Source organism: Aquarana catesbeiana, linkage group LG06 (genome assembly GCF_042186555.1).
Source record: "Aquarana catesbeiana isolate 2022-GZ linkage group LG06, ASM4218655v1, whole genome shotgun sequence".
In the NCBI taxonomy this organism is placed as follows: domain Eukaryota; kingdom Metazoa; phylum Chordata; class Amphibia; order Anura; family Ranidae; genus Aquarana; species Aquarana catesbeiana.
In genome coordinates this window covers 120,170,704-120,314,882 of record NC_133329.1, presented here as the reverse complement: position 1 = coordinate 120,314,882, position 144,179 = coordinate 120,170,704, and positions in this window count along the sequence as shown.

Here is a 144,179-nt window from a genome sequence, read left to right as displayed (position 1 = left end):
GGCACGCTTGCTGGGAAGGTACTGTTTGAATGACAAGCGGCCAGAAAATTTAATCAGGGACTCATCAACGCAGACAACTTGATGGGGAGTAAACAAGTCTGCAAAATTTTGGTTGAAGTGGTTTACGAGGGGCCGAATTTTGTAGAGCTGATTGTATCCAGGGTCTCCACGAGGACGACAGAGTTCATTGTTGTTGAAGTGCATGAACCGCAAAATCTGCTCGTATCGTGCCCTGGTCATGGAGGCAGAGAACAAGGGCATATGGTAAATTGGGTCAGTGGACCAATATGACCGCAACTCAGTCTTTTTATTTATGCCCATGTTGAGGGAAAGGCCCAGAAAGATTTTAAATTCGGAGACCGTAATTGGTCTCCAATCTCTGGCAAGGGAGGACTCGGGAATAGTGGCGATGTGTTGACCAGCGTATAAATTGCTTTGGTCCACAATAGATCTATAGAGATCTTCGGTGAAAAACAGCGGATAAAAATCAAGTGTTTCCACCTGAATTCCGGGTTGGCCAGTGAATGGGGGAAGTACGGTTGCTGCAGAAGTGGTGGGTTCCCAATTCGGATTGGCGAATGCAGCAGGAAGGGCACTATGGGCACGACGGGCCTGTGTTCGTCTTCTTGGTGGCAGCGGGACACTACTAGTGCTTGCCACCTCCCCAGCTTGAACTGCACTTATGGGACTCGCCACGTCACCACGTGATACTGCAGTGCTGGATGTACGACCAGGGTGTACTAGGCCGCTGGTGCTTGCCAGTTCACCAGAAGGAATAGCGGCGCTAGTACTTCTCTGCTCCATACGAGGGACCTGCGGTTCTTGCACTTCAAGGACAGAAGAAGAAGATTGGGGTCTGGTACGCCTGACCTTGGCAGGGATCACAACTCCGTCGTCAGAGCTATCTGTCATGGAGCCACTGTCCTCTACAGGATCGTATTTTGAGCCTGAATCTGACAGATGAGTGACTTCCTCTTCACTATCTGTCATGCTCAGAAATGTGTAGGCCTCTTCACTAGTGTACCTTCGATTTGCCATTTTGGGCTCTAAATTTAGGGGTACACTAGTGAGACTCACAGGCAAAAAACCTCCTGACTGTCAAAACGCTACCAAAAAACTGTTAGCGATCGCAGGGATCAGGCCTGAGTCTGCGAACGCTGCAGTTATGTGTGCTTAGTGTTTTGTAAGTGTCAGTGATCGATCGATACTGCACTTGGGTGGGCTGGGCAGGACTGGGCCGAGGGGCAAAATGCAGGTGCTAGCAGGTATCTGGACTGATCCCGCTAACACTGCGTTTATGGGAACCCTAAACTGCTGGGGACGCTAGTATAGATCTGATCGGATTCAGATGCTATACCACCAAGGGAGGTGTATGCTGCGTGCGTGGGTGTTAGCGGTACTGGCGCTAACCTGACACTGCCTGGGGCGACGCAGACCTTATCTGACCCTAAAAACGTAACTTATATCACCGCTGGGCAATTATGGGGTTAAACTTTTATTAGGTAATAAACGGCGGGTGCCCTAAAACTATAATAAACTATAAAAAACAAACTAACTAACCAGCGTCACCCGTAACACTTATACGGTGATCGCTGGTGAAAGGGTTAACTAGGGGGCAATCAAGGGGTTAAAACCTTTAGTAGGTAGTATATGGGGTTCCCTGTCGCTATAAAACGCTGACGGCGAACCTATATACTTACCTCCCTAACTAGCGTCACCTGTGTCACTAATACAGCGATCAGAAAAACGATCGCTTAGTGACACTGGCGATGGGGGGTTAACCTTTATTGGGGGGGTACCCTAGACCTAAAGGGGGCTAACCCTAACTGCCCTAACACTTATAACTGTCACAAACTGACACCAATGCAAAAAAAAAACCTGCTATTGATGTCACTGTGACCGGGGGTACAGGGGGGTGATCGGGGGGTGACTGGGGGGTGAAAAGTGTGCCTGCCTGTTCTACTGTACGTGTAGTTTTGGTGCAACTCACATTGATGTCTTCTCTCCTTGGCGCTTGAACGAAAAAAAAATGGCTTGAGGAGAGATGACATCACTTCCTCTGCCTCTGTTTACATTACAGAGGCAGAGGAATGATCTAATTGGCCGGGAGAGATCGCGAGGGGGTGGCCACGAATGGATGGCCTCCCCCTCACCTCTGACCACCCGGGAACAAATGCCGGCCGCCTCTGGCACCGGGGGGGGTCTGATTGGACCCCCCGCCCGCGGGAGGCAGATCACGTACAGGTACGTGATTCTGCCTGCCTGTGCCATTCTGCCGACGTATATCATCGTGAGGCGGTCGGCAAGTGGTTAAAATAAAGTTTAAAATGTTCAAATTCAATTGGGAATATATTTAACAGTATTATAAGAGGAAGTTTATTCTCTGGGCGTTATACCAGGAGAAGAAAGGAAGTGTTTTCCTCACTCAAATCTGTATCTAGATTCGAGGCTCATTCACATCTGAGTATTTAAAAAAAAAAAGAGAAAAGAAAACATTTATTCTGTATGTATTCATATATGCACTCTGAAACGTCTGATGCCTATATGTGTATAGGAGATCACACGAGGAAAGGCGAATCTGTTGAGAAATAGCACAAGAAGTTTACTGATTTGGGTTTTAGTGTGCTGAACAAAGACACATATTAATTTTAATTTATTTCAGATCTTAAAGAGTTAATCCAAAAGAGTATAAAGCTAATAGAGCTTGAGACGCTAGTAGCTAGTGGAGCTAATGGAGTTAGTAGTTGTTAGGTCTAGAGTCTTCACAGAGCAGTAGAGAGTAGCTCCTCTCATGATGGCCTCTGACACACCCTATCTGCGCCCATTAGTACCAACTCCACGTGTCTGCTACAACTGCGGAAGACCTGGCCATTCCAGAAGAAGACCTGGCCATTCCAGAAGAGAATACCGAAGACAGCAGAAGCTTGCCCACAGGCCCCAACTGTGACCCACAAGAAGACATCCAATAGGAGACATGACATTCCTCCCCCACCCCCCTCCAGACCATGTAGACTTTCTCCGCTAGGATTCCGGCAAAACTGTGTCACTTACCCCTACAATGGTGTCCTCTGGAGACTCAGGAAGTCCTCTAGCAAAAATAACTTCCAGAAGTGTAATTAGGACAGAAGAACTATCCGATACCTTGTTCTTATCAGACATTGACATAACATGCGTAGGGGTGGATGGAACACCCAGGAAAAACCCCTTTACACGCCCATTACAGGTAGGCAACTTTCCTGACCTACTAGCAAGATTTGTGGTCTCTTCCACATGCCCCTTAAATCTTTTAGGGGCTGATGTCTTATCCAGACTCCAGGCTTCCATTTCCTTCCAACCCGATGGTGGTGTTCTGGTCTCCCCACCGTTGACCATCGATGATGCCTCAACACTGTGCTCTGTTCCCCTTTTGTTATCATTGGATGCATAATGTGAGGTTGAATTCCGAATCCCAAAAGAGGTTCTGGATCAAGTCCCTTCATGCCTGTGTGCAGCTAAAGCCTGGGGCCCCTTTGCCCAGAAGACCACAATACCCCTTGAAGCCAGCTCAAGCTGCATCTATTTCAAAGCAAATCGAAACCCTTCTGTCAAATGGAGTTCTGATACCCTGCACATCTCTGTGCAACACACCACTGTCCCCAGTGAAGAAACAAACTGCAAAAGGAGAGCCAGAAAAACACAGAATGGTACAAGACCTTAAGGCTGTGAACTAAGTTACTGTATTGGAGACACTTATGGCGTCCCTGGGTGGGAAACCCACACACCTTGCTGGCAGGAATACTGCCCACAGCAAAATACTTTACAGTAGAAGACTTAGCTGGACTGTTATGCCACAAGGTGCCCAGAACTCCCCTTCCCAATCCGCCATGGTAATGGCCCTCATTTTGGACTGCTGGATAAAGTTACACCCAGATGTTATACTCCTTCAGTATGTAGATGACTTCCTGCTCTGTGCAGATACCCTTGAGGACACCTTAATCTTTTCCAAAAGTTTCCTCCAACACTGGGCAGAGCAAGGATGCAAGGCCTTAAAGCAAAAAGTCCAGAGAGAAAGTGAATTTCCTAGGCCTCTGCATCTCCCAAGGTACCCGACATCTCACTGAAGAAGGAGTTGCTGCAATCAAAGCCATCCCTCAAGAATGAATCCCAGAAGCCTCCCTCTTGATGCAACCCCTCTATGATGCCCTTTCTTGCTTTCTCCAGAAGCTGTGGACTATTTTGAAACTCTGAAGGAGATCCTTTCAACAGCCCCCGCTTTGGGACTAAAAGACTTTCAAACTGTTTGTCTCAGAGAGACAAGAACATGCCACAGGAGTTTCGGTTCAGACCCATGGCAACAGACTCAGATCCATTGGGTATTACTCCTGTCAACTGGACTCAGTGGCTTCAGAGCCATCTTTGAAGTACAATGCCCCTCATGACGTAGCTGCCATACTAAACCAAGTACAGCCCAAGCACCTGTCTTCAGCAAGACACCTCAGACTCCAGTGTGCCTTGGTCCTCCCTGATAACATCACTCTCCTCCGATGTGATACTCTCAACCCATCCACTCTACTTCCACTTCTCGAGGGGGGATCCTTTTTAGAGAAAGATGCTAAGATGCTCATCTCACCGCTCTTGACTGTTTCGAGGTGATGAAAATGGAGACTTTACATTTACCGACAGTCAGTGAAACAGCCCTTGAGAATCCTGACTTGACAATCTTTGTTGCAGGGGCGGATCCAGGGGGGGGGGCAACACGGCAATTGCCACCCCCGAAATAGTAGCACTGCCACTGACATGTTGATTGATTTGTCACAGGTGCCGCTGCGGCGCTGCCTCTGACCGAGTCTCTCTCACATCAGCCGATCAGCGGCACCAAGAGAGACTCCCACTGACTGCGGCTGAGCAGGATACCAAGAGGAGGGGGAGGCGGGTGGAGCCTCTTCCCTGCACTCGTTGCTAACGCCAGGGCCGCCTGGCATCTAGCAACGAGTGATGTCAGCAGGGCCGCTACAGGCAGTACTCCTGTAAGGGGCCCGAGCGTCCCAAGGGGCCCGCCTGGCCGCCCCCCCCTTCCCCCCTCTGGGGCCTGCTATAGAGAGGGAGAGGGGAGCATACACATTCTGTTGCTGGTATAACATCCAGCACAGCCAGGGAATGGGATGGACGAGCAAGCCATCTGGATGTCCACTGTGCAGCGTGGACTAGAGACTTCACCTGTCAGATGAGAGCTGTGATGTCGGGTATGGGCGGGACTACTACTCATACCCGCCCGTTTGTCAAGCAACCAGTGTATAGGGGAAGAGACATTCGTACATTGCTGGCTGGGGAAAAGGTACCAAGGCATGTTTTTTCAGCTTTCAGTTTCTGCATTAATTGAAAGTGGGGGTAGAGCAGCTCTCCCACGGCTCCTTCAGCAGCCTCCTTGCTCTGCACCACGATCCTTATCTCCTATCTGGTCAGGCCATTCAGAAGCTGAAAAGGAGTTTACAGAAAAATTCTTTTACAAAGGTAATCATGTGGAGGATGGTGGAGCTTTGGGGGATGGGAAGATGAGGGGAGAGGAGAGGTGTGTGGATTGCAGAAGTTATTAGCAGTGGAGGAGAGGTGCAGTATTGGGATGTACATGGATGAATGGACTCTGTACCTAGTGTTCTCTTGAACCCTGTACATAACATACACCAGAACCCACCTTTCTGTACATAACATACACCAGAACCCACCTTCCTGTACACAACGCACGCCAGAACCCACCTTCCTGTACATAACATACACCAGAACCCACCTTCCTGTACATAACATACACCAGAACCCACCTTCCTGTACATAACATACACCAGAACCCACCTTCCTGTACATAACATACACCAGAACCCACCTTCCTGTACATAACATACACCAGAACCCACCTTCCTGTACACACGGCACGCCAGAACCCACCTTCCTGTACACACTGCACACCAGAACCCACCTTCCTGTACATAAAGCACGCCAGAACCCACCTTCCTGTACATAAAGCACGCCAGAACCCACCTTCCTGTACACACCGCACGCCAGAACCCACCTTCCTATACATAAAGCACGCCAGAACCCACCTTTCTGTACATAAGGCACGCCAGAACCCACCTTCCTGTACACACCGCACGCCAGAACCCACCTTCCTGTACACACCGCACGCCAGAACCCACCTTCCTGTACATAAAGCACGCCAGAATCCACCTTCCTGTACATAACGCACGCCAGAACCCACCTTCCTGTACACACCGCACGCCAGAACCCACCTTCCTGTACACACCGCACGCCAGAACCCACCTTTCTGTACACACCGCACACTAGAACCCACCTTCCTGTACACACTGCATGCCAGAACCCACCTTCCTGTACATAAAGCACGCCAGAACCCACCTTTCTGTACATAACACACGCCAGAACCCACCTTCTTGTACATAAAGCACGCCAGATCCCACTTTCCTGTACACAACGCACGCCAGAACCCACCTTCCTGTACACAACGCACGCCAGAACCCACCTTCCTGTACACAACGCACGCCAGAACCCACCTTCCTGTACACAACGCACGCCAGAACCCACCATGTCATGTGCTGCACCATGCAGTGCCTACCATCTAATGTGCTGTACTCACCATGTAATGTGCTGTAGATTGTCCACCATGGCATGTGCCGCGCAGTACCCACAATGGAATGTACTGTGCAGGGCTCACCATGTCATGTGCGGTGTCCACCATTTAATGTGCTGTGCTCACAATGTAATGTGCTGTGTCGTGCAGTGCCCACCGTGTTATGTGGTGTCATGCAGTGCCCACCTTGTCATGTGCTGTGCAGTGCCCACCATGCCATGTGCAGTACCCACCATATAATATGCTGTGACCACCATATAATGTGCAGTGCCCACTTGTAATGTGCAGTGCTCACCATGTCATGTGCTGTGCCCATCATATAAGGTCCTGTGCCCACCGTGTGCATGTGCTGTTGTGCCCACCATGCAATGTGCTGTGTTGTGTAGTACCAACCATGTCATGTGCTGTGCCCACCATATAATGAACTGTGCCTACCTAGTAATGTGCTGTATTGGGCAGTGCCAACCGTGTAATGTGCTGTGCCCACCATGTAATGTACTGTGCTTTGCCCACCATTAAATGTGCTGTATCCATGTATCCACCATGTAATGTGTTGTGCCAACCATGTAATGTACTGTGCTATCCCCCCCCCCGTGTTATGTACTATGCTGTGCCTCCCACAGACTCACCCACTCACTCCCACCCCCCTCTCTCTTTTACCCCCCTCACCCCCTCTCTCTCTCTCATCCCCTCTCTTTCGCCCTGTTCTCTTTCTCACCCCCTTCACCCCCTACCACCCTCTCCCTCTTTCACCCTCTCTCTATTCCCCTTTTTCTCACCCCCTCTCTCTCGTCCCCTCTCTCTCACCCCCTCTCTCTCTCTTATTCACCCCCTTTCTCTCTCTTTCCCCCTCCCACTCATCCCCTCTCTTTCAACCCCCCCATCTCGTTATCACCCCCCCCCTCTCAACCACCGTCTCACACCCCTCTCTCTCTTTAATTTAAATTTAACAAAAAATTGTTTGTGTTTTCATTTTATTTATTTCCATAAAAAGGCCCACCAAAATCCTTAGCACCAGGCCCATGTTGCTCTTAATCTGGCCCTGTAAGCAACACCTTTTCTTCTGCCAGTGCCCCTCCCGAGACTAGACTCTGGATCCGCCCCTGCTTTGTTGATGGGTCTACGTATGCTGACAGCATTGGACGGTACCACACAGGATACGCAGTCACCACCGAAGATACAGTTCTTCAAGCTGGATTCCTAAGAAGCACGAGGCAATCACCTGGCGGATACTGCTGCGAAACAAGCTGCAAACAGAACACAAGAAGTGGTCAGTGGAGTGGATGCACCCATCCTGGATGATACAGTGGATACCCATGAAGAAACGGTACAGACCACCATGATTTTACAAGACCTTCCTGTGAACAGGACCCATCTCAAGGAGCAGCAAGAAGCAGCTGACAAGGAAGAAAAGAAGTGTGAATCAAGAAAGGAGCCACAGAAACTGAAGGAATCATGGAATTAGACAAGAGGCCGTGTCTGCCACAATCAATGTTTCCTGCAGTGATACAGTAGGCCCACGGTGCCTCTCATCTGTCAAAAACTTTGATGAATGCCCTGATCAATAAATATTACTTAGCCCCGAGGATTACACCACTCAACAACTTTTGCAAGTCATGCACTATTTGTGCTAAATGTAACCCAGAAAGAACGGAAAAGGTACCTTTGAAGTATCTAGCAAAGGCCCAGGACCCCTTTCAAAGGATACAGATAGACCACATCCAGATGCCAAAGAGTGGCTGATATGAGTATGCATTGATTGACAGAAAAAAACCACAGCGAAAAGACTTTTAACAGAAATAGTGTGCAGGTATGGTGTCCCAGAGGTTATAGAGAGTGACCAGGGGCCGGCTTTCACGGCCTCAGTAACCAAGGAAATATGGGCAGCTCTAGCAGTCACATTATCTTTCACACCCCATACACCCTTAGAGCATTGGGAAGGTGGAAAGATTAAACAGCACAATAAAATTTAGGATGCTAAAAATGTCTCAGGAAACAGGGATGAGTTGGCCAGATAGCCTGCCCATAGCCTTATTCAGTGTTAGGTACACTCCAAGGGGAAACCATGGTCTGTCACCCTATGGGATAATATTTGGTTTAGCCCCCAGACTAGGTTGTTATTTCCTACAATAGTTGCAACTCCAGTCTGATGTATTAACTGATTATGTGACTGCTTTATCTCAAGAATTAATTTATGTCCATTTGGAAGTATTCTCCTCCATTCCAGATCCTGAACGAGATACAGGATCACACAAGTTGGTTCCCGAAGACTGGGTCCTGGTAAAGAAGTATGTGAGAAAGCACACCCTTGAACCCAGATATGATGGTCCTCTCCGGGTTCTCCTAACAAGTGCCACATCAGTCAAGGTGGCCGGGAAGAACACGTGAACACATGCCTCCACTGCAAGAAAGTTCCTGTACCCGAGAAAAAGGCCAAGGGAACCAAATGATTCTGTATATCCTTTTCATAGGAACACTGTGGGTATAAACCTGAAAACGCCCAAAATAGGAAAGACAAAAATGGGAAGTCACTCTTAGATAGAATGACAATCAACAAACCTACAGATCGGCCTTACACCAAAGAGTTCAGGCTGACCATTGTGAATCCTAGCCCAGAAGACAGTGGGACCTATGTTCTGAGCCTATGGTGGGGAGGTGGGTATCCCGGTTTTAGAAAGCCTTTCCAACTGAAAGATATATTCAATAACCCAGAGTGGGGAGTTCCCCAATCCACATTTAGCTCAAACCCCCTGAGGCCCCATATACAGAAGTTAGGGGACATGGTGGCCATAGCAGACCCTACCTTTAAGGACACGATGGCCGCAGAAACTGGGTTCTCAGACGTCAACTTGTGACTAGAGTGGATGAGGTACAATGCAGAGAAACATAACAAGACCAATTGTTATGTATGTGGAGGGGCTAGGCCTCATCTGGGAACACGCTAAACATACCCCCCGGACATGAGACATGTTTCCTTAGGCTGTTTACCAACACAACCACTAACCACACCACTCCCTGTGTGAACATTGGAAGGAGGAATATTCCATAGTCACCAAAACTCCCAAGCCAGGAGAAGGTATCACTATATACCCTGGCAATTACACATGCCATGGACGGTATCAGGGAATGGGGAAACCCTTTTGGAATTTCACTAGGGGTTACTGTGGATCTTATAGTGAGGCTTCCGTAGGTCTAGTACAAAATCAAGTCCAGTCCTTGGGAGACTTATACTGGATTTGCTGGGACATGAAAGTTAGAAGTAGATTGACAGAGTAGTGGACAGGAGAATGCGCATTGGCCAAGGCCATAATGCCTCTACACATTTGTCCAGAGACCACTCCACAAATAGAACCAGACTTAAACAACATACCCAGGCTTAACAGGAGGTGTAGGAGTGCCCCAGCAGGAAGTTTTGACCCTCATGTACACATAGACAACGTAGGGGTCCCTAGAGGGGTCCCAGATGTGTTCAAAGCAAGATACTAAATAGCAGCAGGATTTTAATCTTTGATCCCCATCATCACTGTATATAAAAATGTAGACTGGATAAATTACATCTACTATAACCAACAAAGGTTTGTCAATTACACCAGAGATGCACCCCAAGGTTTAGCCGAACAAACACATGGCTTTCCAAAACCGCAAGGCCTTAGATATGGTCCTAGCTGAAAAGGGGGGGTGTGTAAGATGGTGCCTAAAACAGGTACATGTTGTCCCTACATCCCAGACAACACTGGCCCAAACGGTAAGGTGACTTTGGCCATCAGGAAACTTGAGGATTTGTCCAAAGAATTAAAAAAGAATTCAGGGCTCACCAACCCTTGGGATCAATACTTCACCTGGGTTAGGGGAGGGTGGCTGTCATAGTTTGCTGTATTCTCCCCTGTTTTAAAAAAGTGTGTAGGGGAAGTTATTAACCATGTATGGCATTAATGTTCTTTCGCTTTTGTGAATCAGGAAATACCAGATGAAAATTATGAAATGCACTCCATTACAGTCACCTCCCCTCATTCAAAAATGGAAGAGAGGAAAAATCAGAGGCACCACATCCCAGAGAGTATATTTGTAAAGAGAGGGGACATTGGGGCCAAATACAGGCCCCGGGACTTTTAACGGTGCTGAGGTGAATAAGGTAGAAAAAGTAGAATAAAAAGATCTTTTATTTAACAATCTTTTAAAAAAACAGACAAAGAAAATAACACTTTTACAAAGCAAATAGGGTAATTGATTGATACAAGAGTTGATACCACTTTCTCAACATGTTTCGCTTTCTTAAGCTTCTTCAGGAGACATAATGTGGCATTAGATCAACTATAAGGTAGAAAAAACAGCAATAAGAATTTAATGTCTGCTAAAATATCATAAATATATATCCATTAAGTCAAAAAAGGACAATTATTGAAAAGAGTCATTAGAAGTTTTTACAATATATATAGACCCAAAAGTGGAATGTATCGTAAACAAAAACAATAATATAGATAAAAATAATGTATATGAAAAAAAAAAAAAAAAAAACTTCCATACAAATACATATGTGTACACATTTGATTCAGCATACATCACATCATAACTTGTACATTGATCTTACCCGTAAATCGGGGGAAAGAAAGAATCTAAGTTTTAAAAAAAGAAATCTGTGCAAGCGGAAGATTCTCCCTCCAGTCCGCACCTCACTGATTAGCATGCAGAGAGGGATAAAAAAGATTGCAACAATGGATGAAATTCTCTGGAAAAGAGAAAAAAGGGGGGGGGTGTCATAGGATCTGATGCATACGTCAAAAAGCATAAATAGGCTCACATTAGGCAAAGTAAAAGGGATAGCAGTGTTGCAATAGAGTACCTTCAATATAGTAAGTAGAATCAATTGATAAATAAAGGATCAACATCCGAAAGATGATGAAAAGCCTGATTGCTGAATATGCAGACAAGTGGTTCTTTTTATGCACCAGGATAGCAGCTGAACAAAGGGCAGGATGCAAGGGTTCGAGCACCCACAAAGAATAGTGGGTGATCAGACCAAAAGAGTCATCTGCAGCCTAGCACAAAGAGCCTATGGATAAAATAACAGAAAATGGACTAAGTGTCAAACACATGATTAGAAACAAAAAAAGATAGGGCTAGATATAAGGAAATCAGAAAGCCAATCAGAAAAACTTACTTATGAGTGTAAAGCTGAATATAACACCAGCTAAAAGTATCCAGGGACGTCTGCCTGCCCAGCGTGACAAGAGGGAATGACAGAGAGTAGCGGGAAAAACCCGCTTTTTAAACCTCTCCAGCGTGACAAACGTCACGCTGGAGAGGTTTAAAAAGCGGGTTTTTCCCGCTACTCTCTGTCATTCCCTCTTGTCACGCTGGGCAGGCAGACGTCCCTGGATACTTTTAGCTGGTGTTATATTCAGGTTTACACTCATAAGTAAGTTTTTCTGATTGGCTTTCTGATTTCCTTATATCTAGCCCTATCTTTTTTTGTTTCTAATCATGTGTTTGACACTTAGTCCATTTTCTGTTATTTTATCCATAGGCTCTTTGTGCTAGGCTGCAGATGACTCTTTTGGTCTGATCACCCACTATTCTTTGTGGGTGCTCGAACCCTTGCATCCTGCCCTTTGTTCAGCTGCTATCCTGGTGCATAAAAAGAACCACTTGTCTGCATATTCAGCAATCAGGCTTTTCATCATCTTTCGGATGTTGATCCTTTATTTATCAATTGATTCTACTTACTATATTGAAGGTACTCTATTGCAACACTGCTATCCCTTTTACTTTGCCTAATGTGAGCCTATTTATGCTTTTTGACGTATGCATCAGATCCTATGACACCCCCCCCTTTTTTCTCTTTTCCAGAGAATTTCATCCATTGTTGCAATCTTTTTTATCCCTCTCTGCATGCTAATCAGTGAGGTGCGGACTGGAGGGAGAATCTTCCGCTTGCACAGATTTCTTTTTTTAAAACTTAGATTCTTTCTTTCCCCCGATTTACGGGTAAGATCAATGTACAAGTTATGATGTGATGTATGCTGAATCAAATGTGTACACATATGTATTTGTATGGTAGTTTGTTTTTTTTTTTTTTTTTTTTTTTTTTTTCATATACATTATTTTTAAGGATAAGGATACAGGGACAGACAGCACCTGACTGCCCTTCCAAGCTATATCGAGTAGGGTAATGAATTAGTCATTGCTCTCCTCTATATACAGTTGAAAAAAGTTCCAGGGGATGGGCCGGGGGGGGGGGTAGGTTTTTCTAGTGTAAGGGACAGATTCTTATAGACATTTTCAAGGGGGGAACTGTAATGGATGTGAATAATAATGATACCAGGTGTTACCAGGTGAGGTATATTAAAATGTCTATTTCAAACTCTTTATATCTGTATCAGAAGTTTTGAAATGTTAAAGAGCCTTAAGACTTTCCAGATATTTTGCTACTACCTCTTTTTCTGTCTGGAGCCAGACTGCATTGAGTTATCAATAGACTGTAGCTTCCTGCAGCTTCCTGTTGCTTCCCCATCCATCTTCCAGAAGTCGTACCAAGATCAGACATGACATCAACATATAATAATAGCTTTGATTAATTGTTAAGTTTGTTGAAATTATTGCTAAATTTGCTGAAACTGCTAAAAAAACTCAGACAATGTCACAATAACGTGTTTTGCAAGTGTTTTGTTTTTGTCTGGTGAAAATGTATAAAAATGTGGAAAGCGGAAATAAAGATTATTAGAAGTTTTTCATTCTGAACTAAGTGTCAGAGCGTGATCACTTCATCATGGCATGCATGCTTTAATTTGATAAAGGGGTAGATATAATAATTTCAGAACTTTTATTCTGAATCCAAAACAATGTACTGGCCATCGGGACTACTGGGAGTTTCCCGGTGGGCCGATGGCTCAGTGGGCCGGTTGTCACTAGTCTCTCTACCTTACTCTGAGTCCGTCTGTGTGTGTAACAATACACACTAACGCTCCTGCACCGGCACACAAGCACCAGCCAATAGCCATCATTGCTGCCACAACTTCACTCACCTAAGGCACTTTGTAGTCCTATCCCGGCGGCGTGACGTCACTCATGACCGGAGGCGGGATGGGTTCATGGGAGGAGCGTAGAGAGCTGCTGCCCAAGCTCAGCTGCAACCAAGAGGAGCCAGCAGGAAGAAGGAGGAACCAGCAACTTCCTTGCAAGTTAAGACCGCACAGGAATCGTGTATCGCATTCGCAAGTAAGCAAGCACTAAGCTAAACTTAAGCTGATGCCATACAGGATGCAGTCATCTGACTGCAGTCTGCAGATTAATAATGAACTGTGACTGTCTGTGATTTCTGTAATATGCAGCATGGCGGGGGGAGGGGGTAAATGTACTGCCGCTGGTCATGGTCACTAATGAATGAATGTATTGCCACTGCTGGTCACGGTCACTGATGAATGAATGTACTGCCACTGCTAGTGACTGATGAATGAATGTACTGCCACTACTGGTCACAGTCACTGATGAATGAATGTACTGCCACTGGTGGTCACGGTCACTGATGTATTAATGTACTGCCACTGGTCATGGTCCCTGATGAATGAATGTACTGTCACTGCTGGTCCCTGATGAATGAATGTACTGCCACTGCTGGTCATGGTCACTGATGAATGAATTTACTGCCACTGGTCACGGTCACTGATGTGTTAATGTACTGCCACTGCTGGTCATGGTCACTGATGAATTAATGTACTGTCACTGGTCACTGATGCATTTATGGCTGACCACTGACCACCAGTGGCAGTACATTCATTCATCAGTGACTGTGACCATTGTTACAGAGTGTACCTTACACATGTCATTCTAAAGGCGTCTGTAATGTTGGAATGCATCTTTTTCTCTAAATAAAGAATAATAAAAAAAAAAAGCAACTTAAACTTACAGTGGAATGTTTTTACTTATGTTTTTTTGCGCAATTGCGTATAGTTTATATACTGCTTTTGTGCGTGTTTGCAAAATTAAAGAGGGCTGGTCTGGATGAAGTCCAGGGCCAAATTTTTTGTACCAGTCCAGCCCTGGTTTTCTCCACTCATAATAAACATGCCAGAACTTCACATACTGAAAGGTTAAGAATCCCATGTCATCTTTATATACCTTTCCTAATCTCAGACAGTGGCACGGCCTTCCACTGTCACCAGATAGGTGAGTTTTGTTTCATTATGATTCATTTTTCGAACAAAAATCTAATTTTCTGAGATTCGAATGAATCTGGATGGACATAGTAACGAATGTAAATGAATCCAAAAAAAGTTATAATAAAATTAACTAAATTATTCATTACATTGGGATTAATTTGGGTTTAATGAGAATAGCTGATTGTTAAGGAGTGGCCGGCCACTGCATTCTTACAACTATGACTCCTCTGCTGTCAGCAGGCTTCCCCGCTGACAGCAGAATGTAAACAAGTTCTGTCAATAAAAAATAAAGAAAAAGTGGGGGTCCTCCGAATACATACCAGGCCCTTCAGGTCTGGTTGGGATTTTGAGGGAACTCCACGGCAAAATTTTAAATGAAAATGACGTAGGATCTCCCCTAAAATACATATCAGACTCTTTGGTCTAGTATGGATTTTAAGGGGAACCCTACGACAAACGTCACGCTGGAGAGGTTTAAAAAGCGGGTTTTTTCCGCTACTCTCTGTCATTCCCTCTTGTCACGCTGGGCAGGCAGACGTCCCTGGATACTTTTAGCTGGTGTTATATTCAGCTTTACACTCATAAGTAAGTTTTTCTGATTGGCTTTCTGATTTCCTTATATCTAGCCCTATCTTTTTTTGTTTCTAATCATGTGTTTGACACTTAGTCCATTTTCTGTTATTTTATCCATAGGCTCTTTGTGCTAGGCTGCAGATGACTCTTTTGGTCTGATCACCCACTATTCTTTGTGGGTGCTCGAACCCTTGCATCCTGCCCTTTGTTCAGCTGCTATCCTGGTGCATAAAAAGAACCACTTGTCTGCATATTCAGCAATCAGGCTTTTCATCATCTTTCGGATGTTGATCCTTTATTTATCAATTGATTCTACTTACTATATTGAAGGTACTCTATTGCAACACTGCTATCCCTTTTACTTTGCCTAATGTGAGCCTATTTATGCTTTTTGACGTATGCATCAGATCCTATGACACCCCCCCCTTTTTTCTCTTTTCCAGAGAATTTCATCCATTGTTGCAATCTTTTTTATCCCTCTCTGCATGCTAATCAGTGAGGTGCGGACTGGAGGGAGAATCTTCCGCTTGCACAGATTTCTTTTTTTAAAACTTAGATTCTTTCTTTCCCCCGATTTACGGGTAAGATCAATGTACAAGTTATGATGTGATGTATGCTGAATCAAATGTGTACACATATGTATTTGTATGGTAGTTTTTTTTTTTTTTTTCATATACATTATTTTTATCTATATTATTGTTTTTGTTTACGATACATTCCACTTTTGGGTCTATATATATTTAAAAAACTTCTAATGACTCTTTTCAATAATTGTCCTTTTTTGACTTAATGGATATATATTTATGATATTTTAGCAGACATTAAATTCTTATTGCTGTTTTTTCTACCTTATAGTTGATCTAATGCCACATTATGTCTCCTGAAGAAGCTTAAGAAAGCGAAACATGTTGAGAAAGTGGTATCAACTCTTGTATCAATCAATTACCCTATTTGCTTTGTAAAAGTGTTATTTTCTTTGTCTGTTTTTTTAAAAGATTGTTAAATAAAAGATCTTTTTATTCTACTTTTTCTACCTTATTCACCTCAGCACCGTTAAAAGTCCCGGGGCCTGTATTTGGCCCCAATGTCCCCTCTCTTTACAAAGTCACCTCCCCTCAGAATGCAACACCATAAGGATACAGGGACAGACAGCACCTGACTGCCCTTCCAAGCTATATCGAGTAGGGTAATGAATTAGTCATTGCTCTCCTCTATATACAGTTGAAAAAAGTTCCAGGGGATGGGCCGGGGGGGGGGGGGGTAGGTTTTTCTAGTGTAAGGGACAGATTCTTATAGACATTTTCAAGGGGGGAACTGTAATGGATGTGAATAATAATGATACCAGGTGTTACCAGGTGAGGTATATTAAAATGTCTATTTCAAACTCTTTATATCTGTATCAGAAGTTTTGAAATGTTAAAGAGCCTTAAGACTTTCCAGATATTTTGCTACTTCCTCTTTTTCTGTCTGGAGCCAGACTGCATTGAGTTATCAATAGACTGTAGCTTCCTGCAGCTTCCTGTTGCTTCCCCATCCATCTTCCAGAAGTCGTACCAAGATCAGACATGACATCAACATATAATAATAGCTTTGATTAATTGTTAAGTTTGTTGAAATTATTGCTAAATTTGCTGAAACTGCTAAAAAAACTCAGACAATGTCACAATAACGTGTTTTGCAAGTGTTTTGTTTTTGTCTGGTGAAAATGTATAAAAATGTGGAAAGCGGAAATAAAGATTATTAGAAGTTTTTCATTCTGAACTAAGTGTCAGAGCGTGATCACTTCATCATGGCATGCATGCTTTAATTTGATAAAGGGGTAGATATAATAATTTCAGAACTTTTATTCTGAATCCAAAACAATGTACTGGCCATCGGGACTACTGGGAGTTTCCCGGTGGGCCGATGGCTCAGTGGGCCGGTTGTCACTAGTCTCTCTACCTTACTCTGAGTCCGTCTGTGTGTGTAACAATACACACTAACGCTCCTGCACCGGCACACAAGCACCAGCCAATAGCCATCATTGCTGCCACAACTTCACTCACCTAAGGCACTTTGTAGTCCTATCCCGGCGGCGTGACGTCACTCATGACCGGAGGCGGGATGGGTTCATGGGAGGAGCGTAGAGAGCTGCTGCCCAAGCTCAGCTGCAACCAAGAGGAGCCAGCAGGAAGAAGGAGGAACCAGCAACTTCCTTGCAAGTTAAGACCGCACAGGAATCGTGTATCGCATTCGCAAGTAAGCAAGCACTAAGCTAAACTTAAGCTGATGCCATACAGGATGCAGTCATCTGACTGCAGTCTGCAGATTAATAATGAACTGTGACTGTCTGTGATTTCTGTAATATGCAGCATGGCGGGGGGAGGGGGTAAATGTACTGCCGCTGGTCATGGTCACTAATGAATGAATGTATTGCCACTGCTGGTCACGGTCACTGATGAATGAATGTACTGCCACTGCTAGTGACTGATGAATGAATGTACTGCCACTACTGGTCACAGTCACTGATGAATGAATGTACTGCCACTGGTGGTCACGGTCACTGATGTATTAATGTACTGCCACTGGTCATGGTCCCTGATGAATGAATGTACTGTCACTGCTGGTCCCTGATGAATGAATGTACTGCCACTGCTGGTCATGGTCACTGATGAATGAATTTACTGCCACTGGTCACGGTCACTGATGTGTTAATGTACTGCCACTGCTGGTCATGGTCACTGATGAATTAATGTACTGTCACTGGTCACTGATGCATTTATGGCTGACCACTGACCACCAGTGGCAGTACATTCATTCATCAGTGACTGTGACCATTGTTACAGAGTGTACCTTACACATGTCATTCTAAAGGCGTCTGTAATGTTGGAATGCATCTTTTTCTCTAAATAAAGAATAATAAAAAAAAAAGCAACTTAAACTTACAGTGGAATGTTTTTACTTATGTTTTTTTGCGCAATTGCGTATAGTTTATATACTGCTTTTGTGCGTGTTTGCAAAATTAAAGAGGGCTGGTCTGGATGAAGTCCAGGGCCAAATTTTTGTACCAGTCCAGCCCTGGTTTTCTCCACTCATAATAAACATGCCAGAACTTCACATACTGAAAGGTTAAGAATCCCATGTCATCTTTATATACCTTTCCTAATCTCAGACAGTGGCACGGCCTTGCACTGTCACCAGATAGGTGAGTTTTGTTTCATTATGATTCATTTTTCGAACAAAAATCTAATTTTCTGAGATTCGAATGAATCTGGATGGACATAGTAACGAATGTAAATGAATCCAAAAAAAGTTATAATAAAATTAACTAAATTATTCATTACATTGGGATTAATTTGGGTTTAATGAGAATAGCTGATTGTTAAGGAGTGGCCGGCCACTGCATCCTTACAACTATGACTCCTCTGCTGTCAGCAGGCTTCCCCGCTGACAGCAGAATGTAAACAAGTTCTGTCAATAAAAAATAAAGAAAAAGTGGGGGTCCTCCGAATACATACCAGGCCCTTCAGGTCTGGTTGGGATTTTGAGGGAACTCCACGGCAAAATTTTAAATGAAAATGACGTAGGATCTCCCCTAAAATACATATCAGACTCTTTGGTCTAGTATGGATTTTAAGGGGAACCCTACGACAAACGTCACGCTGGAGAGGTTTAAAAAGCGGGTTTTTTCCGCTACTCTCTGTCATTCCCTCTTGTCACGCTGGGCAGGCAGACGTCCCTGGATACTTTTAGCTGGTGTTATATTCAGCTTTACACTCATAAGTAAGTTTTTCTGATTGGCTTTCTGATTTCCTTATATCTAGCCCTATCTTTTTTTGTTTCTAATCATGTGTTTGACACTTAGTCCATTTTCTGTTATTTTATCCATAGGCTCTTTGTGCTAGGCTGCAGATGACTCTTTTGGTCTGATCACCCACTATTCTTTGTGGGTGCTCGAACCCTTGCATCCTGCCCTTTGTTCAGCTGCTATCCTGGTGCATAAAAAGAACCACTTGTCTGCATATTCAGCAATCAGGCTTTTCATCATCTTTCGGATGTTGATCCTTTATTTATCAATTGATTCTACTTACTATATTGAAGGTACTCTATTGCAACACTGCTATCCCTTTTACTTTGCCTAATGTGAGCCTATTTATGCTTTTTGACGTATGCATCAGATCCTATGACACCCCCCCCCTTTTTTCTCTTTTCCAGAGAATTTCATCCATTGTTGCAATCTTTTTTATCCCTCTCTGCATGCTAATCAGTGAGGTGCGGACTGGAGGGAGAATCTTCCGCTTGCACAGATTTCTTTTTTTAAAACTTAGATTCTTTCTTTCCCCCGATTTACGGGTAAGATCAATGTACAAGTTATGATGTGATGTATGCTGAATCAAATGTGTACACATATGTATTTGTATGGTAGTTTGTTTTTTTTTTTTTTTTTTTTTTCATATACATTATTTTTATCTATATTATTGTTTTTGTTTACGATACATTCCACTTTTGGGTCTATATATATTTTAAAAACTTCTAATGACTCTTTTCAATAATTGTCCTTTTTTGACTTAATGGATATATATTTATGATATTTTAGCAGACATTAAATTCTTATTGCTGTTTTTTCTACCTTATAGTTGATCTAATGCCACATTATGTCTCCTGAAGAAGCTTAAGAAAGCGAAACATGTTGAGAAAGTGGTATCAACTCTTGTATCAATCAATTACCCTATTTGCTTTGTAAAAGTGTTATTTTCTTTGTCTGTTTTTTTAAAAGATTGTTAAATAAAAGATCTTTTTATTCTACTTTTTCTACCTTATTCACCTCAGCACCGTTAAAAGTCCCGGGGCCTGTATTTGGCCCCAATGTCCCCTCTCTCTTTACAAAGTCACCTCCCCTCAGAATGCAACACCATAAGGATACAGGGACAGACAGCACCTGACTGCCCTTCCAAGCTATATCGAGTAGGGTAATGAATTAGTCATTGCTCTCCTCTATATACAGTTGAAAAAAGTTCCAGGGGATGGGCCGGGGGGGGGGTAGGTTTTTCTAGTGTAAGGGACAGATTTTTATAGACATTTTCAAGGGGGGAACTGTAATGGATGTGAATAATAATGATACCAGGTGTTACCAGGTGAGGTATATTAAAATGTCTATTTCAAACTCTTTATATCTGTATCAGAAGTTTTGAAATGTTAAAGAGCCTTAAGACTTTCCAGATATTTTGCTACTTCCTCTTTTTCTGTCTAGAGCCAGACTGCATTGAGTTATCAATAGACTGTAGCTTCCTGCAGCTTCCTGTTGCTTCCCCATCCATCTTCCAGAAGTCGTACCAAGATCAGACATGACATCAACATATAATAATAGCTTTGATTAATTGTTAAGTTTGTTGAAATTATTGCTAAATTTGTTGAAACTGCTAAAAAAACTCAGACAATGTCACAATAACGTGTTTTGCAAGTGTTTTGTTTTTGTCTGGTGAAAATGTATAAAAATGTGGAAAGCGGAAATAAAGATTATTAGAAGTTTTTCATTCTGAACTAAGTGTCAGAGCGTGATCACTTCATCATGGCATGCATGCTTTAATTTGATAAAGGGGTAGATATAATAATTTCAGAACTTTTATTCTGAATCCAAAACAATGTACTGGCCATCGGGACTACTGGGAGTTTCCCGGTGGGCCGATGGCTCAGTGGGCCGGTTGTCACTAGTCTCTCTACCTTACTCTGAGTCCGTCTGTGTGTGTAACAATACACACTAACGCTCCTGCACCGGCACACAAGCACCAGCCAATAGCCATCATTGCTGCCACAACTTCACTCACCTAAGGCACTTTGTAGTCCTATCCCGGCGGCGTGACGTCACTCATGACCGGAGGCGGGATGGGTTCATGGGAGGAGCGTAGAGAGCTGCTGCCCAAGCTCAGCTGCAACCAAGAGGAGCCAGCAGGAAGAAGGAGGAACCAGCAACTTCCTTGCAAGTTAAGACCGCACAGGAATCGTGTATCGCATTCGCAAGTAAGCAAGCACTAAGCTAAACTTAAGCTGATGCCATACAGGATGCAGTCATCTGACTGCAGTCTGCAGATTAATAATGAACTGTGACTGTCTGTGATTTCTGTAATATGCAGCATGGCGGGGGGAGGGGGTAAATGTACTGCCGCTGGTCATGGTCACTAATGAATGAATGTATTGCCACTGCTGGTCACGGTCACTGATGAATGAATGTACTGCCACTGCTAGTGACTGATGAATGAATGTACTGCCACTACTGGTCACAGTCACTGATGAATGAATGTACTGCCACTGGTGGTCACGGTCACTGATGTATTAATGTACTGCCACTGGTCATGGTCCCTGATGAATGAATGTACTGTCACTGCTGGTCCCTGATGAATGAATGTACTGCCACTGCTGGTCATGGTCACCGATGAATGAATTTACTGCCACTGGTCACGGTCACTGATGTGTTAATGTACTGCCACTGCTGGTCATGGTCACTGATGAATTAATGTACTGTCACTGGTCACTGATGCATTTATGGCTGACCACTGACCACCAGTGGCAGTACATTCATTCATCAGTGACTGTGACCATTGTTACAGAGTGTACCTTACACATGTCATTCTAAAGGCGTCTGTAATGTTGGAATGCATCTTTTTCTCTAAATAAAGAATAATAAAAAAAAAAAGCAACTTAAACTTACAGTGGAATGTTTTTATTTATGTTTTTTTGCGCAATTGCGTATAGTTTATATACTGCTTTTGTGCGTGTTTGCAAAATTAAAGAGGGCTGGTCTGGATGAAGTCCAGGGCCAAATTTTTGTACCAGTCCAGCCCTGGTTTTCTCCACTCATAATAAACATGCCAGAACTTCACATACTGAAAGGTTAAGAATCCCATGTCATCTTTATATACCTTTCCTAATCTCAGACAGTGGCACGGCCTTGCACTGTCACCAGATAGGTGAGTTTTGTTTCATTATGATTCATTTTTCGAACAAAAATCTAATTTTCTGAGATTCGAATGAATCTGGATGGACATAGTAACGAATGTAAATGAATCCAAAAAAAGTTATAATAAAATTAACTAAATTATTCATTACATTGGGATTAATTTGGGTTTAATGAGAATAGCTGATTGTTAAGGAGTGGCCGGCCACTGCATCCTTACAACTATGACTCCTCTGCTGTCAGCAGGCTTCCCCGCTGACAGCAGAATGTAAACAAGTTCTGTCAATAAAAAATAAAGAAAAAGTGGGGGTCCTCCGAATACATACCAGGCCCTTCAGGTCTGGTTGGGATTTTGAGGGAACTCCACGGCAAAATTTTAAATGAAAATGACGTAGGATCTCCCCTAAAATACATATCAGACTCTTTGGTCTAGTATGGATTTTAAGGGGAACCCTACGCCAAACTTTTTTTCAAAATGGCGTGGGGTTCCCCCCAAAGTCTATACTAGACCCTTAGCTGAGCATGCAGCCCGGCAGGCCGGGGGGGGCCAAGTGAGCTCTCCCTCCCAAACCACACCAGGTCACATGCCCTCAACATGGGGAGGGCGCTTTGGGGGAGAGAGGGCTCCCCCTCCTTTGTAACCCTTTGTATAAGTGTTTCTTCATGCCCCACATGTGCTTCCCAGAACCAAGGTTCTTTTGGAGTATGCCAGATCCAACATGCACCCCTTTGAATAACTTCAGACAAGGCTCCTAACGGTTAATATGACTTTACTGTAAAAATGCAGCATGACAGTACAAAACGAACAACATCACTTCCCTGATCCTAACTAAGATAGCGTAGTGGCCCAGGCATACCTCCATGAGGCGAGAGTCCACAATGGCATTGTCCATGGCTGGGTGTCTGCACATGATTCCTGGTTTCCTCAGCACCACTCTTGCACCAGCAGGTGAGTCTGCAATACACCGGTGCCCACATTCCCGTTCTCCAGAGCCCTCAGATCTCAGCTATCCTCTTTTTATTGCACAAGTGGGCCAGCCAGAACCAAAAGCCTGGGAACTGACCTGAAAATGTTTAACCTTTCCCCAGCCTAGGCCAGCTGCTGGACAACTAAACGCACACACACATATTCAACCTGCCTACATGTGGCTTCCTTAAAAGCAATAATGTGTCCTCCTGACCCCCTGCACCTTGCAATATAGGTATATTTAGTCTTAAAATTATTTTAATCCTGTTCTTCATTCTGCAGAATGATTGTTATTTACTTATTATATCAGAAGTTATGAGTTATCTACAGATGTTAGATCTGTAGTGAGAGATATTCAGCCAGGAATGCAGCTTTTGCTTAAATGCAGGCTAAACTAGTTTACAACTTGACAATAACCCATGGTTAATAGGCTGTTGGCTTGGGAGATGTCAGACTAATGGATTTAATTACTGTTTTTTTGCAGACTCTGCCTTAGCTCCTTTCACACTGGGGCGGTGGGGCGTCTGCGGTAAAGCGCCGCTATTTTTAGCGGCGCTTTACCGTCAATTTTGCAGCGCTTTTCGTCTGCTAGCTGGGGTGCTTTTACCCACCGCTAGTGGCCAAAAAAGGGTTAAAATCAGCCGAGAAAGGGTTAAAACCACCCTCAAAGTGCTGCTGCAGCAGTGCTTTGCCGGCGGTATAGCCGCACTGCCCATTGATTTCAATGGGCAGGAGCAGTGGAGGAGCAGTATACGTATACGTATTTTTTTTTTTTTTATACGTATACGCTTTTTTTAGCATGCTGCCAGCGCACCACTCCAGTGTGAAAGCCCTCAGGCTTTCGCACTGGAGAGACAGGAGCGGCTCTTTCAGGGCACTTTGCTGTAGTGCCTGCAAAGCGCCCCAGTGTGAAAGGGGTCTTAAAAATATTAAAATACGTTTTGCAGGCCACAATGGCTAATTACTTTATTGTTCTGGTTTGGGTTGTGTTTCTGAGATGAATTCACAATCTAAAAATCTGATGTCCTGATATGAATTTGATTATGACACCCTCTTCCCCAGACCTCAATGCTCTCATGGCTCAATGGCAACTTGTTGGAGCTGAAATTTGTTTGCAATATTAAACCTGAAAAATTCCCCATTGTAGTTGTCTACATTTGTAAAGACAAGAATGGAGAAGTTTTCACTACCACATTCAAAAAGAAGACAACAAGTTAATACAGCCCTTGAGGCCTCAAACTGTTACACAGCTTCATGCATCAGAAGATTCCCTATTAGTCAGAACCTTCAAATATGCTAAAAGGAAGCAAAAAATGTTGATTTAGATTAAAGAATAGAGGTTATGTAGCTAAAATCCTTCAAAAAGTTTATCATAAAAATCTCCACAATAATATTTAGAACTCATTTGAACAAGCCTAACCAAGGCAATAAGGACGTGGTAAGAATTATCCTACATTATTCCCAACAACACTTGAAAAGTATTAGAAAAAATTATATTTGTTAAGAAATGATATGCAGTTTTTCCTTTTTCTTTCTGGGGGTCACTCTGTTATCTTTAGAAAGGCACCATCACTAAAGGACAGGTTACTTTTCAGCTCATGTTTTCTAAAGAAGGGAAATGCTTCAAGGAACTAAGTGTGTGCATCTTCCAATGCTACAAATATAGAATAGATTTGTTCAGTCAGGAAAAGAGATAAGCTTTCCTTTTAACAAACCATTCTGGATCAAGCCTTTTAAAAACTATTGTACAAAGTTTGTAGTATACATTCTCTTATGCAATTGCAGTTGTTGTTTATATTGGTAAGACTAAACATGACTTTCATATGTGCATCAAAGACCATATCTATGATACTGAATAATGGAACTCGAGATCTCCAGTGGTAAGACACTTTTGCCTTTAACATCAATGCAATAGTAATTATCTCAGTTTCAAAAATTTAGATGGTCTACATACAAACAATAGAGGTGGCGATCCACAAAAAAACACACCTCTGCAGCAAACATATCATCCTATACATACGTTTTAAACATATACATTTCTGGGTTTTAATAATTCCCTCAATGTTGCTAGTTTCCTTTAATATACTGTTAAAAATTTACTGTGAAATTTACTCAAATTTACTGAGAACTGTTTTTCATTATAGACTTTTGTTGTTTTTGTTTTGTTTTGTCTGATGTTTTCAGCAAATTTTTTATATTTATTATTTTGTCTTATGCTGGCCATACACTCTACGAAAAATCGTCCGAAATTCGGTCATTTAGACAGTTCGTTCGTTTTTCGGCCAGTTAATGGGCACAAAATCGAAAATCGTTGGGACGTTTTTGAGCCGAAAAAACGAAGGGCAAGTTTGGAAATTTTCTGCCGAACAAACGATAAATTGAAAGGTTAATATGTTTCCCGTCCAAACTGTTTGCATTAGGTATATGTAAATAAACAAACAAAAAATTGATTCATTTATGTCCACTGAACGATTTTTGGCCATTACATGATGGCACTATCATATGCCCTCACGGCCGAATGTCCGTTTTTCGAAAATGGATTCTGCCGATTTTTCGTATAGTGTATGGCCAGCATAACTTATTATTAAACATAGGATTTAGTGTAATGGCTGGTCGCCCAGTATTCAATACACATGCCCAACCTGCCAGTGTATATGTAAGTTTATGTGTGGGCATCCATACTCAGGTAAACAAAAAGGGACATGCAGGTAGGTCCACATCAGGTAGGCCCACATGTAGGCAAGGGTTAGTACCCCATTTACTGAGGTCCTGCCTCTTGATGATGCAAGTGAGTGAAGTCTTGTGGTCCTTTATAATCTGGTGTGGGAGGAGTCTTAGTCAGACAGGACTATGGGAAAAGGTTACCCTTGACTTACAATATGTAGCTCTGTAGCCTGGAATGGAGTGCACCCTTCGGGGATGGACTAATCAGAGACTTGAAGAAGGTCCACGGCAGAGGTGGCTCAGAATGGAGAGGAAGTGGTAGAGATGGCTGAACTTTCTGAGTTTAAGGTTACTGCACTGAGTTGCACTGTACCATTTACAGGTATTTGCATTCCCTATTGGAAGAAGAAGCGAGGCAGAGCCCTTGGCCAGCTTGATGGGAAGCAGCAGTCATCCCAGGTCACTTACACACTCACCTTAGTGTGTGTGCCGATCAGCCATTTAACTAAAATAGCTAGTGGTAAAATAATGAATATATTGTCAGATGTTTTCTAGAGTACATATTTCATTTTTGGATTTCCCCATCCACATCCCGCTGTCAGAATACAATAACACAACAGGGAGGAATCCTAACTGTTGTGTTATTGTGTTCTGACAGTGGGGACTCCCCCACTGTCAAAATACACTGATCACCACTGCAATGCCGTAGTGTTGGGGACATACTATACAAGTGTGTGCTTGCACACGTCTATTGCACAGCGCAGTTGCCAGTGGTAACAGTCTTCCACTTTTGCTTGAAAGTGTACAAGATCACTGGAGACAACTTTTAGCATTTGTACTGGTTCAGCTGCTATCTGAAATTACATCTCTCATCTACAAATATACCAGCAGTTTGGAAATAGTGGCATATGATTATTGCTATATGGATTCCTCTATATGATTGATGTTATAACTGTTGGACACGACACCATTCATGTTATGTGGACTGTGCTGGGTCAGTAACAGCATTGTATCAGTATTGATATACCTTACAAAAAGGTATCTGAGATTGGAAGCTGCAGTATCCTCTGTCTTCCATACTTTCAGAGGGATTTACTGTGTTTTAGATGTATAGATTGTTTGAAATATCATGGCTTTGCGGTCCCCTGCAATTATGATTCGATCTGTAATATGAGCGTAATATTTGGAAACGTGTCCTGTGAGTATTTAAATGAGTATGTTGCACACACAGAGACTTTTTTGAACAAGAGAGTTTGTGTGGAAATATTAGAGTTTGTTTACCACTATTTGGGGTATTTGGAGATCTTAAAGCATTTGTCATCCCAATATTTCATATTCTTGGTATGTGCCTGCTGTATCATGTACTTGTATGAGAGTATCCTGTTCTCTTTGTATTGCTTCCTTTGAGTGAAATCCCTGGTGTTCCTGCCAGTCCCTCTGCCTTCTTATTAAAAACTGACCACACTGGGCATGAGCGCACACGTGGTCAGTTCTCTAGCTATGCTGGGAACTCAGTGTGCTCTCCTCCCCCCCCCCCCACCCGCTGCACAGCCATTTACTGGAAACCTCAGTGTGATGTTGCTTCTCCTCCCCCCGCTCTTATGCAGCTTAGAACAGAGGGAATGGGATCACTTATAAAAAAGGGAAAAAGGGTATTTATAACGTATTTTTATATCTATACAAAAATGTCTTTGCCTTTCATTTCTCTTTTAAACTGGATGTCTTGTTTTACAAGCTGATCATATACAATCACTTTAAAGGGGTTAAAGGACTTGGGAAGTTCCTACTGATTTTATTTTATTTACATGTTGCATATTAGGCCAAGAAAAATAAAACAAGATGAGGAGTTAAAGGTGACATTTTCTGTATTCCCAGGTCTCCTTTTGCATATACTCTTTGTCATTATTTGGCCAATTGATCATATGTATTTAATATTTTAAAGCAATAGTTCTAGCACTAAAATAGCAATGTCTGCTTATTTACTGGGAGTCACAATTCCCCATTCCAAAATTCTGCACTAAAAAAAAAAAACTGTAGTGAAAAAAATCAGTTAAAATATTTACCTTCTCTTCAGCTTCCACTTGTAATGCCTATGCAAGGATAACATCACCACCCTTCCCAGCACTTCCCCCTGGCAGCATTATGGTCACCAGTTTGAAGCCCAACCATGGCACAACCTGCATGGAGTTTCAGTGTTCCTCCTATGCCTGCATGGGTTTCTTTCCACACTCCAAAAGCATGCTGGTAGGTTAGTTGACTTGTGTCTAAATTGGCTCTAGCATGCTTATGTATGAATGTGAGTTGGGGCCCTTAGATTGTAAGCTCCTTGAGGGCAAGGACTGATGTGAATGTATGATATACAGTATATGTAAAGTGCTGCATAGATTGACAGCACTATATATGTACCTGTAATAAATAAATAATACTTTCATCACTCTGTTACGTCCTCCTGTTGGCCGAAAGAGTTCTGTGAAGCAACAAAGCCTTGGCTAACCCTGAATGCTACCTCTCCCTGTCAGACTAATTGCAGTTGTGCAGGGGAAACTAATAGGGCTAATATTGAGAGAGGTTTAGGTCCTTATGCTAGTTCTATGTAAACATATTTTTAATGATTTTTAATTAAATTGAGCTTTATACATAACTGATTTGCCAAATTTATCCAACAGGGCAAACAACAACCGGTAATGAGCACAGCATGCCTGAGGGAAGAATGATATAGCTTCCAACTGTCCCTCATTTAGGGGGACTGTTCATATTTTGGAATCAAATCCCTCTGTTTCTCATTCCTTCTCAGTTCCTCTTTTCTCTCTTTGATCTGAGATATAGACCTCCTAGTGTTATATTGCATTACACCTTTTATCCAACCTCTACAATATTATATGTGTTATTTTAACAAATTAGTCCCATCAGGTAGTGATGAAAGAAAAGAAAAAAATAGTGATGAAAGAAAAGCACCTATGGGTTAAACCAATCATTTTCTTTTGTATTGAAGTTTATCTATAATCATTTTTTTTAAAACATTTGAATAGAATGGGAAAAATGTAAAACCTTGTCAGGTTTTACTGCTATCCAGGGCATCAATACAAAGAATTGTTCTCACTTTCTGTTCGGTAGAGAAGATGTTATCAAACAGGAAGCCAGCGAAACAGGAAAATATACAACAGAGAAACAGAACACAATAAAAGGCTGACAGGGGTTCTATTTTACATTTTAAAAAATGTGTTGCTGCTAGAGAGATTTTCCCTCACTTCCTGTTCCGGAGACAATTTTTTTACCAGACAGGAAAATAAGGAATCTCGCCAACATAGTCTTGGGTGACAGTAAGAACCTGACGAAAGTTCCAATCTTTCCACGCTCTATTCTAAACTAAAAAAACTAAACTAAAAGTTTGGGCTATAGATACACTTTAATCCATTGTGGTCTGCTAACTGGTGGCATGTATTTTTCCTACATGCTTGTGTTAAAAGTCTCCCTCTTTTACATCACATCTAAGAACATTGAGATATAATGAATGAAAGGTGGGGGGTGGGGAATACAATTGTCCCCTCACCCCTACCTATGGGACCATGGCAGACTAAGGAAGGTTCTAGATTCAAAAGGCAATTTGCATACTTACTAGTTATTGCCAGTAGTTGTTCTAACAGTCCTAAGTACAAGCTATTACCTATATAAAACAGAAGATGTGTCATTAGTTGAGCAGTCGGTGGTTGACAAGAAGAAGAACGCATCCCGCCCTCCCATCCCTTGTCACGACCAGGGATATACTGCCCATCGCGACTACCGGGAGTTTCCCGGTGGGCCGATGGCTCAGTGGGCCGGTTGTCACTCGTCTCTCTACCTTACTTTGAGTCTGTCTGTGTGTGTAACAATGTACACTAACGCTCCTGCACCTGGCACACAAGCACCAGCCAATAGCCATCATCGCTGCCACAACTTCACTCCCCCTAAGGCACTTTGTAGTCCCGTCCCGGTAGCGTGACATCACTCACGGCCGGAGGTGGGATGGGTTCATGGGAGGAGCGTAGAGAGCTGCTGCCCAAGCTCCGCGGCAACCTAGAGGAGCCGTTGCCACCGAGGAGGAACCAGCAACTTCCTTGCAAGTTAAGACTGCACAGGAACAAAGTCAGTGTGTATCACATTCACAAGTAAGCAAGCATTAAGCTAAACTTAAGCTGATGCCATACGGGATGCAGCCATCTGACTGCAGTCTGCAGATTAATATTGAACTGTCACTGTCTGTCTGTGATTTCTGTAATATGTAGCATGGAGGGGGAGGGGGTAAATGTACTGCCACTGGTCATGGTCACTGATAAATGAATGTACTACCACTGGTCACAGTCACTGTTGAATGAATGTGCTGCCACTGGTCACAGTCACTGATGAATGAATGTACTACCACTGGTCACAGCCACTGATAAATGAATGTGCTGCCACTGGTCACAATCACTGATGTATTAATGTACTGCCACTGGTCACAGTCACTGATGAATTCATGTATTGCCATTGGTCACGGTCGCTGATGAATTCATGTATTGCCACTGCACGGTCACTGATGAATGAATGTACTGCCACTAGTCACAGTCACTGATGAATGAATGTACTGTCACTGGTCATGGTCACTGATGTAATTAATGTACTGCCACTGGTTACAGTCACTGATGAATGAATGTGAATAAAAAAATATATGAGTGATAACAAATCAAATAACAGAAATATAAATATCAAGTGCATAAGTGAGAGAACTATGAAAAGTCCAATCTATAAAAAATAATTAAGGTTGAAACAAACCAAAACCTCCAACCACTAAAAGATAGTAAATCAAAAAGTGAAAAGATGTAAAGTAATGTCCAACATGAAAAATAGTGTAAAAAGGAACCTTAACGTCCAACACTGAATGAAGAAAAATCAAGGGGAACACACTGAGCGCTGTCCGGTATAGAGAACATCAAAGATGGTACTTCATCAACAAAGAAAAAGAAAAGATGCATATGCTCTTACCGGAACCGGTGGACTCAAATGTTGGCGTCCCAACCGGCAGCCGTACAGGCCCTTCCTGCAGGACACTCGGCGGTCGGCCGAGCGCCGTTAGGAAACTCAGCGGCTTTGGCCTAGCGCCGGGCCAGGGCCGTCCTGCCGCTTCTCCGCCCATAACCAGATCGGCGGGCCGACCAGCAAGCCCTAGGATCACCTCCTTTTAGATCGATCCGACCCCATCGCCATCCGGACGGGCTGGTAGTCGCGCCGGTATCAGAACAACCGGACAGCCGCGGCTCGGGCCTAGCCGGTGGCCATCTTGGTCCTCCATCCCGAGGCCACAGCACTCCGCCGGCCGCCCGGAGATCACCCCAGACATCCAGCAATACCACCGGGACCTCGGCCTCAGCGGACCCCCAGCCCAGGTCACCAGCATCCCCACCACCATACACCAGCCATACACCATATGGCTGGAGAAGGAACACAGGGGATGGATATACCGTATACTCATAGAATGGTTAGGGCAACACAGGAAAATCTTAAAAATATATCAAGAGATTTTGCCTCAGTTAGTGCAGCTGCAGAGAAATTTGTTCTGTGGGCAAATTAAAAATCCAGGAGCAAGACAAAGAGATAGAACTGGAAGTTCAGTTTACATTGCCATCACATAGAAAAAGGAAGAAGAAAACCATGCCTGGAGAGATTGCTCATGCTGAAACTATCACAAGTCCAGAAAAGGTTTATGAAGTCACAGTACACACTCAGAAAATGGACACAGCTACAGAAACATTGCACAGAAGGTTCCTGAGTCATGGCACACTCCATGCTGACCTTGCATTTCTGGATCCAAGAAACTTCACTCAGTAAAGTCCTCATCTCTTTCATCACTGATGTTCCAAGAACTTAGCAAATGTCTGTTGAAGTTTGACAGTGAAGCAAATGCTGAGAATCTACAGTGTGAATTAAGCAGTTTTGCTCTTCAGTGGGAAAGATTAAAAATGTCTCCACTAGATGAATACAAGGTGAAAACATTGGAGAATGACAGTGAAGACGAGCAGGTTGAAATCCAATTGGGAAAGTGTTCCTAATGTAAGGAATGCCTGCTGTGTTGCTACCAGATTCTCAGGAGGTTCAATATAATGTCAAATGCCTACCACCTCCTAGGTCTTGCATACCAGTTCCTACTCACCCTGTCCATCACTCAGGTTGCTTGTGAATGTACATTTTCAACACTCAAGTTCATCAAAACCAGACCCAAAACCAAGCTGTCACAAGAGCATCTGGAACAGCTTTTATGTTGATGTCAACAGAAAAGGATATCCTCTGCTCTCTTGACTCTGATGTGATCATTGACAACGTTGTAGAGAAAAGTGAATTGTTTTCTAAGCTTCTATAGGCCCTAACAGTGATTTTGAACCTTTTTGGATGGTTAGCCGTTTATTTTTTTTATATTATTTACTGCTTTGTTAATTCGCATTGTATGTTAGAGTGGATTTCTCCCTGTCTTTTTATGCTTGCGATTCCCACAAGTTATTGATTGAACTTTTTCTTGTTAATATTAAATTCAAAAATAAGATGTTAATTATAACTGTTTTCCTTATTTATGACACCTGCCAATGAACGGAGTGTAACTTACACATGTCATTCTAAAGGCGTCTGTAATGTTGGAATGCATCTTTTTCTCTAAATAAAGAATACAAAAAAAATTAAAAAGCAATTTATACTTACAGTGGAACGTTTTTATTTATTTTTTTGCGCAATTGCGTATAGTTTATACACTGTTTTTATGCGTGTTTGCAAAATTAAAGTGGGTCGGTCTGGATGAAGTCCAGGGCCAAATTTTTGTCGCAGTCCAGCCCTGGCCATGACTCTAATTATAAAGCTTTGTCCCTTTCTTATCAAAGGGGACTGTAAGTTATAGTAGTTGTTAGCTTGAGCTTTAATATCTGAGCTAGGTATGTAAAAGTAAATATTATTTATTGGTGTTGAATTGTATGTTAATTTAAATATTTTATTATATTGTCATGTGATGTTTTATATATTTAAAACGAATACCTATAATAAAGGGCTGCGGCCTTCTCAATCTGCTTTTTCCAGACCAGTCCAGTGTTCTTATTATTATTATAGTGTTATTATTTATGTTTATAGTTCTGCCTTCAGTCCCATGATCTGTATTGCCCTTAGTAGCAAGGGAAGAGTAGAGTACAAGCCACTCTGCCACCAGGCTCACCTTCCGTATATATAGACATATAAAAGAATAGATACAGTATGTCTAATATCAATCCTAAGAATGGACTATCCACATCACTTTATGTGCACTTGTGCTATAATCACTATAACTTTAAAGGAAACATTTCATGAAGGTTGCAATTGCTGACCGCTTTTGAAAATGAGTCACTGACCTTTAACAATTATGCAGATACAGACTTCTGATGTTTTTCCTACTTTGTTGTATTCTGTATTAGTTCCAGGCGGCTGAAAATACTAAAGTCAGAGGGTCAATATAGCTGCCGGGAAACTTGCATTTTCAGAAGGAGGTCAGCAATGGCAGCTTCAACGTATATAATTTTTACTTTAAAAAGCTATCAAAGTAAATGGTATAAACGGTAACTGGAATCTGAACTCTACTGTGCTGCTTATATATTACTATAAATTGGGCCTTATTAGTCACCAGCATCTTTACGTCTTGACTGCAGAGGTAAAACTGCCGGTGAACTTTGTCTCCATTAACTGTACTTGACTCAGTACCCCCAGACAGATGGCGGTGAAAAGAAAATCTTAAATTCATATTAAAATGCTTAACATTGAAGTAAATGCCATTAACACTGCTGACTTGGCCTTAAATTTTATTGAAATTAATTGTGAGCCTTTCACACTGAAGCAGGCTTCATTTTACATGCAAAAGATAAATGTAATTATTTGCAATTTATCTAGACATTTTTTCTGCCTAAATGGACTTGGGAATATGGACATGAAGTTAATGATCATATATTTGGTTATTACTGTCTGCCACTGTGGTTGTTTCCTTTTGACACTGCAAGCAATTAAAATTTCTTGGAATTATGAGATTTGACTACTGTCCCCCTGGGCTACTCCATAAGCAATTCATTCCCTTTATGTGGCATTCAATAATACAGAATTTTAGGTTAGAGAAATGGATAATAGAAAATGCGTTGCCAGGTTTACAGGTGACAGTTTGTGTCCAAATTAATATAAAAGAGGAACTCTATCCAAATCTTTTTAATTGTTTTGGATGAAGTGGAGAGCGGTTTAGAACTTTTTTTTTATTGCTGTATTTGTTTGGGAGTTTCTTTCCGCATTGTCACCGGAAAGATAAGGGTAATCTAAAATGTTATAGTAACAAGAGGTGACATGTTCTCCAAATGGGAGCTGCTTTTCCAGTGACAACTGTCAAAGATGTGATCTCTACTAATTTTGGGGACATTTCTTCTCAATTCATGTTGTGCCAGAGTGTTTGCCTTCTGTCGGATACGTCTCAAATGACCAGATTATTAAATCTTCAAATGTACCGTGCTTCACAAAGCAAATCTGCTTTCCTTTGCAAAATATGCATATAAGGCTATATAAGCATGCAGAAGAGAAACACAAGACAGAGCACACTGGACAGTGCAGATGAAAAAAACACTTAATAAATAAGGTAACATTGCACTCACAATAAAGTGACTTGAAATGTCCATATCAGCAGGGAAAACCTCTTCAAAATAACACTAGGGGGGTGATTTACGAAAGCCGTGCGCCATCAGTAGAGACGCACAGTGAGGCGCAACGCATATTTCCATATTTACAAAATGGTGCTCCGGTGACAGAGCGCAAATACCCACTTACTATAGAGATCTTGCCGCATGGGAGAATGCACTCTGTGCGCCACTGTGGACATGGCGCACGGCATTTTCAATTCAATATTGACAGAAGATGGAGGTGCCAATATTATGGGGTGATGTGAGGAAGTTTAGTAACAACTGCCCAAGTAACAAATATGCCCAAAATAGAATGAGAAAGTAACTTTTTCAGAGAAAGCCAGCTGTGCCTGCAAGTACGTTTAGAACTGCGTGAGATCAACGTAAGCAGTGCGCATGTGCAAGCGGCTCTTGCGCTCGTTTGCATGAGTTTGTTCACTGCCTGGCCAAAATCTTAGTAAATGTTACGCAACGTACATGCAATTGCATGGGTTGACCATGCGCACCTCAAAACTTGACAATTTTTTTTTTACGCTGGTTTACCTTCATGTATTTTTTTAAAGTGGTTGTAAACCCTTACAGACCACTTTTACCTAGAGGTAAGCCTAGATTAAGGCTTACCTGAAGGTGCAAGAAATATCTCCTAAACCTACACGGTTTGGGAGATATTTGCAAAAGGCAGGCACCAATGTCTACGGCACATACGACGTAGACAACGTCGCGCAGGCGCACTGAACGTGTCGTTTCTAACGGCAATCATGTCATTAGTGGAGGCTCCCGCATGCATGCGCGGGAGTGACGTCATTGTGGCTCCGGCCAATCACAGCGCCAGAGCTGCGATACCCGGAAGGAAGATGGATGCTTCGTGGAAGAGGGGACAGCGGTGACATCGCAGGCTCCTGTGTCAGGTAAGTGACACATAATGGGCTACTATGCGATGCATAGTAGCCCATTATGCTTTACCTTTGCAGGGAAACAAACCCATCAGGGTTTACTTCCTCTTTAAGGAGACTTGCACACAGGTCATTTTAGCATGTTACGTTGCCAACATGTGACCTGCACCTTGTTAAAATTATGTAAAAAGACTCTCGCTCCTTTAGCTCCTCCTAAAAGGGCATTTAACCTTCCCCCTCTAATCCATATGATTTCCTTGAGCTAGCTTTTGCTTTTAAAGGGGAACTCTACACTCCATTCTACAATGCTCTTGTCTGCCCCCTTTAATCCCTTGGATTTACATGGGCTAGCTTTTGCTTTTAAAGGGGAACTCCACACTCCATTCTCCAATGCTCTTGAAATCCCCCCCCCTCCCCCCAATCCCTTGGATTTCCATTGGGCTAGTCTTTGCTTTTAAAGGGGAACTCCACACTCCACTCCATTCTCAAAAAGCTATGAGCTGCCTTCACCAATCCAAACCACATCCTTTTCCAGAGCATACAACAGGGCCAGCTAGGAAAGGGGTGAGAAGAGCGATCGCCCAACCCCCTCCTGAACCATACAAGGCCACATGCACTCAACATAGCTGGCTGCCTTTGGGGCATGTTGGGCTCAGCCCAATACCAACTACAAAACACTTTATACCCACTAGTTTAAAGGGGCTTTCCACATTCTGTAAAGCCCTCTGACTGCAGCCCCCACAATCCCAGCCTAGGATTGTGTGGAAGAGGCCCTTGTCCCCCTGAATATGAGAACAAGGGGGTTGACTTTTGGGGTGCCCAAGCCCCTCCTGCCCCCAACCCCCTTTCATGGGCTGGCTTGCTGTGTGTTTGGCTAGGGGTTTTGTTAGTGTGTGGGAGGGGCACAATATTTTTTTAGTTTGGGGTGGTATTTTTCATGTGGGGTTTTTTATTTTAAGCCTTAACAGACCCAAATGACCTTGTATGTATTGGGGGCAGGCTATTTTTTGTTTTGGGTTAAAATCTTGCAGCTGCAATGTAGATTTGTACGTTTTCCCTAACGCCGTACATCTTTGAAGCAGCACATGGATACATATTACAGATGCACCACTTTACAGGCAGAATAAGCTCCTCCCCCCAAGTTACTAGCTTTTAAGCAATTTTGCATTTTTAAAGGCACTTCTCCTTGTTTCGTTTTTGAGGTTGTCCAAATTGGTGACATTGATATATGTCCCTCAGGGTGGGACCTGGGCCCCCATACTCATTTGAAGGCCAATAACTAGAATATAAACCAGCCAAGTGGGGACTAGCAAACTTAACAAGTCAGTTCCCATAGACTGCAATGGTATTTGTTGTATAACTTTTGCCCATGTTAGGGTCTTTGTTTGCCCCCTGGATGGGGGGGTGTTTGTCCCATCTGTAATTTTGTAGCGTGCTCGATGATGTGCTTAATTTTGGACAGGGGGTGGCTTATTTTATGCTTGCTGCATTTGGGTTTTTCTGGGCATGCTCAGGGACTTTGTTTTTTGCTGTGGCTTTTGGTGTGTGAAATGCATTTGGGTTGTTCTGGGCATGCTCAGGGACTTTGTTTTTTTGCTGTGGCTTTTGGTGTGTGAACACAGGTTTACATAGGTTGGACTTGATGGACTTGTGTCTTTTTTCAACCTCACCTACTATGTAACTATGTAACAGAATGTGGATTGTTCTGGGCATGCTTAACAGGTGTACCCACTTTGAAGTTCTGTCTCTACACTGGGTGAACTTGCGTTTTGTGTGTTTCATGGACTGTGCATGTGTTTTCAATTGCCTCATTAGCACACAAACCTATGTTATATAAAGCTTGTAGATAGCATTCTTTACCTTGCCCTGAAAAGAGGCAAGATTGCTTGATGGCCTGAATTTTCTTTGCTGAGCGCAATGGAGTGAGGGGGGATTCAGAACACCTTGTGGTTTCAGGTTATGCTTGGTCATTCGCATGAAGTGAATTTGGAGTTCCTTGTGCAGGATTTGCTGGAGAAATCAGTTGAAGTGGAACCACGACACATCTATTGTATCCAGGACCATGCAGCACCAAGGTACTATGATGTTTTTTTTTGTGCATAGCAATTTTTGCACAGGAGTTATTGAGAAGTGTAAAGGCCCGTACACACAATCTGACTTTTTGACAAGAAACATGCAAATTAGCTGTTTTGGGGCAACATCCGACCGTGTGTACGCTCCATCGGACAAACTTTTTTGGTTTTCATTGGACTTTTGTTGGCTGTGCGAATGGACAAACTTTCCGGCAACAAAAGTCCGATGGAGCAAAGTCCGATCGTGTGTGCACAAAGCCATCAGACTTTTGTACAAACTACAGTACCTGCCCGCGAGAATGTTTCTCGGCGACAGGGTACTGTACATCTCGCGCTGGCTGCAATAGGAAAAACACATTTTCCGATTACAGCCAGTGCGAGAGGGAATTCCCCTCTGAGGGCATACCAGGTTCTTAGGTCTGGTATGGATTTTAAGGGGAACCCCCTACGCCGAAAGAACGGCGTGCGGGATCCCCCCAAAATCCACACCAGACCCTTATCCGAGCACGCAGCCCAGCCCCCTTTAATAAGGGGGCCCCCAGATCCCGGTCCCCCACCCTATGTGAATGAGTATGGGGTGCATCTTACTCCTACCCATTCACATTGGGGAAAAAGCGTCAATAAAAAAACAGACTAGACAGGTTTTTAAAGCAATTTATTAGTCAGCTCCGGGGGTCTTCTTCCGACTTCTCCGGCCTCTTCTCCCGGTGTCCGGTTCTTCTTCGCGATCTCTGGCCTCTTCTTCCGCTCTCCGGCCTCTTCTCTGCTTTCCGGTTCTTCTACAATGCTCTCTCTCGCTGTAATGCTGTGTGCGAGGTGCGCAACGACTTATATAGGCATGGGGCAGGGTCACCGGGTGATGTCCCCTGGTGACCCCGCCCCCTTATGATAAGGGGGCGGGGTCACCGGGTGACATTACCCAGTGACCACGCCCCATGCCTATATAAGTCATCACGCACCTCGCACACAGCATTACAGCGGGAGAGAGCGTCGTGTCAACATGGGAAGAAGAGAAGAAGGAACAAGACGACGGAGAAGACCGGGCCACCACTAGCAAAAGAGCGGCATAAGAGCAGAAGATAGCGGAGGAGGCCGGCAGAAGAACCGGAAAGCGGGAGAAGAACCGGACACCGGGAGAAGAGGCCGGAGAGCGGGAGAAGAACCGGACACTGGGAGAAGAGGCCAGAGAGAGCGGAGAAGTCAGAAGAAGACCCACGAAGTCGGAAGAAGACCCCCAGAGCTGCCTAATAAATTACTTTAAAAACCTGTCTAGTGCGTTTTTTTATTGACACTTTTTTTCCCCAGGTGAATGGGTAGGGGTACGATGTACCCCATACTAATTCACATAGGGTGGGGGGGCCAGGATCTGGGGGCCCGCTTTTTAAAGGGGGCTCCCGGATTCCAATAAGCCCTCCGCCCGCAGACCCCGACAACCAACAGCCAGGGTTGTCGGGAAGAGGCCCTTGTCCTCATCAACATGGGGACAAGGTGCTTTGGGTTGGGGGGCCGCAGGGCGCCCCCCTGCCCCAAAGCGCCCACCCCCCATATTGATGAAATGCGGCCTGCTACGGTTCAGGAGGGTGGGGCGCTCGCTAACCATGAGTCTATAAGGCCTTTCATAGTGGAACCCTTGTATGCTATGGAGGAGAAGCCATTGGTTGTTCACCTGTTTAACCCCTTCACGGACATTGCCTTGGTAGTGGCCTTTTTGAAGAAATACTGCTCTTCAGTGAAGGGAGGCTTCAGGCTGACTAATCATCTGGAGATCTTTAATGGCAAATTTAATTTTTTTGTCAAACTGAAGATGGATTCTGAAGGGATTGGTGGAGTGCGGCATCCACCAGCTAATTTTCCAATAGCAGGAAATAGAGTGTTTCTCTACTATCCTGGTCAACCAACATACTGCAGGAGATGTCATAAGTTTGGGCATACCAGAGATGAATGTAATGTGGAGATGCACTGCCAGAACTGTGGGGAGGAGGGACATGAGGCTGGGGCTTGCTTGGTTAAGTGGGCCTGTGATATATGTGGACAGCGTGATCACACAGTGAAGAATTGTCCAAAAGTAAGAAGGGCCTATGTCTGCTGAAGCTGTCAGGTGCACTGCTGAGAGTGGATGACCAGTGTCCACACAGGTGCTGTCTGACTCTCCTGAAAGACAGGCAGAGGAGGGGGAGGGAGAGGTGGAGGTGGAAGAGGAAGAAAGTTGACACCAGGGTGTGGAGGAGAGAGTGGAGGAGAGAGTAGAAGTGCCACCCACCACTGTGGAGCCATTAACAGCGGAGAGTGGAGCAGAGGTGGAGAGAGCAGTGGAGGAGGCTATGGAGGAGTTGGCAGCAGCCTTACAGTGGGAGCCGGAGGTGCAGGAAGCCCAAGAAGAGGAGGTAAAAAAGATGGAGACACTGGGTGCCAAGACCAAGGCGGACACTTTGGAGAGCCCTAAGAAGAGAAGGGCTAAGAAATTGAAAGTAGAGACAGCTGGAATTGAAATAAGTAACCCCTTTGAGATCATGGGGGATGTCAGAGTGGAGGTAGAATCACCAGCACTAAGTCCGGGGACTCCGGGAATTTTTAAGCCGGCCACAATGTCGCCTAGTCAGGAGTTTGTGGATGATGAAAACGTTGTGGCCCTGAGGAATGTATGTCAGTTTTCTGGCTTAAGTGTTAGGACTGGGGGTGAATGATGCATATCTTTATGTGAATAAGCATCAAGCTGGTGTCCCTCAATGAGAGAGGTTTTGGGTCTACTGCTAGACAATGTGCCATTTTTGAGGACTTGAGGGTCAATGGAGGAGACATCACCTGTCTACAGGAATGTTTTTTAATCGACCACCCAAGCCTCTGGAGTGGGTGGTGGATTACATATGGTCGGCAGTTGGGGACAATAGGAATGCTGGGGTAGGCATTATCATTACAAATAGAAATATTCGCATTATGTCACGTTGTGTTAGTGCCAGGAAGATTAATTATGGCAAATTTAGTTTTGTTTAACCAGAAGTTTAGGCTTTTTAACTTATATGCTCCTGTGAATAGACAGGAACGTCTTGAGTTTTTTGAAGTTTTGACGTTACATGCAGTGGGAAGGAGACCTACTGTGATCATGGGTGATTTTAATATGATGCGTTTTGTGAAAGATCGGATAGAAGTAGCGGAGACTAAGTTAGATGTAGGTAGCACCATGCTGAATGGGGTAATTCAGGACTTACATCTCAATGATGCTCATATTGTTCTGGGTTTGGTGGATCCGTATTTCACTTTTTTTTCGGAGTGTAGGCACACCAAATCCAGAATTGATTTATGTTTGTTTTCTGATGCGTTCAAATGTGCTAATGTTAAGCACAGGCCGGTACTTTTTTCAGACCATGTGGCAGTGTATGTTGATTTGAGTATGGGGGATAGTATTAAGTTTGGTTTAGGGGTATGGAGGTTAAATAGTTTATTGTTGCAGGACGAGCATGTCAAAGCCCATTTTAGTAATGTATATAGTAGATGGGTTAATAGGAAAAAAGATTTCAGTAATATTTTGGGGCGGTGGGATTGGGTCAAAAGGAAAATGAAATTATTTTTTCAAAAAAAGAGTAGGGATAAAAGTAGCAGTGAGAAAAGGAAATATTCTAGGTTACAAGTCAGGTTGGCCACATTATATTCATTTAGGAATATGGGCTTTGACATGGCTGATGAAATAGACCATGTTAGGAAGAGGATTAAAGAGGTATTAACTGAAAGAGGAAAACAAATTATTTTTCAAGCGAGAGTAAAACATCTGGAGCAGGATGAAAAATGCTCTATTTTTTTCAAGAAGGTTTGTAAGGAAAATGGAGTGTTTAAGGATGTGTATGATGAAGAAGGGAGGGAATGTAAGGGAGAGAATGTGCTGGAATGTGTGACTACATTTTATGAGGGAGTGTGTGATGATGAGTCAGATACTAGGATGATTGATATGGTAGAGGATAATTTAGATGAGGATGATAAGTTTTTTTTGCAGAAAGAGGTGAATGAGGAGGAGGTGTGGGAAGCTGTGACAAGCATGGGGGCTAATAAAACCCCAGGAGGGGATGGCTTACCAAGTGAGATTTTAAATTGTTTTGGGATATTAATAAGGGGGAACTGGTTGAGTTATTTAGTTACATGATGAGGGAAGGTATTATATCCGAATCTATGAGAGAAGGGGTAGTAGTATTAATTTATAAGAAGGGGGATAGGAAGGATATTCGAAATTGGAGCCTATCTCCTTGTTAAATTCAGACTACAAGGTATTTGCAAAAGTGGTGGATAGGAGATTATCTAAGGTCACCAGTAGGATGGTTAGCGATACTCAGACCTGTGCAGTGCCGGGTCGAATGATCTCACAGAATTTAATTTAAGTTAGGGATATAATTCATTTTTGTAAAGGTAGGAATAGTTTGATTATTCTAAGATCTTTTGACCCAGAGAAGGCATAAAGCGAATCATGGGTTTTTGTGGGAGGTTTTGAAGCAGATGGGTATACCACAGCAGCTCATTAATGTAATAAAAGGGTTGTATTGGGGGATCAGTAGTCGGGTTCTGGTTAATGGGAGTTTGGGGCAGGCTTTTCTGGTTAAATATGGGGTGAGACAGGGGTGTCCCCTGTCCCCTATTCTTTTTATTTGTTTTATTGATCCACTGTTAAGGATGATACAGAGGGATAAGGTGGTGAGGGGCCTTTTGGTGCCTGGGAGTGGGGGGGAAATTGTTAAATGTTTAGGTTATATGGATGACGTGGTGGCAGTGTGGCAGTCAGTGGTGGGCGTAAGAAGGGTGAAGTTACTTTTGTCTATTTTTTGCGTATGTGTGGGAATGAGTGTGAAATGGAATAAGTGTAGTTTGGGTGTGTATGGGAGGCAAGTGTAATGTGTGGATGATCAGATTGGTAAGGTTGAGGATGGAGTGAGGATTTTGGGTATTGTGTTTGACCATGGAATGAAAGGGGAAGCGTGCTGGAATGAAGTGGGAGAAAAGATAGCCAAGAAGTTGAGGTTTTGGTGTCTAAGAAAATTGTCGATTTATGGGAAAGTTTTAGTAGTCAAGGCAGTAATCTTACCTTTAATGTTGTATGCAAGCAATATCTTCCCTCCTGGGGAGATAAGATTGAGGAAAATTAATAAGTTATTGTTTATTTTTATATGGGGGTCGAAAATGGAAAGTGTCAAGAGAGAATGTGTGTAGACATGAATATAATAGTGGGTTGGGTTTTTTCAAATGTGAGAGTGTTTTTGTTAATGCATTATTGGTTTTGCGTGGGTATTAGAAAAGTTTAGGGTAGAGTTTAAGTTGGCAGATTTAGGAGAAGGGGAGAGGGATAAAGTGAAGGTGGGAAAGTGGTTGATAGAGAAGGAGTATGTGTGTAACCTTAAGGGAGTTAATTTGTCAGTGGCTGGGGAAGTATGGAAGAAAATAAGTGTATATGGGGTGACAAATGTGCAAAGACAGATAGTATGGATGAATTTCTAGCTACAAGGCTATTTATGAAAAGGAGGGATTTGTGTGTGTCTGATATTTGTCCAAGAACGAATTGTGGGGGGGGGGGTAGAAGACAGTGAGCATGTGTTCTGGGGGTGTGGTGTAGCAAATGATGTGATCAATAAGATTCAAGATCTGATGAAAAAAATAACAGGAGTGAAGGTGAGTGAGTGGAAAATGATGATGTATGGCTTGGGGAAACTGTAAAAACAGAGAGTATTGTGATTAGTGTTATGTGCATTAAAGGAAGTGTTGTGGGATGCACGCAACTTGTATGTATATAAAAAGGTTTCATTAGACAGTAAACAATGTATAGGATTATGGCTAAGCAACCTATACTTCTTTTTCGTGTTGGATAAAAAGATGTGTGTGGATGCCGAAGGCATCTGGAAGTTTAAAAAATGGAGGCTGTTGATTAAAAATCAAGTCTCTTCCACGATGAGCAAAAGGTAGGTCCTAGTGCTGTAGTACCCAATATACAGGGTGACTCTGTAGGTACTTTAAAGTCATTTGTGCCAACGTCCCCGACAATATGTTAAAGGCATCAAGGAACTAGATAATGGGACTTTAAGGGCACAACTATAATGGACTACAAAAAGTATATAAAAAGGTTGAATTTTATTAATAACATACAAAAACACAGGGAATAGACATGAAAGTTTAAAAACACATCCTAGACTGCCAGTTTGTGCTGTCCTTCCACCTGAGACCTCAATCTTTTATAGGTCCTTTGCCGTGCCTAGCCTTGGGGGGGCGGAGTTCCTAACAAAGTTGCTACTCATTTTTTCACAGTTTATATACTGAGAATAGTTTTTAATTACTGTGATTATGATGTTTGTTTTTTCTCTGTTTGTATGTATCTTTAATAGAACCTCTAGCTCCTGAAGAAGCGTTCTCTGTTAACGTGAAACATGTAGAGCAAATAGAGATTACACCACCTTGGAACACCAGACCTGCAGTGCTCCTTCTATTCCAACACATACAGGGGAAGTGTACCCTTTTTTCTACCCGGAACCTATTTCCAAATTGTCTTTATATAGTTCTAGAGAATTTTCTAGGAGACTGCAGGATAGTATCCATAATGGTGTTTTTAACTGAGTTGTATGCCTATATTTGATGTGTTTTTAAACTTTCATGTCTATTCCCTGTGTTTTTGTATGTTATTAATAAAATTCAACCTTTTTATATACTTTTTGTAGTCCATTATAGTTGTGCGCTTAAAGTCCCATTATCTAGTTCCTTGATGCCTCTTCCACGATGATGTAAGACCTTGTTGGAGACAGTGAATGAGCGTCAAGCTGAATAGTCTCTCTATAGAGTTTTCTGAAGTGGAAAAAAAAAGACAGTGCATTTCGGTTTACTTATAGAGTTTGTAACACATTTTCTCTTTGTATTTTGTTTGTAATGTCTTTGCAAAACAGATGTGTTTTAGAGCAAGTATTTTTTATTGTTGTTTATTTTATTTATTTTTTGGAGGGGGTATTTTTCACTGAAATATTTTTGATGTTTTGATGTTAGTAGGTTGTTAGTTTCACTTTGATTTAATTGTCTGTGCTGCATTACTTTACAAAATATTCCTCAAGATGTTGTGACTAATAAATGTTTAAATCCTTAAGAGACTGTCCGTTTGTGGGCGCAGTCCTTTTAACTCTTAATTTCCTCTGCAAAATGGTCAGACTTCAAAACCATATTCTGTTAGTGTCTCAAATTGACATACATGTGTTTTTTGCTTTCCTTGCTCTTTTCCAAGTCCTGTTTTGTTGACCAATAAAATTTGTAGCAAATTTTTATGTTTTATGTGTTTTGTTAATAATTTGTTTTGCAGATGCATGCTCAATCCAAGTAATGCATCTTACTAAGCTTGTGCAATTTGTTTCGTAACCGAATGTCCGAATGAAAAAATAATGAATTTCAACAAATACGAAAGAAATTATAGCGGATATAACAAATGAATTCGACATGATTCGGTAATTCGTTAAAGATCTAATGAAACAAAAGGTCATATCAAAGTAAATCTTACAGTCCAATCAGCTGATTAATATTGTGCTGGAGGTTGGATTACTGGCAAAGTGCATTCCTGAGAACTGAGTAAGAAGGGTGTTGTATTGTATTTGAGCAGAGGAGAAGAGATATTGTCATTGTGTGTGTTAATAGATTGAATAAACAAACAACTTTCCAAACTACGAATCGTTATCACAAATCAATATACATACATAAATATCGAATTGCAACTAATACAAAAGAAATTATAGCGGATACGAATGAATTCAACATGATTCGTTAATTCGTTAAAGATCTAATGAAACAAAAGGTCAATGCAAAGTAAATCTTACAGTCCAATCAGCTGATTAATTTAGTGCTGGAGTTTGGATTACTGGCAAAGTGCATTCCTGAGAACTGTGTGAGAAGGGTGTTGAATTGTATTTAAGCAGAGGAGAAGAGATATTGGTAGTTTGGAAACGACTTTCCAAATTACGAATCAATATCACGAATATATATACATACATAAATATAGAATTTCAACTAATAGGAACAAAACTATAGCGCATATAATGAATGCATTCGACATGATTTGAGATTCAATATAACGAATATCAACACTATTTTACAGAAATAACGAATTATCCGAAAACGTATTAACGTAACATAACGAATATAACAGAACAAAATTATGTATTTTACAAATGACAACGACCTGAAACTAAACAAAATTTTCTGTTGTGCACAAGTCTACATTTTACACTGCCCCCCCTAAACAATTTTCATGCAACAGATTTCCCAGCTGCAGCTTAACTAGGTTGATTGGCAAAATATTGTGATTGATTGTGATTTGTCTAAAAGCTACTTTCCTGGTACCTTCATGGCAGCTTATGCATGGATTGTACGTATGCTGCCATGGATAGGCACCAGGAAAGGAAAATTACAGACACAGGACATGTTTTTTATCTTAGCTAAAATAGCTGTCCAAAATACCAAGCTATTGACTGTGATTTAAAGCACCTGTGCAAGATGAAGGAAAACATGCAAACATGGCCTGTTGGGGGTACTTGAGGACAGGGTTGAGAAGCACTGATTTAGAGCACTGAGCTAAAATCTAGCTCAAGACAATCCTATTCTAATAGTGGGCATTTGAGGGAAACCAAGTGAGTGTTAGAACCCCTGCTTGTCTTTTTTAGGTTGTGCTTTGTCTCCCTTTTCTGAAAATTGGCTTTACTTCCTATCACATAGCCAAACAGGAAGTGAGGGTAAAACCCTACCAATGTCTTTCCTTGGGGACACACAGGTCAATCTAACTAGCGTCCCCATTAGGCAAATTGCACTCTAGCACTTTGTGTACATCCCAAATTAGGTATTGGAGTTTTTTAAAGGCAAATCCACTCTGTAATACAAGTGTACTCGCTGTAAATCTGAGAGGAAGCACTGATGATTTTACTATCCAATCATGTAGAAGCAAAGATGCTGTTTTTTTATTTTCCTTGCATGTTCCCCTTGGATCTCCAGCAACTGCACTTCCAAGTGCACTTGTAGTGCAAAGTGGATTTGCTTTTAGTAAATAAACCCCAAAGTCCAAGATACCTAATAATTTGGGGTGTACAGAGCAAAATGCTAGAGTGCAATTTACCTAATGGGGAAACAATTTAGATTGAACTGTGTGTCCCCAAGGAAAGACATTGGTAGGGTTTTACCCTCACTTCCTGTTTGGCTATGTGAAAGGAAGTGAATAAATGTGAAGGAGAAACTGGCAAAATTTGTGAGGTGTCTTCGCCCTATCAGGGGTGTAGACATCCCCAAAAACTGACAAGACTTCTAATCCCTCTGCACTCTATCCCCAAGCAAAAATAAGAAAGGATTGAATTTAGCTTAACTTTGCAAAGACACATTCCTAAGTTCAACTGGGATGCATGTCATTGGCCCATTTAGACCGTGTTTAATAGAAAACACCAGTTGCCTTTCACTAAACATTTGTTAGTCCAGTCCTGGAAATCTGCATCTGCTTTACTATTAATTTCCATAAAAAATGGGTTCCTGCAACTAGATGCATGACCGCTGTGTATGTGAGATGTGCAACTGCTGTGTGCGTAGAGGTATGTACCAATGGCGCATATCTGGTTCCCGGAAGTGGTGGCCAGCACACAGGAATGACATCACGCCCCTCCAGGAAGTTGCTTATACTGCTGCTAATTTCTTCCCACCACCATGCCCCGCTCACTGTTCTCTGAGATAGAGATGATCCATTTTTGCAAATGAGGATAATTTTTATTTATTTGTACATACGGGTGGTGTTTGTGTGGGTCATGTGTGTATGTCTAAATGATTGTGCCTCAAAACACACACCTGCTTCATGTGTACAGATTCACTTCCAGGCCAATGTATATTGCTTCCTGCTTCAGTGTGTGTATATATAGATATATCTATAGATGTAGGTTCTTGTGTCCACCAACAGAGATAAGTTGGGTAGATGCCACACTCCCAATTCTGGAGGCATAATAATCGTCTAGCACAGGGGTCTTCAAACTACGGCCCTCCAGTTGTTCATGAACTACAAATCCCATCATGCTTAGTCATGTCTGTGAATGTCAGAGTTTCACAATGCCTCATGGGATGTGTAGTTCCGCTGGAGAGCCATAGTTTGAAGATTCCTGATCACTCTAGCATGTCTTGAAAAAAAGGTGTTTTTTCATGTGCCTTGTATATTGCCCAAGAAATATCATTTGGAAAATATAAGTGGGTCATGGCACATCTACATTCCAAATTTGGCACTTAAGATGGTCATGCACTATGCAATCTGATTGGCCAATCTCTGTACAACCGCTATTTAGGCAAAATAGGTAATAGGAAGATGCACTTGAACAATTAATTCAAATTATAGGAAATCAAACAGGCTCTTGCACTAAATCTAATTTATTTAAGATCAATCTGATTGCAGTGTATGGTCAACTTTAAGATCAAGATCTGAAAAAAATAATTTATTGGATTTAGAAACACTTTTCTGTTCTTTGTAATGTATTGAAAAATTTGGGTAAAAAAAAGAAAAAAACACATTTCAAAGATATATTAGAAGTGATAGGAATGAGATTAGCTTCAAAAGGGTTAATTAACTGAGAACACCTACTAATTGCCTAACAAGACACATCCAATGAGATAAAATTAACCAATTGTATTGGGAGTGCGCTATTATCAATGAGAAAACCGCAGTTACCCTAGCACCAGTTGCAGTTTACATATGTGGGTATTTATTATCGCTATTTGTGCTTCAATGTGCGCTACGTTCGATTAAAGACTTTTCGGGCGCACCAATTAATGTATGAACTGGTGCAGTGCCTTCTTCTTAGTAAATCACCCCCTATATCACACCAGTAGTTTAAATATATAATTTCAGTCTTTGCAGGTGTCACCAAGCTATGCAGTGAAATAATGTCCTTAGAGGATGTCTCCAACTTGCAAGCTGACCTCAGTGCACTGTTTAATTGGGCAACTATGTGGCAAATGAGGTTTAATGTTGATAAATTTAAAGTTATGCAGTTGGGGGGCTAAGAAAATGCATGCATCATACATACTAGGGGGAGTACAACTGGGGGAATCCATAGTGGAGAAGGATCTGGGGGTTCTGGTAAATCATAAGCTTAATAATGGCATGCAATGCCAAGCTGCAGTTTCCAAAGTGAGCAAAGTCCTTTCTTGTATTAAGAGAGGTATGAACTCCAGAGAGAAAGATATCATTTTGCCCCTGTACAAATCATTAGTAAGACCTCATCTGGAATATGCAGTTCAGTTTTGGGCACCAGTTCTCAAAAAGGATATCGGGAGAACTGGAGAAAGTGCAGAGAAGGGCAACCAAACTAATAAGAGGCAGGGAGGAACTATTAGGAAAGATTAGAGGAACTGAATTTATTCCCTCTTGAGAAGAGGAAATTAAGGCAGGATATGATCAACATGTACAAATACATATGTTGTCCATATAGTGAACTTGGTGTTGAGTTATTCACTTTAAGGTCATCACAGAGGACAAGGGGGCACTCTTTACGTCTAGAGGAAAAAAGTTTTAATCTCCAAATACGGAAAGGTTTCTTCACAGTAAGAGCTGTGAAAATGTGGAATAGACTCCCTCCAGAGGTGGTTCTGGCCAGCTCAGTAGATTGCTTTAAAAAAGGCCTGGATTCTTTCCTTAGTGTACATATTATAACTGGGTACTGACCCTTATAGGTAAAGCTGATCCAAGGAAAATCCGATTGCCCCTCAGGGGATCAGGAAGGAATTTTTTCCCCCTGCTGTAGCAAATTGGATCATGCTTTGTTGGGGTTTTTTACCTTCCTCTGGATCAACTGTGGGTGAAGGAATGTGTATATGGTATTGTATGATTTTTAATTATTTTATTTATTTGTTGAACTAGATGGACTTGTGTCCTTTTTCATCCTGACTAACTATGTAACTATGTAATAGTTGCTTTAAACACACTCACTAGGTAGCCAGCAGAAGGAGAAATGTTAGCATGGATGGAGACTATTGAAGTGGACACATCAAGATCCATGGAGCAGGGAACTACCAATCTATTAAAAGGAGAAGACTGGAGCTATACCCTGCTGAGGTGAGTGTTTCCACTGTTTTGGGGTGATGTCCCATTATCAGTGAAGGATGGTGAGGTACTAAAAAATGAGTGAGTTTCAGTGAGGAAGGTTTCTGTACTGGAGGAGGGCTCTGTATTGTGGGTTGGTTGGAGGTGTGTACTGAGGGTGTGGGCTGGTAGGGAGGTTCTATATGGTCAGGGGGTTTCACTGAGAAGGGCCTGGGAAGGTGGGTCTGTACTGATGGGGTAGGCTGGGAGAGGGGTATGTACAGCAGGAGGGTCTTTACTGCAGACTGCAGGGTGGGTTGGGGAGTCTCTACAGGGGGTGGGTTTAGGGCTTGGTGGGTAACAGGGCCTATGTGTAGGGGGGAGAGATTTGTACTGTGGGGGATATGGGCTGGAGGGGAGGGAATTGTACTGGGAGGAGGGGGGTTGTTTGTACTCTGTATACTAAACTGTGTGTTACAGACCCCTGGCCCTTGCACTTGCTACATTTTGCATTCCTGACCACTGCACTCTTTGTGTTACTCACCCCTTCATTCTGTGTATCACACACTCCTGACCCCTACACTCTGTATTACACCCCCTGAGCCCTTCAGTCTGTATATTATACATTCTAGATCCTTGAACTATGTGTGGCAGGCCCGGACTGGCCATAGGGCACACCGGGCATATGCCCGGTGGGCCGGGGACGCCGGGCCACATGTCAATATCGGGCCTGACTGACTTCCTGGGCAGCTGCTTGAGCCGGCCCTGATCATCCGCTGCCGGCCTCTCCGTTGCCGGCCCCGCGGAGATGGCCGCATCCATGTCTATCTGGCCTGGGTCCCCAGTCCCCACCGCCCACTCCCAAGGCATCTGGGCTGCTCCGTTGGTCGGGGCCGCTCACCCGGCCTCCCCACAGCCAGCTCCGTGGCCGTCCGACTATTCAGCTCAGGGGGCGGAAATGAAGGGGTCAGGTGACCATGAAGGGGGAGGAGCTGCCTGGAGGAGTCCCCTTCTTGCCTGATGTTGGAAAGGTGTATCTGCAGCTACAGATACCAGTGCCTGGAAAAGACTGCTTAAAAGTAAGTGATGCCAGCCTGCCTCTTTGCAAAAAAATTTGTTTTACACCTGCATTTACACACAGCATGATGAGAGCACTCAGGTAGCAGCTCCTCTTTACTGTGTAAAAGAGAACACTGACCAGACCAAATCATGCTCTCATCATGCTGTGTGTAAATGCAGGTGTAAAACATTGTGTGAGAGAGGGACAGTTCTTGGGCCCAAAAGGTGTCCTGCATTTAAAGTGTATATATGATTTTTTTTTTTCTTTTGTGTTTGTAATTGTGGTATATTTAGTACTAGCTGGCTGGGTAAGTTCAGTGTTAGCAAAAAAATCATACATACATTTAAAATTCAGGACACCTTTTGGATTATATTATATATAATTTGGGGTAATTTATTTTTAATGTGCCCAAAAATTCACTGTTATCTCTTAGCATGGGTTCACACTAGATGTGGTGCAAATTCACAGCAAATTTGTTGCGGTTTCAGCACTGCATATAAAATCGCAACCTGTCCATGTGAACCAATTGCAGAGTGTATGTTAAGTTAACAACACCCGGCAATCGGTTTGCAAAACGCAGCGCAGTTTGCCAAATGGGATCGCATGGGTGTGAACACCCATGCAATCTGATTCTGGTGTGGACAATAAAGGGTTCTGCACCAGTTTGGTGTGAATGCAGTGCGATTTGAGCCATACAAATCCATGGCTCAAATCGCACCCCAGAGACACCACATGTAATTCACAAAGGAACGTGCTGTAATTCCTGTGCTAATTACATGTGGTGTCTCACACCGCAGTAGTGTGAACCTGGGCTGAAGCCTTAAAGCCAGCTGCAGCATTCCCCTTGGCAGTTGTGAGCTTAGGTGTGTTTGGATCCTAATCTGAACCAGTGGCGGCTGGTGCTCAAAATTTTTGGGGGCGCAAACAAACTGAAAAAAAAAAAATATCAAATCAACGCAGCTACTGTGCCCATCAATTGACACCACTGTGCCATCAAACACAGCCACTGTGCCCATCAATTGCCACCACCTTGCCCATCGATTGCCGCTACTGTGCCCATCAATTGCCACCACTGTGCCATAAATTGCCGCCACTGTGCCATCAAACGCAACTACTGTGCCCATCAATTGCTGCCAGTGTGCCCATCAACTGCCGCTACTGTGCCCATCAACTGCTGCCAGTGTGCCTATCAACTGCCCCTACTGTGCCCATCAACTGCCGCCAGTGTGCCCATCAACTGCCGCTACTGTGCCCACCAATTTCTGCCAGTGTGCATCCCACGACCCCCACTTATCTGTCTTGGCGGGGCAGCGGTCATGGCAGCAATGTCCTCCACGCTCGATGTCTTCTCCCGTCTACTGCTATGATTGGATGCCTGATAGGCGCTGTCCAATCACTGCGCCTGTCGTGTCAGCCAATCAGGTGACAGACAGGTAACAGACCCAAGCACCTGATTGGCTGAGAGGCGGTTCAGTGTTAGGAAAGCAAATGACACAATGCTGAGTGAACAGCAAACGCCCAGCATGGCTCTCCGCTATTCATCTTTTTTGGACACCTATTAGAGCCTATGGCTCTAATCAGGTGCTTTAAAAAAAAACACCCCCACCACTGTAATTCAGGTGCCAGGCGCCCGAAAAGGGGTTAGGCACATGAATAGGGGGTGGCAGCGGCGACCATAGATAGATTCATTGTTGGTTAAATAACAAACATGTCATGCTTCCCTGATCTGTATTAAAATAAAAAAAATGGGCTGCTCAGCCTAAAATGCCCGGGCCTAGTTTTTGGCCCAGTCCGGGTCTGATGTGTGGTATGCACTCCTGAGCCCTACAGTTTGTGCATTATGCATCCTAGACCCCTAAATTCTCTGTGTTGCGCACTCTTGACCCCTGTATTCTGTGTGTTATGCTCTTTTGATCCCTGCACTCAGTGTGTTATGCTCTCCATAGCCCTTCATGATAGACACTGTGTAGTAAATTGTATATTCCTGACCAATGCACTCTGTACGCATGGATTTTAATGACATACTGTTGATCACTGCGCTCTAAGTACATTATGTATCGCTACCCCCTTAAAAGCCGCTGGATAGGATGGGTCTTCTGTTCTTTGCCTTGACTTTCCCAAGAACCTCAGCCTCTCTGACAGTCTAGGTTGAGTGTACAAACGTACAATATCACAGAAAATCACTAAAGGTAATACTTAGTACCCAATAGTAGAGCTATATCAAAGAAAAAAGGCACCAAACCAGGTAGCAAAATCAAAATTAACATATTATCACCCAGTATGGTTGGTAGCTAGGCAAGCATAAAACGGATTAACAATGGTAATAACACAATTTAACATACAAAGTGATCAACAGTATGGGCTAGGCATAAGATGACTTTTGGCATCCAGAATAGCATAAACAGTAGCAAGGCCACCTCAAGTGCAGCAGTGAGCAGTAGTAAAGTTTTATCTACCATGTGCTAGAACTACACTGCCAAAGCACATTTATGGTCCTAGACCAGCGCTGGTAATGGAGGGGGCAGGGGGAACAAAGGGGACTCGCAGAATGATTATTAAAGGAGGGGCAGCCTTTTGAGATGTTCCTCTGCTAGCTATCAGCGGGCCCTTTAAGAGCATTGGTGCACTTAACAATAATCCCAGTTAACCTGCATGCAGTATGGTGTCCTGCTCTTAGTGACTCAGTCTCTTCTAGCAGTATCAGCAATGAGCGAATTGTCCCCTCACCAGTACCAGGGATGCTGTAGGATGGGGGGCTAGCAGTCACTCCCCAAAAGGGTGATCAGCGGTGGGAAATAAAGGGTGAGTGGACGCTTCAGGTCCCTTCTGGTATGATCTCCCACTGGCAGGAGAATGTCCAGACAGAGGTGCTTTCTTTTCTAATTCCCTCAGTTTCAAAAAGATGAGTTTTCCTCAGCAAATTTAATAAAAATCCTCTCTCCACTCCTCTTACTGCACAGTGCTTCTAATTCCCTCAGTTTCAAAAAGATGAGTTTTCCTCAGCAAATTTAATAAAAATGCTCTCTCCACTCCTCTTACTGCACAGTGCTTCTAATTCCCTCAGTTTCAAAAAGATGAGTTTTCCTCAGCAAATTTAATAAAAATCCTCTCTCCACTCCTCTTACTGCACAGTGCATATTAGGATCTGTAGTGTAAGGAGTCTATTTGTCCTATTATATGGAGGCTGGGTTCCGGGAACTGATAGCTGAAAAGTCACTCTATATAGTCACAGCTCAACTGTGCTGCTGTCCAGTAGCATAGGATTGGATGCTAGAAAATTGAAGATTCACAAAACTGACAGCGCTCAGGAGCTGGGAGGATGTGGTGAGCGGTGGTTCAATAAGTCATAAAGCTTCTCCAGTAAAATTGTTGGCAGTTTATGCACAAAAATTAAAAACAACAATTTACTTAAATGTTTATAGGGTTACGTTACCACACTGGTTAGGAGGCTGGCTAAAGCACTGATGGATAACTCCAGGATGAGAAGGTCCATGGGAGGTGATGACCGTCGCAGCCGTGGGATGGAAGAAGCAAGCCGTGTATACGGATTGGACCAGCAGGCGTGTATGGATGAAGTCACTGGAGCCCTGGACGGAGGCATGGTACCCAACCGGAGAGGCCTCCTTGGCCTCCGTGTGTGAATGGCGTCACATGATCCCAGGAAGTGGAAGCCACCATGGAACGCATGGGTCCCTATTGCCGTGACAACGCATTTCGCATGCATTAACTTTATCATGCATGCGTTCCATGCTGGCCATGACGGCTTCTTCTTCTGGGAGGATCATGTTTCTGTCCAGGGCACCAGTGATGCCAGTCACACAGGTCGGCCACAGAGGCTTCTCCATTTGGGCACCAGGGCTCCAGTGACATCCTCACATGCTGGCTGGTCCGGCTCGTATTCACTACTTGCTTCTACCATCCCAAGGCCGTGAGTAACCCTATAAACATTTTAAGTACATTGTTGTTTTTACTTTTTGTGAATAAACTGTCAACAATTTTACTGGAGAATCTTTATGGCTTACTGAACCACCGCTTACCACATCGTCCAATTATATGGCTGCCATCTCAAACTACCAGGATTCGTAGTGCTCTGCATAGAACTCTATGGGCTTGCTTGGCTTTAGCTCTCACCCTGCTGGAGAATGGTGCAGCATAACATCCATATTTCAGTAGAGGGAAAGAAGAATAAAAGGCCGTGTCTCCTTCTTCATATTGCTGTAGCCCAGCACCTGGCTACAATTATGCAATAGAAGAGGGAAGATGAAATATACGTGTGCTAAGGTTTGTATATGTTTGTTAGACTCTTGCCTGTGGCACTAAAGCATATTTCATATGTAAAAAGACAGTGGCATATATGTGCTGTGCATACAGTGAGTAGGTTCGGCAGGTGTTGCAGTACTCAGCAGAAAGGTCAGTGTCAGATGATGTTCTCTAAATATTTAATGCCAAATGTGTTTGCAGTGTTTTTGTTTTTCACTGTATTCTCTGCAAGAGCTTTTGGGTTTTCCAGTGTATCTTTATACCACATCCATATGGCAATGCCCACTTTCAACTGACCATACCCACTATTCACCGCACCACTGGGAGACATGCTGACTCTGCATAGGTAAAGTGATAATGCCTCTTTAATGCTGCCCACTCTGACCCCGCTTCCCTTGGATCAATCTTATGTAGGTGAATAGAGCTCTTCTTGAAGATAGTTACATAGTTACATAGTAGGTGAGGTTGAAAAAAGACACTAGTCCATCAAGTCCAACCTATGTGTGTGATTATATGTCAATATTACATTGTATATCCCCGTAAGTTTTGGTCCTGTAGGTGCTCATCTAATAGTTTTTTGAAAACTATCAATGCTCCCCGCTGATACCACCGCCTGTGGAAGAGAATTCCACATCCTTGCCGCTCTTACAGTAAAGAACCCTCTACGTAGTTTAAGGTTAAACCTCTTTTCTTCTAATTTTAATGAGTGGCCACGTGTCTTGTTAAACTCCCATCCGCGAAAAAGTTTTATCCCTATTGTGGGGTCACCAGTACGGTAATTGTAAATTGAAATCATATCCCCTCTCAAGCGTCTCTTCTCCAGAGAGAATAAGTTCAGGGCTCGCAACCTTTCCTTATAGCTAACATATCCAGACCCATTATTAGCTTTGTTGCCCTTCTTTGTACTCGGTCCATTTCCAGTACATCCGTCCTTAGGACTGGTGCCCAGAACTGGACATCATACTCTAGATGCGGCCAGACCAGAGTCTTGTAGAGCAGGAGAATTATCGTTTTATCTCTGGGGTTGATCACCTTTTTAATGCATGCCAATATTCTGTTTGGTCCCAGCACAGAACCCTGGGGGACCCCACTACCCACCCCTGACCATTCCGAGTACTCCCCATTTATCACCACCCTCTGAACTCGCCCTTGTAGCCAGTTTTCAATCCATGTACTCACCCTATGGTCCATGCCAATGGACCTTACAGTACTTTGAACAGTAAACGTTTATGGGGAACTGTCAAATGCTTTTGCAAAATCCAGATACACCACATCTAGGGGCCTTCCTTTATCTAGATGGCAGCTCACCTCCTCATAGAAGGTTAATAGATTAGTTTGGCAAGAATGACTCTTCATCAATCCATGCTGATTACTGTTAATGATACCGTTCTCATTACTAAAATCATGTATATAGTCCTTTATCATCCCCTCTAAGAGATTGCATACAATTGATGTTAGGCTAATTGGTCTGTAATTCCCAGGGATGTATTTTGGGCCCTTTTTTAATATTGGTGCTACATTGGCTTTTCTCCAAACAGCTCATACCATTCCAGTCGGTAGACTGTCACTAAAAATTAGGAACAATGGTCTGGCACTTACTTGACTTTCCCTAGTTCCCTAAGTACCCTTGGGTCTGTTATTTTTTGGTTGTTAACGTCTTTCTGTATTACCTGTTTTGTGTTTGTTCAAAATTTTGTTTGAGGAAATTGTCATTATGAAGTGATGGAAAGAAATTCAACAGACTTTAGACAGACATGTTTTCACAACCATTAAGCAAATCTATAATTACAATGGAAGCCTTCAGAATGAGTTGAAAAGCATACTGCATTCATTTTATTGCTGCTTAATTGAGGCTGCTAATTTAAGTGAAGTTTAATAACACCCATCTCTCACCAAGAGATTAACTTCTTCACACGGAAAAGAAGCAAAAATATCTACAGAAGCATTAACACAGGAAACGTATCACGTTCAAAAAAGAAAAAAACAACAATAGATTATGTTTTCTTTAATCTGAGCAATGCATTTTCGAGCATTAAAAGACCATTATAGAAAGCAGGACATTTTGGAATCCCCATTATCAACAACATTTTTGTATATTCTAGCAGACCTGGAAAAAAGAAAACACGAATTGAAAATACATTAATGGGAAAATACATTTTTTTTCTTCAGCTGTCTTATATAATAAAGAGTCCAAGTCATTTAAAATGGGATCTTCAAAATCTTATAGCAACAGATCAAACACTCATGCAGAATTTTTGTATTGTGATAATAGCGGTATAGCCATTTTATTAATATTTTCCTGTGCTAACTAAAACAGAAGATGCCATAGCTGAACCTCTTCTGAAATTGCTAATTGTCTGGTTGTCACATTGATCCAATGGATCAATACTTCAAATCACCAACCCAGATCTAGTATTACTCATTTACTTTTACTTATTATTTATGAAGACAGTATATACAGTATACACACACACCGGTCAGTCATAAAATTTTGACCACCAATACTGAGTTGGTCCCCCTTTTGGCGACCAAAACAGCCCTGACTCATAAGGGCATGGACTCTACTAGACCTCTGAAGGTATGCTGTGGTATCTTACAATAAGCCATCAGCAGCAGATCCTTTAAGTCCAATAAGTTGTGAGGTGGGGACTCCATGGATCAGACTGCCCATCTGTCAACATAGGCAGCCTGTCTGCGACTACACATTCCCACACACAAGAAACTGCAATGCGCTGTGTGTTCTGACACATTTCTATTGGTACCAGCATTAACTTTTTCAGCAATGTGAGCTATGGTAGCTCTTCTATTGGATCAGACTACATGGGCCAGCCTTCGCTTTCCATGTGCATTAATGAGCCTTGGCAGCCCATGGACCTGATGCTGGTTGGCCAGCTTTCCTTCCGTGGACCACAGGAACATCCCACAAGAGCTGCAGTTTTGGAGATACTCTGACCCAGTCGTCTAGCGATTACAATTTGGCCCTTGTCAAAGTTGCTCAAATCCTTACTCTTGTCCATTTTTTCTATTTACAACACATCAACTTCAAGGACAATATGTTTGTTTACTGCCTAATACGTCCCACCAACTTTCAGATGCCATTGCAAGGAGATAATCGATGTAATTTGCTTTACCTGTCAGTGGTCATAATGTTTCTAACTAGCGTATACTGTATATATATATATCTATATATATATATATATATATATATATATATATATATATATATATATATATAGATATATATATATTTATTTTTATATATATATATCTATATATATATATATATATATATATATAGATATATATATATCTATATATACACACACACACACACACACACACATCGGTCTTGTGTCATATGTAAACAGCAATCTCACCATGCATGTGAGGTATCACCGCGAACGTCAGATTGAGGGCAGTAATTTTAGCAGTAGACTTCCTCTGTAAATCTAAAGTGGTAATCTATAAAGGCTTTTAAAGGCTTTTAAAAATGTATGTAGTTTGTCGCCGCTGCACGGTTGTATGCAATTGTAAAGCATGTCGTGTTTGGTATCTATGTACTCGGCATAAGATCATCTTTTATATTTTATCAAACATTTGGGCAATATAGTGTTTTTTAGTGCATTAAAATTCAAAAAAGTGTTTTTTATTCCCCAAAAATTGCGTTTGTAAAATTGCTGAGCAAATACTGTGTGAAAAAAATGTTTGCAACACCCACCATTTTAATCTGTAGGGCCTTTGCTTTAAAAAAATATATAATGTTTGGGGGTTCAGAGTAATTTTCTAGCAAAGAAAAAATATTTTTCCATGTAAACAAATAGTGGAAGGGCTTTGTCTTCAAGTGGTTAGAAGAGTGGGTGATGTGTGGCATAAGCTTCTAAGGTTGTGCATAAAATACCAGGACAGGTCAAAACTCCCCCCCAAATTTCCCCTTTTTGGAAATTAGACACCCCAAGCTATTTGCTGATTGAGTCCATGGAATATTTTATATTTTGCCACAAGTTTCGGAAAAATGACAATAATAATTTTTTTTTTCACAAAGTTGTCACTAAATTATATATTGCTCAAACATGCCATTGGCATATGTGAAATTACACCCCAAAATACATTCTGCTGCTTCTCCTGAGTATGGGGATACCACATGTGTAGGACTTTTTGGGAGCCTAGTCACGTACAGGACCACCTTCAGGCTTTCTAATGGCGTAAAATGTTGATTTCACTCCTCACTACCTATCGCAGTTTCGGAGACCCTGAAATGTCAAGATAGCACAAACCCCCCCCCCCAAATAACCCCATTTGGAAAGTAAACACCCCAAGGTATTTGCTAAGATGCATGGTGAGTATTTTGAAGCTCTCATTTGTTTGGGAAATGAAGAAATAAAAGGAAAATGTATTTATTTTAATATTTTACATTTTCAAAACTTTGTGACAAAAAGGGAGATCTGCAAAATACTCAAAATGCCTCTCAGCAAATAGCTTGGGGTGTCTACTTTCCAAAATGGGTTGATTTGGGGGGGGGGGGGGTGTTGTGCTATCTGGGCATTTCCTGGCTTCCGAGACTGTGATAGGTAGTGAGTGAAATCAAGAATTTACGCCCTTAGAAAGCCTGAAGGCGATGATTGGTTTTCGGGTCCTGTACGCGGCTAGACTGCCAAAAAGCCCCACACATGTGGTATCCCCATACTCAGGAGAAGCAGCAGAATGTATTTTGTGGTGTAATTTCACATATTCCCATGGCATGTTTGAGCAAAATATAATTTAGTGACAACTTTGTGAAAAAAAAATGTATTGTAATTTTCCCGAAACTTGTGGCAACATATAGAATATTCCATGGACTCAACATGCCTCTTAGCTAATATCTTGGGGTGTGCACTTTCAAAAATGGGGTAATTTGGTGGGGTTTTCTGCTATCTGCGCATTTCATGGCCTCCGAAAGTAGTGAGGAGTGAAATCAAGAATGTACGCCCTTAGAAAGTCTGAAGGCTTGGTTTTCAGGGTCCTGTACGCGGCTAGACTGCCAAAAAGTCTCACACATGTGGTATCCCGTACTCAGGAGAAGCAGCAGAATGTATTTTGGGGGTGTCATTTCACATATGCCCATGGCATGTTTGAGCAATAGATCATTTATTGACTACTTTCTGAAAAAAAAAATTATTGTAATTTTTCCGAACTTGTGACAAAATATAAAATATTCCATGGACTCAATATGCCTCTCAGGAAATAGCTTGGGGTGTCTACTTTCCAAAATAGGGTAATTTGGGGGGGGGGGGTTGTGCTATCTTGGCATTTCATGGCCTCCAAAACTGTGATAGGTAGCGAGGAGTGAAATCAAGAATTTACGCCCTTAGAAATCCTGAAGGTGATGATTGGTTTTTGGGGTCCTGTACATGGCTAGACTGCCAAAAAGTCCCACACATGTGGTATCCCCATACTCAGGAGAAGCAGCAGAATGTATTTTGGGGTGTAATTTCACATATGCCCATGGCATGTTTGAGCAATATATAATTTAGTGACAACTTTGTGTAAATTTTTACATTTTTTTTGTCATTTTTCAGTCACTTGTGACAAAAGATGAAATATTCAGTGTGCTCAACAAGCCTCCCAGCAAATTCCTTGGGGTGTCTACTTTCCAAAATGGGGTAATTTTTGGGGGGGGGGGTATTGTACTGCCCTGCCATTTTAGCACCTCAAGAAATGAGATAGGCAGTCATAAACTAAAAGCTGTGTAAATTCCAGAAAATGTACCCTAGTTTGTAGAAGCTATAACTTTTGCGCAAACCAATAAATATACGCTTATTACATTTTTTTTACCAGAGACATGTGGCTGAATGCTTTTTGTCCTAAATGTATGACTAAAATTTAGTTTATTGTATTTTTTTTTTATAGCAAAATGTAGAAAATATCATTTTTTTCACATATTTCGGTATTTTTTCATTTATTTTGCAAAAAATAAAAACTACAGAGGTGATCAAATACCACCAAAAGAAAGCTCTATTTGTGGGAAAAAAAGGACACAAATTTTGTTTGGGTAAAGCATTGCAAGACCGCGCAATTACAAGTTAAAGCAGCGCAGTTCCAAATTGTAAAAAGTGCTCTGGTCAGGAAGAGGGAAAATCCTTCCGGGGATGAAGTGGTTAACAAATTTTTCCAAATATTCGTAAATTCATAAGTTCGAAAATTCGGAAATATGAAAATTCAGAAATTCGAAAGTCTGAAAACTCGAAAATCTGAAATAATAACTAACTAATAATAATTTAACTATTACTAACTATTAAATTATAGGTATTGGAATTTCCTTTCAAATTTGGCTGTTAGTGATCGTAACGAATACGAATTTATCCAAAGTTACGAATTATCCGAAATAACGAATGCTGTATCTAAACACATGGAACGTAACAAATTAATAATAATAAATAATAATAATAAAAATGTATTATTATTATTAGTTCTGTTCCATTTGTTTAGATGTGGCATTCGTTATTTCAGCTAATTCGTAACTTCAGATAAATTAGTGTTCATTACGTTCACTAACAGACAAATTTGAAAGGAAATTCCACTACCTATAATTTAATAGTTAGTTATTATTAGTTACTGTAGTTAATTATTCTTTACAATTTTTGGATTTTCTTTCTTATTTTCGTATTTTCGAATTTTCGAATTTACGAATGTACAAATGTACGTATTTACGAATTTTTGAATTTTCAAATTTACGAATTGCGATCATAACGAATGACCCGAAAAAAGAAAAAAAAAAAAAACGAATGAAACGAAAACTAAAATGAACACATTTTTCGAAAGTGAACAGGTCTAGGGCACAATCCTAATAGCATACAACTTCTCTAGAAGACCTGGCTACTGTGGGGAGCATACTAAGACACTCCCGCTGCTCCATGCAAGCCAGCAATTATGTTTCTTTCAACAGCATAGAAGGGGTGTCAGGCATGCTCCCCTGCTGCCCATATGCGAGCAAAGTAGACGGCCACGCTTTCTTGAGCCTTTGCAGGCAACTCTTTATTAAATCATACACAGTCTATAAAAGCGGCAAACTGTACAAGAATATACACACGGTCGAGAGGGAGAGAGAGGTAAAGTGTTTTGCACTTGCTGTGCTTCTTTAAAGCACTTTCTAGATTGCTAGCAGAGTGCTGAAATTCCAATGGAGTGGTCCTTTGCCTTGAGCCTTGGATCCTTCCAGCTGTTCTCCTATGTTACCAAAGCTACCCGGGATTTCACTGTGAGATATGCTGTTTACATAGCTCCCAACTGTTCCTGATTTGGAGGGACTGTCCCTGATTTGGAGCAATGTCCCTCTGTCCCTCATTTCTCCTCATTTGTCCCTCTTAGCTCTTGTATACTCTTTGCATTAGACTTTAAGGCAACCATCATTACCCCATTATTATTTCTTTTACTTTTGTACCATATTGTAACCACTATGTGCCTGTCTTTTAGTGGTACTTTGTTCTGTTTCAAAATCATAATAAAACTATGAAAGAAAAAAAAAACGTGTATGATATGTTTGGGTAGACTACAAAATGTATATGGTACATTTCTGAGATATCTCTTAAAGGAAAAAAAACAATCAAGAGGGTTATAGGAAGAAACATTCTCTGGGACCCAAATAATTATGACCAGGAGGGCTAAACAGGATAAATAAGTTATTGCACAGTAAGGAAAGGCTCTTGCCTGTCTGGGTTCATGGCTGTGTTTAAAGGAGAAGAGTGGGAGTACAAAAAAAAATAAACATACATACTTACCTGCTGAAGCTGTCCCCTGACAGCTCTAAGCCCCAGAACGGAGTGATCACATGACTGTCGGTCACTCAGTTCTCTGTCAGCTCTGAGCACTGCTCTCTGCTCTGCCACTCCAGCACTCACTGGAGCGCAGGGCTGGAGGGGGGCTGGGAATGGTTGGCTCAGGCTCTCAGTAGCTTGCTGTGATGACTGAGACAGCTGCTGATCAGAAATCTGAGTGCATCCCAAAAATATGGTCAGAATTCCTTTCAGAGCCTTGCTCAACTTGGAAACATCAACCAACAGTGGTAATTCTGGGTCACAGGAGTGCACAAGTAACTGCACTTCTAGAAACATAGAAACACAGAAAAGTGACGGCAGAAAAAGACTGAGTAGTCCATCAAGTCTGCCCATTTTATTTATTTATTGTCATTAACTCTGTTGTCTGACTATAGATCTATGTTTATCCCAAGCATGTTTGAAGCCATTTACTGTTGACTGTCTTAATACCATTGTTGGTAATTTATTCCAATCATCAACTACCCTTTCAGTAAAATAATACTTTCTAAGATTTGTTTTGAACTTTCCTCCAGTTAGTTTGAGATCATGTCACCGTGTTCTTGATTGTGGTTTCATATTGAAAAGATCGGCTTCCTGAACCTTATTCACCCCCTTGATGTATTTAAAGGCTTCAATCATGTCTCCCCTTTCCCTTCTTCCCTCTAGACTGTACATATTAACCAATTGCCGACCGCCTAACGACGATATACGTCGGCAGAATGGCACGGGCAGGCAGAATCACGTACATATACGTGATCTGCCTCCCGCGGGCGGGGGGTCCAATCAGACCCCCCCGGGGCCCGAGGCGGTCGGCTTGTGACTGGGAGCGATGAGAGGTGAGGGGGAGACCATCCGTTTGTGCCCCCCCCTCGCGATCGCTCCCAGCCAATGAGAATCTTCCTTTGCTGCTGTATGCTAAACAGCAGCAAAGGAAATTATGTCATCTCTCCTCGGCTTGGTATTTTCCGTTCCGGCGCCGAGGAGAGAAGACATCACTGTGAGTGTAAAACACACACTCAGTAGAACATGCCAGGCACATTTTACACCCCCGATCACCCCCCAATCACCCCCCAATCACCCCTCCCCCCCGTCACACTGACACCAAGCAGTTTTTTTTTGTTTTGTTTTTTTTTTATTACTGCATGGTGTCAGTTTGTGACAGTTAGTGTGGTAGGGCAGTTAGAATTAGCCCCCTTTAGGTCTAGGATACCCCCCTAACCCCCCCTAATAAAGTTTTAACCCCTTGATCACCCCCCGTCGCCAGTGTCACTAAGCAATCATTTTTCTGATCGCTGTATTAGTGTCGCTGGTGACACTAGTTAGGGAGGTAAATATTAATGTTCGCCGTCAGCGTTTTATAGCGACAGGGACCCCCATATACTATCTAATAAATGTTTTAACTCCTTGATTGCCCCCTAGTTAACCCTTTCACCACTGATCACCGTATAACTGTTACGGGTGACGCTGGTTAGTTTGTTTATTTTTTATAGTGTCAGGGCAACCGCCGTTTATTACCGAATAAAGGTTTAGCCCCCTGATCACCCGGCGGTGATATGCGTCGCCCCAGGCAGCGTCAGATTAGCGCCAGTACCGCTAACACCCACGCACGCAGCATACGTCTCCCTTAGTGGTATAGTATCTGAACGGATCAATATCTGATCCGATCAGATCTATACTAGCGTCCCCAGCAGTTTAGGGTTCCCAAAAACGCAGTGTTAGTGGGATCAGCCCAGATACCTGCTAGCACCTGCGTTTTGCCCCTCCGCCCGGCCCAGCCCAGCCAAGTGCAGTATCGATCGATCACTGTCACTTATAAAACACTAAACGCATAACTGCAGCGTTCGCAGAGTCAGGCCTGATCCCTGCAATCGCTAACAGTTTTTTTGGTAGCGTTTTAGTGAATTGGCAAACACTAGCCCCAAGCAGCGTCAGGTTAGGGCCAGTATCGCTAACACCCACACATGCACCGTACACCTCCCTTAGTGGTATGGTATCTAAACAGATCAATATCTGATCCGATCAGATCTATACTAGCATCCCCAGCAGTTTAGGGTTCCCAAAAAGGCAGCCTTAGCGGGATCAGCCCAGATACTTGCTAGCACCTGCGTTTTGCCCCTCCGCCCGGCCCAGCCCAGCCCACCCAAGTGCAGTATCGATCAATGTCACTTACAAAACACTAAACACATAACTGCAGCGTTTGCAGAGTCAGGCCTGATCCCTGCGATCGCTAACAGTTTTTTTGGTAGCGTTTTGGTGAACTGGCAAGCACCAGCGGCCTAGTACACCCCGGTCGTAGTCAAACCAGCACTGCAGTAACACTTGGTGACGTGGCGAGTCCCATAAGTGCAGTTCAAGCTGGTGAGGTGGCAAGCACAAGTAGTGTCCCGCTGCCACCAAGAAGAAGACAAACAGGCCCGTCGTGCCCTTCCTGCTGCATTCGCCAATCCTAATTGGGAACCCACCACTTCTGCAGCGCCCGTACTTCCCCCATTCACATCCCCAACCAAATGCAGTTGGCTGCATGAGAGGCATTTTTATGTCCTCCCGAGTACCCCTACCCAACGAACCCCCCAAAAAGATGTTGTGTCTGCAGCAAGCGCGGATATAGGCGTGACACCCGCTATTATTGTCCCTCCTGTCGTGACAATCCTGGTCTTTGCATTGGTGAATGTTTTGAACGCTACCATACACTAGTTGAGTATTAGCGTAGGGTACAGCATTGCACAGACTAGGCACACTTTCACAGGGTCTCCCAAGATGCCATCGCATTTTGAGAGACCCGAACCTGGAACCGGTTACAGTTATAAAAGTTAGTTACAAAAAAAAGTGTAAAAAAAAAAAAAAAAAAAAACACAAACAAAAATATAAAATAAAAAAAAATAGTTGTCGTTTTATTGTTCTCTCTCTCTATTCTCTCTCTATTGTTCTGCTCTTTTTTACTGTATTCTATTCTGCAATGTTTTATTGTTATTATGTTTTATCAAGTTTGCTTTTCAGGTATGCAATTTTTTATACTTTACCGTTTACTGTGCTTTATTGTTAACCATTTTTTTGTCTTCAGGTATGCCATTCACGACTTTGGTTATACCAGAATGATGCCTGCAGGTTTAGGTATCATCTTGGTATCATTCTTTTCAGCCAGCAGTCGGCTTTCATGTAAAAGCAATCCTAGCAGCTAATTAGCCTCTAGACTGCTTTTACAAGCAGTGGGAGGGAATGCCCCCCCTCCCCCACCGTTTTCTGTGTTTTTCTCTGGCTCTCCTGTCTCAACAGGGAACCTGAGAATGCAGCCGGTGATTCAGCCAGCTGACCATAGAGCTGATCAGAGACCAGAGTGGCTCCAAACATCTCTATGGCCTAAGAAACCGGAAGCTACGAGCATTTTATGACTTAGATTTAGCCAGATGTAAACAGCGCCATTGGGAAATTGGGGAAGCATTTTATCACACCGATCTTGGTGTGGTCAGATGCTTTGAGGGCAGAGGAGAAATCTAGGGTCTAATAGACCCCAATTTTTTCAAAAAAGAGTACCTGTCACTACCTATTGCTATCATAGGGGATATTTACATTCCCTGAAATAACAATAAAAATGATTTAAAAAAAAAAAATGAAAGGAACAGTTTAAAAATAAGATAAAAAAAGCAAAAAAAAAATAAATAAAAAAAAAAAAAGCACCCCTGTCCCCCCCCTGCTCTCGCGCTAAGGCGAACGCAAGCGTCGGTCTGGCGTCAAATGTAAACAGCAATTGCACCATGCATGTGAGGTATCACCGTGAAGGTCAGATCGAGGGCAGTAATTTTAGCAGTAGATCGCCTCTGTAAGTCTAAAGTGGTAACCTGTAAAGGCTTTTAAAGGCTTTTAAAAATGTATTTATTTTGTTGCAACTGCACGTTTGTGCGCAATTTTAAAGCATGTCATGTTTGGTATCCATGTACTCAGCCTAAGATCATCTTTTATATTCCATCAAACATTTGGGCAATATAGTGTGTTTTAGTGCATTAAAATTTAAAAAAGTGTGTTTTTTCCCCAAAAAATGCGTTTGAAAAATCGCTGCGCAAATACTGTGTGAAAAAAAAAAATGAAACACCCACCATCTTAATCTGTAGGGCATTTGCTTTAAAAAAATATATAATGTTTGGGGGTTCAAAATAATTTTCTTGCAAAAAAAAATAATTTTTTCATGTAAACAAAAAGTGTCAGAAAGGGCTTTGTCTTCAAGTGGTTAGAAGAGTGGGTGATGTGTGACATAAGCTTCTAAATGTTGTGCATAAAATGCCAGGACAGTTCAAAACCCCCCCAAATGACCCCATTTTGGAAAGTAGACACCCCAAGCTATTTGCTGAGAGGCATGTCGAGTCCATAGAATATTTTATATTGTGACACAAGTTGCCGGAAAGAGACACATTTTTTTTTTTTTTTTTTTACACAAAGTTGTCACTAAATGATATATTGCTCAAACATGCCATGGGAATATGTGAAATTACACCCCAAAATACATTTTGTTGCTTCTCCTGAGTATGGGGATACCACATGTGTGAGACTTTTTGGGAGCCTAGCCTCGTACGGGACCCCGAAAACCAAGCACCGCCTTCAGGCTTTCTAAGGGCGTAAATTTTTGATTTCACTCTTCACTGCCTATCACAGTTTCGGAGGCCATGGAATGCCCAGGTGGCACAAACCCCCCCAAATGACCCCATTTTGGAAAGTAGACACTCCAAGATATTTGCTGAGAGGTATAGTGAGTATTTTGCAGACCTCACTTTTTGTCACAAAGTTTTGAAAATTGAAAAAAGAAAAAAAAAATGTTTTTCTTGTCTTTCTTCATTTTCAAAAACAAATGAGAGCTGCAAAATACTCACCATGCCTCTCAGCAAATAGCTTGGGGTGTCTACTTTCCAAAATGGGGTCATTTGGGGGGGTTTGTGCCACCTGGGCATTCCATGGCCTCCGAAACTGTGATAGGCAGTGAAGAGTGAAATCAAAAATTTACACCCTTAGAAATCCTGAAGGCGGTGATTGGTTTTTGGGGCCCCGTACGCGGCTAGGCTCCTAAAAAGCCCCACACATATGGTATCCCCATACTCAGGAGAAGCAGCTAAATGTATTTTGGGGTGCAATTCCACATATGCCCATGGCTTGTGTGAGCATTATATCATTTAGTGACAACTTTGTGCAAAAAACAATTTGTCACTTTCCCGCATTTTGTGTCAAAATATAAAATATTCCATGGACTCAACATGCCTCAAAGCAACTAGCTTGGGGTGTCTACTTTCCAAAATGGGGTCATTTGGGGGGGTTTATGCCATCTGGGCATTTTATGGCCTTCAAAACTGTGATAGGCAGTGAGGAGTAAAATCAAAAATTTACGCCCTTAGAAATCCTGAAGGCAGTGATTGGATTTCGGGGCCCCGTACGCGGCTAGGCTCCCAAAAAGTCCCACACATATGGTATCCCCGTACTCAGGAGAAGCAGCTGAATATATTTTGGGGTGCAATTCCACATATGCCCATGGCCTGTGTGAGCTATATATCATTTAGTGACAACTTTTTGTAATTTTTTTTTTTTTGTCATTATTCAATCACTTGGGACAAAAAAAAATAATATTCAATGGGCTCAACATGCCTCTCAGCAATTTCTTTGGGGTGTCTACTTTCCAAAATGGGGTCATTTGTGGGCGTTTTGTACTGCCCTGCCATTTTAGCACCTCAAGAAATGACATAGGCAGTCATAAATTAAAGGCTGTGTAAATTCCAGAAAATGTACCCTAGTTTGTAGGTGCTATAACTTTTGCGCAAACCAATAAATATATACTTATTGACATTTTTTTTACCAAAGACATGTGGCCAAATACATTTTGGCCTAAATGTATGACTAAAATTGAGTTTATTGGATTTTTTTTATAACAAAAAGTAGAAAATATAATTTTTTTTCAAAATTTTCGGTCTTTTTCCATTTATAATGCAAAAAATAAAACGGCAGAAGTGATCAAATACCATCAAAAGAAAGCTCTATTTGTGAGAAGAAAAGGACACAAATTTAATTTGGGTACAGCATTGCATGACCGTGCAATTAGCAGTTAAAGCAACGCAGTGCCAAATTGTAAAAAGTGCTCTGGTCATTAAGGGTGTAAATCCTTCCGGGGCTGAAGTGGTTAAGTTCCTGAAGTCGCTCTTGATATCTTTTATCTCTCAAACCTTTCACCATTTTTGTAACCCGTCTCTGGACTCGTTCTATCTTATCAATATCTTTCTGCAAGTGAGGTCTCCAGAACTGTACACAATATTCTAAATGAGGTCTTACTAAAGATCTTAATAGGGGAATCAGGACCCCCTTCCTCCTGCTGGTGATCCTTCTAGTGATGCATCTTAGTATTCTATTTGCTTTTTCCACTGCCTGGTCACACTAACCCAGAAGAGAAGTATGACCAAAAAAGCTTTGTAGCAGAGAAAGTATCCCATAAGCTGCATATCACTGCAAATCCATTGTGGAAGAGTATGTGGCAGTCTCAAGCGTGGCCTGGTCAAAGCCCAAGAGGAGACTGCCACATACTCTTCCACAGTGGATTTGCAGCAATATGCCACTCATGGGATACTTTCTCTGTTACATATTGACGTTTGGAGCCGAGACTTGACCAGAACTCCTAGCGATTGGCATTGAACTAGGACCTTCCAGAGCCTGAGCAGCACCTACATATTTTTACAAAAAAAGCTTTGGCCAAACTTCTTATTTAAGGATAATCTGGCCATGGGCAGACAGGCAGAGGATGGTTCAGACAAAAGTAAACAAAAGGGGCTGTGAGCCGGCTTTTTGGACTCGTTCCCTCCCATATATAAGAAAATAAGTGTTGTTGCTCTATTGTCACAACTTTATTGAGCGATTTGTCAACTTGCCAGCTACAAATATATCTGTTCAATCCCTCCTGTGGGTCGTATTCAGATGGTGCTTGTGCTGAACTGATGGTTAGGACAGGCAGGAATGCTATTTAATGTTAATTGGGTGTTCACTGTGACTGGCATATTTTGTTCCTGTTCGCCTAGATGTGGTTGTTTTTTTACTTTAATTCAGTTTAAAACTGTAAATCAATCAACTGTGGCCTTGCCCTTCCAACCAAGTTTTAGTGTCTTTACTAAAGAAAAAGGGGACAAGGTATTATATTGTAAGTGATATATGAGTTAAAGTGTCAAATTTGGGAAAATCCAATGATATGTTTATGTGTTCCCATTTACACATCATACCTAAAAAGTGTTTTAAAAAATATTACCTTTTGATGTTTCTAAGGGAAAGGTGTCATGGCTGATGTTTGGATAGTCTTAAAACTGGCCATAGAGGAGTTGAAAATGAAACACTCTGTTGATTGTGCCATCGTTTGTTTCATTCTTCTAAAAAAAGAAATGTAGCATGTTGGATCAGGCACTTCCGATTGTGACATGAAAATTATGCATATAGCTGCACACTAATGATGTGAAAAGTGTACGAACTGATGATCGACAAGAATTTTCATTCAGTTTTTGACTCATCTATGGCTGGTTTTAGTCTCCTTGTCCCCACGCTATTCCTCATTAGCATACAATACAGGAGGTGAGTTTCTAAATTTTTAATGCTATGTTAGAACAGACAATGTTCAAATCCAGTTTACAGCTGATAATGAAGAACTAAGAACACAGTAAAGACAGGATTAATTACAGTGCCTTGCAAAAGTATTCACCCCCTGGCTTTTACCTATTTTGTTACATTACAGCCTTTAGTTCAATGTTTTTTTAATCTGAATTATTTGTGATGGATCAGATCACAATAGTCTAAGTTGGTGAAGTAAAATTAGAAAAATATATACATAAAACTATTTTTCAGAAATTAAAAACTGATAATTGGCATGTGCGTAGTATTCACCCCCTTTATAATGACGCCCATAAAAAGCTCTGGTGCAACCAATCACCTTCAGAAGTCACATAATTTGTGAAATGATGTCCACCTGTGTGCAATCTAAGTGTCACATGATCTGTCATTACATATACACACCTTTTTGAAAGGCCCCAGAGGCTGCAACACCTAAGCAAGAGGCACCACTAACCAAACACTGCCATAAAGACCAAGGAACTCTACAAACAAGTAAGGGACAATGTTGTTGAGAAGTACAAGTCAGGGTTAGGTTATAAAAAAATATCCAAATCTTTGATGAACCCTAGGAGCACCATCAAATCTATCATAACCAAATGGAAAGAACATGGCACAACAGGAAACCTGCCAAGAAACGGCCGCACATCAAAACTCACGGACCGGGCAAGGAGGGCATTAATCAGAGAGGCAGCACAGAGACCTAAGGTAACCCTGGAGGAGCTGCAGAGTTCCACAGCAGAGACTGGAGTATCTGTACCTAGGACAACAATAAACCGTACGCTCCATAGAGTTGGGCTTTATGGCAGAGTGGCCAGAATAAAACAATTACTTTCAGCAAAAAAAACAAAATGGCACATTTTGAGTTTGCGAAAAGGCATGTGGGAGACTCCCAAAATGTATGGAGGAAGGTGCTCTGGCCTGATGAGACTAAAATTTAACTTTTTGGCCAAAGAAAACTATGTCTGTCATCAAAGAAAGCTATGTCTGGCGCAAACCCAATACGTCACATTACACAAAGAACACCATCCCCACAGTGAAACATGGTGGCGGCAGCATCATGCTGTGGGGATCTTTTTCAGCAGTCGGGACTGGGAAACTGGTCAGAGTTGAGGGAAAGATGGATGGTGCTAAATACAGGGATATTCTTGAGCAAAACCTGTACCCCTCTGTGTGTGATTTGAGGCTAGGACTAGGACGGAAGTTCACCTTCCAGCAGGACAATAACCCCAAACACACTGCTAAAGCGACACTTGAGTGGTTTAAGGGGAAACATGTAAATATGTTGGAATGGCCTAGTCAAAGCCCAGACCTCAATCCAATAGAAAATTTGCGGTCAGACTTTACGATTGCTGTTTACAAGTGCAAACCATCCAACTTGAAGGAGCTGAAGACCAAAATTGTATATGCCCCAAAAAGGGATATTATGGGCAGTACATCATCAGGAATTCAAAGATTGTAGGTGCAAATAGAGTACAAAAGATGTTTTTAGAAAGTTAGCAAAATTTTATTACATAATACATAAAATATACAAAACACGTGTTAAAATCGAATATGAAGAAAACAATTGTTATTACAAGTACACCTGCTGTATTGCTGTAACGAACCACCCAAAAGGCCAAAAAGTGGTCAAGTGATTAGAGTGGAGATGCAGCAAAAAAATACCCTACATGTTTCAGAATAACAAAAGAAGACTCATTTCTTTTAGTGATGTGTACTTCCTTCCTCAGGGGTTTCAAAGAAGCAGATTGGTATATTTCTACAAAAAAGGGGATATATATACATATGTATGAGTAAATATATTTAGCACCTACGTATAATATAAGAGAGGTAACAGAGTAGATTGAGTGATTTAGAGATTTCCTCTCCCATCAAAACAGAAAAGCATCATCAAAATTAATATCTGTATATCTATATACTCACACATTTACTCACATTTGTTTCTTCATTGCAACAGTAATAAACACAGAGATGTTTAAGAGATGAGCTCCCACGTCCATGGGTCCAGTGGGTTAACTTGGTTTTCACCAGTAACTCCCACCGAGTGGTTTGTTACATAGAGGTAAAAAAAGATACTCTTAAGCACTGAAAGGAATTGACTTTAGTGTAACCACAGGAGAAGACGGCAGGTTAGGGCTCACAAGAGCCACCAATGATAGGCATAGATGGCGTACATCTACAAGTAAAAAAATAAGGAACATTGTATGTATCTGCGCACTGAAAAATCCATACACTTTACAAATAAAATGCAGCATAAATATCAGTGTGTTAACAGAAATGAGAAGGATTTCTCTTTGTCTGATTGAGTATGGACTGGGCATAACAACAAAAAAGGTTTGAATCAAAGTAACTAACCTTGGTTGTTTGGTTGCACTGATCACTCTGCAGTAAAGCAAGCTCCTCTCAGCTGTATAGCAGAGATGTATGTGTTATGTGATTAGGTTAAGTACCTGGTGTTGTGGAGGTGGAGAGGTAGAGCAACCAATCATTGCAATTAAAAGGTAGAAGTGAGCCCTGAAAAGAATAATTAACTTTGATTGAGAAACAAACAGATAAATCATTCAGACGCTGAAATCTGTATGTAAAGGTCACCAGCCAATCGCGGCTCCCTGGCCGAGACGCGCAGTGACGTCGGACGTGGACGGAGGCCGCCGACACGGAAAGAGGGCAGCCTGGCAGGGTGAAGATGGAAGCCCCCCAGTGCGCAGGTGTGAGACAAAGGATCTGGCGCATGCGCATAGATGCTGCTAACAGAATGCCTCCATCCCCACAATGAGAGAACGGAGGACTTTCCATGTCAGGGAGTACCGACGAGCCATCCCAGTGGGGACAGTCAAGAGAATATCAGGCCCAGACAGTTCAGTATGGCTGTAAGAAAGAGAGGGGAGAAGAAAATCATGGTCCCAGTTAAGTTAGAAAGACTTGACCAATATACCCTCGACTATTAGGACGTGGGAATCACATCTGTACAGAGGTAATGAAGGTGATAATCTCTAAAAGAGAAAAACAAAAAGGTTATTAAAACGTAATATTCCATGAACAGTATAGGCAAAAAAAGTATTTTTTTATACCGAGATATAGTATATACTATTCAATTTGATAACATAATAAAATATTTGATATAGAGTTCATTTAAAGACATTCTTCCTATGCTTGGCAAGCTAGAGATAAACATTAAGTTTGACCCATTTGGGAAAAAGGGGAAAAAATTGGAACAAGATGAAAGGGCTGAAAACCAAGAGAAGAAACAGAAAGAGGGGAAATAGTGAACATCACAAGAGCATAAGGCCTTTTTATAATTCCTTATCATAGCCCCCTGTGGCGAAGCCTGGGAGAAAAGGTTTCAAATTAAAAGCTTCATTGAGGCCCGGTGGCATTGTAGCGTCAAGTCTTGATATCCAACAGAGTTCTCACTGTAGGAGAGCTTTGTTGAAATCTCCACCACGGGGACTTGGATGTAAGCGGTCTAATACCAAGATGGATATTTTGCGACAGATGCCACCATGTACTTGGGCTACGTGTCTACCTAGCGGGAGGTCAGGGTCGGCTGATTGCATGGCCCTGAGATGACGATAGAGTCTCTGCCATAGTTTTTGTAGTGTTTTTCCCACATAAAAGCAGTTACAACTGTATAGTAGTAGGTACACTACTCCTGTTGTTTGACAGTTTGAAAAGTGTTTAGGTACTAAGTGCATGCTGTTAGGCAAGTATATGTTCCTCCACGTGTCCATGTACCTACAGTAGGAACAAGATCTACATTGGAACGTGCCCACTGTGGTACATGGATCACCTCTCTCTTGTCCCTTATATTCACTCTGGACTACTAAATCACCTACAGAAGTGGCTCGTCTGTAAGTAATCTGGGGCCTTGGAGGCACAAAGGGGCCTACGATCGGATCGGAAGTTAATAGATGCCAGTATTTTTGTCATATCTGTCTGACTTTATTGTGGTCATTAGTATAGGTGGTAATTATTCTAGAACTGGCATCAGTAGTTGGTGTTTGCTTGGGGATCAGTAGTTCATGTCTATCCTTGGAGTTGGCACGTTTAAAGGCTTTTTTGAGGCATTTGTGGCTGTAGCCACGTTGCAGTAGTCGAATTTTGAGTTTATTAGCCTCATGCTTAAAGTCTGAGTGGTTTGAACAATTGCGTTTTATTCGCAGATATTCACCATAGGGAATTTAATTAATTAATGGTTTGGGATGAAAACTCGGTGAGTGTAGTACCGTATTTCCTGCAGTTGGTTTCCTAAATAGTTTAGAGGATAATACATTGGATTCATTAATTGAAATTTCGATATCTAGAAATGTAATTGTGGATTTGTCAGATAGCATTGTAAATTTGAGGTTGAATTGGTTTTTGTTCAATGCCTCTAAGCATTCGACCAAGAGGGATTGAGGGCCATCCCAGACGACGAAGATGTCTATGTCTATGTACCTGTGCCACATAACTACGTGGCACAGGTACATAGAGAGACCATCGTCGCCGAAGACTGTCTTTTCCCATTCCCCCAGGTACAGATTGGCGTAGCAAGGGGCACAACAGGTGCCCATGGCCACGCCCTGCACCTAGAGGAATAATTGTTCATCAAACGAGAAGATTTTGTGATTGAGTATATATTCTAAGGAACGTAATATGAACTCGTTAAATGGAGCTTCATGATGACTCGTTTGTGACAGAACTTTCTGGATGCAGGTTAGCCCTCTACAGTGGGGAATTGAACTGTAGAGGGCCTCTACATCAATATTCACAAGAGTGCAACTTGAAGGAGCTGGAGCAGTTTTGCAAGGAGGAATGGGCAAAAATCCCAGATGTGGCAAGCTCATAGAGACTTATCCAAAGCGACTTGGGGCTGTGATAGCCGCAAAAGGTGGCTTGGCTCTACAAAGTATTGACTTTAGGGTGTGAATAGTTATGCACATTGACTTTTTCTGTTATTTTGTCCTATTTTTTGTTTGCTTCACAATAAAAAAAATCTTCAAAGTTGTGGGCATGTTCTGTAAATTAAATGATGCAAATCCTCAAACAATCCTCACATTTTTGTAAATATTTTATTATATCTTTTCATGTGACACTGAAGAAATGCTACAATGTAAAGTAGTGCGTGTACAGGTTGTATAACAGTGTAAATTTGCTGCCCCCTCAAAATAACGCAACACACAGATATTAATGTCTAAACCGCTGGCAACAAAATTGAGTATACCCCTAAGTGAAAATTTCCAAATTGGGCCCAAAGTGTCAATATTTTGTGTAGCCACCATTATTTCTCAGCTCTGCCTTAACCCTCTTGGGCATGGAGTTCACCAGAGCTTCACAGGTTGCCACTGGAATCCTCTTCCACTCCTCCATGACGACATCAGAGCTGGTGGATGTTAGAGACCTTGCGCTCCTCCACCATCCGTTTGAGGATGCCCCACAGATGCTCAATAGAGTTTAGGTCTGGAGACATGCTTGGCCAGTCCATCACCTTTACCCTCAGCTTCTTTAGCAAGGCAGTGGTCATCTTGGAGGTGTGTTTGGGGTCATTATGTTGGAATACTGCCCTGCTGTCTAGTCTCCGAAGGGAGGGGATCATGGTCTGCTTCAGTATGTTACAGTACATGTTGGCATTCATGGTTCCATCAATGAACTGTAGCTCCCCAGTGCCAGCAGCACTCATGCAGCCCCAGACCATGACACTCCCACCACCATGCTTGACTGTAGGCAAGACAAACTTGTCTTTGTACTCCTCACCTGGTTGCCGCCACACACGCTTGACCCCATCTGAACCAAATACATTTATCTTGGTCTCATCAGACCACAGGACATGGTTCCAGTAATCCATGTCCGTAGTCTGCTTGTCTTCAGCAAACTGTTTGCGGCTTTCTTGTGCATCATCTTTAGAAGAGGCTTCCTTCTGGGATGACAGCCATGCAGACCAATTTGAAGCAGTGTGTCGCATATGGTTTGAGCACAGACAGGCTGACCCCTCACCCCTTAAACCTCTGCAGCAATGCTGGCAGCCCTCATACATCTATTTCTGAAAGACAACCTCTGTATATGATGTTGAGCACGTGCACTCAAGTTCTTTGTAAAAAGCAGCAAGAGTTCCTAGGAGCGCTTAGATCCACAACAGTAGTCTCAAGAAGGCTTATAATTGGTGGAGGAACCAATGATTATGTGAGCCACACCATAGTCATTTAAAAGCTTGTAGTTTATTTAATTAAAAAGCATAATCTTGATCAAACGTTGCCAGAGGTGTGTACTAACATCAGCTAACCTTCATGAGTTCTCCACTGAGAGTGGTCCTTGATGTGTCTAGATGGATGGCGGGTCACGGCGATGGTGAGGGTAGATGGACTGGATGGTGACTGCCCAGCAATCGAAAGAAGCTGATATGCCGCTGTGTGTGACCACAATAGACCAGGACCGGGGGGGGGGGCTGGTGACAAGCAGTAGCTCACTGCAAGAAGCTGCCAACGTCTGGCCAGTAGTGATGATGTCACTCACTTTGCAGAAACTGCCGGGGACGAAAGCCACTGGTGGAATGCACACCTCACAGCAACTGGGATGCAAGCTGGTGTTGATGGTCTTGTCACAATGACGACATGTTTTGCGTGCCTGTGCCTTGTCAAGTCATGTGACAGGGTGGACCAAGGAAAATTTAAAAGCCTGAGCACCAGAGTGGGAGGGGCCAGGAATTGATAGACACATCACCGACCCTTCTCATGGAATGGAGCTATATATAATTGATTAATATCAGCTCAGGATATAGCAACTCAGTTTATAATTATGTAACTGTGCACTAAATCTATTATGCACTATTTAAGCACTGATTAAAAATGAATTACAGACAGTAACATTAATTGATACTATGCATGTACAATAATAATGATAAAAAATAAAAAATGTATATATGTATATACACACTTACAAAAAACTGATTTGTATTCAAAATGATATATACATAAAATGATTTACAATAAAAACCTATACTAGCGATATGAGTAATACCCAGCCAGGAGTAGCTGGTTCCACAGGAACTTCCACTGGCACAGTGGACAATCCAGATACCACAATTAATGATCCCCATTTAGTTCAAATATTAGGTGATCTATGGAAGCAAGGTTATACCGATACCCAACAGATTGGTATGTAGATCCTGATATCAAACACATTGGTCTCAAACCCAAATCCTCTTTTTTCCAATTGAATCAAAAGGTTTTCTCAAGCAGTATATCAGGAGTTTGTAACAATCTGCAAGGAGAAAAAGACAGGGCCAAAGAATTTAACTCCTATAGAACAAAAAGCCTTAAAAGAGATAGAAACAAATGCTAATATTATTATAAAGTTAGCTGATAAAGGAGGAAGTATAGTGGTCCAAGATAAAAAAGATTATTTAATGGAAGCACATTGTCTCCTTTAAGATAACAACACTTATATAAAATTAAAGAAGCACCCCTTGCCGGAGTACCAGTAGGCATTAAAGATATTTATCAACAAAGCCTTTGATGAGGGTGTGTTAGACAAAAAAGAGAAATGGTTCCTATTACCAAGTATTAATAGTACCCCCTACTTTTATCACCTCCCGAAGGTTCATAAGTCCCTGATCCATCCCCTAGGACTTCTGATTATTGCAAGTACGAACAGCTTTATCAGTGGGCTTTCACAGTATATAGACTCTTTCTTACAGCCCATTGTATCTAATATGCTTGCCTTTATTAGAGATTCTAGCCACGTTTTGGACTCATTACAACATTATAAATGGGACGAAGCTTATCTATAGGCTTCCTTAGATGTGTGTCCATTATACACATCTATTCCACACACAGTAGGTCTAAGGGCTCTACAATACTTCCTTTATAAAGACCTAATGATCAATTCACAACAGGCTCAATTCGTGATTGAAGGTACAGAATTTTGCCTGCAACGTAACTATTTCACCTTTTTAGACCAGTTTTATCTCCAATTCCAGCGTACTACAATGGGAGCAAATTTTGCCCCCTGTTATGTCAACATTGCAATGGGATACTGGGAGTAATTTTCAATTTGGAACAACAATCCTTTTGCCCGACACATTGTGTACTACAGTAGGTACATTGATGATGTCCTAATCATCTTGAACAATTTTCCTCCTTTATGTCCCATTGCAATGGCAATGACCACCGGTCTGAAGTTCACCTATGTTATAGATCCAATTAAACTAGTTTTTTTGGACCTAGAACAATCACATGAACAGGGCAACATGATTTCCTCGATTCACTGCAAACCAACCAGTGGCAATTCCTATTTGCATTATTCTAGTTGTCATCATCCATCATGGCGAAAAAATATCCTAGGAGGTCAGTTTCAAAGATTACGCCAAAACTGTACAAAACAGGATAAATATGATAAAAAGGGTCATATAGAGTCAATAAATTATTGGAAAAGGTTTTCTCAAAATCTTTATTGAATGAAGCCTTCCAAAAACATGCCTCTTCTATACCCCCCTCCAAAAGTTGTAAGGCCATGGTAAAAATACAGTTAGGTTTATCATAGGGTATAATGATAAGTATAAAAAGATCTCTCAGGCTCTTTGAAAACACTGAAACATTTTTCAGTTAGATTCCAAGTTAACAGATATGATCCCTAGTGTTCTAAATATCACATTTAGAAGAGCAAAATCTCTTAAAAACATAATTGCCCCCGCAAACTGAAATCTGGCAAAGAAAACCACACCACAGACATCCGTTCTTACTTCGATCATAGAACTGGGATTTTCCAGTGTCGTAAGAGAGGATGTCTCACTAGCCAGTTTATCACCCATGCGAAATCCAATTTTTTGGATAAAAATGGCAAACATTTAAAAAATCAAGCAATTTATCACGTGCTTGTTGGAATTTGTGGTATATCTTCTCACTGTCCGTGCAACTTACTATACGTTGCTTACACTATACGTACTTTGCATAAACGGGTGGGTGAACACAGGAGGTTCATCAAAGGTGTATGTGACCAGCATAGCATCTCCCGACACTTCCTGTTACATCACAATATGGACATCAAATGCCTTGAGGTCATGGCGATCAAGTATATTGCAGATAGGACTTCAACAGACAACTAAAAATTTGCCTTGCTCTGCAGAAAGGAGGCATTTTGGATTTTTACGTTACATACTTTTGTTCCCCCGATGGGTTGAATGTGGAATTGGAGACCAATAACCTAATTTCTTCAACAATCAATGTTAACTTGAGAATTACTATAGTGACTCGGTTTTTGTTGCCCTGCGCTGGGGCCCCTACTGGCTTTTGTGTTTCCAACAGTACGAGTATAAGGGTGATGTATGTGACATATGTGGTTTATTATCTTAATTCATTTTTTAATACGATTTTGATACAATTGGTTGAATAATAATTAGATAGGATAAAACTTTTTTTTAAATCTTTTTTTTATTGTTTTTCATATTGCAAAAGTTAAAAACATACAGTGTCATGAGTTATCATATAGTATTGCAAATTGCAAAAAACATTATTATTGCTCTATATCCCCTCACCCTCCCTCCACCCCAGCCCAATCCCAACCCCCTACCACACATTGCTCAATCATTATCTATGCCTATCATCATGTCTGTTATCTATCTCTATAACCAAAGAGAAAGAGGAGATCCTCACCATGGACAGATAGAAGATATATGGAAGAGACCACAGGATAGAGAGAAAAGAGAGAAAAAGAGAAAAGGCGGAGACGGGGCCTGACGGCCGGCGGGAGAAAATTCTCCTCAGCTTGCTGCCATCCCCTCATATGGGACATCCCATTTCCTGCAGCCAAGGTCTCCACATCTTCTCAAACTTTCTGAGTTTGTCCTGCCTAATATACAACACTCTCTCTATCCAAACCATAGAATTGATAGTTTCAATCAAATTCTCCACCACCGGGGGGGGGTCTGAGCCTGCCATTTCTGTGCAATTAATTTTCTCACTTGGAACAGACATCTCAACACTGCTTCGGTAGTACCGGGCAAAACTCTATCTTCCTCCAAGCACCCTGATAGGCATGTCTTGGCCTCAGGTTCTAATGAGCTCCTAAAGGTCTTATTTATCCTAGTAATTATCTCCCCCCAGTATCCAAAGAGCTTTGGACACGTCCATACCATACGAATAAGATCTCCTGTCGCCTTGCACCTGGGGCTCTCATCATTTTGTTTCCATCCAAGTTTAAACATTTTTTGGGGGGTGTAGTAGACTCTATGGATTAGAAACAGATGGGAAAGCTTCTGCGAAGGGGAGATTGAGACCAGGGCTCCTTGTTCTAATATCTTGTCCCATTGTGCCATAGTTATTGTCCCTATGTCTCTCTCCTACCTCTCTCCACCCCTAAGAGGACCTACACCGTTTATAATGCTCTCCCCCAGACTAGCATACATCTTAGAAATTAGACCTTTAGTAGAGGCTGAATTTATGATTTTCAGGAGTACGGGGATCTGGGTCCACTCTATAATTTGAGACCTGAACTGTGCTTGAATGGCATGTCTAATCTGCAGGTATTTATAGAACGCCTTGTTTGATATGTTAAATTCCCCTTAAAATATAAAAACTCTAATTGTAATTTTAATTGTTATCAGTTAATTTATCATTATTATTTTTCATTCTTGTATTTTTTATTGTAAATAATTTTATGTATATATATTTTTTTATATAAATCATTTTTTTGTAAGTGTATAATATATATATATTAATGTACACACAGCACACCATATTGACAGAAAAACACAGAATTGTTGACATTTTTGCAGATCTATTAAAAAAGAAAAACTGAAATATCACATGGTCCTAAGTATTCAGACCCTTTGCTCAGTATTTAGTGAAAGCACCCTTTTGATCTAATACAGCCATGAGTCTTTTTGGGAAAGATGCAACAAGTTTTTCACACCTGGATTTGGGGATCCTCTGCCATTCCTCCTTGCAGATCCTCTCCAGTTCTGTCAGGTTGGATGGTAAACGTTCGTGGACAGCCATTTTTAGGTCTCTCCAGAGATGCTCAATTGGGTTTAAGTCAGGGCTCTGGCTGGGCCATTCAAGAACAGTCATGGAGTTGTTGTGAAGCCACTCCATTATTTTAGCTGTGTGCTTAGGGTCATTGTCTTGTTGGAAGGTAAACCTTCGGCCCAGTCTGAGGCCCTGAGCACTCTGGAGAAGGTTTTCGTCCAAGATATCCCTGTACTTGGCCGCATTCATCTTTCCCTGGATTGCAACCAGTCTTCCTGTCCCTGCAGCTGAAAAACACCCCCACAGCATGATGCTGCCACCACCATGCTTCACTGTTGGGACTGTATTGGACAGGTGATGAGCAGTGCCTGGGTTTCTTCACACATACCGCTTAGAATTAAGGCCAAAATGTTCTATCTTGGTCTCAGACCAAAGAATCTTATTTCTCACCATCTTTGAGTCCTTCAGGTGTTTTTTAGCAAACTCCACACGGGCTTTCATGTGTCTTGCACTGAGGAGAGGCTTCCGTCGGGCCACTCTGCCATAAAGCCCTGACTGGTGGAGGGCTACAGTGATGGTTGACTTTCTACAACTTTCTCCCATCTCCCGACTGCATCTCTGGAGCTCAGCCACAGTGATCTTTGGGTTCTTCTTTACCTCTCTCACCAAGGCTCTTCTCCCCCAATAGCTTCCGTTTGGCCAGACAGCCAGCTCTAGGAAGGGTTCTGGTCATCCCAAATGTCTTCCATTTAAGGATTATGGAGGCCACTGTACTTTTAGGAACCTTAAGTGCTGCAGAAATTTTTTTGTAACCTTGGCCAGATCTGTGCCTTGCCACAATTCTGTCTTTGAGCTCTTCAGGCAGTTCCTTTGACCTCATGATTCTCATTTGCTCTGACATGCACTGTGAGCTAAAATAAAATGTGGGGCTAAAGAAATATAATGTTCATTATTGAGCACGACCCATCAAAATGTCAATCTGGAGGTCACATTCTGCACAATAAAGTATTTACTGAAACAAAACTTCTACCAATAATATGTGAGATCTTATAAAGTATGACCTAATCTGTGTATCTGTGAAGTGATCTCCTATATTAAGTATCAAAAAATGCGTGAAAACAACCAAATAGAACATAAACTCTGAGTCATTGTGTGTGACTCAAAAAAAAATGATCAGATATATAGAACGTTCATGCAATTGGTGTTACAAACAAAATTAAAATTAACTGTATGCTCAGAAGTGAAAAATAAAAAGTCAGTGAAAAGTTCATGTGACATATATCTGCAACACTAGCCCATTGACTTGCATTGAAAGCAATCATATGGGTCACCCGTATCCGGGGCAGGCTTCAGTGTAGTATGGTGATCAGACTTATGGTGTAGATAAGGACAGGTGAAAATACCCTTACCGGAATCGGTGGACTCACTAGCCAGTGGCTTGGGAGTCAACTAGGCTTACAGGAAAACGAGGGATGATGGCTGCAGCACTGTGTCCAAAGTAGATGGAAAAGCGGTGGGGACATTCATCGGTCAGCCTCATCTGATCTCACTGGCTTCCAATCTCCATAGTGCAAGACTATATGGCAATCCAATAATCAATCCCCATAGAGAGAATGCGATCCTCAGGTTGGAAAATCAAAAAGAAAACTTCCACATAGTGTGAATCAGTTTTTAAAAAACTTTAATAAAAAAGTTTTACAATAAAAAGCACTCTGGCTCGTAAAGACAAACTGGAGACCAGGTACAAAAATAAATAAAATAAGCGCTTAAATCAATCGTGGCAAGACAGGCATATCAAAACTGACGCGTTTCGTCCGCATGGACTTCAACTGGGGTATATGTCTGTCTGCCACAAATATGCCTATATATATATGAAATATGATGAGAGATCTACAACAGCTGTTTGCGCCATGTGAAGAGCCACTTCCGGGTACTCGGAAGATGGTGTCAGTGGTGTGATCAGCCAATCATAGTGGACGAGTGTGGTGTAGGTAGCAAAGCCTCAATTTGGTTTAGCCAATGGGGTGCTAGCGCAGCATGTCGTGTCGCGTCCGCCCTACGTCAGCGCCAGATGCCGGCCCCTCAACCAACCAAGGCCGCGGATAGGGATCGCCACGATCCCACGTGACTCCCCCGACCACAAAGCCAATCACCAGCAAATCGTCAATAGGAACCTTCAGCCTATCCAAACCCACGCACACCGCGCATGACGTCAATGGCCGTCCGTCAGAACGGCTGCCGGAAATAGAAAGTGCATCCGAAGCCAGTGGAACGCAAATGCGGTCCACGTCTCGGGATGTAGGATGTATCACAACAGAAATGTAATAGAGGGGAAATGAGTCATTGGAACGCAAATGTGATCCGCACATTGGGATAAGTAATAACAGCAGAAGCTTTAAAACAGTCCCAATAGAAATAATGTGTATTTAAATTTCACATGGTGCCAACAATGTTAAAGGTGCCTGACATCCTAAAAACATCGATATTGGAGTTTAAAAATTCGCATTAAAAAGAAAAGCAATTATAATAGGCATAATAAAGCTTGCCATTTCCATATAAGATAAAATGATAAAGTAAAAAATTAAAATTTACACTGTTAGGTATTACATAAATCGTACATAGGAGTACCCTCATGTATAGAACAATCAAACTAAATGAAGTATTAACTTCACTCATATATATTGAATAAGTGACAGTGGTGAGTAGCTATAGAGCAGGGGTCTCAAACTGGCGGCCCTCCAGCTGTTGCGAAACTACAAGTCCCATCATGCCTCTGCCTGTGGGAGTCATGCTTGTAACTGTCAGCCTTGCAATGCCTCATGGGACTTGTAGTTTCACAACAGCTGGAGGGCCGCTAGTTTGAGACCCCTGCTATAGAGCAGTGTTTCTCAACTCCAGTCCTCAAGGCGCCCCAACAGGTCATGTTTTCAGGATTTCCCTCACATGAAATGGCTGTGGTAATTACTAAGGCAGTGAAACTGATCAAATCACCTGTGCAAAATAATGGAAAGCCTGAAAACATGACCTGTTGGGGTGCCTTGAGGACTGGAGTTGAGAAACACTGCTATAGAGGATGTCCTATAAATTCATATGTAAATATGGACTGATCTCTACTGTGGCTTTTAGATCATCAAACCAACAAGATAAAAATTGTATATAATATTAGAACCGATATCAAACAACAACCGAAAAACAGACAGGAATAGAACATGCATGCACCTTAAGATTGGGACATAAATGCATTTATGTCCCAATCAATATTGAGGCCAAATGGTGAGTAGCTTTTTAATTGGTGTATCCAGAACGTCTTTAATTTTGACACACCCCTCTTAAGGGACTCGCCCCTCCAATGTGGAACGAATTTATCGATAGCTTGAAACATAGTCCCTGCTGGATTCTGATTATAGCACCGCAGAAAATGTTTGGGGACACTGTGGTTTGTAAGTCCCTTTTTTATGTTAGCTATGTGTTCGTTTGCGCTTATGGAAAAAGTACGTATCGTGCGGCCCACGTACTGCTTCCCGCATGGACACGTGATCAAATAGACCACGTATCTAGTTTCACATGTCAAGAAGTGTTTTATTTGATATTCCTTTCCTGTAGACGTAGAGATAAACGTTTCGGTTTTCTTTCGTCCACAGATATTATGTAAACAAACATTACATCGGCGGCAAGGAAAGAATCCTTTTATATTGTGGAAAAAAGATCGAGTGACGGGAGGGTCAATGGTGTTGGGGCAATCTGACTTTTTATGGAAGGGGCCCCTCTGTAAATAACCACTCCTCGTTCTGGAAGCAAAGGACCTAATATTTGGTCATTTTTTAAAACCTTCCAGTGTCTTGATATAATTTCTTTGATCTGCTTATGCTGTACAGAGAAATTTGTTAGAAGGGACCACTTATGTTTGTTATCTTGTGTGCGTTTGGATTGTCCCACTAATAACGAATCTCTGTCAATCAAAGAAACTTTTCTAATTTCCTCCTCAACATCTGTTGGGTTGTAGCCTTTATCAACAAATCTAGACCTCAAAATTTGTGCCTGATGAAAATAATCAGAGAGGTTGCTACAGTTACGCCTAATCCTGGTAAGCTGACTGCGGGGTACAGATTTTAACCATGTAGCATGATGGTAACTATCGACCGGAATGTAACCATTCCGGTCGGTCGGTTTGAAGAACGTTTTCGTTTCTAAATGATCATCAACCACAGTTATCTCTAAATCTAAAAAATGAATAACAGAAGAACTGACCTCATACTTCAGCTCAATCCCAATGTCATTGTCATTTAGTGTAGAAAGGAAAAAATGTAAAGATTCCACACTACCCCTCCACAGGAGGAGGACATTGTCTATGTACCTGGCCCAAAGGACTAACTCCGGGGGGTCCAGGGCATAGACAACGTCCTCCTCCCATCGGGCCATAAAAATGTTCGCCAGGCTCGGGGCGAACTTGGCGCCCATGGCCATTCCCTTCCGTTGGATGAAGAAGTCCCCATTGTACCAAAAATAGTTATGTTTGGTGGCGAACCTCAACAGATCCATAATGAATCTTTGTTGGGTTCTTGGAATAGATTCTTCTCTAGATAAAGAGTTCAACTGCCGCCAATCCTAAATTGTGAGGTATACAAGTATATAGCGACGTGACGTGAGCCGTAACCAAAAGCAAGTCTTTACTGTAAGTTATACTATTTAACTTGGAAATGGTATCTTTAGTGTCCCTCAAATATGAAGGTACAGATTGTACAATGGGTTGGAGGAAAAAATCTATATATTTCCCTATACGGTAGGTAATGGAATCAATGCCGCTGATGATGGGGCGGCCTGGTGGTTGGGTGACGCTTTTATGCACTTTTGGTAAATAATACATTACCGGGATCCTGGGGGCAACTGGAATTAAATAGTTTTTTTCTTTTTTGTCCAGAATTCCTAGTTGGAATCCCGTATCCACCAAATCAGTGAGTGATTTCTTGTAAGAGATTGTGGGATTATTATAAATCCTTAAATATGTTTCCGTGTCACTCAAGATTCTAGTCATTTCTAGGTGATAATCATTTTTATCCAGAATGTCTATCCCTCCCCCCTTATCAGCGGGTCGGATAATTAAATACTTCTGCTCACATAATTGTTTTAGTCCAATTTTTATATTGGGATTACTGAAAGTTTTTTTAAATGGCAATTTGTCCAAATCTTGTAATACAAGATCACGGAAAAACTATTTAATTCCAGTTGCCCCCAGGATCCCGGTAATGTATTATTTACCAAAAGTGCATAAAAGCGTCACCCAACCACCAGGCCGCCCCATCATCAGCGGCATTGATTCCATTACCTCCCGTATAGGGAAATATATAGATTTTTTCCTCCAACCCATTGTACAATCTGTACCTTCATATTTGAGGGACACTAAAGATACCATTTCCAAGTTAAATAGTATAACTTACAGTAAAGACTTGCTTTTGGTTACGGCTGACGTCACGTCGGTATATACTTGTATACCTCACAATTTAGGATTGGCGGCAGTTGAACTCTTTATCTAGAGAAGAATCTATTCCAAGAACCCAACAAAGATTCATTATGGATCTGTTGAGGTTCGCCACCAAACATAACTATTTTTGGTACAATGGGGACTTCTTCATCCAACGGAAGGGAGTGGCCATGGGCACCAAGTTCGCCCCGAGCCTGGCGAACATTTTCATGGCCCGATGGGAGGAGGACGTCGTCTATGCCCTAGACCCCCCCCGGAGTTAGTCATTTGGGCCAGGTACATAGACGATGTCCTCCTCCTGTGGAGGGGTAGTGTGGAATCTTTAAATTTTTTCCTTTCTACACTAAATGACAATGAAATTGGGATTGAGTTGAAGTATGAGGTCAGTTCTTCTGTTATTCATTTTTTAGATTTAGAGATAACTGCGGTTGATGATCATTTAGAAACTAATGGTTACATTCCGGTCGATAGTTGCCATCATGCTACCTGGTTAAAATCTGTACCCCGCAGTCAGCTTACCAGGATTAGGCGTAACTGTAGCAACCTCTCTGATTATTTTCATCAGGCACAAATTTTGAGGTCTAGATTTGTTGATAAAGGCTACAACCCAACAGATGTTGAGGAGGAAATTAGAAAAGTTTCTTTGATTGACAGAGATTCGTTATTAGTGGGACAATCCAAACGTATACAAGATAACAAACATAAGTGGTCCCTTCTAACAAATTTCTCTGTACAGTATAAGCAGATCAAAGAAATTATATCGAGACACTGGAAGGTTTTAAAAAATGACCAAATATTAGGTCCTTTGCTTCCAGAACGAGGAGGGGTTATTTACAGAGGGGCCCCTTCCATAAAAAGTCAGATTGCCCCTAACACCATTGACCCTCCCGTCACTCGATCTTTTTTCCACAATATGAAAGGATTCTTTCCTTGCAGCCGATGTAATGTTTGTTTACATAATATCTGTGGACGAAAGAAAACCAAAACGTTTATCTCTATGTCTACAGGAAAGGAATATCAAATAAAACACTTGACATGTGAAACTAGATACGTGGTCTATTTGATCACGTGTCCATGCGGGAAGCAGTACGTGGGCCGCACGATACGTACTTTTTCCATAAGAGCAAACGAACACATAGCTAACATAGAAAAGGGACTTACAAACCACAGTGTCCCCAAACATTTTCTGCGGTGCCATAATCAGAATCCAGCAGAGACTATGTTTCAAGCTATCGATAAATTCGTTCCACATTGGAGGGGCGAGTCCCTTAAGAGGGGTGTGTCAAAATTAGAGACGTTCTGGATACACCAATTAAAAAACTACTCACCATTTGGCCTCAATATTGATTGGGACATAAATGCATTTATTAACCAATTTTAAGGTGCATGCATGTTCTATTCCTGTCTGTTTTTCGGTTGTTGTTTGATATCGGTTCTAATATTATATACAATTTTTATCTTGTTGGTTTGATGATCTAAAAGCCACACTAGAGATCAGTCCATATTTTCATATGACATTGGAGATAAAGCATATGATATTTTCATATGACTACTCACCACTGTCACTTATTCAATATATATAAGTGAAGTTAATACTTCATTTAGTTTGATTGTTCTATACATGAGGGTACTCCTATGTGCGATTTATGTAATACCTAACAGTGTAAATTTTAATTTTTTACTTTATCATTTTATCTTATATGGAAATGGCGAGCTTTATTATGCCTATTATAATTGCTTGTCTTTTTAATGCGAATTTTTAAACTTCAATATCGATGTTTTTAGGATGTCAGTCACCTTTAACATTGTTGGCACCATGTGAAATTTAAATACACATTATTTCTATTGGGACTGTTTTAAAGCTTCTGCTGTTATTACTTATCCCGATGTGCGGATCACATTTGCGTTCCAATGACTCATTTCCCCTCTATTACATTTCTGTTGCGATACATCCTACATCCCGAGACGTGGACCGCATTTGCGTTCCACTGGCTTCGGATACACTTTCTATTTCCGGCAGCCTTTCTGATGGACGGCCATTGACGTCATGCGCGGTGTGCGTGGGTTCGGATAGGCTGAAGGTTCCTATTGACGATTTGCTGGTGATTGGCTTTGTGGTCGGGGGAGTCACGTGGGATCGTGGCGATCCCTATCCGCGGCCTTGGTTGGTTGAGGGGCCGGCATCTGGCGCTGACATAGGGCGGACGTGACACGACATGCTGCGCTAGCACCCCATTGGCTAAACCAAATTGAGGCTTGGCTACCTACACCACACTCGTCCACTATGATTGGCTGATCACACCACTGACGCCATCTTCCGAGTACCCGGAAGTGGCGCTTCACATGGCGCAAACAGCTGTTGTAGGTCTCATCATATTTCATATATATATAGGCATATTTGTGGCAGACAGACATATACCCCAGTTGAAGTCCATGCGGACGAAACGTGTCGGGTTTGATATGCCTGTCTTGCCACGATCGATTTAAGCGCTTATATTATTTATTTTTGTAACTGGTCTCCAGTTTGTCTTTACGAGCCAGAGTGCTTTTTATTGTAAAACTTTTTTATTAAAGTTTTTTAAAAACTGATTCACACTATGTGGAAGTTTTCTTTTTGATTTTCCAACCTGAGGATCGCATTCTCTCTATGGGGATTGATTATTGGATTGCCATATAGTCCTGCACTATGGAGATTGGAAGCCAGTGAGATCAGATGAGGCTGACCGATGAATGTCCCCACCGCTTTTCCATCTACTTTGGACACAGTGCTGCATCTATCATCCCTCGTTTTCCTGTAAGCCTAGTTGACTCCCAAGCCACTGGCTAGTGAGTCCACCGATTCCGGTAAGGGTATTTTCACCTGTCCTTATCTACACCATAAGTCTGATCACCATACTACTTTGAAGCCTGCCCCAGATACGGGAGACCCATATGATTGGTTTCAATGCAAGTCAATGGGCTAGTGTTGCAGATATATGTCACATGAACTTTTTACTGACTTTTTTATTTTTCACTTCTGAGCATACAGTTAATTTTAATTTTTGTTCGTAACACCAATTGCATGAACGTTCTATATATCTGATCTTTTTTTTTTTGAGTCACACACAATGACTCAGAGTTTATGTTCTATTTGGTTGTTTTCATTCATTTTTTGATACTTAATATAGGAGATCACTTCACAGATACACAGATTAGGTCATACTTTATAAGATCTCACATATTATTGGTAGAAGTTTTGTTTCAGTAAATACTTTATTGTGCAGAATGTGACCTCCAGATTGACATTTTGATGGGTCGTGCTCAATAATGAACATTATATTTCTTTAGCGCCACATTTTATTTTACTTATGGATTCACAATTGGTCTGATTGTTGTGTCGGCTGCTTCACATATTTGGGTTGGCGCAGTATTATTACTTTTTGATGCACTGAGCTGTAAGGTCTTATATAGACAGGTGTGTGGCTTTCCTAATCAAGTCCAATCAGTATAATCAAACACAGCTGTACTCAAATGAAGGTGTAGAACCATCTCAATGATGATCAGAAGAAATGGACAGCACCTGAGTTAAATATATGAGTGTCACAGCAAAGGGTCTGAATACTTAGGACCATGTGATATTTCAGTATTTCTTTTTTAATAAACCTGCAAAAATGTCAACAATTCTGTGTTTTTCTGTCAATATGGGGTGCTGTGTGTACATTAATAAGGAAAAAAATTAACTTAAATGATTTTAGCAAATGGCTGCAATATAACAAAGTGGGAAAATTTTAAGGCGGTCTGAATACTTTCCGTCCCCACTGTATATATATATATATATATATATATATATATATATATATATATATATATATATATACACACACACACACACACACACACACACACACACACATATATATATATATATATATACATATATTTGTTTTATAATTCATTTTTGGTTATTACATACTTTTTTACTTTTTATTTTTTACATTTTATCATTATTATTGTACATGTATCAATTAATGTTACTGTTTGTAATATATTTTTAATCAGTGCCTAAATAGTGCATAATAGATATAGTGCACAGTTACATCATTATAAACTGCTATATCTTGAGCTGATATTAATCAATTATGTATAGCCCCAAGGGAAGTGTCCGAGATGTATCTACCAATTCCCGGCCCCTCCCACTCTGGTGCTCAGGCTTTTAAATTTTCCTTGCTCCTTCCTGTCACATGCCTTGACAAGGCGCAGGCGCACAAAACATGTTGTCATTGTGACAGGACCATCAACACCAGCTTGCATCCCAGGCGCTGTGAGGTGTGCAGTGAGCTACGGCCTGTCACCAGCCCCCCTCGGTCCTGGTCTATTTTGGGCACATACAGCGGCATATCAGCTTCTTTTAATTGCTGGCCAGTCACCATCCAGTCCAGCTGCCCTCACCATTACCATGACATCCACCTAGACACATCCCGGAACGCTCTCAGTGAAGCACTCATGAAGATTAGCTGATGTCAGTACACATCTCTGACAATTGTTTGATCAAGCTTATCCTTTTTAATTTAATAAACTGCAAGCTTTTAAATGACTGCGGTGTGGCTCACATAATCATTGGTCCCTCCACCAATTTTATGCCTTCTTGAGACAACTGTTGTGGATCTAAGCTCTCCTAGGAACTCTTGCTGCTTTTACATGTTATACTCTTCTATGAGTACTTCCCAGCAGCTATAATCCACAAGACTGACATTGACCTCTGGTCTTCACTTAACAATTGTTGCTCTTCAGCAGGCGCCTGATCTTTTTTTCTCTATCACTCAACGTCTTTGGTTGACCATAGCGAGGCTGGTTCTGAGTTGAACCGGCCGGTTCTGAGTCCTGTTAAACCGCTGTATGGTCTTGGCCACAGTACTGCAGCTCAGTTTTAGGGTATTGGCAATCTTCTTATAGCCTAGGCCATCTAAATGTAGAGCAACAATTCCAGTGACCAGTATGAGAGAGTGAGAGCGATAACACCAAATTTAACACACCTGCTCCCCATTCACATCTGAGACCTTGTAACACTAACAAGTCACATGAAACCAGGGAGGAAAATGGCCAATTGGGCCCAATTTGGACACGTTCAATTAGGGGTGTACTCACTTTTGTTGCCCCAGTGGTTTAGACATTAATGGCTGTGTGATAAGTTATTTTACACTGTAAATTACAAGCTGTACATTCACTACTTTACTTTTGTAGCAAAGTATTATTTCTTCAGTGTTGTCACATGAAAAAATATAATGAAATATTTACAATGTGAGGAGTGTACTCACTTTTGTTTGATACTGTAAATTAGGTGTTATCCCAAATTGGCTGCAAAAGTGGCCTATGCTTCTCAGCAGTCATTGGTATTTTAATATGGCTAGGCATGATGGCCAAGTGTACTTCTGTCTAAGCACACTTACCCTTTAAAACATTAGCAATCATGTACTGAATACATATAATTGTAAACTTCTCAACTTTTTCCCCAATGTCATATTAGGTGTCGCTCATTGAAATCCATAATTCACTTTCTTAGCCTGTGAATCTCCTTTCCCATCTGTCAGAGCTCAATTCAGCTCTACTTTAATAAGTCAAGTGAAAAATGAAGAGCAAATGTAATGTAAAAGGTGCTTGCGGAAGGCAAATGTGGGAAGATTCAAAATCTCTACATCTGGTTTGCAGATTCTTCGTTATTGTGTGATTGTCTTTTTAAAGTTTAATTTCCTCAGCCCTGACCAGCACCGTGACAGCCGAGCTATATCCCCGGGGTATACATTATTAATTCTATTTCACTTGGGTGCTGAGAAAGCAGGAGAGAGAGGTAGGAAGACTGAGAGGCAGACAGTGCATACAAACCGGCGGCTTACTTCATCAAACATGGATACTAATTTAGAAAAGAAAATGTTTTATTATCTTTCTTTTTCAAGTTATATTAAAGGAGGAATTGATATTTGCTGCTGGTATATTGTATGTTTTATTTTATTCCGTCGCCCTAACCAACATAGCTTCGTCTGCCCTATAATCTGACAACTTTTACTGACTAGCTAGTAAAAGGATACTCAATCTTTGTGTGAATTTGGTATTGTAAGGTAGGGCAGTAAAATAGCATCCCTTACAATGAAAAGGCAAAAAGCAGTTTGTCCCCAATGACTCAAACTGAATCTCCCAAGGCTTTTGCAGCAGCACTGACATCAATTCCTGTGAATTTACCATCTCTAGTCAACCCAAATTGCTGCCACAGCCCTTAGGCCGTGTTCACACTGGTACGACACGACAGTTGTACCACTTTGAAACCGACTTGGCCCTGTGAACTGCGGTCTGGTATGGATTTTCAGGGGAACTCCCATGCCGAAAAAACGGCATTTGGGTCCCCCCCCGAAAACCATACCAGACCCTTATCCGAGCACACAGCCCAGCAGGTCAGGGGGTGGGGACGAGTGAGCGCCCCCCCTCCTGAACCGTACCAGGCCACATGCCCTCAACATGGGGGGGTGGGTGCTTTGGGGCGGGGCAGGTTTTTAAAGTAATTTATTAAGGCAACTCCGGCGTCTCTTCTGACTTCTTCTCCCCTCTCCGACTCTCCGACTCTTCTGCCTCCTCCGCTAATGTCTTCTAGCCCTCTCCAGTTCTTCTCCCTCTGTCCGCTGTCTTCTCCGCTATCTTCACGCTCTTTTGCCTGGTCTTCTCCGCTGTCTTTTCCCTCTGTTCTTCTTCCGATGTTGACTCGACGCTCTCTCCCGATCTAATGCTGGGTGCGCGGTGTGCCACTACTTATATTGGCATGGGGAGGGGGTTACCGGGTGATGTGACCGGTCACCGGGTAATGTGACCAGTCACCCGGAGGCCCCGCCCCTTATGACGTCACCTCCCGGGGCATGATGGGTGGTGACATCATAAGGGGTGGGCCTCCGGTAACCCCGCTCCATGCCTATATAAGTAGTGGCACACCGCGCACCCTGGATTAGAGCGGGAGAGAGCATCAGGTCAACATCGGAAGAAGAACAGAGGGAGAAGACAGCAGAGAAGACCCAGCAAAAGAGTGAGAAGTTAGCGGAGAAGACCCAGCAGAGGCAGAAGACAGCGGACAGAGGGAGAAGAACCGGAGAAGTTTAGAAGACATCAGCGAAGAAGACCCAGAGAGGGGAGACGAGGCGGCAAAGGCAGAAGATGTCAGCGGAGGAGGGAGAAGAGTCGGAGAGAGGAGAAGAAAACGGAAGAGACGCCGGAGCTGCCTTAATAAATTACTTTAAAAATATGTGTAATGTGTTTTATTTTTGAGACTTTTTTAGGTGAATGGGTAGGGGTACAATGTACCCCATACTCATTCATATAGGGTGGGGGGCCGGGATCTGGGGGCTTCCAGATTCCAATAAGCCCTCTGCCTGCAGACCCCGACAACCAATGGCCAGGGTTGTCAGGTTGAGGCCCTTGTCCTCATCAACATGGGGATAAGGTGCTTTGGGGTGGGGGGCGCTGGGACCCCCTGCCCCAAAGCACCCACCCCCCATGTTGAGGGCATGCGGCCTGGTACGGTTCAGGAGGGGGGGAGCGCCCGCTACTCCCCAAATCTCCTTTCCTGACTTGCCGTGCTGTGTGTTCAGATAAGGGTCTGGTATGGATTTTGGGGGGATCCCAACACTGTTTTTTCACAGTTCCCCTTAAAATCCATACCAGACCGAAGGGCCTGGTATGCCTTTGGAGGGGGAACCCATGCTGTTTTTTTTTTTTTTTTATTTTGGCGTGGAGTTCCCCTTCAAGATCATCAGAGCACAAGTCGCATGCCAAAGTCGGATCAGTCAAGACGGCGATCCGACTTTGATCCGACTTCAGTGATATTCAATGGGCTGAAGTCAGGTCAAAGTCAGACCAAAGTAGTGCAGGGAGCATTTTCAAAGTCGGACCGACTTGTGTCGGACCAGTTAAGACGGCTCCCATAGGGAAACATTGATTTTAACACGTCATGCGACATGAGCTCCCAATGTCGGAGCGTTTGTCGTAGCAGTGTGAACCCGGCCTTAAACAAGTTAAAGAGGAAGTAAACTTCCTTTACTGACTTTACCTATAGGTAAGCCTATAATAAAACTTACCTATAGGTAGTGCAAATATCTCCTAAATGCAAATTAACTAATACACTGCCCAACAAGAATTCTCTTGCCTTTGTGGCTGTGTGTGGTAAAGAGTCTTATGCCACATACACACGGTCGTACTTTTCGACCGGATGGATCCGACAGACTTTCCAGCGTACTTTCGACTGACTTTTCCCGGACTTCCGACGGACTTTTTAACGAACGGACTTGCCTACACACTATCACACCAAAGTCCGACGGATTTGTACATGATGACATACACCGGACTAAAATAAGGAAGTTGATAGCCAGTAGCCAATAGCTGCCTTAGCGTCGGTTTTTGTCCTTCGGACTAGCATACAGACGAGCAGATTTCTGAGTCCGGCGGAGTTATGACGTAAAGATTTGAAGCAAGTTCCAAATCTAAAGTCTGTCAGATTTGCGACTGGAAAAGTCCTCTGAAGGTCCGTTGAAGCCCACACACAATCGGATTGTCTGCCGGATTTGGTCCGTCAGCGTCCGTCAGACCAGTCCGGTCGAAAAGTCCAACCGTGTGTACACGGCATAAGAATGTTATTTGGATATACCGTATTTATCGGCATATAACACGCACATTCACTTTGAGTGGGAAGTTTCAGGAAAAAACTTACATTTTAACTGAAGAACTGTGGAGCAAAATAAGGGTCAGTACCCATCAATGCAGCCTAATCAGTGCCCATCTGCGGCCTCACCATTGCCATGAATGCAGCCTCACCATTGCCATGAATGCAGCCTCTGAATGCAGCCTAACCAATTCCATGAATGCAGCCTCACCATTGCCATGAATGAAGCCTCACCATTGCCATGAATGCAGCCTCACCATTGACATGAATTCAGCCTCTGAATGCAGCCTCACCATTACCATGAATGCAGCCTCACCATTGCCATGAATGCAGCCTCTGAATGCAGCCTCACCATTGCCATGAATTCAGCTTCACCATTGCCATGAATGCAGCCTCACCATTGCCATCAGTGCAGCCTGATCGATGCCCATCTGCAGCTTCGAAGGGGACAGGAAGGGGGGCAGGACGAGCTCCAACAGATTATATACAGGAGAACCTCCTGTTTACTGGGCAACCTCTTTAATACAAAGTCCCTCCTCCTATGTTAGAAAAAAACAATCATCCAATGCCAGCCCAGGAGACAGGACTTCCTATTACAGAGGCCTCCGAGTAAACGGGAGATTCTCCTGTATGTAATCTGATGGCACTCGTCCCGCCCCCTCCCTGTCCCCCCCCCGAGGCTGCCAGAAGGATAAATATGGTATATATCTTTTGTGGCCCCCCAACGAATCCCTGAGCGCCACAAAAGATATGTATATCCAAATTACCAGTGGGGCCGCATTAAACCGGAATGCGGGCTGGACTTTGGACATGCCTCGTTTAGGAGATATTTACATTACATGCAGCCAGTGACATTACTGGCGCATGTGCTCTGAAAGAACAGCCACCCATGCCATTCCTTCTGAGCCATGTGCCGTAAACAGCAGCTCCTGTGTGCATGTGTGGGAGTGACGTCATTGTGGCTCTTGCCAGTCACGTAGCCGGTTTTAAGGTAAGTTTCACATAATGTGCTAGTATGCGATGCATACTGGCACAATATAACTTTACCTTGCAGGGAGGAAAAAAAAACCTCCAGTGGTACAACCGCTTTAAGCTGGCCATTAACATCAATGGATGGTTGGATGCGCATGCATATTGAAAGATGTCTTTGGGGCAATTCCAGGGATAAAAACATAGACACCTCCCTTGGGCATTCATGTTTGTACTCTGGAGGGTGTAGGGGGGAGAAATACAACAGGTAAAATAAGTATTGAACACATCACCATTTTTCTAGGTAAATATATTACTAACAGTGCTATCGACATTAAATATTTACCACATGTCAGTAACAACCCATGCAATCCATACATATAAAGAAACAAATACATTCAGAAATTAAGTTATGTGTAATAAAATGGAATGACCCAGGGAAAAAGTATTGAACACATGAAGAACGGGAGGTACAAAAAGACATGGAAAGCCAAGACAAAAGCTGAAAACTATCAGTAAATGAAAAGCAATCCTGCCCCTTGTCTTTTCAAATTAATATCAGCTGGTTCAGTCTCAACTGATGGCCTATATAAAGGTGTCTCATTTGAAGGTGTCATACAAGAAACATGTTATGATGGGTAAAAGCAAAGAGCTCTCTCAAGACCTTTGCAACCTTATTGTTGCAAAACATACTGATGGCATTGGTTACAGAAGGATTCCTAAACTTCTGAAAGTTCAGTGAGCACTGTCGGGGCCATAATCCGGAAGTGGAAAGAACATTATTTCACCTTTAACCGGCCACGACCAGGTGCTTCTAGCAAGATTTGTGACAGAGAAGTGAAAATATTTATCAGAAGAGTTGTCCAAGAGCCAAGGACCACTTGTGGAGAGCTTCAGAAAGACCTGGAATTAGTGAGTTCAATTGTTTCAAAGAAAACAATAAGTTTCAAACACCATGGCCTGTATGCATGTTCACCACACAAGACTCTATTGCTGAAGAAAAAGCATGAAGCTTGTTTAAAGTTTGCTGCACAACATTTAGACAAGCCTGTGAAATACTAGAAGAATATAGTCTGGTCAGATGAGACCAAAATTTAACTCTTTGGATGCACACCATGTTTGGAGATGTGGGGCTGTTTCGTATGATTGAAGAAAGGATTCATAGAAAAATGTACCAAGACATTCTTGATAAAATTCTGCTGCCATCTACCAGGATGATGAAGATGAAACGAGGGTGGACATTTCAGCAAGACAATGATCCCAAACACAAAGCCAAGGAAATTCTTAATTGGTTTCAAAGAAAGAAAATAAAGCTGCTAGAATGGCCCAGCCAATCATCTGACATGTCTGTAGCACTGGGGTTCCCAAGAATTGCATGTTTGTCTGTGCCACCTTGACCCTGTGAACTTTCAAACCCTTCTGATACTCTAGGTTCAGACATGTTGTGTATGTCTTTAAATAACACACTGACACAATGCAGATTGATTAGCTCTCTCAGGTTTTTACTTAATTAATAGGAGAGTCTTGTAACGGGGTACTAGTCAGCCAAAACCTGCATAAACAGCCAAGACTCAGTTGAAAAAGCCCCCCAAAGCAATTAAATGACAATTGGAATTGACAGATAAATAATATCAAGGCATACAGAAACAGACAATAAATTAATGAATCTCAAGAGGGCTACTGGTTGCTGTATATAATACCACTGCTAAAGGGGAATATTCGCTGCAATACACCGTTTGACGGCACAAGCTCTTTTGACTCACCGCCAAGGGCCTGTGAGTCCACCTTTTCCGGTAAGGGCATTTTATGCTTATTATTTTGGGATAATACCACCATGTCAAGAGAAGAATACATCTACATGCCAAGACACCTTTAATAGTCTCCATTCACCATATAGGACTGTGAGCACCTAGGGTGTCACTGCGTTTTTGTGATTACCCCACTGCACAGTGACGGACATTTAATATTGACACATACTCATTTCTTAAGTTTATCCATGGCCTTATGCCAGGGTATTGTTTTGATGGACACTTAATTTTGCGTTTATGCACACCACATTGATGTTTTTCACTATATATCTATTGCGATCTAACTTTAAGATATTCTCAAAGTGGGTTATTTCTTTCATAACAGATATATTGGATATAGCCTTTTTTCTAACTGTATGCACTTGTTTTTTTACCTTCATTGTTTGTTTATTTTGTGGTGTTTCTTTGAAGAGATATCTCTCTACACACCTCATGAGACTATCACGGGTTTAATTGGTACACAGTTTCAGGGCTTTACCCTCCCTTTAGATATCACTGTTGTTTGATTATTATTATTTTCTTTACTAGCGCCACACTTTATTATACTTTATACATTTACAATAGTCAGGTTGTTGTGTTGGCTGCTTCACTACACAGATTTTTTAGGAGTTGGCGCAACACTTTATATAAATTCAAGCTTTACTATAAGCTACAAGCAGTGTCTTAATGCTGAGGACCAGAGTGGTACAGACCTGCTGCCTGTGTGTCTGTCATTATACATGCAACTACAGTGCTTTGAAAAAGTATTCATACCCCTTTTCAAAATTTTGTTACAAATAAATCTGTGAAAAGTGTGGCGTGCATTTGTATTCAGCCCCCCTCAGTCAATACTTTGTAGTACCACCTTTCACTGCAATTACAGCTGCAAGTCTTTTTGGGGATGTCTCTACCAGCTTTGCACATCTAGAGAGTGACTTTTTTGCCCATTCTTCTTTGCAAAATAGCTCAAGCTCTGTCAGATTGGACGGGGAATGTCTGTGAACAGCAATTTTCAAGTCTTGCCACAGATTTTCAATTGTATTTAGGTCTGGACTTTGACTGAAGCATTCTAACACATGAATATGCTTTGATCTAAACCATTCCATTGTAGCTCTAGCTGTATGTTTAGGGTCGTTATCCTGCTGAAAGGTGAACCTCCGCCCCAGTTTCAAGTCTTTTGCAGACTCTAACAGGTTTTCTTCTAAGATTCCCATGTATTTGGCTCCATCCATCTTCCCATCAACTCTGACCAGCTTCCCTGTCCCTGGTGAAGAAAAGCATCCCCACAACATGATGCTGCCACCACCATGTTTCACAGTGGGGATGGTATGTTCAGTTTTAGTTTTCCGCCACAGATAGCGTTTTGCTTTTAGGCCAAAAAGTTCAATTTTGGTCTCATCTTACGAGAGTACCTTCTTCCACATGTTTGCTGTGTCCCCCACATGGCTTCTCTCAATCTGCTTTCTTCTTGCCACTCTTCCATAAAGGCCAGATTTGTGGAGTGCACGACTAATAGTTGTCCTCTGGACAGATTCTTCCACCTGAGCTGTGGATCTCTGCAGCTCCTCTGGAGTTACCATGGGCCTCTTGGCTGCTTCTCTGATTAATGCTCTCCTTGCCCGGCCTGTCAGACCTTCTCGTCCAATATCAGTGCCTGACCTCACAAATACGCTTCTGGAAGAATGGTCAAACATTCCCATAGACACACTCCTAAACCTTGCGGACAGCCGTACCAAAAGAGTTAAAGCTGTTATAGCTGCAAAGGGTGGGACAACTCAATATGATATATTTAAACCTAAGGATTAAGACTGGGATGCCATTAAAGTTTATGTGTGTGTAAAGGCAGGCGTCCCAATACTTTTGACAATATAGTATAGGTGCACAATCAAACCAATAAGATGCAGGTGCATATGATAAATACTAGATTGGCAATTAGAGCCACTGTCAGGAAAGTGGCCGAAGGACTGGCAATTCCACCCAAGACAATCATGGCCGCTATGGTGCACAGTGTGATTAATGTTTGCGGTACTTCCTCCTTGTAACCAGAACAGATCACAATAATTACTTCCTGGTCTATTTAAGCCTGCTGCTGGAGCTACTCATTGCTGGATTATCTTCAGCTTCTCCTTGATCCTGTGTTCCCTGATTGAACTTCTGTTATTGACCCTGGCTTGCTCTGACCTGTGATCCTGATCTCCTGATTTACCCTTGGATTGTACTTCTGACTTCTCTTTGGCTTGCTCCACCATGTCTGACCTTGGCTTGGCTTATCGACTCTGCTACAGATCCATCTTCCTGTGTATGACCCCGGATATCCAATCTCATCATCTCTACTGATCTTACCGTGTATGACCCCCGGCCTGGCTCTCCTTTCTGTCTCCGGTTGCTACTCCATCAAGCTTACCTGGTACTCCGCAAGCACACCAGCTTTATGCCCTGTATACACGATAGGATTTTCCAATGGAAAATGTGTGATAGGACCTTGTTGTCGGAAATTCCAACCGTGTGTAGGCTCCATCACACATTTTCCATAGGAATTTCCGACACACAAAGTTTGAGAGCTTGCTATAAAATTTTCCGACAACAAAATCCGTTGTTGGAAATTCCGATTGTGTGTACACAAATCCAACGCACAAAGTGCCACACATGCTCAGAATAAATTAAGAGATAAAAAGCTATTGGCTACTGCCCCGTTTATAGTCCCGATGTACGTGTTTTACGCCACCGTGTTCAGAACGATCGGATTTTCCGACAACTTTGTGCGACCGTGTGTATGCAAGACAAGTTTGAGCCAACATCAGTCGGAAAAAATCCATGGATTTTGTTGTCGGAATGTCCGATCAATGTCCGACCATGTGTACAGGGCATTACAGTTCATCCAGCCTGTTTCTGCTACATCATGGCGACCAGCTCGTCTAATCTCAGTACCTGGCAAACCGTTCTTCTCCGGGCACTGCTCTCCCTGTACCACTTTCAAGGAATCGCTGCACTTAGCCGCAGGAGGGAGCCCTCTCAGCATCTCGGCCTCATAACTGGTACGTGACAGCCACTCAGTAGATAAGTAGGGTTATTTTGAAATTAGAATTTTACAGTTTGATGCAGTATAGCTTTAAGTTCGGTTTGAGCTTTCCATTCATTTAACACATTTTACTCTGCCTTGAGAATGTTTTATATTGTGCCGTCTATTCTTGGAACATAAAGTATAAACAATTCCCAATCAACAAGCTGCTGCTGGTCTCATAACACTCATTTCCATGTGCTCCAGGAGATGCATTTCCACTTCAATAGGCAAATTAGGTCCTAAATGATTAGTCCAATCAAAACATCCGATGAAGACAAGGCTCTGAGCTAAGGAGTGAAAAGTCAATACTACTGCTTCAGGAGGTGGCACTGCCGGCACATAGTATGCTTATTTCAAGTTAAGGGCTTGTAGTGAAAATCTGACTGATATGGCAATTGCTAGAAGCACTGGTGTGGGTGACAATGTCAAAGGCTACAGAGAGCTATTGTAACATCCCTTGAACGGATTTCATTGGAAAGGGAACTCTAGACAAAACAGAAATATTATAATTAATAAATGTGTTTCCATTTGTGTTTTTTCGATACTTGCTATACTGTGTTCTGGCAGATTTTGCTGAGCACACAACAAAAGCTGCCGTAGACTTTATAACCTAAATAATGGAGATGTCCAGATGCTGTCAGTTTCAGATTAACACAGCCTATATCACATACCTGGTGACTACTGGAATGTTGTGGAGGTCTCTCTTGAACCCCCTACCCAACACTCCTAAAGGTGGAGACAGAGTATGAGGGCACGGAGTGGCACAAGTGTCGGAGTGACTGGCTGGTGAAGTTCACTCTTTGGATGGATGAAGCTGGGGGTCTTAAGAATGGGGTGCTAAAGCAGCTTTGCACCATAGCAGGAGATGGTAACAGAACTGGTATGCAGGCAGTGACCAGCGGCAACAGGGCAACAGGGGACCTAGTCAGCAGGCAGTGCAAGTCCAGGAAGCAGGTCAAGGTTAGTAACACTCGGGCAGTGAAATATAAAATCAGCAGGCAAAGACGAGTCCAGTAGACAGGCCGAAGTAAGAGAGAGATCAAATGAAAAAGTTTATGCAGGAGCAAAGTCCAGGAGAAAGCTGGGTCATACACAGGTAAGCCGTTTCAATGGATCGGGTCTCAGGAATACAGGTACAAGCTGAAGACCATTCAGCAACTGCTCATGGTAATAGACCAGTTTAAATAGGCCACCGGGCGCCAAGTATGCACGCTAATTCCTATGCGCACGTGTGCGTGTACATGCATGAGTACATGCAAGCAAGGACGAGCCAGAAGCGGTCGGTCTTGTAAACTAGTGCTCTTAATGGAGAATTAACATTCGTGAAGTGGCAAATCACAATTAATATAGCAGCCAATTTTTGGTCAAAGAAATCCTCCTCCTGTTCCTGGACTGGACTTGGGTCAAAGCCATAACTCCTAGGCCAATCATAAATAACACGTTATCTCCTCTGATTCCGCAACATGTCTGGTTGACGAACGGCCGTTCAGAAAAAAAAAAATGAAAAGCACGAAATGAAAAGCACGTACTGAAAAGCGCGAAATAACACTCACCAAACTTCTACTAACACGAAATTAGCAGAAGGAGCCCAAAGGGTGGCGCTGAAGAGCTAAAAAAACAAGTAGTACGTCATTACGTTCATGTTTGTTGGCCGACAATTCCTTGCCATTTCTATGCAAGACAAAATCCAGGCACACGTCTTCGGACAAAAGTACGAGGTTTTCTCTGCGGAAAATCCGATCGTGTGTACGAGGCTTTAGTTAAGGTGCCCTTAGTCCTGGTAAATGGAGCTTTGTGATACCTCACTGTATTCTCCTCTTCTCCTCCCCTGAAGAATATGATGTGAATGGAATGTTTGACATTAGAGTAATACAACATTGCGCTACACTATGTGATCAGCAAGCTTTGCCTCTAACTTATTTATAGTATTTTGTTGACAGATGTCTTTAAGTTTGACCTTGTTATGTTATGGTATCTTATCCGCATACTGCCTATGTTTTAATTTAAATCAGATTTGCTTTACCTATGGTATTGTCCAGGGCTTTTTTTCTCAGAGAATAGGTGCAGGAACTCAACCATGCCCACCACACACATACCTGCCAAATGGCATCAAATAGTGCATACAACCCCTCCCTCCACTGCCCTCATATTCTCCCCACTCCTTAAAAGCTCCACCATCTGTCATATTTCTTACCTTTGTTGCAATATTAAGCTGAAGCACCTATCCGGCTGTAGTATCTCCCAGCATACTATACTACAGTCACTTGCAAGGGAGATCATGCAGTAGGAGCATCAACAATTGGTCACCATGGAAAAAATGGAGACCACAGAGGGTGCATCCTACCACACACCCTCTCCTGCCCATGACTGCACTGAACCCTGGGAACCTGTTCTGTATCTCCCTTGTGCCTGTCCGGCACTCAGTAAGATCTGTGCAGGAGATCTGACCTGTGGGAGCTACTGGGAGATAAGCTATCACTTGTAAACACAGAAGCTGGACTTCAGTGTTACCAAGTGATAGTGGTGAGCAAGGAGCAGAAGACCTGAGTCAGAGGTGGTGGAACCGAGTTCCCCCTAGTTCTTGCTGAAAAAAAGCCCTGGTATTGTCTGTGACTGTACTGTGACACTTACTTTTACATATGCACTTCTGTTTTGTATTGAAATATTTTCAATAAAAATACTGGAAAAGAAAATTTTTAAATAAAAATGCATTTAAAAATCCTGTATTATAGTTAAAAAAAGTTCACAATAATATATTGTATTCTGATAATGCTATACCATTAAACTTGCAATGATAAAGCTAGTTGTAGCTACTTAAACTCAACTAGACGTGTTCTGTGATGTTTACAGTTCCTCAGTTCAAATGAGTCTCAGGAACATAACTCAGCATTTATAGCCACATGGTCTTCTCAGTCACCTAAATCCAATCAACATAATGCCATGTAATGTGTCAAGCAGATGTTGATTGTCCAAGAACAAAACAGGAGGTGTGAAAGTTTGTGAAAACCTGCAATTCTAATCACACAATCTAATCACCAGCAGCGACCCACTCATTGTACCTGCAGATATTTAGCCCCGGTGCACACTGTCACATAGCATGGTTATTCACGAAGGAATTTCAGTGCATTCCTGTGCAAATCGCATGTGATTCTGCGCGGTGCGATTTGAGCCCATTCATTTTTTGTTTGCGCTGGAACCGGATTGCATGTGTGTTTTGCAAGCTGCTTTTGGGAACACCTTTGGGATGAATTAGGGTGGAAACTGCAAGCCAGGCCTTCTCACCCAACATCGGTGCCTGACCTCACAAATGCGCTTCTGGAAGAATGGTCAAACATTCCCATAGACACCCTCCTAAACCTTGTGGACAGCCTTCCCAGAAGAGTTGAAGCTGTTATAGCTGCAAAGGGTGGGTCAACTCAATATTGTACCCTGCGGACTAAGACTGGGATGCCATTAAAAATCATGTGTGTGTGTGTATAAAGGCAGGCATCCCAATACTTTTGGTAATCTAGTGCAAATTAAAGGCCTAATCACATCTCTCTTTACCTGTGAGTTGCATTAACACACTTGTGTGTGGTGTCATGAGTTGATTATTATGCTTTGTGTTAAGGCAACCTATTCATTTTGACACAGGAACGGACCTAAAAACAGACATGCAGCATTTTTTTCTGACACAAAGCACCAGTGGGTTACCATGTATTATGGTGAGCTGCAAAACATGAGGGTTGGAGCTTTGTTGCCTTAGTGTGTTGGGGTGCCATTCAAAAACCCCAGCTAAGGCATGTAACGTGCGTTGCGGTAACTCTCTCGTTAGTGTAGTACCCTTTACCAATAGGTAGGTGCTAGTAATAGGATTTTTGTTAAATAGACTGTCAGCACAGGTAAATTTAGACAAGCCTATGCTGCAAGCTAGGCCTGTCTGCTTTGATCTGGGGGCTGGGAGTGGTTAGAGTAGCAGTGGGTGTGACCACCTGTGCTCTAGTTATAAGGCGCCTCCCCTGCTTCCAGGGAGAATGTTCTGGAAGAGGGGCAGGGCCTGGAACTGGAGTGGCAGGCAGCTCATGTGGGAGCCCAGACCAATCCCCAACTGGTATTGGCAGTGATATTACTTTATCCCAGGATAAGTTTGTGCAGGAGGAGTTCTGGGAACATCACCCTTACATGGTCAAGAGTGATGTCCTCGTCCATACCTCCCAACTTTTTAAGATGAGAATGAGGGACACCTATCAGCAAAAGTATGCAGGCATAGGACACACCCCTTGTCACACCCCCTTAAAGGAGAATTGTACAAAAAAATAAAAGATTGGTTCAACCCACAAGTGCTTTATTTACGACTACTCTTCCTTTATATCGGCTTTTAGAATTTACAAATGCAGCAATTTAGAAATCAGATGAAAGGTTAAGTGCTGGAAAACGCATTTTGATAGATAAAAAGTGCATTTTATATACATCTATATAGATCAGACCAAAATGAGGGACAAATGAGGAGGAATGAGGGACAGAGGGACATTGCTCCAAATCAGGGACAGTCCCTCGAAATCAAGGACAGTTGGGAGCTATGTCCTCGTCCCTTACACAGTAATGGGTGAGGAAATCCTGGAAGCAATAGTCTGCGGGAGTTAAGCAGAGGAGGAGCAACAGTCTGCATGGTGATGCAGGGGAAAGATCATAGCAATTAATTATGCACATCATCTCTTCTAGCTCTAAATACGTGCTAATTTGTGAAATCTTTAAACTATGATGGCGAAATGAACTATCCTATGGGCATCCCATATACCCCTTTCCCCCAACCAAGTTCTACCCCCGCATAAACAAAAACAAAACCAGCAAAAGACTGTTCATTGTCTCTGCAAGTGATATATGGGAGTCTGGCAGCGGAGTGAATTAATGGATGTTTGTTACTAGTGGCAACTACACCGCTACAAAACCGTGGAATTTTGTCCGAAGGGCGTTGGCCCAAACTTGTCTTGCATACACACGGCCACACAATTAAAAATGTAGTGACGTACTACATGTTTTTTCAGCTCATTAGCGCCACCCTTTGGGCTCCTTCTGCTAATTTCGTGTTAGTAGAAGTTTGGTGAGTGTTGATTCGCACTTTTCACTTCGCACTTTTCATTTCGTTTCTGAACGGCCGTTCGTCAACCAGACATGTTGTAGAATCGGAGGAGATAACGTGTTTTTTATTTTTGGCCTTGGAGGTATTGCTTTGACATTATTTTTTTGGTTGAATAATGATTTGATCTTGTATATTTTCTATATTTTTGGATGCATAGAATGCAATTTTTGGTTAAGTTCTATTGGCAGTTTGCATGTCTAATTTTATTTGTTTTCTTTTTTTAATGCACAATAAAAAAAATGTGGAGAATAATACTTGGCTACGTGTTTTACTTCAAATGTCAGTTTGGGAGTAGGCAGTTTGCATTTTAAAAAATAAAATATAAAATTAACAAGGGACACCAACATAGTTGTATCTTTGATCTTAAAAACTAAGGGATAATGGTGTTGTGGTAACTTACCCTAATAATAAAAAAAAAAAAGCATAATAATATTATTCTTGATATCACTAGAAAAAAGCCTTTGAAAATTTGTTTGCAATAACTCCATCAGTATCACCAGCAAAGCAGCTTCATTATTATCCCATTAAAGAAGAAGAGAATATGCGCTGCATTTCGAGATTTCATAATTTGCCACGTCACAAATGTTAAAGCGGGATTCCGGCCAGCGAAAAAAAAATTTTAAAGTCAGCAACTACAAACACTGTAGCTGCTGACTTTAAATAAGTAGACTTAACTGTCCTGGGTGCCCGTGATGTCGGCTGCCCGAGGCTGACCCGTCCCTCGGCTCTCGGCACCGCCATCCTAAGTAAGAGAAACAGGCAGTAGAGCCTTGCGGCTTCACTGCCAGTTTCCTACTGCGCACGCGCGAGGCTTTGTGAATGGGACGCGATGTGTTGTGGGACACACACAGTTCCCATAACACATCGCGCCCCATTCCCCAGAAGACAACGCGGGGAGCAGAAGACTGAAGATCACCATGGTGTAGGAAGAGGCAGATTAGAAAGATTGCCTAGCAACAGCCATTTCACGTAAGTTAAAAATTTTTTTTTTTCCTCTATTTTTTTAGGTATTTTTTTTTAGGGTGGACCTCCACTTTCATTCTCCATTATGAACGCTAGTTTACAAGACTGACCATTTCTGGCTCGTCCTTGCTTCCGAGCATACGTGTTTGTGCTTTGGACTTTGGACTTGTGTACACACACTCATAAAATCCGACAACACACATTTGTCCGCGGAAAATATATAAACCTGCCATCCAACATTTGTCCGTGGAAAGTTGGCCAACAATTGTCCGATGGAGCGTACACACGGATTTTCCGCCAACAGCCTGTCATCACATATTTCCCCTCGGAAAATCCGATTGTGTGTATGAGGCTAAAGAAGAGGAAAGCCAGAACAACTGTGACCTAGTCTACACTGTGCTTCCAATCTAACAGCAGAGGGAGTCTGCTTAGGAGGGGGGGGTAATAGGAACACTGCTACTCCTTTGTTCAGCCTGTGGTGAGAGAGTTGGCCAAAGAAGCAGACTTTGGCATCATTTGTCTCCTACAGTTTCACATCAGTGAGTGTGATTAGCACAGTTTTGGAGTCTGTGTGTGTTTTTGGTGGGTTGAGGCATTTAATGCATATTAGCTTGATGATCCATACTGAGTCAGCAGTGGCACCTCTACAAGCAGTAGAAATAAAGAATGCAGCATACTCTATATTCTCAAATTTCAAACATTTGTCTAATCCATTTTAATACCTAATTTGTTATCACATTTTTATCGCATTTTGAAGTAATGCTCAAAGCATTTAAGTTATAATGTAATTTACATTTTCTTCACATTAAAAGTGTTCTAATCATTTTTTAAAGTTTGTTTCATTTACAGAAGTGGGTAGATTATTAAACAGGGAAGAAACCCATATTAACAGCTGTCTGAGTTCAAAAGGGCTGGATTCTTGGCAGATCTAAGGCTTCTGTCACATTGTGAGATCTGAACTCCAGGAAGGTATAAAATACACAAACAGTTCAGATCTGTAGCCATTAATGCTTAATTATTAGATTAGGAATCCTTCACCTTAATATGTAGTAACTTTAACCACTTCAGCTCCAGAAGGTTTTACCCCTTCCTGACCAGACCATTTTTTGCGATACAGCACTTCGTCTATTTAACTGGCAATTGCGCAGTCGTGCGACACTGTACCCAAATAAAATTGATGTCTTTTTTTTCCCCCACAAATAGAGCTTTCTTTTGGTGGTATTCGATTGCCTCTGCACTTTTTATTTTTTGCGCTATAAACAAAAAAAGACCGAGAATTTAAGGGCTCTTTCACACATGCGGACACTCCATGCATCTCTATGGAGCGACGGATGTCAGCGGTGACATGTATACTGACATCCGATCCAATCCGCTCAGCTAAATCCAGACGGATGTAAACCCTATTTTTCATCCGTATGGCGGAACGAATCGGATGAAAACGGACAGGCAGATCAGTTTTCATCAGATCCCGCATAGAGGAGAGTGGGGCTCTGACAGGTCCGTCCCTGCACAGTGACAAGACACGGAACTGTCATCCACCGGCTCAGCGGGGATTAACAGAGCGATCCCTGCTGAGCAAGCGGAGTCCATGAAGACGGACAAGGATGTGTGAAAGAGCCCTTAAATAAAAAAAACAATATTTTTTACTTTCTGCTAAAAAACATTCCCAATAAAAAAAAATTTAAAAATCGAATTTCTTCAAAAATTTAGGCCAATATGTATTCTGCTACATATGTTTTTGTAAAAGAAATCCTAAAGAGCGTATATTGATTGCTTTGCACAAAAGTTATAGCGTCTACAAAATAGGAGCTAGATTTAGGGACTTTCTTTTTTTTATTGTTTTTACTAGTAATGGCGGTGATCTGCGATTTTTAACAGAACTGCGACAATGTGGTGGACAAGTTTGACACCGAGTGACACTTTTTGGGGACCAGTGACACCAATACAGTGATCAGTGCTATAAAAATGCACTGATTACTGTAGGTTAACACCAGGGGCCATCAAAGGGTGAAATGTTCCCTAGGGAGGTGCTTACTAACTGTGTGGGGCAGTATCACACTGAAGGAAAATAGAGATTCATGATTCAGCTTAGCTGAATCACAAGATCTCTCTTTCCCTTCCTGACAGATCTGCCTTTTGCCTTGTTTACACAGGCAGATAGCTGGTCCGTCTCTCCTGTGAATGATCAGTGGGTCCCCCTAAATTGCATGCAAGAAATCACGTACAGGTACATGATTTTTGCACACCCAGGCCGCCCTGCCACAGTAAATGTACGTAGGGCAGTCCGGAAGCTGTTAAAGTTAAAAAAACGGAAAATTGTAAACTCACCTTTCCGTAATTTTCCTTTCCTGGTGCATCTTCATGGCAGCATACATTTGGGGTTGTGGCTCCGCCCCCACAACCTGATAACCAGTCCTATCAGGTTGTGGGGGCGGAGCCACAACCCCAAATGTATGCTGCCATGAAGATGCACCAGGAAAGGAAAATTACGGAAAGGTGAGTTTACAATTTTCCGTTTTTCTGGTGCATCATGGCAGCATACACATGGGGACTAACTCGCCATACGGGAGGGTGCAAGAAAAATTTTGTAATCATCAGTAGCGCAAGCATGCACCATGAAGTTTTCCAAATTTTACTGTCGCGAGCCGGGTTCACCTATAAAAGTGTAATGAAGGTGTCCTGGGAGGACCAGATTGCTGCCTTGCAAATAACCTCAGGAGACACTGAGCGCTGAGCTGTCCACAGAGCTGGCACTGCCCTAGTTAAATGTGCTCTTAAGACCTCCAAAACAGGAAGGCCTTGAAGAGTAGGCTCTTTTAATTGTCTTAACAATCTAGGAGGTGACTGAACGTGTTAATGCTAACTAACCCTTCCTTAAGCCATGCTGGAACCAAGTACATATTTCAGCTTTCCTGAATGAAAGGGTAGCTGCCAAGCAGGTCACCAGCGTTAGCTCAACCTACAGGGGATATGGTTCCCACTCAACCAAGAAGACGGGAAATTGACTTCCTGGTTAAATTGGAAGGAGAAAGACACCCCATGGATAAAAGCAGTCTGGAGTTTTAGGACTATTCTGTTCTGTCCGGGTATAATGTTAAGTGAGGCTCCTTGAGTGCAAAGCCTGTAGTTCTGACATTCTTCTTCACAGAGGTTGTAGCAACCAGAAATATGGTCTTTAGGGTTTGCAGAGTGTAGTCAATTCTGTAGGATAGAAAGGAGTCTTTGATAGAAATGGGGACCATAAGCAAGTTCCACATAGGGAACAATGGTTTCCTGGGAGGCCTATAACTTCATGCAAGTCTTTTAAGAATTGCATCACTTAGGGTTAAGGACTCCTTAAACCCCTGCAAGTGCAGACAAAGGTGAACTTCGAGCTTTAAACATATTTGAACCTAGGCCCCGGTTCAGCCCCAGTTGTAAGAACTGTGGAACTTTGGCTGGTTTAGGTGATAAAGGACTCCAGGCTTTTGCTGATTCATGAAGACCTCTCTGGTTTGACACAAGATAGGCACTACCTGCACTGAGCATACTTAACTTGGTAGCCACTGCCTCTCAACTTTCATGCCGTGAAAAGTAGTCTCTTGGAGCTGGATGGCAAAACTCTCCATGAGAGAGCGAATCCGTCATCACTGGAAGGGGCAGTGGTGATTCAATGCTTAAGAGTAGGATAGAGAGACACTAGAGCCTCCTAAGCCAAAATGGTACATTTGCAATTATTGATACAGGAAGCTCCACTGACAGCCTAAGAATTCTAACCTTCCACTGCTGCCTAGGCAAAGTACAAATCTTGCTCCTCTTGCTAAAAGGAGTGAATGACAGAAGTGCTTTGAACACTACTCGGTTCAAGAAATTCAATACTATTCCTCATAAGCTTAACATCCCATGACCTTCAGCAGCCTGGTCTTTGAAATGAGTCCCCCAACCTTTCTAGCTGAGGTCTGATGTGATAATGTTCCATCTGAGAATAATTGGTCATTTACGAGGAGCCAAGGATACTTCGGCACTGTTCTGCTGGAAGAGACTTCACTCCCGAAGTACCTTTGGCTTTCTCTATCAGAGGATGGAAATTCCCTTGAGGATGAATTGGGACAAGTAGGTGTCTGATAAACCTACAGGAGAATCCAGTCTCCCAGATTTATGAATATTATAATTGATTGGAGGTTTTCCATCTTACACTACTCTAACTTCCTGTGCTGCTTGTCAATTTTTTTTTTTAACTTTAGCACTGGGCACAGATTACCTGGTTTTCATTTTTTATTTTTGCTAGGAACAGAGGTGAACCGAATCCTCATCTCCTATGGGTAACTGGAACCTTCACGATTGCTCGTTTTTTTTTTTTTTTCCATCCAGCTACAAACGGGAACAGAATTTTTTACTTTCCCATCAACTCTGGTAGCCTGGCTGACTGGAAGAGATTGAAAGGTGGACTTCCCACCTGTCAATGTTATATGATCGGTATGCTCATTGAATTGCCCCTGCATGGGTGAGTTTGTCATGTTATACTTTTTCAATAAAAATTATTGTACCAGAAAGGTGGACCTCCTTTAAACTTCCGCCAATGTCATGCCAATATAGCTGATATGGCTCACTGATCCTGAAGGTTTTCCCTCCAGGTGTGTGCATAAAGCTTTGCACAGGCACCCCCTGGATTAGTGCACCCTTAAAAGGGACTTCCACTGTTCTCCTAAGACAGGAGCCTTAGAGCTTTAAGGCTTCAATAATGAAGATTGGGTACTTCTCCGGTTCATTTACTAATCTTTTTCCCGGTTCGTAGGATCTTGCCTCCTGGTGTCTACTTGGGAGTCGCCACCTGTATGCTGGACCTTTGAATCTTCTGTTTTTTTGTCAGATGATATTCGCCCTGACCTGCTAATGGTCACCCTTGAGGTGGCTGTATCCTGCCTACTCCCAAATAGATTGGATCTGTGTTTTGGTGTCTTGCACCATTTTTTTTTTTGGCGGGATCCACCAACCATGGCTTCAGCCATAATGCACTCCTTGCATTGACCGCGGGGAACACCGTTCTTGAAAAACATCAATTAATGTCTGACACATTCACCACAGAGTATGCCGCCAATTTCAGCTCTTACAAAGCTGTTACCACCTTGTCTCTTCACTTCTTCCAGACGGGCTTATTTTAAGGGTTACACCACTTTTTTTTTTTCAGGGCTGCAGTTTTCTGTAAAATGCAATTAAACATGACCATATGGAGGTGCTCTGCACAAAGAATGTATACATAACACCCCCCTAAACATAATTTCCCAGAAGTCTGCACCAAGATAAAAGTCAGATTCTTTGGCATCCACCACAATAAAAATTTCATTTTTGATAAGATACTCCCAAATGGGAATCACGTCTAAAGGGATGCAGACCCTGCCACTTTCCTCAGAGTCCTGCAGGTACAGCAGCTGGTTGACATTTATGAAACTTCTCCCATTAAGACTCATTCAGCACATGGGCTGGTTATTGCTGGTGTGCCAGCACCTGCAGATGCTACAGTATGAAGGAGCACTTCAGATCTAGATCTAATTTTCGGACTAGAGCCTCCTTGAATGTGCCATGTCTTGCCATCTACATTCATGATGCATCCATCATCGGAGAAAACTACAGCAGGTTGATCTCTAGCTTTTTCAGGGTATACAGTTTTGACAGCCTGTTTATAAGAGCATTTTTCTATGACCCCTTCAATTCTTCCTGGATTAACTCTTCCAGTTGTTCAGTGAAGGAAATTAGTACTTTCTAACTTCAACCCAGGCAATTGCATCCTTAGCTGTCCTTGCAAAAAAAGACTCTACTGGGCAATCTTCAAAGCTTGTGCAAGCTTTCCTATTTGGACACCACCTACTGGTTCTGGTTGGAAGTGCTAGGCAATTTATGCACTGTAGCTTGTCAAGCAATGACTTTCCACCATGAATGCAGCAACCATTAGGGCTGGTAATCTGTGGTGTTCGTAAACGGGGAGCAAACAAAATGAGAGGTGAGAAGATGACATTGATCAATGTTGCCTGTATGTCTGTGCTTTGAACGGTAACTGTTCTGGCTTTTAGCAGGCTCTCTTGAGGTCCTTGCAGGGCTGTATAGTGCTTGCTTCGGGCAGATTTGACATACTAGCTTGGGAGGCAAATGACCTTCCACCACAAATGCAGCGACTATTAGGGCTGGTAACTTGTGATGTTTGTAAATGAGGAGCAATGATAATGAGGGGTGAGATGATGAGTTTAATCAACATTGCCTCGATGTCTGTTCTTAGATGGTGACTGTCTTGACCGTCAGAAGGCTCCCTCCATCTTGTAGTCCTTTTAGGACTATAGATATTGGCTCTCTTTTTCTCAATCTTCACTACTTACCTAATCCCTATACCTTAAAAGCAATGGGTGGTCTGGTTGGATAGTGTTTCCCATAGAAACAGAGCAAAGCAGCAGACTGAAATGAAAATCAGCATACGCTAAGTCTCCACTATTGCGACCTGAAAGTCGCAAGATTTTGCTGCAATTTGATGCGAATTGAAGCAATGCCTGTGTATTCTTAGGGTCTATGAACACAGATATGAACGATACTCATTGGAAATCATGGGGTACGGCTTGTCATGCGACTTTGCAGTGACAAGCCGCACTAGTGGAAACTGAGCCCAACACAGTGATCCCAGAGAAAGCATAGAAAAGGGGATAGGAAGAGCCCAGGTGAAGGCCATAAAGAGCACAATGATCCTAGAGCAACACTGAGAAGGAGATAGGAAAAACACAGGTGAATGCCATAAAAAAGGGAAAACATACCTGAAAACAATGACCACATAAGCATCCAGCATGCATGAGTAGAGAGCTCCACCATTTGTTGCCCAAAAATGCTATAAAACCATTTAGAACTCACATTTGCCATTAGTGATGATATCAGTGCCGGAGCATGATCAGATCACCATCCTGGAAAAGCTCTAACCAGGAAACACAGAGGCCACATCACTTCCTGCCTCTCATGCTCAGAGTGTACTTGCACTGCTGCAGCCATCTTGGAAATGGCAAACGCCCATAACACAGAGAAAAGAAGTAAAAAGCATATGGAAAGCAAAAGGAAACGCTGTCACTTACATCAAAGCTTGTTTAAAACTTTCTTTGAGAAGCCTGCACCACCAGAATGGGGCTCCAACCATCTAGCTCATTTAGAGGCTGTACAGGAAGGACTTCTGCCCAGGAGAGGCTGAAATATGCCCCCCAGACCACCAGAATGGGGCTCCAACCATATAACTTCATTTAGAGGCTGTACAGGAAGGACTTCCACCCAGGAGAGGCTGAACCTGGCTGGGGCGACAAGCGGTAAGGGATACCTCGCGACTCCAGTCTTGATCAGGTGAGGAAAAAAAGGAGAATGCTGTGAGCCGGGTCTGTCTTTGATTTATAGTTAACCAGTCCTATCAGGTTGTGGGGGCGGAGCCACAACCCCATATGTATGCTGCCATGATGCACCAGGAAATAAAACATGTAGGGATAAAAGCTAATATGCTTCTGTACTGCAAGGGGATGAGGTCAGTATCCCTATAATAAAATTATAATGTCACCCTTTACCTGCTGCGGCCTGAAAAAAGAGGGTGTATTAGGTATATTTAATATATTTTTCATTTAAAGTTTTTTTTTTACTTTGAAGTTGTGTAGGTACATTATTCTAGACAAGAGTGTCCATATTCTAAATTGAGTGCTGTTCGACTATTGTCGTTCTAGGCCTGATGGATTTCTCTGCTTTCTGTAGGTTTTCCTCCAAATTCAGATTAAGCCTTGCTTCTGCCAGCTGTTGGGGAGTGTCTGTAGCAAAAGTGTGAGAGGATCCAAAACCCTAAGTTATAAATATTTATATCTCCTCGGTCAAAAACTAGGAGGGTTATACCAGTGGTGCATGCTGGTTGAAGGTATAATTATTTGCGGGAACCTTCTGGATGCTCTCTTGCCTCCCGGGCTTTGCTTAGAGAGGATGTGTATAGCTATTCTTTGACCTTCTAGGCCTGCTGCTTGGGGGTAGTGGGATGGGCACATGCTTGAAGAAGGAAGGCCTGAGTTTGGGGCCTGAAAGTATGCTCTGCATGGCTGGAAATTTTTACCTAGGAGGACTGAAGCTTGTCTCTCATTCTGCTACTTTAAAATTATTCAGTTTTGTTAATGGTTGCTTTCTTCTGTTTCAAATGCATTGGTATACCTCCATAGACCCAGTCTGTCCGGACAGTATGGTCACCTGCTAACATGGCACTAGCCACAGACAGCTTAACTCTTCAGTAAAACACAGAAGTTGAATCCAATGCAATTTTACTTTAGATTATGGACAGAGGATGTTTTTTCCAGTCTTATAGGTGTAAGAAGACATTGATTTTCCTAAGTCTTGTCTCTGCGCAAAACTAGTACTGACTTGGAGAACATGGGAGACACAAAGAGGGTCTAGTTAGGATTTTAGGACTGAACTAACTAGCACTACGCAGGACTAGGGTGGAGGGCAGAGGGAGATACCAAATCATGTAAGTAAGCAAGTTGTAGTGGCCCTAAACCACCACTAAATATCAGCATTCATCAAAACAATAATAATCTTATGCAGTTCAGTACAACACAGAAAACATACAAATAAGTGGGACAGAACATGCTTTGATTTATGGGGTGCACTTTCCAGCCCCTCTCATTTAAAAATCTGATTAACAAAATGGAAGAGCTAGAACTTCTGATACCTGTTGAGTTTTACAAATTCATGGGAGCAACAGAAACCTGGTTAGACAGCTCACAAGACTGTCCAAGGGTACGCTGTGTTTCAGAGGGACGGGGTAGGTAGAAAAGCAGATATGTGCCTGTGTGTCAAGAAAAATCTAATAAGGAATGTCAGAGATGATATCACCAACAGGACTAGTGACGGTGTGGAATCCTTATGACTGGAGTTTCAATGGAATAAAACAAATGGTAAACTCATTGTGGGTGTCTACTAGAGGGCCCTAAACTCAAGAATAAGGAGGGGATGCATCTCCTTTCGCTGTTAAAAATGGTGAAGAAGCAGGGCAATGTTATTATTATAGGGGACTCCAACTATCCTGATATTGATTGGGCAAACAGAACCACAAACAATGCTGAAGGCCTGTTGGATCTACAAATTTCAAACCACACCAAGCTGCCGCACGTGTGGAAGTTAGGGATAATTTAAGTAACAGTGATCACAGAGTAATTACATTTGCAGTAAATTACAGAAAAAAGCTCACTACACCTTAATTGTGCTCCTTGCTGTATAACACTAAATGGGACCAAATTCTCATGACAAAGAACACTGGAGAAAAGTGGGTGTGTTTTGGGACATATTAACCACTTCAATACAGGGCATTTTCACCCCCTTCCTGCCCAGGCCAATTTTCAGCTTTCAGCGCTGTAAAATTTTGAATGACAATTGCGCGGTCATGCAACACTGTACCCAGATGAAATTTTTATCATTTTTTTCCCCCCACAAATAGAGCTTTCTTATGGTGGTATTTGATCACCTCTGCGTTTTTTTTTTCTTTTTTCTTTTTGTGCTATAAACAAAAAAAGAACAACAATTTAAAAAAAACACAATATTTTTTACTTTTTGCTATGATAAATATCCCAATTTAATAAGAAAAAAATATTTCCTCAGTTTATGCCGATATGTATTCTTCTACATATTTTTGGTAAAAAAAATCACAATAAGCGTATAGTGATTGGTTTTCGCAAAAGTTATAGCGCCTACAAAATAGGTTATTGATTTATGGCATTTTTACGTTTTTTTTTTACTAGTAATGAAGGTGATCTGCGATTACCAGGGCCAATAAGGCTTTTAATTTTTGCAACGTAGCCACAGGAAGGCTAAATTCCATACTGCAGGTATCAATCTGGATGCCCAGAAATTCCAATGATGTGCTAGGCAAACACGTTTTCTCTTCTGCCAGCAGAATACCAAACTCATGGGCCCTATCCCGAAACACTTGCAATAAATCAAAACAAAAAGTATACCCTGGCGGTCCTATAAACGAAAAATCATCCAGATAGTGAACCATGCTATCCAGACCTAATTGGCAACCAAACGCCCAGTGCAGAAAGGTGGAAAATGCCTCAAAATATGAACAGGACCATGAGCATCCCATGGGGAGGTACTTGTCAAAAAATAGCAATTGTCAAAACAAAAACCCAATGAGTTGAATGCCACGGGGGAAATAGGCAGGAGGCAAAAAGCCGATTTGATATCGGCTTTAGCCAATAAAGCTCCAGTACCGAGTGACCTAATTTTGATAGTTGCTTCGTCAAAAGTCGCATATGATACCAAACATAACTCCCCATTGATATCTTCATTCAGATACGCTTTTAGGGAAAGATAAATGATGAATGATGTGAAAGGATCCCGGCTCACGCTTGGGTACAACACCTAATGGTGAAATACGAAAATTTTTGAGTGCTGGATATTCAAACGGACCCTCTACTCTGCCACATTCAATTTCTTTGAAGATTTTTTCCCTAACCACCTGGGGATACACCTCCACCGAGTTTAAGTTTCCCACTACTAAACAGCCTTCCCCCTAAAAAAGAGGGCATCGGGAAACCATTTGTAAAACCGTTAATGAGAAAACATGCCTTCTCCCTGTTTGGGTAACTGACCAGCCACGGGTGCATTTTTTCCAGCCTCACTGGAGTGCAGGCTTTTTTGAAAAATATCTTTCATCCCTTGACTAGTTCCCACATTCGCATTTTTACTGAAACACTTTATTACCGACTTTATTGCGTCCCAGCACAAAAGGCACATTTGTGCCTGTATCTGCACGCAGTATTCCAATGACATTGGCTTTTGTTAAAAGCAAAACAACAGCCTTTACTATACGTCGGGTTCAAAGGATTGACCGAGGTTTGCTTAGGCATGACTTGCTTCTGTGGCAAAATCAAATGGAGCCACAACCCTACGTCTTTCATTCCCCATTTGAGGGACGCATGAATGGACAGCTTTTGCCTAAACGACTCATTATAATAGTACCAACCCAATTTGCCCAAATTTTTGTAAGCTTCCAAAATGTGGTCTAAGTGCTGAAATAATCACCCACACAGTTCTGGGTGTTTCTCCGCCATTACTCCACTATAAACACAAAAGCCTGCAGCCAATTGTGGAATGACCTAGGTATTGGTCTACGCCTATCCTCTTCGCTCTTCTCTTTCCCCCTCCTGTCAGACTTTACTGCAAAATCCTTGTGAAAAGGAAGGAGTGAGAGTATATCTATAAACTCTCCCTTCCATATTTTCTCCTTTACTGCTGTGCTTAAATGATGCAAATTTCAGGGACAGTGAACCTAAAAGGCGCAGCCGTCTGCAATATTCCAGGACCTGGTAACTCCTTCTGATTTCCAGCAGTAACCACAGCATCAGGCACAGGCTGTGCAAATATATTCACACTTGGAAATTCAGAAGCAGCAACAGCTGAAGGGTTCACTGCGTAGCTAGGCGTTGAAATGACAGTATTAACAGGAAAATTGTTTGACACTTTAGGAGACAAGGACTTTATCAGAGACGACAAAGAATCTACTAATCCAGACAATACAAGTAATTGACTTGACTCACCAGCTGCTGGAGGCTGCACTGCCTCCTGACTAGCTTCCCCCTCCAGCAGCGCTCTCCTTTCTGGGACTTGTGGTGCCTGCCCGGCTGGTAACACCTGCAGCACTTCAGCATGCCAGCTTCCCTGTTGCACTAAAACAGTCCCCTGCTGTTCCAGAGCCAGTGACTCAGGCGTCAGCCCTCTTAGGTTCATCCCTGCGGGTTGTCACTCCTTGCCCCTCCGACCTCCCCCCGCCACGGGCGAGGACCACCTCTTCCCGCTGACTCGTCCGCTCCACCCCACCATGCCTCCTCCTACTGCCTCTCCCCTCGCTGGCATCATACAAACCTCTTCGGCCACTTCCGTGGCCTGTCGGCTCCTCTCCGGAGGAATACTGCGCCTAGGTCCCCCACGCTGGAGAGGTACTCCCTCCCGAGGCGCCAAACTCCTCCGCGGTGTCTGTGTAAACTCCGCCGATGGACCGCTGTCACGGCTATAAACTGGCCTCTCTTCTTCCCCTTCAGTGACAGACAAGCAGCAGCGAAAACACGACTCTCCTCCCTCTCTGCTTGCCTTCTCGAGCAGCTGTCTGATGAGGGCTTCCATGGAGACACAGAATGAGCTTTCCTCTTCTTGTCTTGACCACCAGGAAAGAGGGAGAACCCTATTCCCACAGTCCTTAAATAGCCTTTCCCAGTCTTCCCGAAAATTCCCTGGATTCTAATTGGTCCCCCAGCCCAACTATCTCTGAATCCTTAAAGGGGACAGCACCCATAATATCTGTAAAACTAAATGCTGAATTCCCTAAATAAATTAATAAAAAATATGAAGGGGTGGCAACAATCTCAAGAAAGTGGGCACATATTGTGCCCCTTTTATACATTCTAGAGGAACTATGTTGTATCATTATTATTATTCAGGATTTATAGAGCACCAACAATTTACGCAGCGGTGTAAATAGTCACACGTTTTCTTCTCACACATTTGTAATGACACACTATCAGTCCTGCAGGAGTTAAGCCATTTAACATATAAGATGCTTTCATTATCCAGAAAGTTTATTTTATCCCATCTTATCATGACACCTGCTAACATACAATGTCTCAATTGCACAAAATGAACCATTTATCATCAAGCTCCATTCTATAGCTCACTTTCCTAGACAAAGACCTCAATGGCCCATATGTTGCGTTGAGCTTAGGGGAGTACAGGAGGAATGCTTTTTCCAGGTAAAAATCTGTACGTGGGAGTCTGAAGCCTGAATTAGAATATAATGACACACAGTTCTGGAAACTCTAATATTAAGTAATGGCCAAAGTAAAGGAAAAGTAAGCTTTTGTCCAAACATTGAAAACTTATTTCAATAGAATGTATGTTATATAGCCAACAAATGCTCCTCAAGAGCTTGTTTGGAATCAGCTGAATTGCTTTATTGGTCAATTGGGTCAACCATACCAACCACCAGAACCAATATAGAGCAGAACACTAACATTTGTGGATTTTGTATGCAAACAAGAAATAAACACTGAAACCATAATGCCCTTTCCAGGTTGCACCTGTGAGGGTTCTGTTGGCTCCTCCTATGGAAGCCACTTTGGAGGTCCAAACATCATACCTATTGCTTTGTGAAAAACTCCTCGTCCAAGCCCTTTCACTGTTTGTAGGCAAAGAGAGTAGTAGCAGGCCCTCCAACCACTGCCAACTTTGGCTTTAAAGTGTTACTAGACCCAGGACCCTGCATTTACTATATCTGGTTTCCCACAGTACACAGAACATGGAAATGCAATTATTTTAGTAAATATAAACTGCTAAATACCCTTTCCCATCATCAGTTAGAGCAGTCCTGGGACTTCTATCATTGTCTGGTAAAGCTTGTAGGAGGAGTTTTCATTCTCCCCTGATTGTCCTTTGTGGATGCAGGACCCCTGACCCTCTGTCTTGACAGTGCTGATTGGCCCTGTGCTGATCACATACATTCTCCCAAGAACAAAAAAACACTTTAGCAATACACACCAAACCGAGCATGTGCAGCTTGTCACATAGTCTCTGTACTATCAAAAGATATATTGGGGACAGTGGAAGAAGGGGAGGATCAGAAGAGACAGGATCAAACAGACTTTTTTTACACAATGCAGAGGATTACCCACTAGGTTCCACAGTGAGCATAACAAGCATGCTTTACTACATATACAGACTGATTTTTACTGATGTGGGTTTGGTAACACTTTAACTGAGGATCCTCATTACCAATGACCCAAACACAAAATGGGGGAGGCTCTAGTCTCTAGAATGCCTTGCTGGATCACAGGCAGGGTAGGTATCTGTAACATATTTAAACTGACATCTACAGTGAGCATATATGAATTTGACACAATAGCAAGTTAAACCTAAATTATATGTAAACCCTATCACAAAAATCTCAAAAAATCTTGTCATTTTTAATTTTGCAGCTTTCATTAAAATAATAACCAGCGATCCTGCCCTGAAGGTCCATGTTATGGAACTTCTAGTATTAAAGTGACAGCACTCTGTCCCTGTCTTTCAATTGTGTTCCTGCATTGTCACAGACTTCCAATGGAAGCTACATTAGGCCATTTCAATACAGATTAGGCAGGCAGGGTCTACCATCAGGAAGCTAGCCTTGAGGAATTACTTTCAGCCATTGTGGAGTGCATGCAGACAGGAAGTTCCTGCAAAGAGCCTTCGGGGGACGAGCAGCACAGAGATGCAAAAAAGGATGAAAAAGGAAGAAAACAAGTATTTTATTACACAAATGAGTATTGCTTTTGATACACAGTTAGGGTTTACGTCTGCTTTAAAGCATAAGCAAAACCAAAGAGCTAGATACACAGTTGAAATTCTGTTCAGGCAGTCTTTCAATATAGACACCCTGCCAAGCACCATAATCAGATCCTGATCATTTACATTATTCCACTGCAGTTAATGCAATATGTTTGGTCAAGACTCTGATTGGATAATGAGGAACTAGAAGCACTGATAAGATGATATTTGTTCTTGTTCAGAAGTCTTTATTATAATTCAGGAAAATCCGACTGGCCCCCACAGCTGCCCTTATTCCCTCCCTATCTCAAAGCTGGTATATTGTGAATTAAAGAAGGCTATTACAAAAACATAAAGATGTGATTTAAAATACAAGCCAAATTAATTATTACATATATTTCAGAAGCATCAAAACAAAAGGTGTGCAACAGGGGTGTTGCTAGGTGGGAAAAAGACCAGGGGCTTCAGCTGGGAGGTAAAGTGGGGGGTGGGAGTAAGGTGGGGTGGTCAGAGGGCGGGCTCAGGGAGGGTTATAGGCTCACTTGCTTAACACTGATCTACCTGATATACACTGACCTATCTGACACATACACTGACCTACCTGACACATACACTGACCTACTTGACACATACGCTGACCTACCTGACACATACACTGACCTACCTGACACATACTCTGACATACACTGACCTACCTGACATACAGTGACCTACCTGACTGACATACATGACTGACCTGACTGGCATACATGACTGACCTGACTGACATACATGACTGACCTACCTGACATATATGACTGACCTGACTCACATACATGACTGACCTATCTGACATACACAGATTGTTGCTGCTCAGTGCTCAGCCTTACCTGTAGTGTGCGAGTACACTCATCCCGTGCCCCGGCATTCACCACCACTCAGACAGCCCTGCAGGCACCAGGCAGCCAGGATAGAAGAGCCGCCCGCCCATTTACACAGAGCGAGCGGCTCAGCTGGGATCTCCCAGTGCCCATTCCTGCCTCCTCCTGGACCCAGCAGTGCCTATGATGGACGTCACATGTCCCGCGGTCTCGGCATTGGATGAGTGTGATGTCCGTCATAGGAGCCGGGTCCCGGAGGCGGGACTTTTTGTACGTCACTCAGCCTCACTGGCGGGAAATCATTCCCTGTTGCCATGGCTTGGGGTTAATAATGCATTTAGGGATTTTGAGACCCGAGGCTTTTTGGGGGCACACTCGGGGCTCCAGCCCCCGTCAGCCCCCCTCCCGACGCCTCTGGTGTGCAAAGTCTTTCAGTTTGTCTTATTTGTAAAGCAGCCATAACATGAGTGAAAAAGCCTTTCCCCTACTACTGTTCTGCAGAGAAAAACACTTGTTTTCCGTATAGAAGCAGTGATATCTCTGCAGATATCCTACATGAGCAATCAGCAATTATCATGGTCTTTACCTGAACTCTATAAAGTCTTTTGACGCCTGTCAGTATCCCCTACACCCCCTTTCTGCCTTTCTCATGCCGAATTTATCCACAAATGTCCAGCGGTTGCCAGAAAAGGAAAACAAAATAGGGAAACGTATAATTTATACATTATAAGGCTTGGTAAATACAAGCCTGTCCCACCAGAATGGATAAGTACAATAAACATGCAACTGATATTATGTATTATGTAATTTGTGCTTCCCATATGTACATTTCTCCCTCTGTTCTTGCGTTTCCTCAATTTTCCAGCTAGGACAATTGTATAATTAACCTACAAAATATATTATGCCCTCTGGTTTTTCCAGTGATGTCTGCAGATTTTTTCCTCCGTATATGACAATGCAGTTTTTTCTGTAATATTCCATTTATGTCATAAGGCACCATAATGGATTACTGTAAAAAGAAACATTCATTATGGGGCATTTCAACAGAAGGGACTCCATACCAGAATCAATGCTGCATTAATTCGGTATAATTTAATTAGGTGGCCAGCTCAGCTTAGTCTATTTTTAGATGACCTGTGATGCAAGAACTATTTTTAGATGACTTGCTGAACTCTATGTGGAGTAAGATGCTGACAACTTCTCATCCAGATGGGCTCCTGGAGCTCAGAGTCTTTAAGCAATCAAATATTACCAAACAATGTATGCAGCTGTACTAACGAACAAAGTCTGGTGGGAAGCAAACAAGACGGCCAATGGCCAGACACAGTAATCAGGGATTGCTTAAGGGGTGGATGAGATTGGGTTTGTGCATTGTGACAGACATAGCCAGAACAGAGGCTGTTGGAGAGGACTGTATGCAAGCCTGTTGCCTTTTGATTATGGGCCCTGGATTTTCAATGGAACAATACTCTTTGTGAGGTGAATGAGAAATCCAGTCTGAACTGTATTAATCGGACTCAGTCGTGTATATATGTATATATTGTATGGGGACTCCTTACTGTAGATTTGTGTCCCTGAAGAGGGAGGGGGGATTCCTCCAGCAGCCCCCTGCTGATAAGACTGATTCATTCTGTTGGGACACATCCTGTGAGGAGATGCTGGTGTTATCAACCTGTGTTTATGTTAATTGAGAGAGCTGATCACATTAGCCACGAGCACTGGCTAGTAGACGAATGGTCTAGGCTGAGGAGGGGGGAGATTGTTGTTTGTATTGTTAATTGTAATTAGCTCCAGCTATTGTGTTTGTATTAATGTGTGAAGCTCGGTGCCCACAAGACTGTCATCTGGTCTGGGTACATTTTGTAGTAAATTAGCTCATGTTAATTAGGTTAGCTTTGAGTCATCCCTGCTGTATAAAGGTCTGTGAGCTCTCAAATAAAAAGTTAGTTCTGATGTACTCCAAGACTGGTGTTGTCTAGTTCTTGGGGGTTCCTATAGCCAGATCCATTGGACTCGTGTTCCAGAACTTAGGAAGTGGTATATGACGGAAGCACTCAAGCGGAGTGTGGAACGTTCCGTGACATTGGTGGCAAGCAGCGGGAAAGCTTCCTGAAGTCTGGGACATCCAAACCTCCAACTGGATCCAAGATCAGCATAGCAGACTTCAGTCACCCCAGCGGAGATATGGACCTGGCATCAGAGTTCCCGGGGCTGCTGCGGATCATCCTTTCAACATACACCAGGACTGTGTCTGAGGATGAATACCTGGAGCTTAGGCAGCAAATTCGGGTGGAGCTCTGGATTGCAGCCCTCCGTCTCGCTGGTATAAAACAGGGCAAGTGCTTTCCAACCCAAGAGCAACGGGCCAGTGACCAACGGGCATTGCGGATGGCATTCCTGGGAGAGCAGCCCCAGGAGCAATGGGTGACTGAGTTGGACAGGTTGGTCCAGCAGGAGATAGAGCTGGACAATCGTTATCGGGCTCTGCAATGGCACGCAGAGGAGGGATATTTAGGGGAGACAACAGAATGCTCTCCGGAGGGATATGACTTTGGCGGCCCTGGATTGCTGTGGGAGAACCTTACAGATCTTTTTATGTTTGGCGATGAGGGAGAACCTGACCTTGAGGACATGAGAGACTATAGAGAGTCTATGCTCGGTCTTGCAGGGGTCTCAGAGCTCAAACCTGATCTGGACCATTTGCTAAGGAAGGAACAGCATCTGGAAAGGGCATACAGGAAACTGCTAGAACAAGTTCAGCAGCATGCCAGAGAATCGGCAGTGGAAAATCCGGAGATTGCCGTCCCCAAACCTGAAGTGCTGACAACAGGGCAGAGATCTGCTAACCTCTGCCCAGAAATGATAGCATCTTCTGGGTTCCATGGACAGGAGATGGTGAACCTCTATCCCTGGACATCAGTTGCAGAGACATGGGATTTGATAGACTTTTCTGCTGAGGAAGAACAACCTGATGAGCCTCCAGCAGAAGAGCTGCTATCAGGGCCAAAGTTCACTGTGTTCTGCCCAGCACCAACAGTGGCTTCAGCCTTCCTGAGAGAAGAGGTAGTCGGCCTTTCTCCCACAACACTGACAGGGACATGTGATTTTCTGCCAGCAGCCTCTATGGAGTTAAAACAAACTTCTCCAGCTGAAGATCTGGTAACTGAACAGAGGGTCCAAGACCTCTGTCCCACACTTTTACCAATTCCAGAGACTGGGGATTTAATAGACGTTTCTGTAGAGGAGGAACCACCTGGCAAACCCCCAGCAGAAGTGCTGGCAACCGGACAGAGGGTCCAAGACCTCTGCCCCACACCTGCAGCAATTGTGGAGGCCCAAGGTGAGGAGGTGGCAGTCTATCACGAGCTGCAGATCAGGATCCAAGGAGAGAATGCAGTCATCACCTCACAACTGCAGCTTGATCTGGTGTCGGTTGATGGGGCTTCAGTCTCCACCTGTATACCCCAGGGATGGTGAGCAGTCGGCCCAGATCCCCAACAGCAGGATGGAGTGAGCCCAGTCCCCCTGTCTTCTCTCCAGCGGCAGAAAGGATTCCAGGGAGAAGAGCCAGTCCGGGCCTCTCCCCAGCGGCAGATATGTTCTCTGAGAGAGGCAGAGGATGGCTGGGTGAGTAATACACTGTTTGGAATAATTTGTTTGGGGTACTGTGTGGGTACAGGCAGTAGAGGACTGGAACTATGGACTAACTTCAGAGTCAACCCGTCTGGGGTCTCCTCCTGTGTTAGTCTCCTGCCGAAAGGGGAGAAATGTGACAGACATAGCCAGAACAGAGGCTGTTGGAGAGGACTGTATGCAAGCCTGTTGCCTTTTGATTATGGGCCCTGGATTTTCAATGGAACAATACTCTTTGTGAGGTGAATGAGAAATCCAGTCTGAACTGTATTAATCGGACTCAGTCGTGTATATATGTATATATTGTATGGGGACTCCTTACTGTAGATTTGTGTCCCTGAAGAGGGAGGGGGGATTCCTCCAGCAGCCCCCTGCTGATAAGACTGATTCATTCTGTTGGGACACATCCTGTGAGGAGATGCTGGTGTTATCAACCTGTGTTTATGTTAATTGAGAGAGCTGATCACATTAGCCACCAGCACTGGCTAGTAGACGAATGGTCTAGGCTGAGGAGGGGGGAGATTGTTGTTTGTATTGTTAATTGTAATTAGCTCCAGCTATTGTGTTTATATTAATGTGTGAAGCTCGGTGCCCACAAGACTGTCATCTGGTCTGGGTACATTTTGTAGTAAATTAGCTCATGTTAATTAGGTTAGCTTTGAGTCATCCCTGCTGTATAAAGGTCTGTGAGCTCTCAAATAAAAAGTTAGTTCTGATGTACTCCAAGACTGGTGTTGTCTAGTTCTTGGGGGTTCCTATAGCCAGATCCATTGGACTCGTGTTCCAGAACTTAGGAAGCGGTATATGACGGAAGCACTCAAGCGGAGTGTGGGACGTTCCGTGACATGCCTGTACTGATGAGACACAGAAACAAGGATCTGAGTAAGGGCTCATTTACACTTGTGGTTGTGGCAAGGGGCGGCTGACAGGCATTCGGGAGATGAAACTGCCACCTTCCGAATGCCTGTTTTGTTTTTGATAGCTTAATGGGCTTTTTGATGGAAATACCGCACGGCAACCGCAAGCCTAGTGTTAGGCTTGTGGATGTCATGCAGGTATATTCACTTGAATACAGTGGGGAAAATAATTATTTGACCCCCTGCAGATTTTGTAAGTTTGCCCATTTATAAAGAAAGGAAGGGTCTATCATTTTTATCATAAGAGTATTTTAAGTGATAGAGACAGAATATATACCAAAAATCCGGACAAAACACACTGCAAATGTTATAAATTGATTTGCAATTCAGTGAGTAAAATAAGTATTTAAACCCCAAGCAAAACATGACTTTGTACTTGGTGGAGAAACCCCTGTTGGCAAGAACAGAGGTAAGTTTCTTGTAGTTTCTTGTATTTCTTGTAGTTGGTTACCAGGTTTTGAACACATCTCAGGAGGGATTTTGGTCCACTCTTCTTTACAGATCTTCTCTAAATCCTTAAGGTTTGTTGGCTGTCGCTTGGCAACTCGAAGTTTCGACTCCTTCCATAAATTTTCTATAGGATTAAGGTCTGGAGACTGGCTGGGCCACTCCAGGACCCTAGTGTGCTTCTTCTCAGGCCACTTCTTTGTTGCCTTGGCGGTATGTTTTGGGTCAGTGTCATGCTGGAAGACCCATCCACATCCCATCTTCAGTGTTCTGGCTGAGGGAAGAATATTCTCATCCAAGATTTTACAATACGTGGGCCCCATCCATTGGCCCCTCAATGCGGCAAAGTGGGCCTGTAATTTTAGTAGAGAAACAGCCCCAAAGCATCACATTTCCACCTGTTTAGTAGGAAGTGGATGGAAGGCGCGTGATCAGACGCTTACATCAAGAAATGTATGGTTTATTTATGTAAAAGAATACAGACATATAGTCATATAGATATAAAATCATACAAATACTACATAATATTATTAAAAAAATCACATTTCCACCTCCATGCTTGACTGTAAGGATGGTGTTCTTAGGGTCATAGTCATAATTTTTTTCCTCCAAACACGGCGAGTCGAGTTAATGCCAAAGAGCGTAATTTTGGTCTCATCTGACCACAGCAGTTTCAATCCTTCTCTGAATCACTTAGATGTTCATTGGCAAACTTCAGACGGGCCTGTACATGTACCTTCTTGAGGAGAGGGACCTTGCGGGCGCTGCAGGATTTCAATCCATGGCAGCCTAATGTGTTACCAATGGTACGTGACAACATCTATCCCCAAAAAGAAACAAGCCTGAGTGTTCCAACGCTACTTGTGACCACACCTACCCATGGGGAAAATATGCCCCCACTACCTGGTGTGATGATCATCAGGCAGCAAATCCACATAAGATGGTGCCTCGGCATGTGTGCTCAGCCAGATGCTTCTTATAAAGAGGCGAGGGATCCCCCACAGGATCCCTCTCCTTCATTCACAGACACTTTGTATTCTGTGGAAATAATACAAGGGGTTTCATGAATGGATGGGTGGTGTGGAAGGGGAGGGTGTGCAATGTGATCCATCACTGCTAGAGCTGGGGCAGTTAACCCATGCAGTGCGAGAAGCTCACTTAATCCACCAAAACACTCCAGTGCTCAATCTGGAGTACTCCTAATGGTGCTTTAGACCATTATGCTTGATCAGGTGCTGCCCTACTCAGATCAGGAAATATCATATCATGGAGTCAGGAGGAACTTTCTTACACGAGCTCCTGAGCTGAGGAGGCGGCAGGTGGGTGCAGACCATGGAGGGGGAGGACTCTGTACTACCCTAGCCTGTCTTCTAATACCCAGCCTCTCTGTATACCCAGCTCCTCTGTATACACCAGCCTCTTTGTATACCCAGCCTCTCTGTATACACTAGCCTCTCTGTATACCCAGCCCCTCTGTATACTCAGCCTCTTTGTATATCCAGCCTCTCTGTATACCCAGCCTCTCTGTATATACTAGCCTCTTTATATACCCAGCCTTTCTGTATACACTAGCCTCTCTGTATATCCAGCCTCTCTGTATACACTAGCCTCTCTGTATACACTAGCCTCACTGTATACACTAGCCTCTATGTATATACTAGCCTCTCTGTATACACTAGCCTCTCATCTATATACCCTAGCCTGTCTTCTATATACCCTATCTTTCTGTATGTAACAATCCTCTTCTGGTGGGAGGTGACGTGGCAAGTGACAAGCTGCATCTTGTGGCAGGTAACTTGACAAGCTCTCTGGTGACCCTGTGTAATGATGGGGGCTTTGGGGACCCTGATGTAATGATAATATATAATGTTATATATATATATACAGTCAGGTCCATAAATATTAGGACATCGACACAATTCTAATCTTTTTGGCTCTTTACACCCCCACAACATTTGAAATGAAACAAACAAGATGTGCTTTAACTGCAGACTTTCAGCTTTAATTTGAGGGTATTTACATCCAAATCAGGTGAACGGTGTAGGGATTACAAGAGTTTGTACATGTGCCTCACACTTTTAGGGACCAAATTACCAAAAGTAATGGGACAATTGGCTGCTCAGCTGTTCCATGGCCAGGTGTGTGTTATTCCCTCATTATCCCATTTACAAGGAGCAGATAAAAGGTCCAGAGTTCATTTCAAGTGTGCTATTTGCATTTGGAATCTGTTGCTGTCAACTCTCAATATGAGATCCAAAGAGCTGTCACTATCAGTGAAGCAAGCCATCATTAGGCTGAAAAAACAAAACAAACCCATCAGAGAGATAGCAAAAACATTAGGTGTGGCCAAATCAACTGTTTGGAACAGCCTTAAAAAGAAAGAACGCACCAGTGAGCTCAGCAACACCGAAAGACCCGGAAGACCACGGAAAACAACTGTGGTGGATGGCCGAAGAATTATTTCCCTGGTGAAGAAAACGCCCTTCACAACAGTTGGCCAGATCAAGAACACTCTCCAGGAGGTAGGTGTATGTGTGTCAAAGTTAACAATCAAGAGAAGACTTCCCCAGAGTGAATACAGAGTGTTCACCACAAGATGTAAACCATTGGGGAGCCTCAAAAACAGAAAGGCCAGATTAGAGTTTGCCAAACAACATCTAAAAAAGCCTTCACAGTTCTGGAACAACATCCTATAGATAGATGAGACCAAGATCAACTTGTACCAGAGTGATGGGAAAAGAAGAGTATGGAGAAGGAAAGGAACTGCTCATGATCCAAAGCATACCACCTCATCAGTGAAGCATGGTGGTGGTAGTGTCATGGCGTGGGCATGTATGGCTGCCAATGGAACTGGTTCTCTTATATTTATTGATGATGTGACTGCTGACAAAAGGAGCAGGATGAATTCTGAAGTGTTTCAGGCAATAGTATCTGCTCATATTCAGCAAAATGCTTCAGAACTCATTGGACGGCGCTTCACAGTGCAGATGAACAATGACCTGAAGCATACTGCGAAAACAACCAAAGAGTTTTTTAAGGGAAAGAAGTGAAATGTTATGCAATGGCCAGGTCAATCACCTGACCTGAATCCAATTGAGCATGCATTTCACTTGCTGAAGACAAAACTGAAGAGAAAATGCCCCAAGAACAAGCAGGAACTGAAGACAATTGCAGTAGAGGCCTGGCAGAGCATCACCAGGGATGAAACCCAGCGTCTGGTGATCTCTATGCGTTCCAGACTTCAGGCTATAATTGACTGCAAAGGATTTGCAACCAAGTATTAAAAAGTGAAAGTTTGGATGATTGTTAATCTGTCCTATTACTTTTGGTCCCTTAAAAAGTGGGAGGCACATATACAAACTGTTGAAATTCCTACACCGTTCACCTGATTTGGATGTAAATACCCTCAAATTAAAGCTGAAAGTCTGCAGTTAAAGCACATCTTGTTTGTTTAATTTCAAATCCATTGTGGTGGTGTATAGAGCCAAAAAGATTAGAATTGTGTCGATGTCCCAATATTTATGGACCTGATTGTGTGTGTGTGTGTGTGTGTGTGTGTGTGTGTGTGTGTGTATATATATATATATATATATATATATATATATATATATATATATATATACACACACACACATGCACATGTATATTATATACATGTGTATGCCCACCCAAGATTATTACTTTCTTTTCTTCGCTGCTATGGGCTCTAGCCCCAGATCTTTTATAGACCTATCAACTCCCCTGGTCTTGTGTGTGTTTTTCAGTTAATTGCCAGAAGTTCACTGCTATGAAGGCATCTAAAGGAAGGATTTCAATGTTACAGCAGCCAGTAGGATGTAGGATATACTTAAAAGGAAGTAAGTTATGCCCCTGGTGGTATATCCCCAAAACATTTTTTTTACTAAACTTAAAGTGGATGTAAACCCGATTCATGAAATTTGAGCTGGGCACATATATCTGCAGTGTTTTGTTATCGCTCTTCAAAGAGCTATGACCCATAGCTTTCTCCTGACCTGTTCCTCTGTTATCAGCCTGATAACTCCTGACAAATTCTGGGACACATCAGATAAAAGCAGCCTGAAATTTGTGTCAGGGAGGTTGCTATAAATAGATTAGCAGGCAGCTGGCCCTGTTACAAAACACCTCTGAGAGTCTCTGCCTATGAGGAGAGGGGGTGTGTTCATTTCCTCCAATCAGCTGTCTTGGCTGTATGCCCAGACATCACACTCTGTGTTAAACAGGAAAGAGAAAATTTCCTTACACGATATGAACTTTCTAAACAGTATATAAAGATGAAGACAGATATAGATGTAAAACTTATGTAGGAAGATTTGTTTCATCTCTGTGTATCATCTGAGGCTGTTCACTTTACTGGGTGTATGGAGGGTTTACATCCACTTTAAGATATATGTAGAGACACCTCATCTATATACAGGAGTTTACAAATTAAAGAATGTTTATTTCTCAATGAACTTTATGAGTGTTGAAGTTCAGGTGCATGCTCTGCCTTTTATATAAAGGTGTAGATTATTTTTAGCTACAATGATTTTGTTCACAAATTGATTGTAGGTTCTGTTCCACGATTACCAGCACAGCACAGTGAAATAATGTACACGTTTAGTAAGCTATTGACCAACCTCCAGTAAAATGAGATATAAAGCATGGTTGAGCACTCTCTCTTATATTACAAAGTCCTCTGGACTCATAACACAGTGTATACTGCTATGCAGTTAGCCATAAAGCCCGAGATCTTGAATCACTGGTTTGTGACATCTGTATTTATGAACCAAGCTGAAGCACATGAGTACACCAGAGAAATCAGTAAGCATGTCAAAGATCCATGTTCCACACATATAGGCATGGTTTCATACCCCTGTGTACTGCAGTGGCTTTTTCTGTCTATAATTTTCTATATAAAGTTTTCAGAGAGAGGGCTAGTGTTCCAAAATGAAAAAGATAAATGCAGTGCTATAGCCAACTTTGCAGCCTAAATACTGTGATAACAGAGCTTCTAAGTGGATCTAAAGCTTCTGTCACTTGTGCAGAATCCCCTTAGCCCTGGGCAGATAAGGAGGACCTTTAAGCTACTCAGTGGGTAATATTTCAACCCTCAGAACAGAATCCTTTGCTTGTTGTGAAGCAAATGGAAATTAGGTGCCAGTCGCTTGGAAAGTTTAAAGGGTTTATTTAGCTTTATAAATTCTGGGAGTGTCAGAAACCATGAAATCAGACCAAGACAGAAGTACAGTTAAATCACACTTGTTTAATAATAAAAGTAAAAAGAACAAAAGTAGTCAAAACATAGCCAGAGTTCAGTAACCGGAATGGATAGTCAGCCAAGCCAGAAGTCAGGGATCAAAGTATTGGAACAGCAAGCAGGATCTGGAGCCAGAAGGGATGTCAGCAAAGTCAGTATTTAAACAGGAACGCAGAAGAAGTTTCTTGTGATGTTGACCAAAGGGAAGGCAAAGACGCTCTGGACTGCACAGCTTAAATAGGCAGGACTGATGAGCAGGATATGAACAACAGCTGAGTAACTGTGGAGAGAGATAGGAACTGGCAATTGGCCAACAGCTGAGTGGCTAGCTCAGAGAAGGAAGGGCTGAGCCCAGCCCTGACACAGGAGAGAGGGTTGGGAAACAGAATTCCCAACAACAGGAAAAATTTAGCTCCAGATTCCTTTTCTAGTAAAGTAAGTAGCTTGCCCTTTAGGAGCAGCCAAGTAAAACTCAGTGTAATTCAAAACATAACCTCCTACGCTTAGGTGTGGTGCTTAGGGGTAAAATGGATTCTCTTCTCGGCTGATCTTGCATGCGCAATCGTCTTGCTGCCCTCTTAGGACAGTTGGTATAGTTTATGCGGTCTTGTCTGTATCTTTTAGATTTGCTTGTGTAAAACACTTGTTTGTGAGTACCCTTTTGTTTTTCTACTTTCTTAATAACATTTGAGTTATGGTAATGCACTAGGTCAGGTCATCCTCTTTTTTGTTGTTAAGTAGAACCCAGTCCCTGTGCAATTGATTACAAGAACTTTATAGCATAAGTAGTGAGAACGTCTCACAATGTCCACTGGCAGCAGCTTGTACCTAGCTCCCCAGGACACTTTCCAGCTCAGAAGCCTTCTCCTAAGGTGCTCCATACAATCAGCTGTGCAGGCATCTTTCTGCTTGCTCTGGATGTACTCATCAGCAGGACAGAGAGAAAAATATTCAGACCCCAAGATAACAGGTTGAACACATAAAACATTAATGGTTTTAATACAGTATCTATATGGCCACCATTAGAATTCACCGGGCCTAATACAGCCTACCTGACAGGGCCCCTCCAAATACCCCACTATCAACAGCTCTACTTACAACCCTACTCACTGTCCCCTCTGCATTCCCCATGCTCTATACCCCCACATTTACCCTGACCCCAACACTCTGTATGCCCTGCATCCCCCACATTCTGCACTCTCTACATGCATCATTAAACCTTACTCTGCATCCCTCCCATATGGCCCACCCCCTAAACTGCCTATTACACCTCACTATGTTAGCCCCATTACACCTTCCTCTGCACCCCCAGCATCCTCCATTTCACCTCACTCTGCTCCCCCAGCATCCCCCATTATACCTAATTCTGCACCTCCTGCATCCCCATTACACCACAATCTGCATCCCCCACTGCTATCTCTGTACCCATATTTCACCTTCCTCTGTATCCCTGCCCCCGCCCACACACACACTCTTCCTGCATTACCTGCACTCTGTACCTGATTGCATTCCGCAATATTTGTACTCTGTAATCCTTATATCCCCCCCCCATTACACCTCACTGCACTCCATGTCACGCCGTAGGTGAATTCTGGACTTTTCCCATCTCCAGGATTTGGGGTGTGGCTTTACCCAGAGGGGGTAAGGCTGCTGGCCCACCTTTTGTGGTGGTTGTGATGGCGCCTTGTGCATGGCTCATAGTTGATCGTCTAAACTACCCCACGCCCCCTCCCTACCAGACGTGGGAGATTCTGGGACTGGTAGCCAGAGAGGAGCCTGAAGCAGAGAGAAGGTGGAAACAGTTATGGAGGATATACTGTATGTACCTCTTACCGTACCTGGGCCTCCACTGCTGATTTGATGGGGCCCAGACCCAGTATGGTAGGGCTGCTTGAACCCCCAACCATTGGCGGCCCTGATTATACATGGTAACATATAATTGCATAATCAAATATCTGTATCAGTATTAGGAATTGAACCATGTATAATAATATAATCACAGATACTCAACTTTCCATCACCTCCCCATTGCAGTTTGAAATACTGTATGCTGATATCTTCCTTGCATAATTGTAATTGATAATGATGTGTCAGGAGGCTTTTGTTGATGGGTTGTAGATTGAGATGTGGATAATAATTTGACGATTAGAATGTTTTACTATATTTTAAATGGTAATTAAATAAAGTAAACATTTTACCAGTATCTAAATTGGTACACTCTTTATACCTTAAAGCCCCATATTGTTTTTCTCCTTTTTAGTTGCATCTTGTAGTTCCCCATAGATTGACACGGAACCTAAAATGAAACTGGCCCAGCATAGCACAATATAACTGTTTGGATTATTTCTTCAAAACTATACTCACAAAAGCAGAGGTATAAAAACATTATATTAAAATGAATGTGCAGAGGAGATGGCACGGTAATAAAGATTTTATTCTGTTTGTAAACCAACAAATCTGTGCACTTTTTTTTTTGTTTTTGCAGAATATAGTTTATTACAATTTCTTGAGTTACTAAGCAACTTCTTCCCCCATCAACAATCTTAATGTGATTTCACTTTTAAAAACTTTCTCATTCAACTGCTAAAATTTAAATTTATGCTAATTTTGTTATATAGTTGTTTGCAACTACATCACACATTTCATATTTCTGCTTAGTTGATCAATTTCATGGGCATTGTGCCGTCTGCAATGAGCAAAAAAGAAAACCTAAAGAAATCACAGATAATGTCTGAGTTATTACAGAGTTGTGGTTAAAGCTGAACCCCAGGCAGATATAAAAGGCTCTGTAATCATTAATATATCCCTTTTTTTTTTTTTTCTAAATGCAAGCAATGTAAGTATCTGATTTTGACTTGGTATCAGCTTCTTGCAGTCTAATTAGAACAGCAAAACTCATAAATGGGGAAGGAGAAGCAGTACAGGGAGCCAATCAGGTGTGCTGGAGTGGAAATAGCATGCTGATAGAAGGAGAGAGCGGTGTGACTGATAGATGAGCTCATCAGGGTGTTGCTTATCTTTTCATTGCCTATTCTGAAGTGGGTATTAAGGAGCACCTTGTACAAAATTTCATAGCACTCAGAGGTCTTTTTAAAATCTTTATTGGTCAAGAGCATCAAATAAATCCAAAACGTTTCAGAGGAAGGCCTTCCATTTCTCAAGGCTTGAGCAGTGGATGTTATTAGAATCCTGATGAGATGCAGTAGCAGTTCATAGTGCCATTAAGATTTTACAGTCTTTTTCAGCCCCAAACATAGGTCTGCTTTTGCATCGAAATTGTCTATATAGCCCTACAAAACAGACTGTGCACAGTCCACATGGGCTTTTCTGCTTCTTAACTGCAGACAGGAAACAGGAACTTTATTATAGAGAAAAGACATAGAGTTTAACTATAGATGCAGCTACAAACTAAAAAAACACTGCCATCTACTGGTTGAAGAAGATTTCTGTAGTAGTTGCACAAAAATACATGAACAATGTATTCCAACAGTGTTTGATTAACCACCAGCCCCGGAAAGATTTACCCCCTTAATGACTAGGTCATTTTTTGCGATACGGCACTGCATTACTTTAACCACCCATCCAGGCCAATTCTGACATTTCTCTCCTTACATGTAAAATTCATCATTTTTTTGCTAGAAAATTACCCCCAAACATTGTCTATGTTTTTTTATCAAAGACCCTAGAGAATACAATGGCGGTCGTTGCAACTTTTTCTCTCGCAGGGTATTTGCGCAGCAATTTTTTAAAAATGGGAAAAAAAATAGTTTCATGCTTTAAAAAAACAAAACATTAAAGTTAGCCCAATTTGTTTGCATAATGTGAAAGATGAAGTTACGCCGAGTAAATAGATACCTAACATGTCATGCTTCAAAATTGCACACGCTCATGGAATGGCGCCAAACTTTGGTACATAAAAATCCCCATAGGCAACACTTTAAAATTTTTTACTGTTTATATGTTTTGAGTTACAGAGGGGGTCTAGGGCTAGAATTATTGCTCTCGCTCTGACGTTTGCGGCGATACTGCACGTGTTTTGAACACTGTTTTTATATGTGGGCAGGATTTACGTATGCGTTCGCTTCTGCATGCGAGCACACAGGGACAGGGGAGCTTTATATATATATATATTTTTTTTTATATTATCGTTAATTTTACTTTTCTTTGTTTAGTTTGACACTTAAAAAAAAAAAAAATTTTTGATCACTTTTATACCTATTACAAGGAATGTAAACATCCCTTGTTAATAGGAACATGGCATGAGACATGTCAATAAGACCCCACATCTCACCTCTAGGCAGGGAAGCCTGAAATAAAAAAATAAATAAAACGATCTCGGCGCCATTCGTTTGAATGCAGAGGCTGGGCGTGACGTCATAACATTGCGCCCAGCCTCCGAACGATCATAGAGACTCCAGTGACCATCTGGCCCACTGGAAATCTCTATGGTCACCATCCGGGGTCAGCGGATCCTGTCTCCGACTCACCGATGGAAGCGGTGAGTCAGTAGAAGCACCGGAGGGCGGCGGGAGGGGGGCGTCCCCTCTCACCGCCCGTAAGATCGGTCAAGCAGTGGAACAGCTACTATGATCATTCCTATGGTGTAGGGAATCGCCGTCTGAAAAAGCCGATATCTGAATGATGCCTGTAGCTGCAGGCATCATTCAGATATACCCCCACAAAGTCAAGGACGTCATATGACGTACCTTCGGTGGGAAGCAGTTAACTGACAATTGCACAGGCGTGCGATGCTGTACCCAGATAAAATTGATGTCCTTTTTTTCCCCACAAATAGAGATTTTTTTGGGGGGTAATTGATCACCTCTGCGGTTTTTATTTTTTGCGCTAAAAAAAAAAAAGACAGACAATTTTGAAAAAAAACAATATTTTTTACTTTTTGCTATAATACATATCCAGTAAAAAATGAATTTTTTCATCACTTTAGGCCAATATGTATTCTTCTACATATTTTTGGTAAAAAAAAAATCACAATAAGCGTATTATGATTGGTTTGCGCAAAAGTTATAGCATCTACAAAATAGGGGATAGATTTATGGCATTTTTATTATTATTTTTTACTAGTAATGGCCTTGATCAGCAATTTCTAGCGGGATTGTGACATTACGCTGGACAGATCAGACACTTTTGACACTTTTTTGGGGTCAGTGACATTATTTCAGTGATCAGAGCTAAAAATATGCACTGATCACTGTATAAATTACACTGGCAGGGGGTTAAGTGTGTCCTAGGGAGGAGTTTCTAACTGTGGTGAAGTTGACTGACTGGAAGTAGAGAGAGATCTCTGTTCCTGATTACTAGGAACAGATAATCTCTCTGTACTCCCCTGTCAGAATGGGGATCTGCTTTGTTTACATAGGCAGATTTCTGTTCTGCCTCTCCGAGGAGCGATCGTGGGTGGCCAGCGGATATCGCGGCCGCTGAACCTGCACATTGGCTCCCCCACGCGCCTGCAGTGTCTCATGCACGAAACAACACACGGGTACGTCATTTCGTGGGATAGGGCCGCCCTGCCGCAGTATATATGAGGTGGGCGGTCCTTAAGCTGCGCCAGCAGCCTAGGACCAGGCTTCCATGTGCACCTTACTGCACCTTACTGCAATGGCTTGTTATAAATATAGGAAGTTATAAATTGGGGTGGTTGCCATCTTTTTGTATAGCTTGGTTGCTGAATTGGCAAGGGGATATATTGGATGCCTTCAGTTGCCATTGTGCTCTTGCTGGGTGTCCCAATTGTCCCTGTTCCTTAGAGTGGGCCCCCTCCAGGCAAACCTGCCCTTAATTTATACACTGCTAAATATGGTCCAACTGGGAAACTCTCAAAAATAGAGTTAGGACTGCAACATACAGAGGAGCCTTGACATGGAGTCCACATATATTTGCAAATGTGTGCAATTTCACCCTCTTTTTTAAATGTGAACTTTTAGACCGGGTCAATTTGGATTGTTTGCAAGCTACTGGTAAGTGTGCTGGGAAATTTTGTGTTTGTTTTTGACAAGGTCCACCTACACCTACATTATACCTTCATTACAACTCAGCTCCTTTGAAGGAAGATGCACTTCACTGTTTGTTCATTAGAACCAAGCCTCACTTCTATTGGTCAGCGTATCTCACTTACACACATCAGGCTTTTCACTGTCCAATCACAGGGTGGGGTTGGAAAGGAGACCTGTAAGTGAAAGTAAAACTGCAGTTGAGAAAGGTCAGGTTGCCTCTCCTCTGGACATGGCTCTGCAGCAGAGCTGAGTAAATCTCAGAACCAGGAAGAAAGAAATACAAATCCTTGTGGCAGGTGACACCACTTTCAAATATGGAATTCTGTAGATTTACCTGTTTTCCTTTAGTTTCCTAGCTTTAAAGATAAACTCCAGGGAAATAAACAACCCAAAAAAAAAACAATGCAGTTCTGTATTCCTTAAAAAGTATGAAATGTCTTGTAAATGCAGTTAGTGTAAGTCCATGATTCTGAATTGTTTTTCATAGAGCAGTTCTCAGACTAGGAAAAGGAGGGAAAGTATTAGCAGCAATTCAGCTCTGCATGCAGAAGGGTGAACTTTTGCTGCTCTTCACTGTTCGGTTACAGGCTGAGGGTGGGGAGGTGACCTAGCTGTGTTGCTTACCTGCTGTAGGGAAAAGTCAGGTCACCAAACTGGTTGTGCATTCAGGCACAACTGTGTAAATCTCAAGACTGAATGAACAGAAATACATATCTTTTGGCAGGTAAAACACCTCCTATATATGTATTTCAATTGAGTATTTAGCTGTTTTGCCAGGAGTTCAGCTTTAAAGCTAAATATTAATGTTTTTCCATTTTCTGCCTGCTGCATACTAGTTCCATGTTGCTCGCCACTGTATAAAGTTTTTTCACAAAAGTTGTCAGTCAGGAGGTTTTAGGGCATTTTTAATAGTTAATACTGGCAAATGAAGAGCTTGTTTTTTTATCAGTGATAGAGTAGAGCACAGTGGGAGAGACTGTTCTCTTAACAGGCTCAGAACAGCGGAGCAGAGGATGGTGGCATCTGCCACCAGTCTCAATGCAGGGATGTTTGGCTGGGCCAAATTGTGGGAATAGTATCGGAGTCCTGGGACAGTCCCATCTGCTTGTGCTTTTGACTTTTGTCATTTAAGGTCAATTGCTCTCCGCTGAGTTCATTTTAGACTGGTGGTGGATACATTTATCTTTCATTTAAAGAGAAGTCTGATTTTTCCCAACTGTTTATAATTCAATTGAGGGAAGCCACCCAAGATTTTATATATAAAAAATTTCCACTTTGTATAATATTTGAGTATATTTTTTTTTATGGTGGCACACAGTATTTCTATTATCAACTGATATTTATTTTACTTTTTTTTTTTTTTTACAAAGGTATGTAAATGTTTAATAGGATTAAATACTTGACTATAAAGCCTAGTACACACTAGTAATTTTTTTTCGTTCAACCCAGCAGGTTACCTCCTCTGTGCCGTTGGTTTTGCACAGAGCAGCCCAGTTCCTCCACTTTTCGGGTCCCTCTTTGCTTCTCCTGGCCCCTCCCTCCTGTCGAGGGCCCCCACAGCAAGCAGTTTGCTATGGGGGCACCTGAGCCGAGTCACGGAGCTGCGACCTGGCCCCGCCCCTCTATCCTGATTGGCTGATTGATTTTGGTTGACAGCAGCGAAAGCCAGTGGCTCCACTGCTGTGTCACAGCCAATCAGGAGAAAGAGTCTCGAACAGCCAAGACACTTGTAGACATCGCTGGACAGAGATGGGGCTCAGGTAAGTATTAGGGGGTGCTGGGACGGCTGCTGCACACAGAAGGCTTTTTATCTTAATGCATAGAATGCATTAAGATAAAAAAGCTTTTGACTTTACAACCCCTTTAAGATCTCATACAATGCATTTACATGTCTTTTGTGTATTGAATGTAAAAACACAGTAACACATATGACATGGAGGGGGTGACTTTTGCTTCAAAATGTTGGTGCTAAAAGGTGTCTGTGTTTTCCACCAGCAAGCTACAGCTGTGACTATTCAGTAGAGTACAGCAGATTGCATTTATATTTATCCTTGGGAGTGTAAAGGGTACAGTACTATGCAAGGATATTTGCTGAACTTGCAGACATCCGAAAGGAACAAGATGGTCAAAAGCACATTGTGCAGCTCACCCATGAACTTTCCGTATGCTGTCAAGATAATGTAAGATCACCTGAGGTGTGTATGCACTTTATTTCATAAAACTAGCTTTGCATATCTAATGTCTATAAATAGGCATTCCTGTGTGAAGACCAGAGCCTTACCAAAGATGGAGTTAACCATACCAATACATTCATACATTTGGAACTTTTATATTTGCTCTGCAATCATTACAATATTATATTACTGTATATTATGTCTTGTGGTAATTCTGTGCCCTCCCATGGTGGGAATAGAGGTTATAGCCTAGGATTTTCAACCATGCAGGTTGAGGGGCCCCAGGGGGTTTGTGTAACTCAAAGGAAACTGGCTGTTAATTTCTTCATTGGTTAGGAAAATCTATTTTGGGACCTGGAGCCTGAAGATTTCTAAGAGATCCAGGTGGGATGAAATCTCCAGTCCTGGGTCCATAGTTTGTGAACAGTCAGCACACTGATTGCACAGGGGTTGTGCAGATCTTTTTGTAGAGACCTAACCAGGATTCTGGGCTCCAGCAGACAGGACGTTGTTGTTCAGGACTCGGAGTCAGGAGGGCTCCACCTAGGAGAGAGGTGGGAACCAAATAAGCAAGGGGCTGCTAGTTGTATGCACAGAGTTAGTGAGCGAACAGAGTCTGTAGAAAACAGACAAGGGCCTGTAGTGTAAGGCCAGAGCTGCAGTGCTGCAAGTGCAAGCCAGAAGGGCTGAATATCATTCATTTTTTTTCATGGAAAAGGAATGCTGAATAACCCTGGGAGGCAAACTCATGTTTTGTTTTTAATGGCACTTTTTTTTTTATATATAAAATGGGCAAGAAAAGTCCTTAAAAAGCAGAAAAGCGAGTGGCGGTGTCCTTAAAAGCTCTACCATTTGATGCTAATTCTCACACTCTGTAGTGAAGGAATGGCTGCCTCTGGCATGCGAGTGATACTAATAACACTATCTTAAAACCTAACTCCAGGTTTTAGTGAACTTTAAATAGTTTGTTTGGACCAAGCTGGTCCACACAAATTTTTCCTTCACTACAACAGTCAGCTGCGGTGTGCACTGTATAAACTGTATATAACATCAGCTACATACAGAATACAGTGCTGCATTCCGTCAGCAGCATGGTGACTTCCTGTCCTACTCCCAGGACAAAGCGAGTCGGTCTGAGTGCAGTATAGGAAATAGTTCATTTGGATCAGCTTGGTCTAAATAAAGTAATTTAATTTCACTAAAACCTGGAGTTCGGCTTTAATTAGAGTGGATCTTTCAGTAACTGTATAAGCCTGTGCTATGTAGCCTTCTAGTTTCTCCCATCAGCTACAGGTTAACGACTCTTCTCAGTTTCCTGGCTGCTCTCATCAGCTGGATAACAAGTCTGACCACACACTGTTAGCTGGATTGTTCCTTGGCTCAGAAAGAACCTTATTTGAAGATTATTAGCCTGTGCCACGGTGTTTCTGTGGTTGTGATAGTGTTATTGCTTCCTTATGGCTTCCTTTCTCCCTGTCCGTTTCCTTGCCTGATCCAGATCTGCTATATCTGTCTTGGATTCACTTGTTGCCAACCTCTGCCTTGTACCAGGATTACTCTTTTGATTGCCCCCTGAACTTGGCCTCAGATTGTTTACTGGTCTATGTTTGCTTGACCTCTGAAATGTTTTCAGTTTATGCTTGCCCACTACCTGCCCTGATCTTGGACTGTCCCAGGATTCCACTACCAGCTGCTGCCTGACTAGCCTCAAGAATAAAGGTACCCTTCTTTGTCTCATTTACATAGTCCTAGTGCCATCTAGCCAGAAGCTACAGCACCATGCACTAAGACCTGGGACAATCAAGTGCCAGTAAGCCTGCTTTCCTTAAAGGAATGGGGGCTGCTAAAGGCAAGGAAGCACCAGCAGGGTCGGACTTACCATTGGGCTTGACTGGGCTCAAGCCCATGGGCCCCGGCCAACAGGGGGCCCCACGGGCCCCGCCGACCCCGCCTGTTTCGAAAGCCACCAAGAGTGGGCAAAAGCCATCGAGAGGTGCCGACAGCTGCCAAGAGCGGCCGAAAGCCACTGAGAGCGGCCGAAAGCCGCCGAGATACACAGGCCAATAGGGGGCCCCGCCATTCCCGCCCGTTTCGAAAGCCGCCAAGAGTGGCCGAAAGCCGCCAAGAGCCGCCAAGAGCGGCTGAAAGATGCCGAAAGCCACCGAGAGCGGCCGACAGCCGCCAAGAGTGGCCGAAAGCCGCGAGAGTGGCCGAAAACCGACGACAGCCACCGAGAGCCCGCGAGAGCGGCCGGAAGCCGCCGAGATACACAGGACATCCGGCTCTGTATCTCGGCGGTGCCATTTTTAAACTGAAAGGCTGCAATGACAAGGCAGCAATGACACTGGAGCAAGGCTACCCTGACAAGTCTGCAAATGACACTGGGGCAAGGTTACACTGACACCGACAAGGCTACACTGACAAGGCTGCAATGACACTGACAAGGCTGCAGATGGACACTGATAAGACTGCATTGAAGGGCATTTAAATGTAAGTTTTTTTCCTTAAACTTCCCTCCTAAAAGTTTTTTTCCTTAAAATTCCCTCCTAAACTTAGGGCACGTGTTAGACACCGATAAATAGGGTAATTATAATTGTATCCATTTTTATTGCTTTTATTAATCGTGGACCCAGGACGAATACCAATACAGTATCCCCCTCTTATACGCTTATATATTATCTACTTTTGTGAGTAGCCATTTGGCTGTTTTGTTTTGTCCAATTAAACAGAAGTTCTTTAATACTTCTAATAAGAACTAATACTACTTTAATAGTTCTTTAATAGTGCACTGAGTCTGGCGCACCTTTTCTATTTCTGTTTTATAGAGCTGTTCATATGTATAGAAGGGTAGGGCCCGAAAGTGAATCAAGCCCAGGGGCCCCCACCACTCTAAGTCCTGCCCTGAGCACCAGCCAGCTATTGTTACTGACCTTGACATTATGCTGTGTGTTACAGCCTGGATGAATAAACTTCTGACATGCCACAATAACAGAATAACTTGTCAAAAATCTCTGCCTTGTGGACTCCTTGTAATCCAGTGAGATGATTGCGCCTGGGCTGGGAGCATGACATCAGTCTACCGCAGGGTGTAGGAAATATTTCCTCAGTCTCCTCTTCCCTTGCCACCAGTTACTGAGTGGGCTCATCTTCCAGGCCTCTTGGGCATATATATTATAGATAAAGTATCACACCAACTATGCTGTTCAAGCTTAGAAGTTCTATGTCGGTATGAAGACAGGTCATTCATAAAAACGCTCTTTTTATCTG